The following is a 118,201-nucleotide window of genomic DNA, read 5'->3' as shown; positions in this document are numbered from 1 at the left end:
TCGAACTCCAACTCCGACAGAGACAGTCTTGGTGCTAGAGGCATGTGCTGGTAGAACATTTTTTGTTTTTTGTAATCCGTGCTTTGCACCATTAACAATTTCCCCCTATTACCCCAAAGTGTTGGTTGCGGGATTTGATTGTGTCAATTCTGGATCAAACCAGCACACCAATGAGATCTATTGACAGTCCAATCTGTGAAAGATTGACGGCCTAAGTTTCTCTTTGGTTTTTTTGCTTGCTGCCATTTCATGAAATGCAACCAAAATGAAATGGAAAAGGGCAAACTTCCAAGCAAGGTTTAATGTATTGACACGTATCGGCTCATATTGGCCGACACGTATTGTTCTGGGACCCCTTTGATATGCCCTTACAGTGAGTGTATTGAGGGTCTGACCGGTACAGGGGGTGAAGGAGCCCTAAACCGCCTCCCTAACTGGTTTCGGAAAAAAAAAATATTTAAAAATAAGGTATTGATTCACCTGATATGCCCCTACCACTGTATCGGACATATCGATGGGTTTGGGTGGCGTTTTTTATTTTTATTTTTTTTGTTTTTGTTAGAACTATTTGTTTTTTAACGTGACCTTTCTTACTACTTAGAGCGGCTCATCAAATGGTCACTGGTGAATGACAAAATCATCATGTTTAGTTGTCTACTTGCTGCTTGCTTGCTATTGTAAAGGGGAAGTGAGCGATGTTCTCTTTCATTGGTTCAGATATTCAACTTTGTTCATATATACAGTTAACAGGACAACACAGATAGTCCCAAGTGAAGAGGCACTGTTGTGCAGACTCAACGCAAAATCCCTGCATTCTCATATAATAAAAATTGGAAGAAGGGAATAACATTCTCTGTATTACTAAGCCTAAAATGCATATGAATTTTGACGGGGGAAGGGAACATCCTTTTTCCTAAAAATATTTCCATATTTGCGGAGCCTGATCAGGTTTCTGGAAATTCATAAGAATCCGTCCCGTATTGTGTGGGGATTCATTCCTCCAGCTCTAGCTTCTAGCCCTAGAGACACAAGGTATATCTAATTGAAATGAAGGTTCATTCGACATCCATTCCTTGTTGCAGGATCTTGACCACACCTCCTAAGAAACATGGTATTTCTATTCAGAGACATTGGATGAGTGCATGGTTTTCAACATCGGACCAGACGGTTGGACCGGAAAAACCGGGAACCGGTCACTTGACCGGTTCCATTTTTCCCCAAACCCGCTTTTTTCCCCAAAACCGTTAATTTTGGTCAGTAAACTGCTGAATCGACTGGTTAACTATTTGAACCGTTCGAACGGTTTTGACCATTCTTTAAAATTTTAAAGTTTTTAATTTTTTTTTATTTTCTTTTTTAGAATGGGCCGATCGTTCAGGTCGATTTGTCGGATCGTTCGAACCGGTAACCGAACCCCTGACCGGTTCGGTCACCAGTTCGATTTTAAAAACCATGGATGAATGTGTGAATTGGAAGACAAGGGGTTGGGTTGAGACATTACTAAAAAATTTCGGGGACCCATCCCTAGAGAATCGGGGATGGAGGACAGCTTTTATCCCCAATAGGGATTAGAATTGGGAATGAAAATTTATTTCAAAATCAGAGTCGGGAAGGAGAAATATAATCCCTGCCCTGTTGCCAGGCAAAGAGGGAGAGAAATGTTTTTTTAGAATACATAACTGGTCACATATTGACAAGCGTTCCTTAGATTTTCTAAAATCCCGATTCAAACTATTTCTCTCAGTTTTCTTTTCCTTTTCAACAAATTTCATCGTGACATCACCTTTAAAACAATTGATTTAGTAGGTGTTTGGCATTGGTGCTGGGAACATTACACCGTTTTCCCATAAAAATGGTGTTGGGCATGTTGAGTTGTAAACACTGAACGGTGCTTATTTTTTGTTTGGAACCTGTGCTGCCATATAGGAGGCATTTTCTGAGAAAACAATACTGATTTTGTTTGATACCAGTGCTACAATAACACTTTCAACATTGATTTATATTATCCAATTTCCAGGATGATGTCATATTGATGCCACATCATTGCCTTGCATTGTTTTTCTTAAAAAACATTGAGTTTGGCATTGCTCCCAATCACATTTTCCTAATTTCTAAAACGTGGTATGGAGCAATGCTTTTTTTTTTTAAATGATACTAAATAAGAGGACATTGTTTGAAACACCACTTTGATATGACGAAACCGGCATTGATGCCAAACACCCACTTATAAATGTATTTAACAAATTATTGCTTTAAAATGGTTATTTTCCTCATTTCTTTATAAAGAAGCGTCTAGGCAATTTCATTGCCATATATCTTCCACCATTACACGTAGGGAGAAAATTAGGGGCATAAGAACCACGTTTGTGGTCTAAAAAGGTTACAAAGCAAGTTTATCAATTCAGCGTGTGGCAACACATTAACAAGTCTCCAAGGTGGGTGGTAATAGCGGGATGAAGTGTTTGTGTACAGGAATAGGAGGGTGACTGCCTATAATTTACTCTAAACCCAACCCTAACAAGGGCAGATTTGATATTTCGCTCGTTCCGACAGACAACATTAAGAATAAGAACTAAGGGAAGGTTTTAAGCTTTTAGCATGTATTAAAAATAAAAAATAAAAACCTCACGGGAAGATTTAAGGATTTTTTGTTATTTTTATTACTCTAAAATTAATTAATATAATAAACAAGGGCATTGGGACATTTCCCGCAATCAATCATGCATCATCACCTCACATTCAATCCTTATTTTGACAAAAGGAAAAAGAAAAAAAAAAATCAATCCTCCGAGTCTGACTCTGCTCTACACTCTCTCCCCTCCCTCACCAGACAGGACGGGCAGACAGACACCTCATTCACACAAACTCTACACTCTCAAATCCTCAGAGGAAAAGAATGGCCAAATTCACCATTTCCCAAATTTCCCTTTCCATTCTCTCCTACCTGCTTCTCTCCCCGTCTTCCCTCATTGTCGCTCTCGACATCACAACCCTTCTCTCTGCTTACCCTGATCTCTCAGACTTCAACAACCTCCTCACTACCACTTCCGTCGCCCAAGATCTGACCGACCGGTCATCTCTCACTCTCCTCGCCGTCCCCAACCACTTCCTTAGCTCCTCATCCGATCTGACTCGTAGATCCTCTCCCGCTAACCTTGCCGATGTTATACGGTACCACGTCCTCCTCCAGTACCTCTCCTGGCCGGATTTCCGCCAGATTCCCCCCTCCGGGAAGCTTGTCACGACGCTCTACCAAACCACCGGCCGGGCCACCAACAACTTTGGCGCCGTTAACATCACGCGTAACCCCCTTGACGGCACCGTCTACATCCGCTCTCCTGTCGCTTACTCTCCGTTAAATGCCACCATCCTCTCTCTGATCAAGACCCTTCCTTACAATGTCAGCATCTTTTCCATTAATACCCTCCTTGTCCCTTATGGATTCAATTTAATGGCATCGGAAAATCGGCCACCGCCTGGGCTGAACATCACTAGGGTTTTGATCGACGGGCATAATTTTAATGTCGCGGCGTCGATGCTAACAGCGTCGGGCGTGGCAGAGGAATTCGAGGCGGATGAAGGTGGGGCGGGTATAACGATGTTCATTCCAACTGACGATGCGTTTGCTGATCTTTCGACCACTGAGAGGTTGCAGTCCTTGCCGGCCGAGAGAAAAGCCGTCGTCTTGAAGTTCCACGTTCTGCATTCTTACTATCCGTTGGGTTCTCTTGAGTCGATTGTTAATCCTGTTCAGCCGACTTTGGCGACGGAAGCCATGGGTGCCGGGACATTCACATTGAATATTACGAGGGTTAATGGGTCCGTTGCGATTGACACGGGCATCGTTCAAGCGTCCATAACCCAGACTGTTTTTGATCAGAATCCAGTTTCTATTTTTGCTGTTTCGAGGGTTTTGTTGCCGAGGGAGATTTTTGGGAAGCAAATCCTTGGGTCGACGAGGTATGGCTCTGCTAATGCAAGGGTTGGGGCCCCGCCTCCGGAGATTTCCTTCTCTCCAGAGAATTCACCCGGTCTTGAGAGCCCATCGACGCATCCGGGTTTTAGCCAGGAGTTCCGATCAAGTGTAGCCGTTACCGGCGTACGCAGCACCGTCGTTGTTGTTGCTGTTGCTCTGTCTTGTATATCATTGTACTTGGTGGTATGATTATTTTTTGTTAATTTTTCTCTTAAAATTTCTTTTTTTTTCTTTTTTCTTTTTTCTTTCTGTTCCAATTTCCTTCTGGTTTTTAGTCCTTTCAGTTTATGGTTTTATTTATTTATTCCTATTCGGGAAAATGTACTTAGTTGCAAAGCAACAATTTTTTTTTTTGGGTGAGGGATGGGAGGTATTGATTTGTTTTTACATTTTAGGTAGAGGGGAGATAGTATTTGGGTTCGTTTTGTTGAAATAACAAAAATACCAAAATTTCCCTCTTTGGTTAAGATGGAACGTAGCTGTAAATTGCATTAAATCCGTTGAAAATTTTTCCTTTTACGAACTTCAGTTTATGATTTTATCTCTGGCTTCTTTACGAATGATGATAGATTTGTTGTACTGCAATCCCTAACAAACCAATGAAGAAGTTAGAAGCCTGCCTGCAACTGCAAGTGGAGTTCCTTTTGTTTTTTTGTTTTCCAGTTTTCTTCTTGTTCTTTTTCTAGTTAATAATCTGAATATCCTTTTCTTTGTCGCTATTTTTTGCTCTACAGTAAGGACTGAAGAAAAAGATGACACCTTTGAATTCGAGTCTTTTTTACTTTTTCTTTCACATTTGGGAGGTTCGGTTCGTTTCAACCATGGAACCTACGGGCTACAGCTCAGAGGCGAGAGCAGAATAGACAATGTGTATCGAAATACGATCGGAGGAGAAAAGCAGACGATCGAAAATGTTGGGAAAGGAGAACTTATTGGAGAATATGACGGAATTGCCCCTCAATCAAGGGAAAAGCTCCTGATTCCCTTGTTTCCGCGGAGAAGGAGATGATGAAGAAGAACAAGAGGTGGAGAGTTGTGAGCGGGAGACCACCCACACGCACGCACGGACACCAGGACACACTCAAAGGAATGAAATTCTTTCTAGCTGTATTGTCGCTAACGTGCGTAGTGCAGTGCAGAAGAAATGAAGACCTTTGTTTTAATTATAATTTTGGGTTTTGCGAAAAAGTCCCCCTGTACTTTTTTTTGCGACAAAGACCCTCTGAACTTTAACCTTTAGACAATATTTTGGGTAAAATATTGCGACGGCAGACTTCAATGGAAGGGGCTTTTTGTCTCACGCTCATATTACTGGGAGGTTTTTGTCGCAAAACAAAGTTCGGGGAGGTATTTGTCACAGACCCCATAGTATAGGGGGGTGTTTGTCATTTACTCTAAGAGAAAGCTTGAAAGAGAAAAGTATTACTTTAAATATTTATTGCTTTTTTGTTTGGTTGGACCTTTTATGGGTGTTTCAAGTAACACCCATCGGAACTCCTAGGGGCCGATCTGTGGTTCCGATCGAGTGCCCTAGGGGTGGGGGAAATAAGAACTTGATGATCTCCAAATGAGTATGGTTTTTAGTATTTATTTGATAAACGTTGAAACTTGAAATTAAGCAATGGTTTTATGCACGATAACAGTATTTTTTTCAATAAATACTTACGGAATCAAACATAGTCCAATTACATCGGTGGAGCAAGGAATGGTTCTATGGAAGGGTGTTTAGGACAATCATTGGAAAATAAACAAAAATTGGAGGACGGTTTTATTTAAAAGAAAAACTTATTGAATAAGCTCTTAAAAAAGCCACTCAATTCTAGTTTATTTTAAAAATAAGCATTTGTTTTGCATATTTTTAACAAATATGAATAAGTGTTTATTTTCCAATTATTATATGATCCCACCACTTAAAATAAGTATTTATTTGACTAAATGTGTATTTTGAAGTGTTCCCATACAGAAGCAAAGTGCTTTAAACAAATGTGCCAACTGGCTTGGCTTCTTTGGTAAGCTCTCCTATCTCCATCTGACTGGTTTTGGGGAGACTTGGGATTGGGATCAAATCCGGCCTTCAGTTTTAAGCTTTGGTGACGGACTAACCCTGTTGCCGTTGTCATGAGTAATACGAAATTGCTTTAGACCAATTTTTCCAATGAATAGAGTCGAGGATTAATACATGGAATGGAAGATTAATTTTTTTTTTTCTAGTTTCAAATTTATTTGTCGCGTTTAAGATGAGAAATGGGAAAGCGCACCAAACAATCCGCCCATCAAATGAAGTGTGAGAATGGAAAATATAAAACAGGTCAAATCTGCCTGACTTAGAGCCAAGAATGTGTTCTTCAGAAGTTCGAAATGTAGTTAAAAATTCCACATTTAACTCGTCCACTAAGGGTTTGATCCAGGAAGGAAATAAAACCAGATTTAATTGCTCGCAATTTTTTGATATAAAATTGATTCTAACCCAAATAGAAGTCTAAACCTTAGTATTTTTATTGGAAAAATGAGAAAAAACTTAGTTCATCTTTTCATTAACGATAATGTGAAAGAATGTTGATGAGGGCGGATTTAGTCTTCCAATGATATTATGACACATGGCATCTTAGAATAGTTGAATGATACCTCGATACCATCTAGGCGATGATTTGTCTTAACCAAAGAGGTGGAGTCCGACCCGACGACCTACCACCATTACAGATTTGGTGAAAATCTAGCTAATGACCTCATCCACAACTCTAAGCGGCTTGTAGCACCTCATTCTGGGGTTGATTTGTGGCATTTCATTAGTACAACCGAAGTGACCTTGATGAGGAGCAACCTTACTTGAGGGCTTGCCGACTTGATTGAGGTCCAGGTGGCGACCTGTGAGACGTGCTTACCGACCAATTCGACATGCATATCCTGACACTCCCAGGCTTTTCAGAAGTTGGCCCCCGTATCGAATGTTCTAGAGGAAACCGAACAAGACGCGAAGATTGGTCTACATGTATGGCTACCTCCAAGGACATCGGGTCGATTAGGCATGTCTTCTTGAAGACCTCGGACACGACGAGTGATGCCTACGCCAAACAACACCTATGTAAGGGCATCTACCTCAGTGACACAAGGTACGTGCGATTAAGTGCATTCTAACTCTCAAGATTACTGATTTTCAGCTCACAATCTACTAAGCAAATACTAACTTACAATTCGATTGACCAGTTAAACACTGACGTCCGAACTGTCTTCCAGCTAAAAGCATCCAGATCACACACAATCAGATGTCATTTTCCAAAACCTCAAAAATGAGAGAGAAAACTCTATGGACCATGGAAGAAACGTTAAGTACCAACAACGTTGAAAGGGATATCATTATCTGCCTTGTTAGTTCTTGCACAGAACTCCACCACTCATGGCCGAGTTTTTTTTTTTTTTAACTTAAAATAAAGAAAACGTGTGCTCCAAGTCGAAAATGAGAGTAGTAGTGGGCATGAACGCTTTTATACAATTTCCAAGTCGGCAAGTAAACATGGACAGAGAGAAAAAGACGTAAATAATGTGGGCACGCAGTTCACGGCATTTTGTACTATCTTTTGGGCCCAACTCAACTGCCACAAAGACATATGGGAACTGGGCCAAAGAACAATGATACCAACAAGGACCAAACAAAATAAAAAGTCACGAGCAAACAGCTAGGCCCCTTTCTAGGATTAAGAGGTGGTAGTCCACACTCCACAGTGTGGATGGGATATAATGCCGTGATAGACGACTGCTACTGCTGGTGCTGGGGGTTCAGCTGCTCACGGTGGTAAAATTATGTGCAATTGTTCCCACTCACTGTCTCGATCCACAATATGGCCTTTCCAAAATTAAATAAATAAGAAAGAAATTTATTATAGAGTTGATGGATCATATAACGATGGATTGTGGGTCAACCCATAATTATCATTACATAGTTACATATTAGAAACTTTTTTTTTTTAATTAATATCTCGAGAATAAGGAGCCACCCACTGGCAAAATTAATGGATCTTTTGCTGCAACTTGAGTCGGGCTAACCTGAACTCAGCCCATTGTTCATTAAGATGAAGATTGGGTTAAGGTTAGGGAATATATAGTTGTCTATGTTTTCTTCCTGGTAAAATATTTCTATAATATGATATCTATGTATTGTTTGTATGTAGATATGTTCATGAATATAGTCGTTCGTAGTTGTAGCAGATGTAATGGGCAAGGTCCAAACCCAATCCAATCAGCCTATTTTGTTGTAAATTACTTAAACCTCCTCTCTAGTTTTTTAACTGCCCTGAAGTCTGACCTCTCCAAAAATCTATCTCCACATTTTAGATAAATTATACAAACTGATCCCTTATGCTTAGCTTGAGTTGATGTATAGTGTTAAATTATGTAGTTACCCTTATATCTCATTCAGATATGATGTCGGAAAAATTTACAGCCAATCAGCCAGTATCATAAAAGAGGTGGCTAATCAGATGGTATTATTTGTGGCAATTTATAGGGGTGTTTTGATTGATCAAAACTCTTTCAATATTATGTCTTTTTGATATCATAGATATTTTCTAATAATAATAAATTAAAAAACAAATATAGACAGAGATTTGAATAAAGGGAGGGAAAGGGGAGAAAAAGAGTTTTGTTTGAAGAAATTTTCTCTAATTGTTTTTTTTTTTTTGATCATTGATTTTTTATGCTTTGTTCAGTCTAAGGATATTATTGCAATCCCATGGGTAGATGCAGGAAATACCTTTAAGCTGTGATTGGAAGCAATGCAAATATTTACGCTGGTTCGATTTTGTTGATATTTGAAATAAATGTAAATCAAGATTAACATAAAACTCTACCCTGGCTTAGATTTATAGGCATTTAGATGGAGTGAAATTTAACATTATAAATCGATGTAAAGCCTCATCACATGTAAAACTTTATATTGATTGTCATGTAAATACTACATCAATAAAATCAATGTAAAATTCCACTTTTCAAAGTTAATTGTCACTTTTTTACTGTTCAGTGTAAAACCTTATCAATGTACTTTTACACCGATGAGGTTTTACATCAATTTGAAACGAAGTCTAAGGACTGTCCATGTAGTCTGAAATTCTAAAGTCCAATATTTGGATGATCCATTTATATAATTTGATGATTGGGTTTTGGAACTTTCGTCCATTGAGTGGGCGTGATATGGGTTTTATCCTATCTAATCCTATTAAGATCCGATCCTATTAGTAATTTTGAATCTTATATGAATAATATAAGCACCTTATATAATGAAACAGATCAAGATTAATTTTGGATCTGACTTAAAAATCTCATAAAGCTCAAATCCAATCCAAGACCCCTCGATTCGGTCAAATTTCAGATAAGATTTAGATGTGTTTTACAGCTCAAACGTTATAATAATAAGGTTGTTTATTTGTAAATATACTGTTATTGTCAGTTCGGTGATTCAATGTTAGTGCTAACTGGAGGGTCAGGTTTAGACCAGATTGGTAGTTGGAACTGAACAAAACAAACTCTAACCTGATGAAGTCTGGAGTCAATATTTTTTTTTTCAGGGCTTGAGTTTGAAAGGAATAGAGTGCAAAATCTTGTATTTTATATTATTTTACATGTATTTGTATTCTTTCCGATCGAAGCCTATAAGGGCGAGAGGGAGGTGGTTTGGAATTGGTTGTTCATATATAGTTTAAATATGAAGTCAATGCAATAGGCACCACTAACTAATTATCTTCACAATAGTTGGTGACAATTTTGGATCGGTCTCCATTCAATATTCTTCTGACATGTCAAGGTGACCATGAAGCTTATATAACTAGGGGGTGGAGTCATTAATTAGATACTTTTTGCTGTTATATATACTAATAAAATGGTTAAAAAGACAAATATGTCCTTCCAAAATCTGCTTGCAATAGCTCAAAGTAAATTTTGTGGGGGTGAAAATGAGAATCAAAAGAAAATTTATTGGGTTGGCTGAGACTGAGATAGGGGTGGGCTTCAAGTAAGGGTGTTCATGGGTCGGGTTGGGTTGGTTTCTTGGGATTTTTCCAACCGACCCAACCTGGTCGGGTTAGTTAAGGTGGGAATGAAATCGATCTATTGACAGGCCAAACCAACCTGGTCAGTTTGAGTCGGGTTGGGTCGGTTTGGGTCGGTTTCGGTTTTGCTCCTGTACAAAGTCAAATAAAATCTGAATTAGTTGATAATTTGATATTCAAGAGTCCAAGATAAATCTAAATTTAATTCGGGTAAAGAATAAAATCAATAAATTCTTCATGTAAAAACAAGTGTCAATAATGGGCCTTCTAGAATAAAAAACTAGGTAAATCTAGGTAGGTAAATCAATAAAATAAAAATTTAGAAACCTTCTAAATTCTAATCTAAGTAAAAAACTAAAAAATGACACCTAATTGAATTCTAATTGTAATTGCCTAACGGGCCTTCTAGAATTCTAATTCTAGTAGAAGTCTAAAAGTAGAAGACTATTAAGAATTAGGAAACTACTCAAACTAGGAAGTAGGAACTGCAAAACTAGTAGAATACTAGTTCGGTTTGGGTCGGGTTGGTTTCGGTTTTCACGCAACATAACCAAAACTGACCCAAGATTTCGGTTTATGTATGTGCCCAACCCGAAACCGACCGGTACGGATAAAAACCTAGCCGACTCGGATTGGGTCGGTCCGGGCTGATCGGTTTGATCGGATTGGGCATTCTTATGAATAGCCCTAGCTTCAAGAGCTCAGAAGCTTTTGCTCAAATAGCGAGTCTTTGGGCTAAAAGTTATTTCGAGTGAATATTTGAAAAATAAGAATTTCTGATTGGCCAGCGCTCCCTCAAAACTCCTCTTGGGGTTTCAGAAGACTTGGAGCAGGGAGAGATATACTCAAGATGGGTGATTGTTGGAAGGTGTCAAATAGGGAGAATTTAAACATTAATGTTGGGTGGATCCCTGGATACTGGCCTGGGATTACTTGAATTCAAGCTTTTGAGCCGCAAGTGAATCCTTGCTCTGTTAAGAGAGTAAGTGATGATTTGATTGATCCTCATAACAAATCCTGGGATATTGGTAAGAGATCCATACTTATTTTGACGACTTTACATCCACAAAAATCATGGAGTTAAGGGATCCCAACATTGGGAGGGTCAGACAGGCTGATGTGGGTTCCTGGCCTCAATGGAAAATTTTTAGTCAACTCTGGCAGGTTGGAGTCTAAGCATTGAAAAAATGTTTGGGCCTTAAAAGTCCCTCCAAAAATTAAAGTTTTCATCTAGAAATGTTGCTTGAATAGTATTGCTGTGTTGGATGTTCTCTCTCTCATTGTGGGATGGCTTTGGACAATCAATCATCTGTGTCACAAGGAAGCTGAACCCATTACCCATGCCTTGTTACACTATGATCATGCCAGAGCTACTGGTTTGACTGTAATTTAAATATTTTCTTTAATGATACTCCATCCCTTGCCTTGATTGCTGGGTGGTGGTGGAAAATGGAAATGGTGGTTGGAGAATTGTGGTAATATCATATCCCAATTCCCAAAGCAAGAGAGAGGTAATATCAAAATATTAGAATTTTCTGCTACTATGTCATGGCATATTTGAAAAGCAAGAAATGACTTTTATCTTTAATAATATTAGTCTCAATCCTAATGTCTCTAATCTATCACTCTTGCCAACAGGATGATGATGGAAGTGAAGAAAGCCTCCCAACAAGGCTCAATAGGATTGTCTCCTCAGCTTCCAAAATCAGGTTTTGTTAAGACAGATACAGATGGAAGTTTTGTAAATTTTGGTTTAGGTGGCTTTGGTTTTGTTTATATACTGGATTGTGATTCCGTTGTTTGTGAGTAAAGCTGGGGCTTGAAGAGCTGCCTCCCCAGTTTATGTTGAACTTTTTGCAATTCGTGAATGTTGTTTGCAGTTAAAACTCTTAAAGCAGGTTCTTCGATTACTCGCCTGTTATTGAAGACATTTATAATCTCTGTGGCTCCTCTTTTGAGTTTCAATTTGTTAGAAGGGAAGCGTATGTGTGCCGAGTCATATTTTGGCCTCAGCTAGTTTGAGAGGCCTTGAAGTTGAGGATCTGTGTTTTGCTCTCCTCCGACTCCGAGCTATATTTAGGAGGCCTTAGATGTCCATCTGATGACTGCTTTGTCTTCTTGTTTTGATCCCTCGTAGTGCATGGGTTGTTGTTTCTTTGTGTTAGTTTTCTTTCTCTTTTGTTTTTTTTTTTTTTTTTATTTGTTGTTTGCGTTTTTTCTCCTGTTTTCTGTCTTGTGCTGAGTACACTGCTTACATAGATTCCAAGATGCATAAATATCTTCGCATATAGTACAGATCGCTTTACGTTAAGAGACTGGTTAACTAGCAATCTACAAAATATGATCCGATCAACTCACATTAATAACTTTCATATTATACTATTTTGATTTTGATTTTCACAAAATCTAAACAGAAAACAAGACCTAAATATCTTCTTCATTGGCAATGACAGTGACTCCCAAAGGCAATGGCCCCTCTATTGTTGGCAGGGAGAAGTCTGAAGTCTCTAATTGATATAGAGGATTCTCTCTGCTAAACAATGCCCATATTTGCAGCACTCAATTGGATGCCGGGGAGTCTTCTCTGCTACTGAGTCTGTGAGAGAAAGTATTTAAAGCAACCCTGAAGGGAAATTTTGGATTTTTGAATAGCACTCAAGGCTCAGTTTGAAAGGAGCACAAATACAAATATGTATAGTACAAATGCATATAGAATAATACAAAATACAAGGTTTTGCACTCTACTTATTTGCATTAATTTGTACTCCTGAATGAATCATAAGGCTCAGTTTGAAAGGGGTACAAATTCAAATATATAGAGTGCAAAATCTTGTATTTTATATTGTTTTATAAATAATTTGTACTGTACATATTTGTCTTTGTTACTTTTTCAAACTGAGCCTAAGGTTACATGTAATTGGGTCTTAATGCAATCTTGATGGAGGGGAGGTTTTTGTTTGATGGAATAATCCAATAAAGGATGTATTAGTCTATTTTGAGAAGTAAAGGGAAGTCATAATATTAATATAAACATATCGAGACTAGGGAGGTTTAAACTATAATATATTAACTAGTGCTGCAAACGGATAGGATCAGATTCGGTAAAGGGTCAGATCCTATTCGATAAGAAATCCAGTTGATCCAAATCTAATAAGAATCTATTGGATTTTCAAGATTTTGATTTGAATTCAAATTCAAATACTTTATCAGATATCGGGTTCAATTTAAATTGTACTAAAAAAGCTTGATCATATAATATAAATAATATATTAAAATATATAATATATAATATATAGTTATACAAATAATATATATATATATATACATAATATATATAAATAATATATAATATTTCACAACTAATGGACCGAATCACGGTATATTTGAATTTGATTCTTTAAATACATGAATCGACTTTTCCAATTCAATTTGATTCATTAGACTGTCTCTTACCAATCGAATTCAGATTCTATTTAGATCTTAATGATGCATTTGAAAACGATGCATATGGAGTGTAAATCTTGGTCTAGAGTAAATTTGTACTCTGCTTCACTTTTGCCTGTATTTGGAAACATTACATTTTTGCATTGACAAATGACGGACCGTCGCATATTTGCATTGATAATAAGATATAAAAGTGCATCAATAAAAAGAAGTAAATTTGCATTCAAGTGGGCTTTTAATAAAAAAAAAGTATATGTTTTATTGGAATTCGTGTTTGCATCCATTACAATTAAAAGTCTGTTTGGTAAGAAGGTAATTTTGTTAATGCAAAATTAACAAAACTTTGCAATTTATATGAATTGTTTTATACTCTACATATTTGTATTCACACATTTTTGCATCGTTTCCAAATGTAGCATAAACGGACTTATTTGCAGTCCTAATATTAGCAATCATATATTGGCCCTGTTTGCATTTGGGGAGGTTATTTACTCATATTCTTTTTTTCACAGGTAAATAAGACAATGACTGTTTTAACTATAAAAATCCATTATTAAAATGGACAATTTTGTCCCATCCAAATATTGACAATTTTCCCTCAAAGTGAAAAAGTTATTTATCCACTTAAGAAACGGGTATCACTTCTACAAGTAAGTATATTTTTTATAATACTTTGCATAAATTCAAAAATAACATATGGGTATATGGATTAGTGAGAACTAAAATATTATTGTTGACCAATTTGTCCCTCTTAAAATACAAAACAACAAAAAAATCTACAGTGAAAAGTATGAGTTGGTGCCTGGTGGGAGATATAATAAAAGGGAAGAAAAAAAGGTCGAGCAAATTGATTGTGGAGATGGATGGTGGTTTAGGAAAATTTCTCCCCATTGTTGACATATTTTATTGATTAAATACATAAGGAGTGTATTGTATTGATGAGAACTTTTACATGAATAGTTAATATAATAAGAAGTTATATTTATGAGATATGTAAACGAGGCAAGAGTGAGGCATCATTGTCCCCATCCGATCCATTAGTGTTGGATGCAATTATATATCTATCCTACATTAGTGTCATCTCTGCTCTCCTCTCTGCCTGTTTGATGAGTCATTGAATGAATGGATGGACGAATTCAACTGCCACATGGCTTGCGTTTAATACTTTATATTTCATTATTGCTCCATGTTTCACTTTATTATGACTGATGTGGCTTGTGGGTTGCATACTTGGGATTGGGAGTGGATTTGTACAAGTCAAGTGTGTTAGATCCCACTCATTAATGCAACTATAACTGCAACTGTACATAGTAAATTAATGTGAGCACTGAGCAGGAGGATCATATCCCCCTCTCTGAGGGCTGAGGCCTTTCCACGTTTGCAACCGTTAGTTTAGTTTTCTTTTACAGCATGTCAAGGCACCCATACATATATGTATGGAATATTTACTAGCTTCCTAATACGGAATGGGGAATACCCTTGTTGTCGAGTCAGCCTCATAAATCAATTAAGTAGGGGATGTAGATAGGATTGGATCTTGACCGTCCAAACTTTCAAACGTGGTTATCATCATCTTCTGTCCTGTCTAAACAATATGCGATCAGGTTAAAACATTAAAAAAAGTTGGGGAGCAAAGCGATGGTATTATTTATTAGACAAAAAGAAAAGCGCAGTGGAAGTAGCAACTGTGGTGTAGTTAACAGTAGTCGTTTGGCCTGGCGGTGCGCTGCCGCCTGCCGGTGGGGGGCCCAACTCCTCCATCCCCAAACCAAATTCCCAATTCAATTCATTAGTGGTAAGTGGGATCCCACCCCCACCACGACCACTCATTAGTCTACTACTACTACCCGTAACCCGTCTTACTTTTAATTTCCGTCAACGCGATTAGGTCAATGTTTGGCCCAGGGGCCTGCGGATCCTTGCCTTTCTGAGGGGTCACGTACTCTGAAATGACACTGACACTGAGGGCGGAGGGCTTCTCCTTCTAGTCAACCGATCTAGGGGTATTTCTGTCTTATTACTCCAAAAAGCTCACGCGGTGCGGTGGTCGTTATTAGTATTATTATTAAGTCACAACCAATGACAATGAACCAACCCCCCTAAATAAATAAATAACCATAGAAGCAACCAAAATAATAATCCCTCTAGTGTTCTTCTAGGCAAGAAAAACAAAGGACAAAAAAAAAAGTTTAGTTAAGGACCTAAACGCTTTAGCCTCTCGAATTAATCATCCATGACTAGTTGGCTACGGCGGCCACGTGTCAATTTGATTTCATTGATGATCTGGCTTCCACCTCTAATCCAATCGAATGGCTGGATCCGTTGGCACTCCCTTTAAGGAGGGTTGGATTTTGGTGCTCTGGTTTGAATCCAATTTCCACCGAAATTTATTGCTCCTTCCTTTAGCTTCACTTTACCCCAACTGACAAACCAGATTTTTTTCACTCGCAAGGAAGAAAACATCAATTAGTCAACGCTTCCGCAGAAAGCCAAACGCCAAAACCTTATTAAAATAATAAATAAATATTAACACCTTAACTTTTAAATTAAAAATAAAAAAGAGTTTTCAAGATCCCCACTCAAAAAGTCAACCCCTCTCCCTCTCTCCTCATCCCTCTCCCATCTCTTATTACTTGCTTCTTTTTTCTCTTGGGAAAACACAGAAACAAGGAAGCAACAAGTCGGCCATGATATATCGGTTCTAGGGGTTGTAACGCCTGAAATACCATTTCTTATTGGTTTTCTTTGATGGGTAACGGTTGTGGGAAGCTCGGCGTCTGCTTCTCTGGTGCCGGAGGAGTTCGCCGCCGTCACGACTTAGCTCTCGTTATATCAGAGCCTCTCGATGAAGGCCTTGGCCACTCCTTCTGTTACGTTCGTCCCGATCCTTCTCGTCTCTCCTCGTCCAAGGTTCACTCTGAGGAGGCCACCACGTTCCGCTCCATCTCCGGTGCTTCTGTAAGTGCCAACACGTCTACTCCTCTCTCTACTGCTTTTGTTGATCTCTATTCCTATGATAATATTGATCGAGCTGCCGCTTTTGAGAGTTCTACCTCCTTTGCTTTCATTCCCCTGCAACCCGTTCCCCGGTACTTGATGAATTCCGGCCCATTGTCCGGAAATTTCGGGGGAATTATGGGCTCTGGACCGCTGGAGAGGGGATTCTTATCCGGTCCGATCGAGAGAGGCTTCATGTCAGGGCCCCTTGATCGTGGAATGTTTTCGGGTCCTCTGGAGAAGGGGTTTGATCAATTCCAGAGGAGCTTCTCTCACGGGGGTTATGCGCTTAGACCCAGATCCAAGAGGGAGTCTTTAATTCGCGCTCTCCGCCAGGCGATCACGAAGACGATCGCTCGCGGTGGAAAGAACGCTATGGTTGCTCCGGTGAAGGGGGTCGTCTCTGTTAAGGAATCGGATTGGGTTGTTGGGTCGGACAAGAATGGGGAAAACCTCACGGTGGTCAGTAGCACTAATTTGAGCAGTGACGGGAGCTCGGATGAAGATTACTCTTTTCAAAGCCAGAATCTTCAATGGGCTCAAGGGAAGGCTGGGGAAGATCGAGTCCATGTTGTGATATCCGAGGAACACGGGTGGGTTTTCGTCGGAATTTATGATGGATTTAATGGCCCTGATGCCCCTGATTATCTTCTCTCCAATCTCTATTCTGCTGTCCACAAGGAACTCAAAGGGTTGCTATGGGATGACAAATATGAATCGTCGTCCACCACCACCCCCTCCTCCGCCACAACCAACCTTGTTCCCGTGGACACCGATCTTAATTTGGAAAATGGTTCATGCCAGTCCGGTGACTCTGATAACACAAGGACAACAAATCGTATGGATGAAAATTGTTTTCAGTATGTCGAGACGGAGAATTATTGTTATCCATTTTCCTCTGCTACTGGGGATCTTAATACGAATACGAAGAGGAATCGTGGCAGGAACTTGAAGCAGAGGTTTAAAGGGGCAACCAAGAAGTGGGAGGAGAGTCAGAGGAGATGGAAGTGTAAATGGGACAGAGAGAGATTGGAGCTTGATAGGAGGTTGAAGGAACAGTTAACACGCTCCAGTTCTCAAGGGTCGTCCGCCATTAACCACTCAGATGTCTTGAAAGCACTTTCTCAGGCTTTGAGGAAGACGGAGGAAGCCTTTTTAGAGGTTGCGGATATGATGGTAATGGAAAATCCAGAGTTGGCCTTGATGGGTTCATGTGTATTGGTGATGCTAATGAAGGGAGAAGATGTCTACTTGATGAATGTGGGAGACAGTCGAGCGGTCTTATCTCAGAAAGCAGAGCCTGACCTTTGCCTCGGAAAAGCTCGCCAGGACCTTGAGCGAATCAAGGAGGAAACTTTGTATGATCTTGAAGCATTTGACGGTGATCGTTGCGACACCTTACCCAACTTAGCTGCTATTCAGCTTACCATGGACCATAGTACCTGTGTCGAAGAGGTAAAGTCCTCCACCTTCGGCTTCCTTTTAATTTGAAAACAATGGAAGAAGAAGAAAAAAAATCCAATCGTCTCACTTTAATTAAACAGTAGTCTAGCTAGCAACTCTGTTGACATCAGATCTTATCTCATTTTTTTTTTCCATATTATTAGCTTGTTACCTGTGTAGATTTATTAGTAGCAAAGCATAACTTGTTTCTTGTTGCCATTCAGGAAGTTCAGAGAATAAAGAAGGAACACCCAGATGATGCTTTAGCTGTGACAAGTGACCGCGTGAAAGGCTCATTGAAGGTTACACGAGCATTTGGAGCTGGATTTCTGAAACAGGTATTCGATCGCATTATTTCCCGAACGAATGGGACACGAATAACCAAAGGAATATTTCTTTCTTTCTGCCCATTAAAATTTAAGATTTGAATCAATTTCAATTCTTCCTTCTGGCAGCCCAAATGGAACAATGCACTTCTGGAGATGTTCAGAATAGAGTATATAGGAACATCCCCTTATATCACCTGCACTCCATCTCTCTACCACCATAGACTGGGCAGTAGAGACAGATTTTTGATATTGTCATCCGACGGACTCTACCAATACTTTACCAATGAAGAAGCTGTGTCTCAAGTTGAACGTTTCATTGCTTCGTCGCCTGATGGGGATCCCGCACAACATCTTGTGGAAGAAGCCCTTTTCCGTGCAGCAAAGAAAGCTGGTAATTAATTACTTTACTTCCAACTTCATCTCTTGCTCAGAGTCGATAAAGATGCGGAAAATGAAATAAATATATGTATAGCGAGTGACAAACTAGAATTTTGATATTCATTCATCCATTGGTGAATTGCTGCAGGTATGGACTTCCACGAATTGCTTGAAATACCACAGGGGGATCGCCGTCGGTACCATGACGACATCTCTATCATTGTTATTTCTTTGGAGGGAAGGATATGGCGGTCCTGCGTGTAAATACAGATACATAGATCCACAAAGAGAAATAATAGAGACATTCACAGAAAATCCACGTCATTTTTTTTTTCTTCCATTTTTTGAATTCCCGCTCACCTTTGTAATATACTGGTTAAACTGCGGAGAGAGAGAGAGAGAGAGAGAGAATATTGCCTTGTACGTATCAGGTGGTGGGAACTGTAAAGGAGGTGTACAAGCCATTTAATGTTGATTCTATGCTGGCAAAGAAAATTGTAATTTTGTAATAAAGAATATTTCTATCATGAGATATTATTTCATTGGAGCTTAGTAGGGCTGTTGATAAAGAATGCCCAACCCGACCAAACCGACCAACCCGGACCGACCCAACTCGAGTCGGCCGGGTTTTCATTCGTACTGGTCGGTTTTGGGTTGGGCTTATATTGGATCGGTTTCGGTTTTCTTGTATGAAAATCAAAATCAATCCGACCCGAACTGAATTAGTCTTCTACTAGTTTGGTAGTCCCTACTTTATAGTTTGAGTAGTTTCTTAATTCCTACTAGTCTTCTACTTTTAGATTTTTACTAGAACTAGAACTCTAGAAGGCCCATTAGGCAATTACAATTAGAATTCAATTAAGTGTCCTTTTTTATTTTTTTACCTAGATTAGAATTTAGAAGGTTTCTAATTTTTTATTTTATTGAGAAACTAATTCAGATTTTATTCGACTTTGTACAGGAGCAAAACCGAAACCGATCCAACCCGACTCAAACCAACCAAGTCGATTGGCCTATTAGTGGGTTGGTTTCGGTTCCCACCTTAGGTAACCCGACCAGGTCAGGTCGGTTGGGAAAATCCCACTAAACCGACCCAACCCAACACGTGAACACCCCCTAGAGCTTAGCTTAGTGGAGTGTGGAGTGTGTAAGTGTAACTCATAAATGGTTGTTAATAGTTGACCGATCTGTGCCTGTGAGGTCAGTGTGAGGCACCCAGTGTAAAGAGCAGATCCGGTCTCCATTAATAGTAGTTCAAAATCATAGACACCCATCGATCTACTACAAATAAGGTAGTGACACGTCCTAGTAAATACAACCTAGGTCTAGGCCTCTAGGGGGTGCAGGTGCACAGTTAGGAATGGCAACGGGGCGGGGATTACATTCTCCATCCCCGTCCCCGATTTCTAAATCATCCTCTATTTCCATCTTCGATCCCTATCGAGGAAATAAATGTTCCTTCATCTCCAATCCCGACGAGGATGAGTTTCCCGTCAAAGACCCGAATCTCCCATTGCTTTTGAGTTTCCTAATTACACAAATCAGAAATCAAAAGCACTGAGTCGAGAGAAAGTTTTAGACTTGCAAGTTGCAAAGTTTTATATCTTTAACATCTCACATCTATAATCTGTTTAAGATTTCAAAAATCAGAAATCAAAACCACTGAGTTGAGAGAGAGGGAGAGTACAACCGGGCGACAACAATTGGCAACTACTAATTACTAACGGGCAACGACGTTGCCTCACCTGAGAGAGAGAGTACCGATTGGCGACGGCAATTGGTGACTATTGATTACTAAAGTTTGAAGATGATAGACGAAGAAGGAAGAACGGAAGAAGAAGAATATGGTACTAGGGTTTTGAGTTTTAGCCGCCACCTCTGTTCTTTCTTTTTTGTTTGTCAGGGGTAGTAGAAGAGAGTCAAGAGACTCTCGAGAATTTTAAGTTTTTGTAATTTGTGTAATTGTGTTTAATTAATTGTTAATTGAAATTGTTATATATATATTAATTGGGGACGGGGCAGTGTAGGGATTGCATTTCCCATCCTCATCCCCAAACCGGAACGAGGATTCAGTTTTAGTCCCATTTCCGATCCTGACCCTGCCAAAGCACTCCCCATACCTGACCCCGCTGGGTTTAGGGAGCTCGGGTACTCGTCAGGGACGAGGAAAATTACCATCCTTGTGCACAGTGTACTAAGTCATTTGAAGAATTTAAAACTGTTCAATGAATAAAAGGGAAAATTCTCCATCATTACCTTATTGTTTGGTTGGATTGACAATTTAGTCCCCAAATTTTAACTTTAAAATGCGAGATCTAGTACTCGAAATTTCAAGTGTTAATTTACCGTCACTTAGTGCTAGAAAGATGTAAATACCCATCTCATTTTCAATAACCGATAACGAAAAGCTAAAATCAAGGGGAAAAGCATCACCGGGGAGCATCATATGAAGATTTTCACCATTTCATATTGGGAAAATATCTCTGGAGCAGAGAGCATTTGCTGCCATTAGAAGTGTTTTTAATCCCATCGTCATTGGAGAAAAGAACACTTGTGACGACGAAATAGAAGACAAGACGGAAACGTTCTTCTCTTCTTGGAGCTTCTCTTCTGATTCCTCCGAGTCTCATCACCTGAACAAGAGGAATTCTCGCCGGAGCTCAATGAAAAAAAGCAGTGAGCAGGGATTCTGATATGGGTCTTTGCACGTTTTCCACCTAGGGCAAATTACAAGAAAGTTTTGCAGTGGTGAAGAGTTCTATCGATCCTTACAGTGATTTTAGGGCATCCATGGTGGAGATGATCATAGAAAAGCCGATATTTGCATCAAAGGATCTCGAGCAGCTTTTGCAGTGCTTTCTATCGTTGAAATCCTTTCATTATCATAAAGTGGTAGTGGAGGTGTTTTTAGAGATATGGGAAGCTTTATTCTCTAATTTGTATTGAAGAAATTTGTTGTTTCTTCTCGATCATGTTATAGTTACAGTTAGGCGTAGTCAAGAAAGTAGCAAGCTTTTCCTCCTTATTTTTGTTGTTCACTCTGTGGCAGCAGATCTAACCGTTATTAACTGTGCCAATTAATTAATGGTACTTTTATTTTGGTTTTTTCTCGTAAAACTTAGATGGGTTCTTCTGCTTTTCTCCTTCAATTTCGAATTGATGAAGGGGATATGTTGCAGAAAAGACGAAGCAGAGGAGAAGTTGCCTTGCTTCTAAACTATTATTTTCTTGCAATTTTGAGAGAGATAGTTGAAGGAAAAGAAACGACGAAAGTTGTCTTGGATCTTTCTTTTTGAGATCTGAGAATTGGGATGGAGTTCATCGAGAAAAGCAGTCCAGAAGCAACTAATTGATCCAGATAAAACGTTACTGAGTGTCTCGATTTCTTCTGTGATTGGACTTCTGATTTTTCTCCATACATCTAACAGTTTCTTCCATGTAAAAAGAAAAGAAAGGGTAAAATGGTTTGAATATTATCATAAAGGTTAGTTTTGGCATTATGAAATTATTTAAGCCACACCTGATTTCACGTGATAGTATTTGTGATTTTGGATGTTACTAGCCCGTATTACCCCTCTTTACTCCAGATCTATTACCCACCAATTGTTCCCACTCATAGATCATCATCATCATGTATTCGGAACATCTCCCATGAATGATAAATGAGATATTCCCAATGTATCGTGGATATAAGATGTGGGAACAGCTCGTGTGTAGCAGATCCAAGTCCTACACTTTTTGGTGTTAGCATACTCAGCCAAAATCATAATTTTGGAACTGTTGTTGATCCTAACAGTTGGACCGTTTGCCTAAAAATCATCTCAGTCAATCGGTTCTATTTCTTCCCTTGAACTAAAAAATTGTCAAAAACTATTAATTTGATAGCGATCTGTTAATTCGGGTGATCAAACTGTTGATCCATTCAACTTAGAGTTTCAACAATTTGAATTCAAAACAAAAATTGTGAACCGGAGTGTGAGTTTGGATAATAGAATTCACTCGATTCAGGTCATCAGAGCTGAATTATCAATTGTGTTAAAATGAAAGTGGTTGGTTTGAAAGTTGAAACATGGGGATTTTGAATCCCTCAAGCGGTGACTTTATTACTTAACAAATTTCAATCTCACCATTTCTTTCATTTTTAATTAATAATAAAATTGTATAAAGCAACAAAGTAACTTTAAAAACTCCCAAGTCTCAACTCTAGTTTGTCCTGTGGCCGTAAATAAGAGTTTTCCCAGAGGATGATCTTTTCCTGACCCTCAACTCTCAACCTCAGGCACACAACAAATATAACGTCTTTGCCAGTTTTTTGTTCCCTTATGATAAAATCCAGAAATCGAGGGATTTGTTTCATATGGAATTAGAAATCTGATGAGGGGTGATTTGGTGCGATTTAAGGAATAGAGGATACGTGTATGTGATGTGTCGATTAGACTATGACTCAGTGCTTGATGCCATCTCAGCACCACCTGTCACCTTGGGAGGCCAAGCCACCTCGGGTGTCTCGGGGCACTTTGGCAAGGACCAAGGTCCAAGTAGCTTGGGATTGACTAGCTTACCGAGGTGGCATGTGTCAAATTCTTAGAAGTATGCCACCTGTCTCCGAGCCCTTCGGGATCATGCTGCATGACTGTAGGATTTATCCTCATCCCGCCCGGATTGGATGGATATGATAGGCCTTATCGACTAGAACATTATCCACTTCTCAGGGTGGAACAGACTCCTAACAGCACAGGCCGAGAATCTCGGAGGAGTTTCGTGAGTCACATGGCAGCCTATCTATATAAGGGCATCAGCCCTTGAGACCAAGGTACGTGCGATTATTTGCTTACTAGCTCTCTTACACTCAACCATTCAGCTCGCTTACACAACCAGCTACTGACTTAAGCATCAGAGCGATCATGCCGGGTTAGCCACCCCAGGTTCTCTGAGCTTTCCTCTTCTTGCAGCTCGACTCGTGAACCAAGCAACCGACGTCCAAACTACTATCCAGCTGTGAGCAACCAGATCGTGCACTATCAATTGGCGTCGTCTATAGGATACGTGACAAGAAAGTCAAGTTTCTACTGTAATTACACCATTAGCACCTCACCAATGGCATTATCCACCAACACCGGGATGAGCATTGAAATGACCATTACTGGGGGCAAGAGCAAATCCCGTACAATCCCGAATTCCCCTCGGTATCAGTCGGACAGTTCACTATCCTACTTACTATCTCAGGAGTGCCGACCACACCAAGCCAAGCATTCAACACACAACCCCTCAATGTCCCTTTGCCTCATGTGACCACCACCGCCTCAGTCGTAGAGCCCTCCGTGATTCCTCCCTGGGTAGGTGCACAGTAGTTCATGAACTAGTGTAGAGTGTTAGGGTGATGCAGCTACAGATGCAACAGATTCACTAGTTCCAACAGTACCAGCAGTAGTTTCCACCACCTCAACCGAACCAGAACTAGAACTCGACTTTGAACAGGAATCAAAACCAATAGCATTAGAATGTGCGCCGATCTCCTCCCCGGGCTACGGGGACATCTCGGGTTCCAACCCCTCCTCGGGGCCGAACCCCACCACGTGACTAGGCAACAGGTCAGTGCACATCACCACCCCCAGGGGGAAAACCAAAAGGATCGGCCCTAGAACAATCGACGGTCCAGGACCGATCAACAGCAACACTCATGGCGTGAGAGCCATGAGCATCAAGTCAGCAATCAGCAACTCGGGGCAAGAGGCACGGACTCACATCGAGACCCCTCAGTCCCCCGCAATAGCCAATAGCTAGTTTGCGTTCGTGAGGATGTGTGAAACAGAAACTAGCTCCCACCTCATGACGGCATTCAAGATCGGGAGTGCACAAGAGTCGAGGTGCCGGACAACACAGAAATGAACAGCTCCAACTATGAGGCCGCGAGGAAGCAATGCCATCGTAGAGTGTGCCGAACGTTAGCAAAGAGCAACCCCCCGGTAGCAGCAAACAAGACAAGGGAGGAAGTGAGCTCAGTAGCTGCACAACTGGCTCCAGTTTTGTAGAGTTGGCCCTCCCCCTGGCACCAGAGATTCTCTCGAACCCAAAGCCACAAGGATTCAAAACACCTGCACTGGAGACGTATGACGGGAAGTCTGACCCCAACGACCATGTTGATAGTTTCTAGTCCTTAATGCTACTCGTCAGAGCAAATGAAGCAAGCCTATGTGTGGCATTTTCGACGACATTCAAGGACACGCCTAGGTCATGGTACAGGAACCTACCATCGGCCTCGATCAACAGCTGGTCGCAGGTCATGAACCTGTACACCATCAATTTCATCACAAGTAAGAAGTGCTCAAAATCTGCAGCGAGCCTTCTGAACGTGATCCAGTGGGAGAACGAGTTGATCAGGAGCTGCGTCAGGAGGTTCAATGCAGAGTGTTTGCAAGTACCCAACCTCGATCGAGCTGCGTAGCTCACTGTAGCCCAAAAGGGAGTCCACCACATCGAATTCTCTTGGCAACTCGGGTTGAACCCTTCAAAGACAATGGAGAAGTTCCCCGATGACATTGACAAGTTCATCTAGGTGAAAGAAGCTCTCAGGTCTAAGTTAGAGCTCTAGCAAGGCGAGAAGAGAAAGAGAGAAGATGAAGGCACTAGCAGCAACAAGCATCGGCGACGGAAGAGCAAGTCACCAAAGAGAAGCAAGTCCCTACATAGGCGAAGCAAATCTCCAAAGAAGTCACCACCTCGGGGTTCTAGATCAGGTCAGCGATGTAGGACCTCTCCAATCCAAAGGTCTAGTTACAACCTCCTCAGTGCAAAATGGGGTGAAATTATGATGGCAATCAAGGATACTGGCTACGTCAAGTGGTTGCCTAGGATGCGAGGAGACTTGACAACTAGAAACCCTAATGTGTACTATCACTTCCACTGTGACTTTGGGCACAGTACGGAAGGTTGTCGCAAACCTCAAGGACAAGATTGAAGAGCTGATCCGCTGTGGATGTTTAAAGCAGTTCATTAAACATGAGGACAGGGAGGTAGTGGATCGACAAGTTGACCAACAAAGAGAAGCTCCCGAGCTGAGTAGAAGGAATGACCAGCAACCACCTCGACAACCAACGCCACTAGAGGATAGGCCGATCCATGGAGTGATCAACATGATCACTGGTGGGTCAATCGTTGTGGGGTGCAGCACAAAAGTGGGAAAGACATCAGATTGGGAGCTTGAGCACGAAGATAAGAACCCACCAAAGCGACCTCGAGTGGAGGAGGCAATTTATTTTACCGAGGACGATGCGAGTGGGATTCAGTATTTGCATGATGACACCCTCGTGGTCAAGCTGGTTATTAATGACTTCGAGGTGAAGCAGATACTAGTAGACTCCAGGAGTTCGGCGGGCATCTTGTTCCTGGAGGCATTTGACGAGCTACAGCTGGAGCGGAAGGATCTGAAGCTGGCAGACACACCCCTAGTTGGGTTCAGTGGTGATGTGGTGAGGCCCCTTGGGCAAAATACAGTTCCAATTGCAGCAGGAGCATGGCCCAACTCGGTACGCTTCGAGCACACGTTCTTGGTGGTCGTGACTCCGTCCCCTTACAACGTGATCCTAGGTCGACCCATCTTGCATGCCCTACGTGTAGTGGTGTTGACCTATTACTTGTCCATGAAGTTCTGGGTGAGCTACGGAGTAGGGGTAGTATGAGGCAACCAGCTTGAGTCATGGAAGTGCTATGTAGCAGCACTAAAGGGCAAGGTGAAGTTGGCGAATGATGTCGAACTAGAGCCAGCCCCCGAGCACATAGAGGAGAGAGTTGCCCTAATGGAGGAGACAATCCAGGTCCTGGTCTCTGATGTCGAGCCAACATAGACCCTTCAAATCGACGCTCATCTAAACGAACCGCTTCGGTCATAACTAGTGAGTTTCTTACTTAATAATTTAGATGTTTTTGCTTAACAGAGGGTCGGTTCCGGTTTCAATTTCAGGTAACCCGACCAGGTCAGGTCAGTTGGAAAAGCATCAGTAAACCGACCCAACCCAATCCGTGAACAGCCCTACCAGAATGTGATGGTACCTGAGCCCGATGTGGGTAAGCTCGGACCGAGCTAGGAAGGACTGTAAAGGGAGAGACAGGTTTTTGGCGAAGGCACGTATGAGCTCGAGACATTAGAAGGGAAGAAGGTGCCCTGTGCTTGGAATGTTGACAATTTGAGGAAGTACTACCTATGAGCTTGAGAGTAAGACATCCGCAAAATTTTACTAAGTCTACAAGACCAGCGAGTTGGTCAGGACTCTCAATGGAGAGTGGACTATGAGTCGCTTCCAACGCCCAAGGCCCACGACATCGAGCTAATAAGTGATCTTAGTGTTAAAATTCGACCCAGTCGCTTCTAAGCATGGGCAATGGACAAACATAACCCATGCCTCATCGGTGCGCAGTCAGGTCGGGCACATACTCTATAGTGTCTGCACACCTCGGCTCATATTGACCTCGGGTTGTCCCTAACTGTGCCTAGTTCGACAACTCAACGCCTCGGAATAACCTATACTTAGAAAAATTTTGCAATTTCATTGTACACGAAGTGACAAAAAAGAAAATATTTCATTTCCTTATAATAAAAAGAAGAGTTCTTGCAATAAAAAAAAAGAGAAGAAAGAGAAAATGTTCCACTAGACCGAGCTCGGAGGCTCGGTATACATCATGATGTTGAGGAGGGGTCCAAGAAAAGAGGCAAAACATCAATCTTCATGGGGCTCCTCGCCTCCACCTTCTGCCAAATTCACGGGATCTAGGGTCGGCTCCACCTCCATCACATCAGTAGCTGCAACAGCCTCATCAGTCTCAGCGACCTTGCCGACTGTGGCATCCAAGCTTTTCTCCACTGCTCCCTCGTCGAGTCCATTGTCACTCTCCTCCTCAGAGCTTGGATCTTGGTCAGCTTCTAAGAGCATTTCGTGGGTGACTCCGATGGTGGTGATGGCTCCAAGGTCGAGCTCGGGGAACTCGTGTTTCATCAACCACCTACATAACTTGAAGCCTTTGCGGTAGGTGTCAGAACCAACCTCCTCCCTCCTCCCTCATCTAACGGTACTCCGGCGAACTTTTGTATGTGGCGACTATGGCAGCCCCAACATCCTTGATACCATCAAGAAGAATGACCTTGCGCTCTGTGTGAGCAACCTTTAGTTCCTCGATCTCTCTCTTCAGCTTTGAGGTCTCCTTTCTTGAGTTCTCGGCTTCCTTCGATAGCTGCAGGTTTAGCTCCTTCGCTGCATGCACCTCGCCCTCTAGCTTTTGTGCATGGTTGATAGCCTTCGTCATGCACATTTGGCAATCCTTGACTTCAGCTTCGACGTGACTGATTTTCGCCTTGGCAGCCAATGCCCTCTTTAGATGTTGCTCGGACTGCTAGGCAAGTGAATGGATCATGGAGTTCACCTGCGAAAAAGAAAGACACAATTTTTTCTAAGTAATGAGAAGAGAAACACAACGAGAAGGCTTTGAAAGGAAGACATACCATCATACAGTTACCAATATCCTTCACCGCGAGCCGACTGGTAACCCGACGTACTTGGAGATCTCCTCGGGGAAGATTGCGTCCCTGCTCTTGAGAAGACTAGTCCGAGCATTCATGACACTCGGAACCACCTTGAGGCATTCGTTAGAGGAGCCTGCTCCGAGAGTGGCGACCTGAGGTGCTGGAGCTCGGACTGGCTTCAGTTGGTGACATGGAGTCTCCTTGCCTTGGTCCTCCTCGACCAAGATGATCACTAGGGGGTCCTCGGTGCTTCTGGGAATGGCGGGCTCGACAAATGTTTCAGCAGCAGGCCTATGCGAAGACTTCTTTCTCTTCTTCCCCTTCTTCATCCTAGAGAAAAGGTTGGTAGCAGGAATGTCCAACATAATGCCTGCGAGGAAAAAAAGTACCCAGTACCCAACTTTAACCAGTTTCTCCTTGGTCAGAAAGTCTTCCAACTTCAAACCGAGGTGCACCCAGGAACGAATTTCCTTCCTTGTCTTCCTATCTAGCTTAACACCGGGGTCACTAATGGCTGTCCTCCAGTGCGTCGAGAACGGCCATCCCCAACAATAGTGACAACGAAGTAATGTCTCTTCCAAGCCGGAACCTTGTTAGGGTAATCATACAGGACTTTGTACTCAGGTCGGAGGGAGATATAATAACTAAGTTTTTCTACCGAAGGGAGGCTGGTGGGAGTTTTTCTTGATAGAACAGATCGAGCTGAAGATGTCTAAGGTCAAAGGTCTGCCATAGTTGTGGAAGAGGGAAATGATCCCTAGAATGGTACGAACTAAATTGGGATGGAGTTGGTCTATGGCGATGCTAAAGAACTTGATGACTTTGATAATGAAAGGGTGGAGTGGGGAGCGCAGCCTGACAACTAACTGCTCTTCGAAGACCACGATCTCGTTGTGATCATGGTCCCAAGGATACCCTTCTAAGGGGATAGTCCAACCATGGTCATCGGGGAATTTGTAGTGAGCAACTAGTGCCTGGAGCTTCTCTGCTGTCATGATAGAAGGACCAAAGCGATCTGGCCCCCGAGAGCGGCGAGAGGTTGAGGCTTCCTTCTCGGAGACCTTGCGCTCTTGTGCTGATGTGTCCGCTTCGGACGGGCTGGACCTAGAACTATGTGCCAAAGTGCTTACCTCGGTAGGACTCAACTCTACGTTCTGGGCCGAGGTGCACCACTCGTGTCAAACAAGCTACTAGTACTGACCCTAGACATTCCGAATTGAAGAAAAAGAAGCAGACAAGGAACGAGGGAAGGCGACTTACCTAAGGGGAATGACCTCGAAGACTAGACAAGAACTACCAACTTGGAGAAATGTGCGAGCTCCAATCTGGAAAAACTGAAACATGACAAAGCAAAGGGGATACCAAGGCCCCTATTTATAGCCACCGTAGTCGATCCTAGACGGTCCAGATCAATACGATCCGATGGCTCTCATGAAAACCGGTTGCACGCCTCCCAAGGCCGAAATCGGTTGAATGCGTGTTTTAATGTCCATGGAGTTTTTAACCTGTGTGATGTCCGCACGTCCCCACTACACGATCTAGTTTCGCGATTCAGCCAAACGGGTTATCACGGTTTGACCGCTAGGCTGGACCTCAACCCGGAGAGGTTGATGTATTTGTTTAAATAAAAATAAATAAATTAAATATCCGGCAGAGTCAATATAACGACTCTAGCCCGTCCAGTGAGGTTGATGTAGGGGCTTGCATTTGCTATTTTTGTTTTTTCCTTTTATTTACTTGGGACTTGGGAGGGTGTTGTCCATGCCCCGGCTCAGGAGAAGCTGCTTTCGAATTTCAGGATATAGAATTAGAGAGAGTAGAGAGGTTCATCTCATCAACATTTGGTGAGAACTGAAAACGCGGAAAGTTGTCGAGGCTGGACCATATTGGAACCCAGATACTTGTCCAGTAGGAAGAGGGTAGTGTTTTAATTTGCTCAGCTCCCCTGACCAAATTTGCAGATAAGGGCCATAAGGCTTAAACACAGTGTACGTGTGATTTGTGGAGGACCAAATTTGCAGAAGAGGGTAGTGTTATATTCCTTGTTTAAATCTCTATTTATTTTTTTCCTTCTCCCCAAACAACTCTCTCTCTCCTATGATTTGTGGAGGACCATAGATAGTTAATCTATTCTGACACCGAGGTTTGAAAATTTCAGGTGGATGGTTGGTTGGGTATATCTTTTACTTCTTTTTAATTCAACGCAGAAACTGATCTTTTGACTTTTCAGTGTAAAGTGTAAACACAGTGTACGTGTGAGAAGGGTATATAGCTTATATATATTGGTGATTTATTTTCTTTTTAACCTAAAGAATTGTGTCAAATCTTCTTATTCTATAGCTTATATTAATATTTTTAATTTACTGTGCTAATTGAACTATTATTTGCCTAGAGACCGATTAAAATAATTGAATAGTTAATTCATTAGGATTTAAGGTTCATTTTTCATCAAATTGTTTATTTTAAAAAAATTATTAGCTTGGCCAACAACATGGTAATCTAGTTAATCAAACCATTGAATCATTTGATGTGTTTAGTAGGGTGACGGAATAGATATTAATTTTCTTTTTTTTTATAATTTTTGTATTCCATTTCCATTATTTAACAAATATGATAGTGGTTTCATTGCTAAGGCAGTTTTAAATTTTGTATTCCATTTCTGTTATTCATAAAAAATTTCTTATTTATCATACCTAAAAACCGGTTTTGTTTCCAAGTTGATTTTGAATATATATAAGTTTTTATACTATTAAAATTGTTTTTCGCGAAATTTAATTAGTGAAATTTAATGATGAGAAACAAAAATACATTAAACATACGATTCGATGAGAGAGAATGGAAGTTAACCTTAAATATGAGACTTAATGAGAGAGAATAGAATGAAATAAAAAATAGTATTCAATTTACAATTTATATCTTCATAAGAGAGAGAGAGAGAGAGAGAGAGAGAGAGAGAGAGAGAGAAAGTAAATTGTAATTCATCTACAAATAAACATGTACCTCCAAGTGTCTAGAGTAGTTAAATTTGTCCAGCTATATACTCCATGCAATTTCAATTACAACTCATTAAGTTCTCTGATTTATAGATGTCTATTTAGACACATTGTGAGTTATATAAAAAAACAAACATATTGTGTAGTTATCTAAGAAGCATAAAAGAATTCCATTTTTGTCCTCTTGTACGATCAACAAAATACTTGATTTGCTTTCAAATTCAAATTTGAAAACATTAAAACAAAGGGGAAAAATATTTCTTATAAATTTTTCAGAAACTCCAGGGCTTTTTAGTGATTTTTCCCAAAAATAAGTCATTAAATTGTAAAGCCCTTTCTTGTCCTACAACTAGACTTGTTTATGTGCCAGGTTTAGGTCGGGCTTTGCCTCTTTATAAACAAAAAATTACTAGGCCTAGGCTCGAGCCCGGCTTGACCATTGGGCCTAGATATTGAGCCCAAGGCCGACCCTATATAAAGCCTGACTTTGATAGGTATTTTATAACATATTAATTATATATTATACATTTAATATATGTAATACTTTTTTGCTATTAATTTGATTATTATATAATATATTATGTATTATTAACATATATATGTAATTGAAATTTCATGGAGTGTTTAACTAGATGTATTTCTCTTTTAATTAATACTAAACAAAATCATTGTTATTTGATCATCTTTAAAAGTAGGTTCAATAGTCACTGTTCAATGATTTTAAAATGTGGATTTTGAGTATAGCTCCATAATTTTGATTATGGTTTTTGGGCTAGCTTTTCCATTGGCTTATAAGCAGTTTCTGACCAATCTAAAGATGTTTGAAAGGGTCTCATCCGAAATATCCATTTCAAAAAGTCAAATTTTTTCTAAAAAAAAATTTGCCAGATAGGGTTTAAAAATTGATTTATAAGATTATGAGCATCCCAATATCAAGAAACAAAGAAAAATACTTGGGTGCTCCAATTATTAAAGGCATAATTGATAAGAAGGTTTTGAATAACATTACAACTAAAATTAAGAAAAAATCTAGGGTTGGAAATTAAAAACTCTTTTTAAAGATGAAAGAGTGATCCTTATCAAATAAGTTTTGAATGTAGTTTTTCTATTTACAAGACGCCAAATGACCAATCAGTAAGGTCTCTTGGTGGTTATAGCAAAGAGACTTGGAATCAAATCCCACCTGCACCTAGGTTGGGGGTTATAATTGGGTTTTGGGAATGGGCCACCCCCGTTGTTTAGCCCCATGGAGCAAATAAATAAATAAACAAAAATGTAAATCCTCTATTTCAAATGATGTTCAAATGGAGATACCCTCAAAAATATTGATAAAATTCAAAGTCAATTCTTTTGAAACCCAAGAGAAGGCAAAGGAGCAATTGTAGGTAGACTTGCTCATGGACTGGGCAACCCGGCCTGACCTGTCTAAAATCGGGCTTGGACAAATTTTAAGCCCACAAGTTCAGGCTCGGGCTCTAAAAATCGGGCTTGATTATTTTTCGAGCCAAGCTCAAGCTTTCCCAAATATGCCCGACCCGATAATATTAAATAATAGAAAATTTTTTCCTCAAGTTCAAATCTAAAAGCATTAACACGAAAGTGCAAAATTTTTCCAACTAAAATTCCAAAAATTTAAGGGCTATTCGTACTTTTTAAAGTAGTACTAGTAATTAAACACGTGAGTTGCATGTAAAAAATATTTTCTTTATATTAATTACTTGAATTTTAGATATATCATAGTGTAGATAGAAATTGAAAATAAAAAAAGCAACAATATGATTAAAAATAAACTTAAATATTTGTAGTGAATGTGAACATGCATTTGCACATGGAAATTTTAAATTATAATAACAATTATTATTATTATTATTATTATTATTATTATTATTATTATTATTAGTAGTAGTAGTAGTAGTAGTAGTAGTAGTAGTAGTAGTTTTATTCCATTTCTGTCATAAATAAAAAAATTATTTTAACAATTATTTTATTTAATATGTTGAATATATAACATTAGAAATGTTCCAAAATATTTTCTACAAAATTCTGTACTTTTTTATTTTGCTATTCTATTTTTAAATATTTATTATTTAATTATGACATCATGATTTTCTTTGAAAAGTTGAATCATTGAACCACCATCTAGATAAGAAAATACCTTTGCTTTCAGATCAGTTTTAAATTATATATTTCATCTACATTATATAAGTAGTTTTTACTTATCAAACTTAATTTTTATTTGAAATAATTAATATATAATTTTTTATATGTTCTTTTTATAATTAAAGATTTATTATTTAACTATCATATCATCGATTTAATCCATTGGATTCAAACCACTAACCCACCACTCAAAAAGGAAAAAAGTTTGATTTCTAGGTTAACATTAAATTTTGTATTACATTTCCATCATTGATAAAATTATTTGTTATGTATAATATTTATTTTTGTTAAATATAATGAATGTATAATATTAGAGATGTACCCAATATTTTATTTTTTATAAATATATAACATTTGATATGGGGTCAAATTTTCTGTATTTTTTATTTTTGTGATTCTTTGTATTTTCTATTTTTGAAAATTTTATTATTTTACTATGACATCAAGTTGATTTTAATTTGGAATTCCATTTTCATTATTAATAAAAATAATTCTTACAAGTTATACTTATTTTTTTTAGTATTATGAATGTACAATATTATAGATATATCTAATTATTTTTATTTTTTTTGTGTTATATATTTTAATTTTAATATTTAATTATGACATTATTTATTAACCCATTTGACTCTAAATGGTTGAATTGCTTACCCACCACTAGGAGGGAAGAAAATGGTTTTGTTTTCAAATTACTTTTCAAAATATTTATTTTTGTACTATTAAAATTAATGTTGTAGATTTAATTGTTAGAATTTAGTGATGAGAAAAATATGTCTTGAATGTAGGATTTAATGAGAGAATATACCTTAGATATGAGATTTAATGAGAGATAATAGGAAAATAGATTTATTTCTAATTGTTTTAAATTTTGCATTCTAATTTCATCATTAATAAAAATATTTTTTTATTTATCATATTTATTATTGTTTAATATGTCAAATATATGATGTTAAAAATGTTTCTAATTTTTTAAAATTTTTATATATTTTGTGCATTTATCTGTTTTTGAATTTTATTATTTAATTGTGACAACATGAATTGGATCATTGGACTCAAAATGGTTTAATTTCTTACCACCACCTAGATGAAAACACTATTTTTTCTAGGTAGAATTTAAAAGTATAAACTTTATGTTATTAGAATTATTAATTTATTATGTATGGGTTTAATTAATAGAATTTAGTGATGAGAAGAAACAAAAAAGACTTAAATTTATGATTAAATGAAAGTGAATACAAGTTAATACCTTAAATATTGGATTTAATGGGAGGGAATTGAATGTGTTGAATATCTTAATATTACCCTATTTGTCCTCATTTTATATTAATAAATTTAAATATGGATGAATAAGTTTTATTCTTAGAAAATTCCAAAAATATTCTTGAGGTTATTCATGCTTTTTATTATACTAGTAAAAGTGTACACACGTTGTATGTGGCAATATCAAATGATGATAATAGTCAGCAACCAAATGACCTTATTGGTTGAACCATTAACATATTTAACCAAGAAAATGGACCATGATTAAGACATTAATTCATTTTTTTTCTTTGTATTTTAGTCATTTCTATCTTTACTAATAATAAATCTTATTTTTCAAACATATTTTTGTTTAATATGAATAACATATAATATTAATGCATGTTCATTTTTTTCTATAAAATTTATAAAAAACTATATACTTTTATTTTTTTATTATTTAATTTATGAGATAATAAAAATTACTTATTTACCAAGAGAAAATGCAATTCCAATATATTGTTTGAATATTGGTTTTAATATTGTGGTTAAATCATGTATATGTGTATGTATATATATATATCGTTTATATATAATATATATGTTATTTATATTGCATTTTTGTAAATTTCTGTTATGATGAAAATAGTTGAAAAAATAGTTATATTTTTTATTTTCTTTGTTTCAATTATTATATTTTCTTTTCTTTTAATAACTTATTATTTTTTTTAAGTTAAATCGGGTCTATCAGATTTAGATATCCAACATATTGATTGGATTTAGATTTGAATCAATATTTATGAGATCTGATCAGATCTTCGGATCAAATCGATTGAAATATACCCTAATTCAAATCCTAATCCAATCTATTTGCATCATTACCAAACCACTTGCCTACAATGACCTAGCTAATTAAATCATTGAACCACTTGACATGGTTAGTGGGGTTATGTGTTAGACATTAATGCTCTTTATTTTTTATGCTAATTTTTATCCCAATTCTATTATTAATGAAAATAATTCTCACTAATCACACTTTTTATATGATGAATATATAATATTATAGAATGTATCCAAAATTATCTACAAATTTTTACATTTTTTAGAATTTTATGTATTTTATTATTTAATAATAACATCATATGTTGATCCATTTGACATGGATAGTTGAACCACCAACCCACCACTTGGATGGAAAAACCATTTTTTCTTTTTTGGTTGATTTTAAATCATGTATTACATTTTCATCATCAATAAAAGTAATTCTTATTTCTGCATTTATTTTTGCATGTGGTAATAATCATTAACTAAAGGACCTTATTGGTTGAACTATTAACCTATTTAACCAGGAAAATGGACTATGATTAAGGCATTAATTAATTATTTTTTGTACTTTAGTCATTTTTATCTTTACTAACAATAATTTTCATTTTTCAAACATATGTTTGTTTAATATGAAGAATATATATTATTAATGTATGTAGATTTAAAAAAATTATAAAAATTTCTATATTTTTATTTTTTATTATTTAATTTATGATATAATAAAAATTACTTATTTACCAAGAGAAAAGCAATTCCAATATATTGTTTGAACATTGATTTTTAATATTATGGTCAAACCAATTATTTATATATATAGTATATATCTTATTTGTATATAATATATATGCTATTTGTTATTTATTTATAAATATGTTATTTATATTGAATTTTTGTAAACTTTTTATATGATGGAAATAGTTGAAATAATACTTATATTTTTTGTTTTTTATTTCAAAATTTATATTTTTATTTCTCTTTTAATAATTTAATACTTTAAAAAAAATTAAATCGGATCATATCATATTCGAATATCTAACATCTTGGTTGGATTTGGATTTGGATTCAAATCGATATTTGTGAGATCCAATCAAATCTTTGGATCATATCATATTTGAATATACCCTAATTCAAATCCAATCTAGTCTGTTTGCATCCCTACCAAACCACTTGCCTACAATGACCTAACTAATTAAATTATTAAACCATTTGACATGGTTAATGGGGTCATGTGTTGGATATTAATGCTCTTTATTTTTTATCCTAATTTTTATCTCATTTCTGTCATTAATGAAAATAATTCTCATTAATCACACTTTTTTATATGATGAATATATAATATTTAATAATAACATCCATTTGACATGGATAGTTTAACCACTAACCCATCACTTGGATGGAAAAACCATTTTGCTTTTTCGATTGATTTTAAATCATGTATTCCATTTTTATCATTGATAAAAGGTATTTCTTAGTTTTACATTTATTTTTGTTTAATATGGTGAATATATAACAATAGAATTGTATTAAAATGATTTATACAATGGTTATATTTTTCTTTGAGTTTATATATGTATGCATATTTTTAATATTCGTTAGTTATGACATCATAGATTGATCCATTTTACCCAAAATGTTAGATCATTGACCTACCTACTATCTAGATATGAAAATGATTTCATTTTCAAACTGGTTTTAAATTTTACATTTCATTTATATCATTGATAAAATAATTATTATTTATCATACTTATTTTTGTTTATATTATTAGTATATAATATTATAGATGTGCCCAAAATTGTTTCATATTTTTTGTACTATTCTATTTTAAAAAATTTATTTTTAATTATACATCATGGATTAACATATTTGACCTAAAAAGTTAAATCACTAACCCACACCCTAGATAGGAAGATGGTTTAATTTTCCATGCATTTTAAGATGTATATTTGATGTCCATCATTAATAAAATTATGTTTATTTTATCATAGTTTTTTTAATATGCCAAATATATAATAATAGAAATATGTCCAATTTTTTTTCAAAATTTCTTTTTTTTTCTATATTTTTTGTATTTTTTATATTTCTAAATTTGTATTATTTATTTATAACATCATGAAATTACCCATTTGACCCAAATGGTTGAAGTACTTACCCACGACCTAGATGGAAAATATGATTTTATTTCTAGGTTTACTTTAGAAATATAAAACTGTAAATGTTTATTTTAAAAATATAAAATTTCATTCTATTAATAATTATTGTGTATGAATTTATTAGTGGAATTTAATGATAATAGCCAAAACTATAAATGTTGAATGAGAGAGAATGTGATTTATTTAATGACTTAAATGTGAGACATAATGAGAGGTAATTGAATGTACTTAATGGTATTCTTTTAATTACATTTTCTACCATTTCAACGAAGATGAACTAAATTCAAGAAGATGGATATTTCAGTAAAGAAAAATTTCAGAAGCCAATACCTCCTCATTCACACACACATATGTATATATATATATATATAATAAATTGCAAAGCAGCAGCTATTCTACTAAAGACCTTCATGCAACTCCATATATGAAAATACGAACCACTGAATTATTTCAGTGTCAGCCAAAGCGATCTGCGAAGAATAGATTGCATATATGATATATGGACGTTTTGCTTATGAAACAATAATTTATAGATCAAGTAAGATACTCATTTGGGGGGAACTGCAACTCCACTGTAAGTGTAAGTGCCCAAAGTGAGCAAATACATAGTTGATTGACTTGAAACAATATTATTTTGATCATCGGAAACATAGAGATGGAGGCGCTGGACGGAATCAAACCAAACGCACCCTAATATTATTATATTATATATGGCTGGTGCCCGGTGGGCCTCACGTCACGTGCAAAGTGCAGCCTGTTGCCTGCTCTTTCCCCACCACTGAGCTGATTGTGATTGCCCACTACCACTAAATGCTTCAGTAGCTGAGGTTTGAGGTTTCAACTTTGAAGTAGCTAGGTTTGAGGTTTGAGCATTTCATATATATATTCTATTTTGATCGGTACCCATCCTGGATTCAATTCAAAATCACTTACTTTTAAAGTTCAAATAGATTTGTTTTGTTTCTTTTTTATTTTTTTATTATTATGCGTAAAAGATTTCTTAATTTCAAATTGACCTTCAAGCAATAGCAGGGTAGCAGCATTTGTTGGATCCTTCGTTCCACTCTCAGATATCGACGTGAAAGGTGAAACCTACACCCACCTTGGGTTTGTCACGTTCATTCTCAATAAGTCAATAGATTTAAGACACCCATTCAAATTTTCAATGTAAGAAATCGTATTTTAAACATGTGATAAAGTCTCTCAATCACCAATATTGTTCCATCAATATTGGGTGGGGATTGGGGAGACCCCATGCCTCTTAGAAAGCAAAAACTAAAGCTCTGAGTGTTAAATTTATGGGGATATATTCTTAATGTGTAACTGGATGTTCTTTTTTTTTTTTTTTTTAAACTATTTTTGAAGTTTTTTCCTTTCAAGAGATCTTGTCTCTGGTGGGGTGAGGGGAGTGCCAATAGTAAGACCAACAATAACTTTGGCATCAACATGAAAGTTCCTCGTGGGATCAAAGTAGGAACGAAGGATCCAAACCACCAATCTACCAAGTATTTATTATTTTATTTATAATTTAATTGGGTTAGTAGCCAATTATGCACATTCTATTTACAGCAAATCCAGAGTCTGCCACATCACCCCCAAGATGCATCTCACAAAATCCATCCTCACATCCCTTGCAGCTTGCATTGGAAATATCTCCCCACAAATAAGAACATATTAGTATGGAGTTGTTCCTAATGCTGTGTTTGGTTGCAATGCAATTTTATTTGTACTAGTATAAATATATGGGAGTGCAAATGAAAAAAAAAATGCAAATTTTAGTTTAATATTATTTTTTTATTTTACTTTATTTTGCTTTAGGTCTTATTTTACTTCATTTTTAATGCAATCAAACAAAGTAAGATAAAATTTGAAACAAAAATAAATCAAAACTTACAGCCAAATCATTTGCACTACCATAGTTTTGCATCAGTGCAAATGAATTTGCACTGTAACCACACAGCCTAATGCACAGGCAGCACAGCTGCAAGGGCTGTGAGGATATATTTTGTCAAGATGAAATCTGAAATGATCATCTTCTTGCAACTTCCCAATAATCTCTAGCCATTATTTAAATTCAAAAGACCAAATGATATCGATTTTTTAATCGATGGTAGCAGAGATGGAACTCCATCAACCTAAATGTGCCAGGTAGACATTCTATAGCTGATACTATCCATCTAATAGATAGCCCTTTGAGTCTGCCTTGTACTCACTACAATTAACTTCAGTCCAGTACTCAATGAAACATTAAAACGACGGAGTTTTACTTGATTAGATTCTTTTTTTTTTTTTTTTTCATTTTACAAATTGTGTACAAAGAGGATTTCTATTTATTTGCACTGGTCTATATGCAGGGGAGTGTAAATGAGTTGAGTGCAAATTCTGGCTCATTTCCGTTTGATTTGACTATCTTGTTCGTTTGACTTGTGAGAAGTAAAATAGAAAGTAATCCCATCTAGGGGTGTTCAGGTTTGATTTGGAAAAAATCTCAGGCCAAACCTCAAAATTACAGCCTGAAAAATTTTAAAATCAGACTAAACTATTTTAATATATAGAAACCAACCCAGATCGGACTGTTTTATTACAGTTTAGTCTGATTTCTATTACCATTTGGCCATTATACTAGGCTTAACTCAATTAGAAAGTCCAAATAACATACGTACCTGTATAAAATAATAAATAATAAATATAATTGAAATATTAAATTAAAATGTTAACAAATGCAACCTATTACCAACTGATGGTGGCTCGGCTTGTAGGATCTTTGTACTACCACCAGAGTTGGGGGTTAAGGGGATGGGGGATAAGCTACCCCATTATGTAGCCCATGAAGCCAAAAAAATTACTGTCATATAAATTACATTCAGAAAGCCAAATCAAAACCATAAACCAAAAATTTTAAATTTTCTAAACCACACCAGACTGGCAGTCTGGACCCTGTTACCGTCAAATCAAAACCATATACCACCCATTACCGTCAGATTCAGTCCAGTTTGGCAGTCTGGACCCTGTTATGAGAAATAGAATACAGGTAGAATGAAAGCTATTTATTTGAGAAGAATAAGGTAGGAGACAAAATTATGTGGATAATTGTCCCCACGTTATATGAGAGAGAATCCAGGTAGGAGGCAGTGCCATGGGGATCATAATTACGAACAAATGAATGCCAAACCGAAATAGGTGCAAATTTTCTATCAAGCAAAGCTCGCTAAATGATCCGGCTACTGGAACATTTCTGAAAGATCATCAAATAATAGGTAGCACCACCATATTACTTGATGAAAACACAAAAGCTGATTTACTAAAACAATTAAGAGATTGCAAAATTGAGCGAGTTTCTACTCCGTCTATAGTTCAACTTCAGGCGTTGCCAATTCTCCTAGGGTTTAATGGTTCAGGCTACTCTTAGTGATATTTCCTATTACAGTAACAGCTAAAATCTAGATAGTCACCCAGGATATCACCTCGAGTAATGGATTTGTCTTTTCGTTGCCACCATTTTTATATTTGTTTTTTCGAAAAATTTTATATTGAAGCATAACCAAAATTATTTAATAAATCAACTAGTATATCCAAGCAGAGATGAATGCTATACATGGAATGAAAACCCATTTATACATACATATACATATTATGCATAGATTAGGGACTAAATATAACCGGAGCAGAACAGATCTATACACTAAGTAGATGAACATATGCATGCGTGGGATTTTAAGTCTGGCAAAGCCAGTCTTGAATAGCATGTCGAAGTGCATGGTTAGGTGTAAGATGCAGATGGGTCAACTTTAAATTGGTCATGGGAGATGTTTCCCGCCCGCTTGCCAACCATCCACGCAGTGCCTTGCCTTCATAAGTGAAACCGTCTGCTGCCACCTGAGGGTCATGCATTATCTCCTGTAAGAGTGCAATTTTTATTCAATTGAACATCTACACTAGGCAAGCATGACATTTCATACACAAGTAGTTCGCATGAAGGCTTTGTTGAATTGAAATGATAAGAGGCTGTGATTCTGGTCTTTTCTTGTCATTCAAGGTTATACAAGCCAAAGGATCTTTAATGAAGTTTCTCAAAAGATAATATAATCTATAATCTTGATGATATTGGAGCAGGGCCATTATCCAATGTTGGTCATCACTATCCAGGGACAGTATCCTTGTTGGCATGAAGGCTTTGTTGACTCACCCACATTCCCACACTTCCAGCCTAAGATTATATACCATTGCACCAAACAATGTAAAAACGAAGAAAGCAGAGGTAGAGTGCGTGAGTTTATCACAAATGACGTAGGTTGATCGCAGAGGCAAGGAAGCTTATATCACGTGGAACAAGCCAGCTGTTCTTTATTCTAACACCCTCCCCTCAAGTTGGAGCATGAGAAGACGTAATGCCCAACTTGAGAACGAGGTTTTGAAATGGTGACACCCCGAGAGCTTTGGTTAGGAGATTTACTGGCTGGTTGCTGCTATTGATGTGGAAAGTTTTGATTTCGTTACTCTAAATACGCTCTCGGACAAAATGGCAATCAATATCAATGTGCTTTGTGCATTCATGGAAAACCGGATTGGCAGCAATGTGGAGAGCAGTTTGACAATCGCAATGTAATTCCATGGGTATTGTGATGTGAATTGTTAGATCTGCAAAAACTCGTTTAAGCCAAATGAGTTCTGAGGTTGTGACTGCCATAGTTCGATACTCTGCCTTTGCAGAGGATCACGACATAGTATGCTGTTTCTTGGTCTTCCAAGAGATCGGAGACTGCCCAAGCATTATGATATGGCCTGTTATGGAGCGCCGGGTAAGTGGACAACTAGCCCAGTCGGAATCACAGAAGGCCTGGACCATAAAATCATTAGTGGATGGGATAAATATGCCAAGATGAGAAGTGGGTTTGAGATATCTGACCACCCGTAAAAAATCCTAGAGGTGCTCTTCTCATGTATCTTGCATGAATTGACTGAGCTGATTTACTGTGAAACTAAGATCAGGCCTTATGGCCGTAGGGTATAGAAGGCAGCCCACCAAATGCCTGTATTGAGCTGGATCAAAGAGGACTGGACTGGCATCATTATTGAAGTGCCATTGCTGCTCCATGGGGGTTGAACATGGTTTGCATTCATGCATTGCAGTTTCGTTCAAAATGTCAATGATGTGTTTATGCTGACTTAGGAAGACGCCTAATTCGAACAAGCTGCCACAAAAAAATATGTTAAGGGTCCAAGATCCTTGATGTTGAAACACATTGAGGTAAGATTTAAGGGAGGCAATACGGCTTGGATCATTTCCTGTGATGATGAGGTCATCTACATACACAAGGACCGCAATGAAGGAGTTGTTTTGTTTGCTTGTAAAAAGTGAGTAGTTGCCACTGATTAGGTAAAACCGGCACCCAAGAGTGCGTGAGTGAATTTTTGGAACCACATCCGTGAAGCTTGTTTGAGGCCATATAAGGATTTTTGGAGTTTGCAAACTCGTTGATCGCCATTTTTGGAAAATCCAAGAGGGATGCACATGTAAACATCTTCTTGGAGGTCACCGTGGAGGAATGCATTGTTTACATCAAGTTGATGAAGTTCCCAATACTTTGCAACAGCTACTCGATCAGACAATGAACAATAACAATCTTCACTATAGGCGCAAAGGTGTCATGATAGTCAAGCTCTTCGACTTGATTGTAACCTTCTGCCATCAAATGGACCTTGTATCTCTCAATGCTACCATCAACTCTCAATTTGATCTTGTAGACCCATTTTGAACCTATGGCCTTCTTTCCAGGTGGTAAGTCTACAAGTGTCCATGTGTTGTTGCGCTCAAGTGCGTTGATTTCGGCTACCATTGTCTATCGCCATTTGGGATTATTGACAGCCTCAAAGAGGGAAGATTGTTCTATTTCTGAGGAAATTGTAGCTAGACAAGCACCCGGGCTGGTGACTGCATTAGCAAGAGAATGTGGAAGTTGGTAGTCATATGAGCTCAAGCGAGTGGAGACTTGTAGAGGTCTACACAGTCGTGGGCCAGGCTGGGTGAAAACTTGGTTATTTTCTTCAATGGTTGTTTCTGGGCTGCCAACAAGTGTGCTTGTGATTGGTGATGTTTCTTGTATGTCATGGACCAATGGATCAGGTGATGTGGTCGAATCATGGTCAGATGCAGGCAATGGGATGATAGGAGTGGTTGATGTTAGGTGTGAAGCCTGAAATGGGAATTGATCTTCATGAAATATGACATCCCTGGAGGTAAAAATGTGCCCAATGTCTATATCAAACACACGATACCCTTTTTGACCAAAGGGGTACCCAATAAACACACAGCGTGTTGCCTTGCTAGAAAATTTGTTCTGAGGTTTGGGCTGTATTTTTGCATAATAGAGACAGCCGAACACTCGCATGTGGTTGTAACTTGGGGTTTGTTGCAGTAGTACTTCTGATGGAGATTTTCCTGAAAGAAACGGTGTTGGTAGCCGATTAATGATATATGTGGCCATAGGGAGACATTCACCCTAGAATGTGACAGGTAGTGAAGCTTGGAATCGTAATGCATGGGCGACTTCTAGCAGGTGACGGTGTTTGCGCTCTGCAACACCATTTTGTTGAGGGCTGGCTACGCAAGAATGTTGCTGGGTTATGCCCTGTTCAGCAAAGTAATTGAGAAGAGGAATAGAAAAAAAATTCCTTGCCATTATTCGATCGAATTTGTTGAACGGAGTGGCCATATTGCCTTTTTACCATAGCACGAAAGGATATGAGATGACGAACAACTTTAGATTTAAATTTCAAAAGATAAGTCCAAGTACATCTTATATGATCGTCAACAATGGTAAGAAAATAATGTGTGCCCGTGTGTGATGGAGTCTTATACCCTTCTCATTAATCGCAATGTACCAGGTCAAAGGGTTGAGCAGCCCGAGACTGTTGGCTCTATTGTACCAGGAAATGATAATCTGGATTGTTTGGCCCTATGGCATGCATCGCAGCAGCTGGTTTGAGGAAGGGTCAGAATCTTTGGGATGAGAGAAAGGCACTGTGATGCGGCATGTCCAAGTCGTTTGTGCCAAAGCTCTTGGCCTTTATTCGAGGTTGTAGTGAGTGCAACAAAACTATCTACAAATCCAACATTAGTAAAGTAATATAGTTTGTCCACGAGTTTACCCATCCCAATCACGGTCCAAGAGACAAGGTCCTGGAGAACACAGAATGAAGGAAAGAACATAACAACACATTGCAACTCCTTTGTAAGTTTGCTAACAAAGAGTAAGTTGCAGTGGAATTCTGGGACATGTAAAACATGATTGATGACCAGGTTCGGTCCAAGATTCACATTTCCGTAATGAGATGCAGTTGTAACAGTCCCATTCGGAAGATGAATTGGTTTGGGAGATTGCAGCCGAGTGTGATTAGATAATGATGCAGTGGAAACCATATGGTCAGAAGCACCACTATCTAGAATCCATCCAACGGAAATAGTGGAGTGCTTCCAAAAAGATTTACATGTGCAGCTGATTCATGGGTCTCTCTGCTCAATAGGCCCATCAGTTGGTTATATTGTTGGATGCTCAGCCTAGCAGTAGGTGATTCATCATCGTTGGTGTCTGCATTGGCACATGAACTCGGTTGGGGAACCTTGCCGGACTTTGTGGAACAATTTGGTCTGCCTTTCTCCTATCCGACAAGGTAACCCACAAGCTTGTAACAATGTTCCCTTGTGTGCCCAATTTTCTTGTACTGATTGCAAACATACTTGGAATGATTGCGATTCTCAGAGTCTCGAGGTTTGGGCGGTCCTCGAAGGGAGATAGACATTTGGTGGCATTCTTCTTGGATCACAAGAGAATATGCCTTGTCTAAACTCGACAGTGGATCTGATCCCAAAATGTTCGATTGGATGATGTTGAAAGATTCATTCAAACCCATCAAGAATTCGTGGAGTTTTTCTTTCTCATGGTCTGCAATGAATTGTTTCAAAGCTTCGCAGGTGCACTGAGGCAGATCGGTGAGGCTTCTAAGTTCATCCCACAACCCTTTGAGTCTTGTGAAATACTTGGCTATAGTTAGGTCTCCTTGCTGCTGCATTGTCAAGTCCCATTCCAACTCATGTATCCGTGGGATGTTGCTTTGTGCAAATCTTTTCTCTAACTCTTCCTAGATCTTAGAAACCAAGTCAATGAAGGCTACACTTTCTTGGAGTTCTTTCGCCAAAGAATTGAACAGCTAAGAAACCACCATTGAGTTACCTTTAACCCAAGCATCCTTGTCTAGTGATGTTCTTGCTGGCAGTGGCAAAGATCCGTCCACGAACCGGTATTTGTTCTTTGCTCTCAGTGCATTTCTCATGGCCCGCTACCATGTTGGATAATTATCTCCGGTCAAAGTAAAAGATACAAGAATGCTCCCTGGGTTATCGGATGGGTGTAGGTAGTAAGGAGAAGTTGGATCAGACTCCATGGCCGTCACGGCTGGAAACAATGGCAGGGTTTGATAATGATGGGAGAAAAAGGGATAAAGCAAGAGGGAATTACAGGTTGCTTCAGCTACAAAAGGCAGTAGCAACGGAAGGTATTACAGGCTCTGATACCATGTAAAAACAAAGAAAGAAGAGGTAGGGGGTGTGAGTTTATCGCAAATGACGTAGGTTCATCGTAGAGGCAAGGAAGCTTATCGTAGATATTTCTTGCATTAATTGAGATGGGAATGAGGTAAAAATACATTTTGGGTTGGTGGGTAACTGACTTACAACTAATTGGCTGTTAGACAGTTCTGTATGCCCTTAGCTTCAATCAGAATGATGTACTTTATGAGTTTATTGTAAATGAATAAAAGTGCATATTTGATTCATGTTCCCTTGGTATGTTTCTGTATAATGCCCTTAAACTGGACACTTAATGAGACTTGTGTTAGTTTAGAATGTTCACAGCTAGTGGGTCGGTCTGGGGAGACCTATCCTAACAAGGCTGACACTGTGGTGCCACAAAGTCGGTTGGGGTGGCCTATCTTAGCTGCCAGGGTGAGACCCTAGGCACATACAGTGTAGGATTAATTGAATCTTTGAACTGGACCAGATTTCCAGTATTGCCCTGAACCTTGGAGATTGATGGGCAAAACTGGAAAGTTACACCCGACCCCTAGACTTGATTATGATACTGCACTAGGTGTCAGATCGGGCTATCTTTGATGTACCAATTAGTGAGATCCTTAGCGGGGGTCAAAACCTGGGTATGTTGGGACAATCCGAGAATTCATCTGAGTGGGTGATCATAGTGACAGGATCAGCCCCTTTGTCAGACAAAGGTAATGATCGGGGATGCACTTTCACTATTGGAAACCAAGACTGCCGGCAACCGATTTCAACCGTTGAGATTTGTTTTGCAAAGTATATTTTATATGAGATATAAAAGTATATATATTATGGTTTCTAAAATGTTTGCAAAAGGTTTTAATTCCCGGGATCCATATAAGTGGAGAGTGCAACACTGTTCCTTGCAGTCGAAGGAGAGGTCCTCTCTTGTCGGGCAGTGTATGATCATTAAGGGCTGAAAGGTTAAGTGTAAGACCATTGAGGATGATACCTGATGGGCTAATCTTGCATCTGCCCACAGTCCCTGGGTGTTACAAGGTGGCTTGGCCCAGGGACCACTTAGGGTAAGTGTTGGGCCCATAGAGCCCATTCGATGGGTTTCAGGGGGTGCACTGTCTTTAACAGTGTATTCGACCAGGCCTTGTAACAAAGGCTGGGCCGAACCCATGTGGCTGATGTGTAGATCAATGCTTGGGTCCCACGCCATACAAGGAAGCCCAATTGGGCAGCAGTTAGGAAGGTTAATTGAGCACATAAACTTAATGGGCCTAAAGCCCATTTCGAACTGGGCTATTTATTTAGTTAATTAAAGGGGCGAATTCTGAGATGGATTAACAGATAGGATAGGGTCTTAATCCTATCCACTCAAAGAGTCCAGATCTGAATGTGATTCAGATCTAGAAACCTCCTAATGGGATTAGGAGAAAGCTAATCTAATTTGCAGATAAGATAAGGGTTTATCCTTATCACTAGAAGAGAAGGCTGATCCAAATATGATTTGGATAAGCAGCTCCTAATGGGATTAGGAGCTGATCTTTTAAGTTAACAAAAAGGAAGGAGGGGGCGGCAACCTTTAGGAGATATACATCAGATCCTCTTTAGTGCTGAAATCAAGAAGAGAGAATTCTGCACCCTGCGAATACTCTCTTGCCGCCTCCCTGTTCTTGCCGCCCTGTTTGCTAGTTCGATCTCCAGTTGTGAGAGAAGTCAAGATTGGATCTTGACATTAGTTCTTTGAGAAAGGATTGAAAGAAAGCTGTGCTCACGTACCATTCTACTGATTCTTGCGAAGGACAGAGTTCTTGGGGAAGAACACTACTGATTTTGCTCCATCCTGCACTGCGCCATCTTTAGTGGGAGCAGTCTTTGGATCCTTCCTTGGGCGTGAACACCTTCGTTGGGAGATATAACTTCTCCGTATCAGGTATAATTCTCTCTTATTCCTTTTGGTTCAGATCTGGTTCAGTTTAAGGTTCAAGAATGATCATTGAAAATATGATTTTCTAAATAGGGAATGTAATTCCCAGTTGAAGGGAGAGAAAATTTTTTTGAAATTCGCCCCTTATTCCGCAATCTTTGGACGCCCATGGGATGGATCTCTCATCCCTTCATTGGCACGAATGGTACAAGTGGTAACTGTCTTTGTAACTAAATGCCACGTGGAACAAGCCAACTGTTCTTTATTCTAACAAATAATGACCCTTATATTGGAGTACTTAACAACCTCATAAGTCATCACTAAAACACGAATTCTAGCTGTTTGATTTCCTTGCTTTAATGATGTCATGGCCCATTGAGTAATGATTTAATGGAAATGCTCTCATTGAGTAACTCAAAGGAATCATATTGTCTATATTCATTGGCTGGAAAGTTCAGATAAAGAACTAAAAGAATTTCCCATATTTTCAAGCCAATAAGTTATAAACTGTAGAGAACACTGATGTGGGCCCCACTGTAGTGGTACCCACTATGTTCGTAGGACAGCAGTGTAGTTATTTGTTTCAGTTATAGTAGTGTCAGTTTGAGTCAGTTTGTTAATTCAATTGTTATTTATTTCAGTTTTTATTTACTTTATTTATTATGTAAGTACCAAGGGCAGATGTGTCCTTTCCATTATGTACTAAACATAACCTATAAATATTAAGAGAGTGGCGGCGGCAGATTAGTAAGAATCTGTCCCTCCTTTCAACAACTTGTATTCTCTTGTTTCTCTTCTATTCTCTCTTACTTTTTCTTCTGTTTTGCAAACCTAAAACCTTTTAGGATTCAAGACTGATTACAGTCTTGATCTTCTACTTAAACAAAGGAGATATAACAGATAAGAATATTCTCATCTGATCACCACTCTATTATCACCATATTGTTAGCCTGATTCTAAGAGCCAAGAAGGAATTTCTTACTACGCACCTGAAGGATTGGGCACAAGAAGAAAGATGGCATAGGTCGCTCTTCAGCAGTGTGCAACCACTCAAGCTCCATCACCATAGTTGGTGTCAGCTCTGGTCGATCACAGCTGTTCAACTCACAGCATTGTAAACCCAGGTCTACCAGTCGTCTTGCTACAAATGTAGGCCATTCTCCAGCAGATGTATCCAAAATTGAGGCCAGTTTCTCACATGAAACTGCCTGACGCACCTCCTTCACTATGCCATGTGGGAACCTCCCAGTAAGTAGTTGTAGAACAATGATCCCAAAAGAGTAGACATCAGACTTGAATGTTAGGTCGCTAGTCCTCTCTACTTCTGGGTCCATATATGAAAATGCACCCATACGCTCTATCTTCTGGCGAAAACTAGGACACCGTGCAGTTTCCTCAGGGACAAGCCTGTAAATCCCAAAATCTCCAATCTTGCAGTTGAATTCCGAATCAAGAAGGATGTTTTTGGGTTTGAGGTCACCATGGATGATTTTCTCTGATCTGTAAGTGTGCAAGAAGAGCAGGGCACTTGAAATTTTAGCTGCAATTCGTGTTCGGGCCTTCCAGGTCAAGGGAGGACTGTTCCTCTTGTGGAAGAAGTGATCATGGAAGCTCCCATTTGGCAGGTACTCATAGACGAGAGACCAGCCTTCTGAGAAGGCACCAATTAAAGTCACCAGATGAGGATGTTTTAGTTTGCTGAGAACTATAATCTGCTTGCATGGAAAAAGATGTTTATTCATACAAAAAAAAAGAATTGTATCTCAAGATTTAAATAAGAAATGCTATTTCGCTTGTCCTTGAATTCCCAGTCCTCTATTCCAATCAACATTTGTAATAATAGAAACTAGGATTCAATTTTGACAGAAGAATCTTAAATCCCATCTCTGCAGAATATGATTGGCACATCATAGAAGGTCAAATCCGTCATCTGATACATGTTCCTAGTTAGATCTCTTACACTGAAGTATCTCCAACTGACAATTTTACAAATTTCACCTCTTTCGTGCTTTTTTTCTGTTTTTTTTTTATGGTTAGAAAAGTAATGGTGAATGGCTGAGGAAAAAAAAATAGGATGCATCCAAATGGTTAATCTGTTGGGGAGTGTGTGTGTGTGAGAGAGAGAGAGAGAGAGTTGCTATGTGGATGCAACTTCTTTATGGCAACACACTTATCAAACATCTCTCCCTTGTAAACACAACCATATTCTCCCTTTCATGTTATGTGGATGCAGCTTCTTTATGGCAACACACTTATCAAACATCTCTCCCTTGTAAACACAACCATATTCTCCCTGCCCAATCTTGAAACTCTCTGAAAAGTCACATGTTGCAGTCTGTAGATCCAGTAGAGAAAATTCTGTGAACTTGGGGAAACTATCGACAAGCCCAGTGAACCCACCATATGTCTGCACTCCAGTATGGCTACACCTTCCCCACTGTTTAAGATGACAGAGAGATTCCTCTTTCTGCCTTTGGACTCTCTTCCTCTCATGCCAAAGAGTTGCTATTAAAGCTTATATGAGCCTTAATTCTCGAGCAGCTTCATCCTGCTGACACATGGCTTCTTGGGTCTGAATGTCAAGTACAGCAATGCCTCTCATGGTCTTATTTAGCTCTCTTGTTAGTTCTTCCCTTTGTTCCAAGAGCTGCTTTTGTTCTTTTTGAGCAGTTCTCAATGCATCCTCAATCTCTTTTCTGAGTTCAACTTCATGCAAGCGAGCAGCTTCAAAATCTCTGACCTAGAAGACCAGGGAATGAGATCTTCTATCAAGGGGAAGGATCAAATTTTATCACAACCAGCAATAAATACTCCTAATTTTTAAGTCTTGTTTTCTCATATTCTCTAGAAACAATGTTTTTTTAATCGCTAACAATCAGGAATTTTATTGTTTTTCAAATAAGAATGAGATGCAAAAGGTGAAACTATGCCGACCATTCCTTTTAATGATAGGCTAACAACTACCTAGCCCACTTAATTTCTATGTTACAATCAACTCCCCTTGGAGGTAATTCCCAAGTACAACTGATTTCTAGTTACCCCTTGCCCTTGCCAAGGATCAATTCAATTTAATAAGGAATTCAAATGCTTACTCTTGACACAGATTTTTAACTGTAACAATTTGTCATCATTTATAACTAAGAAAATGAACAAAAAGCTCTGCTTAAAAAGTTTGGAGTGTGGTTTGGGCTCATCCCATTTCTACTAGGTGGGATGTTACAGTCCTAAAGTTAAGCAACTTGTATAAATGCATTCCAATAGTATTAAGGCTATTTTTTACCTTTTTTTGTGCAAGTATTAAGGTTTTTGTTATGATGGTCAAGTATGTAATAATTGGTATCAGACACGCTAAATATTAGTCAAAGGGACCATATTTGAAAACACAAGCAGCCTCATGTATTCACTTTTCAGTATTTGAAAACACAAGCAGCCACACTAAATATTAGTCAAAGGGTCCAAATTTATTTCTGGAATTTTCTTAAGAAATTTGTTCATAAACTGTGATTATGGAACCAACATTGTGATAGTTTCAAAAAAATTATTTATACAGAGGTAAACATCATCAACCCTACCTTGTCGATAGCTTCAATGGCTTCTGATTCCAGTGCTTCGCACTGCAGTAACTCTGCATATGCTTCATTTTTTGATGCCTCAGCTTCTCTTGTTGTTTCTTGAAACTGATTATATAAGCTTTCTTTGTCTAAGTCTATATATAACTCTGATGACCACCTTCTTTCAGCAGATGAAGCAAGCCCAGAAGTTATGCTAGTTAGGTAAAATATATCTGTTGTTTCTGTATTATCTGGTTCTATTTGCATACAGCTACTAACTTCACCACATACTCTCCCAGTAATTGAAGAAGTGGATTGAGGACATCCTGGGTCAAATATGAGCTCACTCTTATGTTTATGTGATAAGATAGAAATTAATTTTTCAGCAAGTGCATTTTCAAATGGACTAGAATTGGTGCCAGAAATTACAAACCTTCAGAAGCTTGCCTTGTCCAAACATCTTTCCCTTTATTTACAAACCATATCTGACAGAATGCAGGGGCATTTTTTGCTAAATAGTTCGCCTTACGAGAGTCCTTGACCTTCATGCAACTGCAATGCACCCATAAGAATTGCAAAAATGTGGGAAGAGCATGTTGGGAAACTTGGCAATTGATTCTTAAAAAAAAAAAAAAAATCCTGTACACAAGGACTTCAAACACGGTGGACTCTTTTAAGCCCTAACCATGTTTCTGTCTCAAAGATTATTTTCTATAATGGAAAATAGATAAATGCCTATGAGATGAACTACCAGTCTCACATGTCCAACATATGGATCAATTAATCAAACTCGGTTACTTGCTAGACCGAAAACAGTCCCATTGTTTTGTTTTCATATTTTCTGGGAATAATTGTTATGAATTTACTATAAGCCTTTAGTAATTTCTAGTTTCTACTTTGATTAGGAAAGGATATTCAGAGTCGAAAGAATTAGTCTGTTGATAGAGCATAATGGCATGGCAGGTTTCATACTCAACCCCAAACAGTTGAGAAAAAGGATGAGAGTAGTTGAGTTGGGCGATGGAATTTAGAAGCATTGTAATCAGCCCATGTAATTATATGTATGAAATGGTAGGGCAGATTTAGTGTGTTGAACACGGTTGAATTAAATGGATTTTTTCGAAGAATTCAATAAGGTAGAGCTACTTTTTCCCTTTTTTCCTAGAGAAATTTGAGGTATCTCCTTGTTTGGTTATTATTTCTAGTTCTTTCTGCCTGGAATTAGTGCAGTTGAAGTTTTTAAATACAGGTGTCATTTCCACCCACCCCTTAGAACCTCTTTTTTTGCCCCTGAGATGTTGACTCTTGGCTGTTAATAGTTCATAAGTACATGCCTTAAATACTAGATCCTTGTTGATAACCTGACCCTTGTTTATACTTTAAGCACAGCTGGATACACACACACACTAAAAATTGAAATATTTGACATTGCATTTTTAAAAAGGTAAAGTATATCATATCAATAACAGAAACTGATTACAAAATCCATGTATGCCAAGGATCTGTCACTGGGAACATACATCCTTAGCCTACCTGATTTACAAAAAGAGTATCTATATCACAATTTACTTTGGAATAACATGTGCACACTAACTCATAATAAAGTTCTACCATTTAAATTAGATTTCAGCCCATCTTCAGTTTACATTCATTTTCAAAAATTCTTAGGTTCGCCTCAGTTCATATTGTTCACATCACAGCATGAATAGCAGTCTTCCAAAAAATGGACCCCTCTTTGCTTAAACCCTTGATTCTGAATCAAATGGAAATCAATCACCTAATAGGATTTCGAGTTGAAGGAGCAGAAATGGTTGCAGTAGCCACAGCTCTTACAAAGTTCTCTGATTTCTTAATTATGAACCAGCTGGGCCGGCTCGGGGAAAGGCCAAAGGAGTGAGTGATGAGTCTGCCGCCGTTAGGGGTGAGCATTATTCGCTTAAAATAGAATAACCGAATCGAAAATTTTGGTTTCGATTTTTTCAGTTTATGGTTAAATCGGTTTGATTATTTTAGTTTTTGGTTATTTTTGTTTTTAACAAGGTTTAAAATATCGAAACGCCCAATACGCCGGTAGGGACATATCAGGCATTTCGATATTTGTTTTTTTTTAATTTTTTTTAATTTCTTTTTAAAACTGGTTCAGGAAAATCGGTCTAGGACCTATCCATCCCTTGAATCGATCAGACCCCTTATACACCCACTACAGGGGCATACGGAAGGGTCCCGAAATGATACTTTGAACCTTGGTTTTCGGTTTTGATTTTTGGAATTAGAATTTTGATTAACCGAATTAATCAACATTTTTATTATTATATATAATATATAATATATAATATATAATATATTTATATATTTATATATTTATATATAATATACTGAAATTCAATTTCATAATATATTTTATAATATATAATATATAATATATATAATAAAGTATATATTATTAAAATTTGATTTTAACCAAAATAATCAAAAAATAAACCGAAAATTTCAATTTCAATTATTTTGGTTTTTCTAAATTTTGGCTTCGGTTCGATTTTATTTTTTTAGTTCGGTTTTTTAAATTTCGATTTATTCTATTTGGTATGATTCCATGAGTCAATGACCCAATGAAGCAGACCCATGGTGATTGCATGGGTCAACAGCCCAAAGGCCTATCCTCCGTCCGTTTCAATTAAGATGGATAACTTCTCGAATACAACACATAAACAAAAAGCGTAAAGTAATCCTAATCCATCTCCTTGTTTAATTACCAGCGTTTTCTCCATCCTTTTTTTTTCTCTTCTCAAATTATATAAATAATAATTACAAATATAATATTTATTTATATAATAAAACAATGTGTTCTGTTCTCCCAATTTAAATAAATAATTTAGTTATATAATATTTATTTGTATAGTAAAACCTTATTATGAGGGCTATTCATGCGCCTCTTTCCTTGGATATGGCGTATGCCACCGGATAATTCTTCTGAATATTCCAATCTTGACTTTATTGTTGTCATTAATTCCTAATTAAATACTTGAACAAAAAAATATATAATACATCCTACCGGAATTTGATATTTATTTTTCTTGCTTATATACTACTATTATTAATAAAAAAGGAAAAGCTACCAAGGACAAGGAGTGATACATGAGGAAATTAGTTGCGTCCTTATCTTTAGAAGTTAATAATGAATTATTCACATTAATCATATGCAAGGTTCAAAATATTGATATTTCTTATACATTGGTAAGAGTATTGTCGGGCAAATTGATACTTTTTTTTTTTTATTTTTCTTTATTTTTTTCGAAACCAGTTCAAGGGGCTAATTTAGAGCTCCTCTGCCCCTTGAACAGGTCAGACCCCCCATACACCCACTATAGGGGCATATCGGAGGGGTTCCGAAACACGTGTTAATACTTTGAACCTTAATCATATCCCACCTATTTGTGCCAATGCCACTTCAGCAAATCCTCCGAATAGTATACATGACAGACCACCAATAAAACTAAACTGAAAATTTTAGTTTTAACCAAATCGATTAATTTAGCATTTAAAAAAAAAACTGAAGTTATAATTCATTCGATTTCGATTAACCAATATGAAAAACTGGCACTTGATTTAACTTACTATATACATATATTTGTAATATTTTATTATAAATTTATTTATAATATATAATAAATATAAAAACTGAAAAATTAAATAATCAAACCGACTAATCAGTTAACTGGTTGATTTTGGTTCACTTTGAAAAACCGAACTATGAACACTCAGACCATTATCTAATAATAGTGGACTCACCGTCATGATAGATGATATATTCACCAATCATTAAAACTCAGTTTGGAAGAATACAACTAGAAATATGTACAATGCAAAAATACAAGGTTTTGCATTATATATATTTGTGTTTGTACTCCTTCCAAACTAAGCCTAAAGGGAAATACTCACTTCTAACTCCTAAGTCCTAACATGGTTCTATTAGCCAATTTCCTGAACCCAGACCACATTACGGGACTATGCAGACCTTTACAACTTGACATAAATATAATTGAATGAATCTGTTGATCAAATAACACATATCAATCCAAGTGCTTTCCTTCTGCTCATCTCACGTCGCCAAAGTAAAGGATAATCAATTCGGGGAACCAGCTAACACAACCACAAAGAATACCACATTTGGAAAAGGGAAAATTATTGATCAGTGTACTGTAATTTGCATATAGTGATACTTTGGAATTCAGATTTGGGCCCCACAACATCTTACATCATATCCCTGTTGTGTATTGGGAACGTCTCCCAATGATAGCACTGGAAATGATGATGTCGTCATCGGGCGATGTTCTCAATACACATCAGAAATGTGTTGTGAGACGTTGTGGGATGTAGATGTGAATTAGATACATTGGTCCCCGAACTTTAAAATCCGATAATTTAATACCCAAACTTTCAAAATGTGTCAATTCAGTGCCTGTCGTTAACCAGTCGTTAAGTGATATTTGAAAAATATACAAATGCTCTTCAAGTGTCATCTAATTTTCTTTATAAACCATCTAAATGTTGACAAAATATTAAAAATGCCAAATCTTTGCCTCTTCTATTCAATAAAGTTGGGGGCATGTATCAGTGGACATTCTAGTAATTTTTAAATAGAAGAGGCAATAATTTGGGACAGTTAATTTTTTGTTAATGTTTGGTTAGTTGCTAAAGAAAATTAGATAACACTCAAGGGCATTTGTATCTTTTTCAAATGCCACTTAACAGTTGATTAACGATAAATACTAAATTAATATGTTTTGAAAGTTTGAATACTGAATTATCACATTTTAAAATTTAGGGATTAAAATATTAGTAGGCACAAAATAGATGGTACTAATCAGAAATTTTTCCTTTGGAAAACAGATTCGTTAGGTTAATTTAAATTGCATGCTTAGGGAATGTTTATCAGCATGCATGGTTTTGTTTTGAGAAACAAAATCAATCGTGTATTTTTTTTTTGAAATTGCACAGAAAACAATTGCACAATTTCTAACAAGAATAATGAAAAAATACATCGGTCGAGTCATCATTCCAAGTGTATGTGAGAGAGATATTCAAAGATTCAAACTCATTTTGTCCATACATATGTATCCTCCAAAAGAAGGCATCTTGTTAATTAATTTGGGAAGTCAAGATGATGAGCCCTCCATTAATCCACATACACACATTACTTGGTTTCAAGTGGAACCACCACCTTGATTTTTGTGTTCTTTTACGCCTAAAGGCAAGTTTGTTCATAAATGCTTAGGCTATAAAGTAGAAAAATTAATAATAATGAAAAATACAACAAAGCATGTTAAGTGTGTTGAGACAAAAATAAGTAACCACAAGCAGTGGGAGAAAAACGATTTGAGAAATCTTTACAACTGACACATATTTAAGAAACGCCAAAAAGGTTGGTTAAAACCCTCCAACAGAGATGAAGCCAGCAAGTGTGTTTTCCTACCAAATGAGTCCGGATCAACTATGCAAAACCCTCAAGGGGTATAGAAAAAACAGGTATCATGGCACCCAATCCATGGCATAATTAAAAACGTGAAAGTGAAAAAGGCCCAAGATTGCCTCCTATTACAAAACTCTCCCTAACGCTCCACCGTCAAAACATTTAAGAAATGGGCCCCATAAAAAGCTAAAAGTGCACAATAGAAAATGTAATTTATAACTGTAGGGATGTAAAATGTGCAAAAAAACCACCCATCCATGTCGTTATAGAAGTCAAAACATTTGGAGCTTGAATATTGTTAGAGAGAACTCAAAAATTTCCGGAAAAAGGGTTGAAGGAATGATAACATTGTTACAACAAATTGATACTCATGGCAGACTACAAAGGCACACCACACACAAATTTGACCAAGGTTCAACAGGAAGAAGAAAAAGAATAAAGGAAAAACGAAGATTAGAATGAATAGAACCAAAGATCTCAAGTCTTCTCTATAGACCTGGATCAAAATTGTTATCTCTTAAATCTGTCCAAAAAACCTCTCCAACAAACACCAATAAAAGTAAATAAAAGCTCACATCCATAAATGTGATAGAGAAACCCTTCCGTTGAGAAAAAGACCCTTCACGTAGAAAGAAACCCTCCCGCCAAGAGAGAGGCACTCATGAAAAAAAACCCTCCTGGCCCTCACGCGGAGAAAAGCCCTTCCGCCGTTCATTGCCTTTGCCGGGGATCGAGCGACGTATCTGTACATGCTTTTTATTTAATTAATAAGCATTTAATAATATAGAGTTGTACGTGGTCTATGGTACATGCCGTACACCTTGCATGGCTAGAAAAAAAAAGTACCCCATGGCCCATGGTCTATGGGGCAGAGCGTGGCACTGGCACTGGTACGTTATCCCCTGCGCCCGTCCACCACTCAACTTTCAACGTAACAAAACTGGTTTCAGTTTTCACACTCTCTACCTCCTGCGAGCTCTGTCTCAAGTAGTCTACGTCAAGATGCGCCAACTCACTGGGGCCACACTCAAAGTCAAGATGCGCCAAGTCGAGATTCCCCTTTAGCCCAGTTGGACAATATGACGTACTAATGGCCCAATTAAGGGGTCGGGAGCTCATTCCAAACCACTATTATTACTTTGCTCTATTTATTTTTCGAGCGTAGGTGTTTGTCATCGTGGATGTTTCTAGTGAGGTGTTTCTTGGAGGAAATGACGGTGCAACACTTTATTGAAATGGCCATAAAACAGTTTTTTTGTTTGTTAACGTTTTCACCTATATTTTGTTTAGGGGTGCCAATAGTATTTGAAAATTAAATTTCGAATTTGATATTCGGTATGATTGAATTGAATTCGAATAATTCAAGTATCTAATTGGTTGAATTTGGATATTCTATTCTTATTGAATAGTTAATCGGATTTGAATTCGGATATGACCTAATTCGATTCGATAAATATTTGAATTCGACCGATTATTTAATTCTTATATATAATATATAAAATATTTTATATAATTTATAATATAGTAATTCATTTATATATTTATATACTTTATGTCAATAAAATATTTATTTTACATATTTATTAATTATCTAAAGTTATTAATTAATCGAATTCAAATCGAATCGAATATTAAAATATTTAATCAAATTCGAATTCAAATATTAATTTTCAATATCTGTCGGATATCAAATCGAATTTGAATATCAGACTTTTTAATCAGATTCGTATTCAAATATTGCCTGATCCGATTCGAATTCGATCCGTTTACACTCCTAATTTTGTTTGATGATACCAGTTTCTTGAAGCTATTTCTTTGATACAATGTATCCCATATATAATATACCAGTGTAGGTTGATGATCAATGTACAAACAACATTTGCCTAGCTTCAACGATTTGGAGATCCAATGGCTAAAATCTATCAAGACATATATCCAATAGCTAAAATTTGTCAAGACTTGCCTAGATTATTTCATTCCATATGAATTAATCGTTAACACACATTATGAAAATAAACTCCTATAAAATCTCTTGACACCTACAAAAAAATTCATAGAAATTATGATGATAATATTTACAAAAATATAATCTTACAAAATAAAAAAAAACATAAATAAATTTTAACCTAAATCCGGCATACTAATGATATTAGCACATGTGATAAGTAAATTTTAACCTAGATGAAAATAAATAAAACACTTAGCAAAATGGACGGAGAAATACATCCATGTGTGTAAATACCACTTAGCAGTAATTCAGTATTTGCAGCCTTGGAAAGAAACTGATCAATATAACATTTGCTAGTTCAATAAGTATATGATTATTGTAACACATGTCACAAATAGTTAATAACAATGTGGATATCAACAACAGTGCTGATCGTGAATGTTCTCTAACTGCCAACTCAGCACACACATCAAAGTCACGTCACTTTGATGTTTCGAGAGGATGTGAGTTTTGTGGATTCTTATGCATTTTACAGAGTGTTTGGTTTTATTTATGTTTATTTAATAAATATTTTCTACTTGTGTAATTGTAAAACTAAGACAAGCATTTAATGAAGGCGTTTATAATACATAAACACCATTAGGTATCATATCATTAAAATGCCAATAAATACCAAGCTCCATTTTGAAGTTTCTTGAAATGGGAGAGGCACACAGAAATTGAAATTTGCTTTTACAGATTTTGATACACAAATGTAATTAATGAGACATTTGCTAACGGGTGTCTATGTGGTACCATGAATAAACATAAACGGAACTAAGCATTAGACTTGTTCATGGGCCGGGTAGCCCGATGGCCCGACTCGGCCCGGCCCGCAGGCCTAACACAGTAAGCCCGACTGTGTTTTGGGTCAGGCTTGGGATTTGGCCCGAGCCCGGCTCGGCTCGACTCAGCATTATATATTTTATAAAATATATAATATGTATTTTATATATTATATAAAATATATAAATAATATATAATTTATTAAAAAATATATATTGATAATTTAATATATACATTTTTTATTATTTTCTTTATAATTTCTCTCTCTCTCTCTCTCTCTTTCTCTATTTAGCCACTTCAGTAATAGTATGGGCTAAATTTCGAATTCGGGCCCAGGCCCGGACTTCGGGCTTTTTATGAGGGCCGGGCTTGGACCCAAGTTGTAGGCTTGATGGTTGGACCGGGCTCGGGCCTTAGAAAAATCTATTAATACAAAGTGAAAGCCTGGCCCGAGCCTGTCCATGAACAGGTCTACTAAATATATACTTTGTTTCATCTCGTTTTTAACTGAAAACGGCCTAACCAAATATGATTTTTGACCATTGGAACGTAAACGCCCATTATGGACTGAAAACAGGCGTGCAACACGTGCAAATGCACGTGTTTTTTTCTTTTTTTTTTTTTGATTTTTGTAGAAAGGCAAATGCATAAGTTGATTAGAACGAGGTGTGTGCGTATTTATTACAATTTGTAGGGATATGCCCGGTGCTGCGTAAATTCTTCAAACTGGACACTCGATTTGCACCTATAATTAAATAATGGGCCTTACAGGGTTATCTTGTTTGGACCTCACCATCTAACTCATTCCTGCTAAAATCAGACCCTAACCAAAATCCAGATTCAAGTAGTCCATTGAAACTAGGAATGTCAGTGATGCCGAGTGGGACACTTGAGATGATGGTACGAGTAGCCTACCTACGAAACCACTTGGAATGAGAGAATTTCTTTGCGGTTTTTCTTTACATTTGGAAGCTCATTTTTTACTTACCATCCATCTAAAACTGGTCCATTACTGGTGAGTGTGATCACAAAAATGGAAAAGACTATCATTTCCAATTTTTCTAATCCATCTAAAATGAGTGATGATGGCATGGGTTGAAGTAAAAATACGTAGCAAGTTGAAATGCCAAATCCAAATGCGTATGCCTTGTCATAATATAATTTAGATTAGGGATGGGCTTCTTAGGCCCGAGCTCAGGGCAACCCATTTCTTTATCTGGCTCAGCCTGACACACCAGCTTTTGCGTCAATGGATGAAGGCCCGGAATTGGCCCATCGCAGCACTGCCCATTCCGTTTTAGTACACCCATTACCCATATCATATACTTGGCTCTGGTAGTTTACTACACTTGTGCGACTAAAGCAGCTAATTAGTTAAATACATTGCATACTTGACATCCAATAAGAATAAGAAATGAAGATAATAGGTGGAAATCTACCAATCAGGGTTGTTGCAAAATGGACACACATATGGAAAGAGTGTATGACATGGGCCCCATTCCCAAAGATAGGGCACTGTTATGAACTTAGACATTATATTTGGTGATGATGATGATGATGATATGACATAATTTAGTATGTTGCATCATAAACGGTAGACGTAACATGACTTGGGCGTGGGTCTGTGGACTGCAGGTTGTGGTGGAGGGGTGGTTGTATGTATCTTTGCATCGACCAAAAAAGAGATGTTCCTAATGTATGGCTGGATGAACGTGGCCAGAAATGTGTTACCCAATTCATTAATTTGTAACAGCAGAATGAAGAGCAATTAAATCTACTGTTGTAAGAGTTCTGTAAAAAGATTGGGAAATAATGGATTAGCCAATTGTATCAATCATGCTGAACCTACCAAATGATTGTGTAGATCCTCCGAAAACATGACACATGGCAAGTTAGTAAGGGCCCTGGACAGCATCATACAGTCCTAAGACGCTCCTTTGTATTATTTATGTACACTTATAACTGTGTCCTGATGACACCAATCTTAGCTTGTTTCCGACTACACCACCACAGAAGAAACAATCCAGCTAGGGCGCTGGCACCACATCAGAGGCAAAGGGATTTATGGCACAATCATACATTACATACCAATCTGCAGGGAATCAGCCTAAGTCTTATAAGCCTCCACCACCCTTACCCTTTCCAATCACTGATGTATTATAAATTCAAAGTTGAAAAGGAGGAGGTTTTCATCAACAATCATTCAACCGCAACCAACCCATGTTTTTATATGTTCGGCCCCTCTCTCTTTCTCTTGCATAAGACTGAACTGAGAAGGACAGTCATTTGTAGGACGCCATCCAAGTCCAACATATATAAATTAAAGCATATATCTATATATATCAGTACGCTGTAGGTGTTATAATATCAACATTTCTTTCTGTAACAACACCTCAACACATTATCTTATTCAATAATTATTCCACCTTGCTCAGTCCCATTACCTTGTTAATTAATAACCTTATAGTAAGTTTTCCATCTGTCTGATTTGTTGTAATCACATATACCAGGCCAACCCACTTGATCTAATATTAAAAATCTTGTTATCTATAGATCTAGATGGTCCAATTATATATTTAAATTATTCTATATTGGCAGAAGCCCAGAATATTGTAAGTTGTATAAATATTTGTGTGAACTTTCTTTTCAACCTTATATCGTCTTACTTTCATTACCATCTCACTGAGAACAAATTCTATACTAGAATAGGTAATGCTATTTTATGATTCATGCTCAATGTCTCATCATGAAACGTCTCAGTTTTTTTTTCCCTTTTTCCTTTTTTCTTTCTTTCTTCTTGTTCCTTCTCATGAAAGAGAGCTATAAAACTTGGCTTCTCCATTATGAAAGCAAGACTTGAAAGGTGGTCACCAAACTTTAATTGCGATATTAGAAGAGAAAATTAAGCAGTAGATTTAACAACTCATCATCAACGTTTGCATTGCAGCCAAAAAGAAAAAAAGAAAAAGAAAAAAGAAGCTCATCATCAATGGACTTATGTGGAAAACAATTCACAACATGTTCAGTACATGTATTTGGAGAAGTGGCTCATTCATCGCATTACTGGATTTGGGCCCATCTTACTAGTATGTCGGGTTGAGTTTGATTTGAATTGACCATACAGTCAACAGATCAGCTCAGGAGATGAAATGAGTTCAAGCAGACGCTGTAAAAACAGTAATAATAATAATAATGACAATAATTGAATACTGAAAATTGAATCTGTGGGCCGAGTCAACCCAATCAAATCGACCCCACTCAGTTCCAAGCTGATCCCACAAGAATTAAAAGATGAAGATTTGGTGGGTAAGTCGGTAAGGTTTTGGAAAGCAACCCTACTTTTTGTGCAACTGTGGGCCAATCCTCCATTTCTCCTGCCAGTCGTCAAAAGGCCATTACCAAATGTTGGTCCCAGTTATAAAACCCAAACTTTCTATTCACTTCTTTTACACATTTTCTACCCGCCATGAATTTCAGTCAGACATCTCTCAATTCATACTAAAGATGTGGCTCCAATTCATGGCGGGTGAAGAGTAGATAGGAAATCCCGTTTGCCAGTTATATGGGGTCTTGGGAGAGATGGGTTGATTGGGTATGGTCCTAAGCGTTGCATTTTTCCTACAAAATAGCCCCCCTAAGACTTCAACTCGCATTCTCATGCTTGCCGCCCTCAGATTCCATTCACTCCTATCAGACAACCCTTCTATTCACTCCTACCAGACACCAGAATCCCCCCCCCCCCCCCTCCCCCCCAAAAAAAAAAAGGAAAACGAACTTGCCCTCCATTCACTCCTTCCATTCTTAGAGCAGAAATGACCTAAATCATCGCAAAAGAAACCCCAAAAACATAACAGACTTCACGGCAAAAATTATGGTTACATGCATTGCAAGTGACTAAGACCGCTATAGGGGAGAACATGTCCTTGAATTCCAAGAAAAGTTATAGAATAAGACGTCCCAACAAGAGAGAAAGTGAATCCAGGTGGAGATCTGGGGTTTGGGAGAGAGAGAGAGAGAAAGGTGAAATTGGGGAAGGGATGATTGTTAGAAATGGGACATGATGGTTGGGCATGGGGGCAAAATCATGATCAATAAGAGCATGAGATGTAATGATGCCCCATGAGAGAGTGTGTGTGTGTTTGTGCAAGACATATTTAAGCGTGTTACCCCACATTAATATACTAATATTATTCAACAACACAATAAATTTTATAAATGATTAAAGTTAATTCTAACCCCCTCCTTCCTTTATGCTGTTTGATGATGAAAAACTAAGCACTCCAATGCGGTCCCCCGCATTGAATTAATCAGCCTTCATTTTCTCCTATATATTTGTCCTCAATCTTATCGTTTCTCATGGGAAGATAAAAACAAGAAAATCAATTACCAAGGTAATTATCATTCCCATTATATTATATAATAATGTAAAATAATTGGATCAATTACCAACATACTGGAAGCTCTAAATTCCCCTTCCATGTTCAAGCTCAACTAGGAATCTCAAGTTATTAACCCCCTTCAATGGTGGTGAGCCTGAGTGATGATCCACTTCATTTATATGGGGCTCATTTCAAATTCTAATGCTATATCATTTTAGGGTCCAACCAAACACTCTCTACGTGGTCCTTCATCCACCATCTCATTCATCAAGATGTGATACTCCTCCTATATATGACCGACATTTCCAAATTTTCTCGGCATGAAAAAAGAGATATTTCAACTTGCTTAAGGTGATTCTTACATTGATAATTAAGAGAATATCAATACTTGAAAATTCTTCAAAATAGTCCATTTTTTATTATTCTTCAACATATATACATTATTCATATGATCTTTGTTCAGCAACAGGTTAACTTTATAAAAAAAAAAAAAACATGAATCAAACTTGTAAGAAACGATTTAAGCACTCACTAATTTAACAATGTATATGACATTAATATGATGACCGACCTTAGCTGGGATAAGGTTTAAGTTGCATTTGGCCTTATAAAGACTTATCTCCTTTTTACTATTAAGAACTCAGTGTTCATAGAAACATTTTAATTGAAAAAAGAAGATAAGTTCTTAAAATAAGAAATGCCAAGTGCAACCTTAGATAATGACGATTCATGTTAATGCATCTAACATAATTTTTTTTTTTTTTATAAGAAACTAGCAAGATGAATTCATTAAAATAAAAGTCACGAGATACAGTGCTGCAGTGGTGCACTGTAGCGGATGTTTATATAAATGAAAGATAGACAATGATGTCAACGATGTAAAGAAAGCCAAGAAGCCGGAGCAACCACTCAAGTAGAATATGTACCTCTATATATTTATCTATATTTTCTTTTTGAACGAAAAATTAAAAAAACAAAAAAGCTAAGACCTAAGAGTTATATATCTTCTTCTTTTTTTTTTTCATTTCTCTTGATAAGAGTAAGAGTAGACTTGTATATCTTTAGTTCCAAAAGAAACCAAGCATCTGAGATGTGGGGTCCGATATCTAGTGAAAAAATGAGGGAATTTTCATCAGATATGGTCCCCTGTAGCAAACCACGTGCATAGGTGCATCAAAATCAGTCATCAGAAAGGAAAGGCGAAATGCGTAGACCTGCTGTTTGAGTGTGAGTGGCTTTAATTTAATTTAATTTAATTACAGTTTACGGCCTAGTCTAGAGTGAAGAAACAGTTTGGGAGAAGTCTTAGGATTAGGGGAGAGAGAGAGAGAGATTAAATGGTTTTAAGTTTTAACCGAGAGAGTCATAGTGAGGCACGGAGATGTGGGTATTTATGTGGAGTGCATCGGATCCTTCGCGGAAGGGGAGTTTGAAATCCTCCACCTTGTCCCTCGTAGTTTCGTGTAAGAAAACCTCGAAAAATAGGTAAGTCCAAAGAAGCCGTGGGACGAGTGGGAGAAATCACCGAACAAATCCTGAGAATACGGGGATTAGTCGCTTCTTTCCTACCCTTCTTTCGAGCTTTGGGCCCAATCTTCTTATTATTGTTGTTTGCTCGTTTCTTCTGTTATATATATATATATATATATATATATATATATATATATATATATATATATATATATATATATTTTTTTTTTCATTCTTTCATGTACTCCGAATTCAAAAATATGTCCCTCTTGGATATGTCGAATTCAGAGCTATTTCTTGTTGAGGAAGATCCGAAGGTGATAAAATTCGACTTTCTTCTAACATCTACATTAGAGTTCTCAGATAGCAGCCTAATTGCCACTTCGGAGGAGAGTGAATTTCATGTACGAGAAGAAAAGGAAGAAGAAGAACAAGAACAGGGACAAGTTGGGCAGCAACAACAACAGAAGCAAGAGAAAGAAGAGGATAGCGAGAGTTTAGTTTCTTCTGAGAAGCAAAAACTGCCTTCTCTGGGAGAGTTCACGGCCACAGGGGACGAAGGCAACGACGGGTTCCGAACCCCAACATCTACAGATCACAGAATCCCAGTAATCCAACAATGCCCACCTGCACCAAGGAAACCCGCATCATCAACGAAACGAAAAGCATCTCCAACTGGGCAAAATTACCTGCTCGATCTGTCCGACGAGATTATATCACTGTTTCCACCTGCCTTACTCGCCGATCTTCGCCGTAAGATCAAGAAAGTCCGCGGCAAAGATGCTAAATGATCATTGAGCCACGTATATACGGGTAAGCCAATTGTGTTAAATTTGTAGGAAATGTCCGAATAGAAATCGGAGAGCACTCACGCATTAATTTCCATGAAGACGATGTTAATGGAGGAATGTTGCTTTTTCTTGCTGGTTGGTCTTCGACTCTTCGCCATTATATATGATCTCCATTTATTTTCTGGTTGAGATTTTTGTTGGGGTTGCCGGGCATTGACCCAAAATCCAGCAGATTCCGGATATAATCTTGTAATGTTAAGTTGCAAAAAGATAAAATTAAACTGAAGTACAGAGACACCATGGGGAATGGCATTCCTACTTCACGTACTGCACCAGGTTCCTATGCTATATATCAAGATGTCATGCTGTTCTACTTAATTAACAAGAGAAAGAGAATTTGGGTTATGTGATGATGATGATCGGAAACATCACCATGCCCTTGTCTTCCTTCAGTGTTTTCTTTGTTTATCAGTAATTCTAACATGCCATGCATGAGTTTCCTTGGATTCTTTCACTTGATACCATAGAGTTAGAAGCAAAGGAACTTACATTAATCACAGTTTTTTTTTTTTTTTTTTTCATATTGCATTACAGTTATGCCTAGAAATTTTCCTATCTCTTGTATGGGGATTATATTAAATGGAAATATATTTTTCCAAGGGAGGCAAATTTATGTCCTCACGGCTTTCACCAGACGGGGATATTCTCAGATGTATACAAATGTACTCATAAATATTAAATTAATCTCTGGTGTAGAAACGTTAATTTCTTGCTCCGGGTTTGGGCATTATAATTAGGGCAAAAACCATCATACTTTTTGGTTTTGTATCTTTTATTAATCCTTTAAAGACGCATCCTCAACGTACTATCACCAACTCAACTGTACAAATGGTGGAACAAGTGGGTGTCTTTAGGGTGAAGTTTTCTATGAAAGCTCATTAATTTATTTGGTCGCCCCAACAGAGTTTAGCTGTAGATCCGAAAATTATAATCATTCTGGGTAGTGGATTGACAATATGGTTGGGGGATGGAAATCTCATGCATATGTTTCAACAATTATTAATCCCAAGCGCAAGCAGGGGGTTAATTAAAAATAAAAACAAAATCAAAAGTTGGAACAGATCATTAATTGTATCCTTCCCATTGTATGCATCCATTCCCATGTAATTTATTTTTAGGTTTCTTGGGGATTGTGTTAACAACAATTCATTCATCCAATATAATTACAACCACTTAACCACTAAACTACAATTTTAATTAAAGTCAACAGGGCTTTGTTGTTGTCTTTTGGGTAGGTCTCAGCTCTCCAACTCCAACTCCAACTCCAACTCCATGCATGTATGCCATTAGGGATTAACAAGCTAGGGATTAAGGAGGGCTGGTGGGGCGGGTGTAGCCGGGAAGAAAACAATCTCCCCCAGAGAATTTCTTTTGCCATCTGTGTACGTACATGGAAACAAGTACAACCACCAGAAGAGATGTTTGCCACCTGGACATACTGCTCTTACATGGCTGATGGTTTCAATCAATTGATTACTTGCCCTCAGCTCAGCTCATCAGCTTAGTTCCAGTTGGGTTGGCTGCTCTTTGATATGATCTACCAAGGTCCATGCGTTATCGTTTTGCATTTTGTCACACTTGATGATGTTCAGGGTCAGTGGAATTACTCATGAATTATGTATCGAATATATATATATATATATATATATATATATATATATATATATATATGGACAAGGAGTGGACATGGCAGTTTTAATTTCCAACCCTGATATGATCTGCTCAGCCTCTCTGAGACCAACCATCTGGTAACGAATTTACGTTGGTGGCATCCCATCGGGACCAACACTGGTTTCATCCCAGACCTGACGGAATCTACTCTTTTTTTTTTTTTCTATTGAGAAGCCCCAATTCAGTTGCTGTATGTTCTAATTAGTGTCGGAGGCTTCTTAGTCTGACCCGCATCTCTCCAAATCTCCGCTGCTACTCCCTGTTTCTTTTCCTTACCAACCCATATTAAAAGTAGATGCCGATTCTGCAGTAGTCTAATACCTACTTGATCTTCACGATTGTGTGGGGATGGTCCTGCCTTCGGACTTGAGTGCCTCACCAACCAGTTTCAGGTCCATGCGGGTCCCTTCTTTTCCCTTTTTAGGTGAACAGTCAAAAATAATTTAAAAGAAAATGACTCCGTTTGGTTTGATTTGATTTGAAGTAGAATCTCATTTTTACCAAGATCAAATCAAAATGAGTAAAATTTATTAGTAGTGGCAGAATTATGATCCATCAGCTTTAATTTTACTCAGTTTTATTTTGTTTTCTTACCGAAAACAGACCAAAAAAATTAAAAAATTGTTTGCCTTCATTCGTTTGCAGCAAGAAAATGTAAATGAAAAAGGGGCCCCGCCGATGTGGGTTCTTCCCACTTGTAGGTCCCACATGTGGACGCATGTAGGGACCCAGATTGGTGGACGCCAACACCATATGCAATGCACAGGCCCCACACATTTTGTTTTTGACTTTTTGTTTAATTCGTGGGCCCCGGTTGTAGGTCCTCATGTTTAGTCCATTTTAAAGAAATAAGTAAACTTCTCTTCACCAACCGAGTAAAATTTTCCCTGGGGTTCTATGAAATAAATAAACCTCTCTTCTCCAAATTGGGTAATTTGCTACTTTTAATAGGTCAGTAATCAGTAAAAAACGAAAAAGAATCAGCCAAACATGTGAAATATCAAGCAGGTAATATATTGCCTGGTTTGGTGATTTTACTTCAAATCATGGAAAGAAACGAATATTTATATTATATAATATGGTAGTAAATACTAAATATCATGTTAATTACCATTACTTAAAATATTTAACTATATATAGCATGTCTTCTTCAGATTTCGTAACTCCACCCTTACCTTTAACTTTTACAATGGATAACCATGATTAAAGGGTGTGAGCTTTCAAAAGGATAAATTTCATTTCTTCCCTTGAATCATGTCTATAATTAATAGTTATCTTCTTATATTTTAACTAAATATATTTTTTTTCCCAAAATTCAAGAGGAATGACTTAGGTAATATCCTATTTCTGATAAAAATTAGGAACATCCCTCGTAAAAAGACAAAAAGAAAACATTATTGTTGAGAATATTTTCGCTTTTTTAATTACACATTTACATTTTGATTAGTGATTAGAGGTTAACGCCTGTTTTAAGAATGGGATTTGCCAAAATCATTCCCCAAAATTCAAAGCTTTTATTCAAATTTCCTTTTTTTTTTTTGAAAATTTAATACTACTTTTGTCCTTTAATATTAATCGGTTACTATAGATTACTATGAGTCATTTTCCAAGACTATACATTACACAAAATTATCAATGCTCCTATGCACTTGGACCATTTACAGATGTACTTAAGAAATTGAATATTTTAATCAAATCTCTCCTCAGAGAATTCAACAAATTCCAAGATAAGAAGTTGAAGCTTTTCTCTAAAGATGATTCAAACTTAAAAAATAAATAAATAAAATGCATGGGATGATCAATAGATTTTTATTCATTAAGCTAAGATATATATCTTATTTTTTGGCAGTTGTTAATATGTAATACACTTTCTCACAGCAAACGAGTATTAAATGAAAATAAGTTTTGAATTGGTTTGACTTTTGTTTGGAGGATTGAGGATTTTGAATGAAAACTTGCGGTGGTAAAATATATATATAAAGTAATATAAAATTAGCTCAATATAATGCCCTCCATATGCACGCTTTAGATCTTCTTTATCTCTATATTAATTATATATCTAATTTCCCATGGTTTAGGAAATTAATTACTTTGAAACTCTTTTGGGATCTTTTATAGATTAAGCCCCAATTACTTTGAACGCACATGTCCACTTGCAAGAAAAAAATTAATGGTCCCGAACTTGTACTCTGATGTTTGAAAAGATAGACATAGCCACCACAGGCACAGGCATAGCTGATTGAATCATTCGACTTACAATATTAATGTTGTTTGGTTTGGTTGATTTAATTAACAACCCTGTAAGCATAGAGAAACATAACAGGCCACCATCAACTTACTATTGTTTATGTGCAGATAATGCACGCTATTTCTTACTAAAATAAACCAAAGGTGCTCTACAATCTTCATCATGATGCTTGCTAATCTGTAACCAATTAGATGATGATGTCCCTTGATAATCATCTTTAAACTGTTTTCAATAGTTAGGACCACTGTTTGAAGTTTCAACGTAACTCTATTTTATTGGAACAAGTTTATTTACTTTCTTTTTTTAATAAAAAGATCATAAAATATTGAATTTTCACCTAATTAATGAGCCCAAGATTATGATGAAATTAATGGTAAGCTAGCCTGAAAGCAGTGAAATAACCTGCTCATTCTGATTCTGTGCAAGAGCACCGGATGAGATAGAAAAGTTTCTAGAAGGAGAAATATCGTCATATAACTTGGGGGAATAACTCGATCAGATTTTGTTGATTTGTGCTCACAACAACTCATTAGCCTGTCATGGTCCATGGTTGAATTTAAATGAGAATAGATCATTTGGCTAGAATTTTAGCATTTCTTGTAGAGAGAGAGAGAGAGAGAGAGAGAGAGCACAAAATATACATCATGCAAGCCCCTCTCTTGGCTTTGAGGATAAAAAAAAAATGGTTGGGGTGCCCTTAAGCCAACCACTCAACCAGCTAGCTGGAGGAAAAGCACAGGGAGCAGGTCCAGTCCAATAAGGCTATGTTCGGTTTGAAGGAAAAGGTAGGGAAAGGAAGGAAAAGGTATCAAAACCTATACAAGGTTTGTAAAGGTTCCCTTGCCTTTCCTTTCATTTCCCTTCCCTACTTTTTCCTTCAAACCAAACATAGTCTAGCCAAGAGTTTATTCTGGCCGGTTCTGGATTAGTTCAATTTGGCTCCTTGGAGCTAGCCTTCACTAGCTCCCTAAAGCATTTTCATCGATCTCAGTATTCTCTCAGCTCAAAATTAAAAGATTAACCAGATTCTGCTCAAGCTAGCTCATGACAGATACATCAATACAGCATATATATGGCTCGTCGTAGCCTAGATCTCAGCCAAAATGATGAGCAGTACTACTCCCACTTGCAAACTAATTAAGCAAATAAACCCATGCATATTTGGAATGAACCAGATCCAATGCCCAATGTTAAATAATATCTGAATGATGTGTTTTGGTGCGTGCTGATGAGTGCTCATGAGCTGAGCGTGTACAGGGTCCAGCATGCATCATGTATGTATATGTACCTGTCCAACTGAAAACCAATTTGCACAGGACACAGGAGGAGCAGGTCTACAAAGAGAAAGAGCTCAGGCCTCAGAGGATGGGATGATCCATGATCGGCCCAAAGATTCTTCAAAACTTTATTTCAGCTCCGGAGCAACTTGATCAGTTTATGTCGGTCACGTCAGTCGGAGTTTTATAGTAAACTTGACCAATAAAAGAGCCTTTTTTTTCCACTTCTTGTGTTGTCTATTAATATGTACAAAGCCAATACACTTTCTGAACGAGTATAGGTTGGAGTAGAACTTTCGCTAGAATCGGGACCTCATTTCTGTTCTGTAGGCTTTCCGCAGTGGACCAGCCATGGTGCTTTATGGAGCTTTATCAATTTCAAATGGAAAAATCTTTATTTTTTTTTAATTCCAATTACACTGTAAGGTAAGCTATACCTACTGTTTCTGATTGTTTTCCTTGAAAAGGTTGGGAGGGACCCCATTATTCCAGTACTAGTTCTTCCACGGTACACCCACTCCACTATAAAGAGCTCTTTAGAGTGCCAAGTTGCCACCTTCCAATCCAATAAGTCCTTTTTTCCCCAGCAACGTCAACTGTAAACTCCATCTTTTTAATATTCCAATCAGTACAGGACAGTAGGACACTACCACTCCTCTAGTCGTAGTGCTGTGCTTTGTTCCACCAAACTTTTGCTACACTTGGAATCCCAATTCCTAATTCCCATTTCCCATTTCAGTAGCTAGGTCTTCCCTCTTCCACGATACACCTTTTATATATGGAGCTTTTGGAGTACCAGTCCAACATAAATCGTTATATATTTTTCAAAATTTCAATGGAAAGTTCTAATATATTTATACATAATTTCATACACCAACACACACTACCAATCCAATCTCTATCTATTCTTTGAAGCTTTCCAATTCGATATATATATATATATATATATATATATATAGGTAGGCAACATAAGAACCTTTACAATATGCAATTCCAATTAATAATTTCATGTGATGTTAGGACATAATTTAGATAAGGTGTAGTAATAAATGGGCAAGGGTTCACAACTAATCATATATTGCAATCTTCGTCCAGACACAGTGGCAGTAAATTAGGGTTTTTAAGAGTACAATTAGGATTGCAAGTTGAAAAGGTTAGGTCGATCGGCTGTAATGTCAATCAAAACCCAAACCTAAGCACCTTGCGCCAGGGCCCCATCCAACCCGAAGTCAAAAGTCCAAGCCCAACCCTAGATAAACCACACACAACATGGGAAGGTTGGTTAGGTTTGAAGATCTTCTTGTTCATTTTTGGCACTTTTACCTTTCATTTGGATTTTATAACCCATCCTAAAAATAGAGAGAAGAATATATATATATATATATATATATATATATATATTAATGTATAAAATTATAGTATACACATGTATGTTTTGTATAAGTATCATGGTTTTAAAAACCGACCCAGAAACGGAACTATTCTAGCCACTGGTTTTTGGGTCAGCAGTTTGATCGTCTAGGTCAAACGGTTCGGATGGTTTAAATATTTTAACAGTGATATGTCATCTTACCCATTAGATTGGAATATTATGGTAAAATGCATATAAATATAAGAGAAAATAAAGATGGAATGAGAGGTACTTGAGAAGTTGGCTAAAAGAGTTTAGAAGAAGAAAAAGAAGAAGGAGAGGAAGAAGAAGAAAAAGAAGAAGGAAGAGGAGGAGGAGGGCTTGAAGGCTGAAGTGGTGATGACGACGGCAACAACGGCGGGGATGGTGAAAAACTGGAGTAGATTTGAGATTTCTTAGTCTCATCTAGTCTAAACTTCTCTTTCAGATCTCTAAATGTGAGACCTCTCTCATTGTCTCACACATCTCTCTCAATAGATCTCAGATCTAAGAGATCTTCTTCCCTTTTCATTTTGTTGTGACAAGTTAATAAACCACAAACCGTTCTTTGGGTCAAACAGTTCAATGGTCAAATCGTCTAGGTCAACAATTCGTTGACTAATTCAACAATTTTTTACCAGAGACCAGGTTTGGGGTAAAAATGGAACCGTCCGTCTGAATGGTTTTTGGTCCAAACGGTTCGACCGTCCAAATCAACGATGGTTTGAAAACATTGATAAGCAGACAATATAGATACATATATGGATTAGATAGGTTTATTGGATTTGTTATAAAATGAAAAATTGACGCAAAAATGACAGTTCATCAACTTTTGCATATAGAGTTGTATAGGAATTTCTTATATTTCATTTATAGAATTTTTTTTATTAGTAATACTTCATAGAATATTATTTTTGATCTGTTGTTAGTTTAATGTTTCCATGGGACCATCTGATCTGATCTCCTTTTTTTATTATAAATCATTCTATCACACGATAATTTTTGGGTTTGTTAACTCAATGGTAGAATTCTCAGCTTTTACCTCGGCTATGATTTCTACCATGAATACAAGACACAGTGACCAAAATATCCTGCGCCTGTATTCATGTTGAACTTGAACAGAATTTTTAGCTGAAATTTTTCTGATTTAATGAAGACAAAATAATAAAAGAAACAATTGTAGAAAGTTTTCATGGTACAAACTACAAACACAAGTTTTATAGTATGGCACCGTGCATTATGAGGTTCTTAATTTTGATAATGAGTCTATAGATGTTACACTCAAAACTAGTTTATACATGGACTATAAATTTTAAAAAATAAAATTTATAGGGGCATTTGATTTTTGGACTTTGAGAGGGGGAAATCTGGTTAATGAGACTTTGGTTTTTATTGACTAAAAATTTCATGTTCTTTTTTTCAGATTAATGTGGGATCAGAAAAAAGTTTATTTTCTTAGATATCTCTCCTAAGTGGGTAAATAAATTTCCTACTTGGGGAAAAATTTCCAACACTTAATGAGATAAAAATGTCACTTTTAATAATGAATTTTTATTGTTAAAATGATTATTTCCTTTTTACTTGAGAAATAAAATAACATAGATAAATGCATTTACTTGAATAAGTATTGATATAAAAAACTTACCTAGATAATTGCATTTACCCAGATAAATAATTTATCCAAAAACAGCCATAGAGTTTGCATCTGAACCCATGGGCTCACGACAAGCCTGCCAATAAAAATGGATACGTAGGCATTTCGAATATGACGAAACGTTAACGGGTGTTCAGCCCTTAGCTAAATAAACCCGGTTGAACCACCCATAAAACGACAAAAATATAAAAAAGGTTTCTGTCAAGGTATTCACACTCCCTCCCATTTCCTCCTCTCCTCCGATCCCTAACCCAGATAATCATCCCACCGGTCACTCACTACACACCGGCATCCGTGAATGAGGAATCCACTGGTGGTGGCTGACAAATATAGTGCCGAGGAAGAATACTTGGAGTTAGTACTTGGTGAATCGCCCGAAGCAAGAACACAAGGAGGAGGAGGATATACTGATGATGGAGATCGCACGGTTGAAGCAGGAGCAGAAGGCCATAGAAGAAGAGCTCTAAGGGATGAACAGACTTTTGCAGGTGACAGAGAGGAGACCGCAGCAGTTTCTGGCTTTCCTTTTCAAAGTGGTGAAGGACCTGGATCTTATTGGTCAAATAAGGCAGGAAAAAGATACAGCCAAACTGGTTGAAGTGAAGAAGAAGCGTCTCATCTCCTCCGCACCATCCTCATCTTTTGCACCGATGAAGACAAAAATGATGAAGATGGCGAAGATGGAGGAAGTAGTCGAAGAAGGCAAAGCTGCTACACCAGTTCCATTACAGGGCGTGGGTTACTGTACTTGGACAATGTCGAACACTTGGCCATGGCTGAGAGGAGGACCAGTTCTAGCTCAGACGCCTCTAATTACACCACCACCCTTCACTCTCACCGACGCCTCCTCACCATCTGCTTCTGGCTCTACAACTGCAACAGCCATGAATTCATACCAAACCGACGACTCTCAGGAATACAGTGACCAGATGGACTTCTTGCCAGAAATGGAAGGCAGCGTACAGAAGCCACCACCTTACCCTTTCTCCCTGTTCGTTCGGTGGTGGCTTTTAAGAAGTTTCAAAAGGTCATAAGATTGGATACTTTATTTTCAACTTTTTATCTGTAAATTAATTAAACGATTAATGATAGATATATTTGAATTATCTATCTATCTATATATATATATATATATATATTTTGTGAAGAAAAACGACAGTCAACAACGCATAATCTTTTCATCCTTTTGTGGGTGGGTGGTTCAACCGGGTTTGTTCAGCTAAAAACTGAACGCCCGTTTAATGTTACCACATATTCAAAAATGCCAACATATCCCATTTTTATTGGCGGGTTCACGCGAATAGATGATTGAAGCATCTAAAACAGCTACAAGTATTAATTCTGAATTTTAGAAAGCAAGCTTTTTCTTATTATTTTTAAGAAAACCATTCGAACCGCATTTGACCAAGGTGATTTTTAAAAAGCAAACGATTATTTCCGAACCATTCCACTATAGTTTTAAAGAATCGCTTGAATCGATATTTGATAACTAATTCCAAAGAAAAAAGGTTATTGCAAGGGTTTGAGACCAAGACTTTCTTTGCAAATCAAGACACAAACCACTAAACCATTAAACTGCACCTTAAGTATATGTCAAATTGTAAGTGGATGGACAGTTTGACTCGCAACCAGTGATCATAATGGTTTTTTACTTGTACCGAATCTGACATCATTGAAATTAAGACCCTTAATCAAAAGTATGCAAAGATCCAACAGATAATTTTGATTGTTCAGTAGGCCAATTCAATATCATATGATTCATATCATCGAATTTTGGGCTGAATTTCTGATCAAATTGAAGAGGAAAATTATAGCAGAGAAGCCAGAGATAAGAAAATGCACAAATATATCTATTTTGACTATATTGGAAAAGGCGCAGTGTCAAAATAATAAAAACCTAAATTTTAATATACAAAAATATAATTTAACATTATACATATTAAGTAAAGCATATATACAATAAGTGAAAAATGCATGAGAATTTTGGAAAAATAACTAAAATATTTTCTATCACAGACAAAACATAGTTAAATTTTACACTATGAGAAACAGAAATAGGATTAATGCAAATACCACCTTGCACAGATGCCACCGTTAACGAATACAAGCTCTTGTACTATAGGCGTGCACCCTTTACATCCACTTCATTGTTGGGAAAGTTTAAAGAGAAAAAATGAAAGGAAGAAAGGGGGAGAAGAAAAAAAAAAAACACCCACCCCACTTACACATGTGGAGGGTGACGTTTGTCTTCAATGATAAAGGTTTGAGAAGGCCAAAAGGGTAGAAAGGAAAAGGCTATAAATGAGAAAATCAGAACAGATGGCGGTGAAACTATTTGGTCTGACGCAACAAAACGATTGATGACAACAAAGAAAAACCTGCATTTTTCTTCTCAACCGGAGTCTATTTGTCCATGCATGACTTCCCACCTGTACGCTTAGGTTAGTGAAGAACGTCCAATGCTCAAAACTCCCATGTGAGGTTCCTGCCTCTTCAGACACCCCAATGAAGATAAATGGCTGCACAAACAAAAACTCTTGTCAAAAGTCTAATCATGAAAGAACCCTCATCATCAGCAAGAGGAGCAAAATGCACCAAGTTTGCCTCTTAAAGCATCAATTCATTTGGAAAGAGTGCAAAAGCAGGTCAATACATATATGCACTCCGGTTCAGTTTTGCAGACATTTGGTAAGAGTACATTTGTATACTGAAAATGGCACCAATCACGAATGCCAAGACATATTTTCATTGGAAACGAGATCAAAGTTTGCTCCAAAATATGAATGCAAATTTTGCACTCAAAGTTGGTCAATGTAAAAAGTGTGGATTTCAGTCTTGGGATTTGTGTTCATACCCATCACAACCAAAACCATTACAGTAAGAATACAAAATTTATCAATGCACAATTAAACCAGCTTTGCATTTTCATGAACCATGCATATTTGTACTTGCAGGGAACATAATTGTATCTGCACTCTTCCCAAATGGAGCCCAACTGTTTCATATGATTCAAATAAATATAGGGACACGTGCTATTTTGCAATGTTGGTCCCCGCTATCCAGGGTCCTGGGATGGTGAATTGGATACAAACCTATGGCATAACAAGAAGGATAAATGGTACTATGTCATAACAAAAAAAAAAATCAAGGACTAGCTCGGATGTAAAAAGAAAAACAAGGATAGCATGCCATCGGATCCTGAAGTTAAACAATGAAGTAACAAAATTCAATATAAATAAAACCTGAAATGATTGACAGAAAAAAATGCATTTGGAAACATGAAGCATGGCTGTACTCCAATATGAATTCCATCTACAAGAAACTAATTTACATACCTGATAGGTATTTCCATGCCTCAATCTAGATTTCACTTAAGTCTCTTTTCCTCCCTCTCAGAGATGCCATTGTGCATCTCTTGTGCATCGACCATGCTTCAATCTAGTATACACTGCAAGGGACTACCAGAAACAACCTATTGTGCATCGACCGTGAAAGCTTTGGAACAACAACAACAACAACAACAAAAGGCAACTCTGAAGAAATGACAAGAGCTGCATAACATTAACTAAAGCCTCAACATTTAGATCCTGAAGCGGCATCCTCGGGAGAAGAATCCCTAGATGCATGGTTGCGATTGTATTCACAACCTCTTGTTGTACTTATCTTCTTTCTAATTACTGAATGAATTAATCCTTGTTGCTGATCAAAAAATAGAATCCCTAGATGCATGCCTCCTCATCCTCTTCATCCTCATCTTCATCTTCATCATAATCATCAATAATGGCAGGCTGGACACTGGGATCCACATCTACACCATTGACCTGGCTCACAAACTGTCCCCGCACACGAGGCCTCCTTTCAGCAAGTCGCTTTCGGTTGGCGTACCTAATCTTCTTATCAAAACACCTGTCTTTCCTCTTCTGCCTAAACTTCATTAATGCTGCCTCCCTTCTTTCAACTCGACTTGTTTTCACTTCACTTGATGATGAACTTCCCATCAACTGCCACATGTGATTTGTGGGTGTTTGACCTTGTTGGAGGCATACACTGAGTGGATAGTAGTAGGGGAAGGATGCCATAACAGGTAAACGAGAAGGACATTGTGGAAGATGACTATACTGGTGCAGCATAGGAGTAGTAGCATGCTTTGGCAAATCTTGAAGATTCTGTTGGTATAATTGCCCAGATGGCACCATGACTTGATTCATCATTCCTGACATATAAAATGGGGCTGGCACACCAGAAACCTCAATTTGAGTTTCATTGCCTGGATGGAAAAATACTTTAGAGCATTGCTCATCCTTTAAATTCCTTTCTTGTGGGAACTCCAGTGCTACAGGAGTACAAGATCTCTGAGCAGAAGTGCAATCAGGGCCATTATCACTGCTTTGACAACCATATCTCCCAGAGCAGCTTTCCCATCCTCCTCTATTTTCATGTCTCAGAGCATCATCACCTACTTGTTTACACCAGAGAGGAAGTTTTTCTCCTCTTGAGTATACCAATTGAGCAGGATTATCATCTACAGCACCAGCCTTGTGGGAGTTGTTTGTGGCCAAGTTTGACTTGACATAGGTAAAGAAGGCTGAAGACTCACCTACCTTCAGTTCACTTTTCTTTGGAAATGATGAAATTTTCCCTGAAACATTACTTCTTATACTTAGTTTTCTTGAGAGAAAGGATGAAAGATGACTGGAAGTATGGAACCAAGGACTTTATTCTTCGGAGTCTTTTTACCACAAAAATTCTTGCAAGATGATAATTTAGCTCAGATTTAACAGCAAAAGTTGCAGGAAATGCAAAGAAAAAGGAAAGAAATGAAAAGCTATATGTTGCGAAGTAAAGATTAAGAATAATCAGTTCATGAAATTACAAGGGCCAACACCTCATGAAATACCAGAAGTTTCATTAAGTAAATCAAAATAAAATAGTTTGCATTGCTATCAACCAAACTTAAAGGTTATCATTTTATCGTTTTCCCAAATGTTGGTCCCGGCTATCTAGGGCCTTAGGAGGGGAGAACTGGATATGCTCTAAGACTTGAAACCACATTCTCACGTTTGTCAGCCCAAGATTTTACCATTGAACCAAGCAATGGTTCCTATCATTACCCCAAATTTCTGAACTTTAAGTATAAAAAACCAGACAGAGAATACAAGCTATTGAAAGTCCTAGAAACAAGAAAGTTTAAAAAACTCAATTGAATAGTATATGGTTCAGAGAGACCAGTAGAAACCTGTTTGCCTGTCAGTTATATCTAGCACATCAGGATGACTACCAGACAAGATATTTGGTGGAGGCTCTGCAGAGGCAGTGACATTGAACTGAAGAAAACACAAAGATGCACAAAAAAGATACAGTTTAAGCATCATCGGTTGGACATGAAATTAAGAAAAACTAAGACTGTCATGGTTCAGCATACATAAAGGTGAAGACCCTGAAAAGTGCAAAACAGCACCAGTAATTGACAAGAAGTATTTGACCAATAAAGATACCATAGCAAGTTCAAACTTCTGAATAGATCCTGCTCTCTGCAAGATTCCATGAACTTCATAACCCAACTGAGTTAAGAAGATAATATATTGAGACAAATCCACATCACATTCATGTTTTGGGTAGAGACCATGAAGGATCTTCTTTTCTAGGGACCATATGCTAGCCCTGGAGTTAGTTCTGTCAATTTGTATGGGTCTGGCCCAGGTCATGGTAGATCTAGTACAAAACCAAATATCAAAATGTGTAGGACCACTTCCAAACCAGACCCTATAGGGTCTGTAATAAGAAACTCAGAATTGACTCAATTATCAATCACAACTATCAGGTCTGGCCCTACAAGACCCAATTATAATCAACAGCTCTATTTTTAACCTGCAATTTGGCAATAAACTTACAAATATGTTAAACTGACACATTTGGTAGAGGGTGCTAGTGGGGGAGAGATTAGTAGCTCTAATTTTAAAAATAACATGTACCTTCATAAAATTAGAAGTAGGTTTGTTATGGGTAAACTATTTAATAAGATAATAAAAGAAAAGAAGATGCCTAATGAATGTAAAAAAAAAAAAAACTATGGTGCCTATATTTAAAAACAAAGGCAATATACAAATCTGTAATAATTATCAAGGATTAAACTCATGAGACACATACTATGAAACTTTGGTAGAGAATAATTGAACAAAGGTTATGACATGAAACAAGTATATCAAAGAACCAATTTGGGTTTATGCCAAGGAGATCAACCATGGAAGCTATATTCTTTTTGAATGATTGATTGAAAAGTTTAGAAGAGAAGAGAGATCAGTAAATGGTGTTCATTAATCTAAAGAAAGCATATGAAACTCCTTAAAGGGATAATATAGTGGGTCTTGGAAAAGAAAGGAATGCCAAATAGGTATGTGGAGTTAATTAAGGATATTTATGAGGGTGCAATAACTAACAATAGAACACTTGCGGAGAGACATCGGATTTTACACTTACAATGGGTCTTCATCAAGGTTCAGCACTTAGTTGTTATTCATTTGCATTGATCATAGAATAATTTGATGAATCTGATCATATAATAATTGACTAAACATAATCAATATGAGGTCCAACAGTGCTTGTTGTTTGTTGATGATGTTGTTTTAATTAATGAAACTAATGAAGGATGAAATGAAAAATTAGGTTTAAGGATGAATACCTTGGAAACAATAGGTTTTAAAATAAGGAGCAAAACAAAATATATGCATTGCAAGTTTAATAATAATAGGAGTGAAAATCAGGGACACTAGAATTGGAGAACAAGAGATAACTCAGCATGACCTTTTCCGGTACCTTAGTTCAATAATTCATAACAAGAGATTGAGGATGTCAACCCATTAGAATTAAAACAAGATGGACAAAATGGAAGGGTGCATCTAGAGCCTTACGTATAGGAAAATACCACTTGGATTAAAGTGGAAATTCTATAAAACAGTTATAAGGCCAAAAATGCTTTATGGAGCAGAGTGTTGGGCAGTCAAGAAGCAAAATGTCCAAAAAATGAGTGTTGAAATGCACATGCTGAGATGGATGAGTGGAAAAACTAGTAAGGATAAAGTCAGAAATGAAGTCATACATAGGAACCTAGGAGTATCTTCAATAGGTGATAAAATGAGAGAAAGTAGACTTAGATGGCCTGGTCACAGGCATAGAAGACTACCTACAGGACCCATAAGGAAAAGCAATTATTTACAAGTTGATGGGGCTAAGGGGGCCAGGGGCAGACTAAAACAGACATGGTTCAAAGTAGTAAGAAATTATTTAAGAGCTCATAGCTTAACAATGGGCATGGCATTAAAAAGAATGGAATGGTTAAAAAGGATTCATTAGCCGAACCCAAATGATCAGTTTGGATCTTAATTGGTACAGAACAACCAAAACTAATCACAGAACCAATTATAATCAGGACAAATAATGCAGACCCAGACCTTTAATAATTAGGTTAGTACAGTTGGGTTCTCTTGGATCTACCTAGCCCATTGGCAGTACTACACAAAGTTGTCATAATATAATGGTCCATGCTTTCCTACATATAGCCTTAGATCCATTATAACGATCAAGGATTTCTGAAACATGGTGAACATGCTTAACAATCATGATTTAATGATTGATGGACTGGAATTCACATGGCACCAAAAAAGGCTTCTAATGAGACTGCTGCATGGGGACATTTTAACAATGAGACATGCCCATAATTTTTTCCCCTTACTCCAAGACAATCTAAAGAAACAGCTGCTATGATCAGGATGCATGGGAAAACTGTAGCTGGAAAAGTCTAACAGAATTGCAATTCAGTGGTAAAATGGAGTTACATAAATTGCTAGCTTGGAATAGTACTTACATCATCTTCCAGCTGATTTGACACACTCATCTCAGGAAGGGGAGTCCTCTTTGACTTGTCATCAGTGTCATCTGAGAATAGAGTTGTGCTATTTGTATTTACATCACTTGGGTCCGATCCTACTAAATCAAAATCATAGTTCAGAATGTTCTTCTCTGCCAGACCAAGCTGCAAACCCAAATGGGTATGGCAATTAATTTCTTGATATTTCTTTGCATAAATATGAAATAACTATCAATTAGACTCTGAGGAAGGTCACTAGTCTACACATGGAACACATTCAGTGAGGTGGCATTTTCAGCTAATAGACCCTGTAATTATTAGTTCACATATTGTTTTCTTTTTCTTGCAGTTCCTCATAATGGATGACTCAAGGAATACAATAAATCATGTCCTTCAATCAATTGACAAAATGGTAAACAGAATGTTACAATCTATTGCAGTACTAATATTTAGCACAGAAGATCTCTTAACAATGAAAGGTGGCCCAGATCTCTGCATGCGCTCAATATATACAAGCATGCTGTTGACAGGAAAGAACATTGAATCCATTTTTAAACAACATATAACTAGCAAATTTAACAATGGCTAAGAACTAAGGTTCAAAATATCGACACACCCGATACGCCGGTAGGGGTGCATCGGGCCATATTGGTACTTTGCTTTATACTTTTTTTTTTTTTTTTTTCAAAACCGGTTCAGGGGGGCCGGTTTAAGGCTCTCCGCCCCCCTGAACTGGTCAGAACTCCAATACACCCCCTGTAGGGGCGTATCAGGGAGCCCCCGAAATGATATGTATCGGCCAATACAGGCCGATACGTGTCAATACTTTGAACCTTGCTAAGAACCAATAATGGCATATATGACTCGGGTACAGTGTTCAAACCATGTGCCTTCTTCTCCACATGTGAGTCCACAAGTTTAGTAGTTCATTAGTACGTAATGGTTTCACAAGATAGTCAGCTGCTCCAAGCCTTAAGCACTTGACAACAATTGAAACCTCATCTTGGGTAGACATCACTGAGCAGGAAAAAAAAAAAAAAAAAAAAAAACAGAAAACACCAAAGATGGTAAAATTGAAGTGGAAAATGTGGGAATTGACACTTGGTGATAAAATATATATATATATATATATATATATATATATGGGAACTGACACAACAAGGCAAGCTTACTGATGATGGGAATACGCTGTAACTTGTTGTCCCGCATAATGTACCTCAACATCTTCAAGCCTTTGGCTATTGGAAAATCAACTTCAGAAAGAATGATATCTATATCAGGCCCCTCTGCATTCAGTGCATCAATGACCTGCCTCGGTGACCTCACTGAAGTTACTGTAAGGTAATGGATAGCCAGTCAGTACACAAATGTTCAATCACCTCCACATGCAGGTTCAAGTATATTAAGCAAGAGATGCTAACAACATTGGGATCTGGCTAGACCTCTTCACAGGCTGGGCTTCAGGCTCGGCCATGAACATTTTACACTACCTTGAGCTCAGGCTCTGGCTTCAGGCCAGGCCCATTCATATTTTGGCAAAAGTCAACCCAAGTTCAGCCTATGAATAGGTCTAGTTCTGGCATACTGTGCAAGTCTAGCTTCCATCCATTATAATTTTCCCTGAGGCTGCACAAGCTTCTCACCAGAGTTTAAGGGTTTACTTGTATAAAGCACCGAATTAGCAATAGGGAATCAGGAAAAGCCAAGAAAAGAAAACTGTTCCTTAAATATAGGGATTCCAGTTGTTTTCTGATTTTTTTTTTCTCAGCACAGTTGTTTACTCCAATCGAAAGAGATAAAACCACTTCAATGAGGTAATCTCTTACAATTTTCGTCCATCCTTTGGGTTGGATATTTTCAAGCTTCAATAATCACTTAATTTAGTAGATAACTCATGACAATAGACATATATTGTGATCAAAACCATCTTTACCAAAATAATATTGCCACCGTATTCTAAACCTATTATATGCAAATTCCTAAAATGGTCATAAAATAGGAAATTCTCCAATACATAGACACAAACTCGTTCCATTCAAACAGAAAGGAAAAGAAATAAAAAGTAAAAGAAAAAAAGGTAATTTTAGTACAAAGTTCAAGCTGATATGAAGAAACTCCAGCGTACAAAGGATGGATATACCTTGGTAGGAACACTTGCATAGAAGTGTGAAAACTTCTTCAGAGCTCGTAGCGTCATTGTCACACAAAAGAATCCTTACTTTGCTGCGGTCGAGAAAGGGGTTCTGATTATTATAATTACCATCACCATCTTTTCTCAGAATATTAACCCCCTCCTTGCACTCCATGGCAACGTAATTCGATGGAGGCTACGGTAACCAAATGCTCTCATTACCAATTTATCACCATCATCATCTAAGGGGCATCCGTATCTCCAAAATTATAGCAGTCCTCCAAATGGCATTACCACCGGTCTCCGCCAATCAGACTAGAGCCAGATGAAGAAGGACCTCATTAAATCATTTCATCCAGAGAACTGTCTCCCTACTCCGTTAATCTGAAGAGGCTAGGGTTTCTTCATCCTCTACTGTGTCAATCGCCGACAAGGTCTCCATTAGCAGCAGGTTGAAGAGGGAGATTTGGCTTTTCAATCAAGTGTGAGTCCCTCAAAATGAAAAGCCTAATTTTTGCAGAATTGACTAAAAAATTTCTACAAAAAAAAAAAAAAGACAAACTTTTTTCCTTTTTTTCTTGTTCTGAATTGACTAAACATTTTAGCTTCTAAAACAATTGTTTAGCGAAAAACGAAAAACGAAAAAAAAAAAAAACACAAAGATAATAAATAGCAATGAAATCAGACTTGAGAAGGTTAAGGGCAGGAGGCCAAACCTCTGGTGAAAATGAAGCATCCAAGGAGTGGAAGGGAGGCTGACGTTAGCTTCTTCATCATCAGCAAGACAGGCAGGCAAGTCATTGTCGGATGGGAAAGTGCAGTCGTCGGCGGTCGAAGCAGAATGTAAGGACGACGGGCAAGAAAGAAAGATTTGAAAATTCTAATATCTAGTCTTAATCTTAACTTTACGTCTGTTTGTTGGAATTATAATATGTTATATTAACATTAGTATTTATTTAATTAAATTAGTAGTATGTTTATTTTATGAAAGCCTGGGCCGACTTCGCCGGTTGCTGGAATTGTGTGTTTGAGCTGCTGGGTGTTAGCAGGAGCGACGGTTTCAGGGGTTGGGAAGCAGGGAGAAGTGGTGGCGACGGTGGTGAAGTGTGCAGACTGCAGAGGCAGAGGCAGAGGCGACCGGGAAAGGAAGAGAAGAGAAAACACAGAAGTTTTGTTCTACTTTGTATAGACGCGAACGTAACAGAATGTTGGTCAGCTTCAGCCGAGTGAGTAGCGATAGAGATGAGGCCACGTCAAACATTTGAAAATCCCAAAATCAGTGCAGTGTCGACTGTCGGGTCGTAGTGAGTGATAGATAGGCATAACACACACGCTGGAAGGAGATCCCAATTTGTGGTAGTGGTGGTGGTGGTGGGGCAAGTGGGAACTAGGAACAGGTAAGCCTGAAAGGAGAGAGAGGGATATTAGAAAAGGCCAAAAGGGATTCATATCATACGTGGCAGAATTAATCGCCTGGAGGTGGACCGAAGGCTAGACCTGGTCTGCTGGTCACGGGCCGGCCCGGGTTTTACCTCTACATTAACGCTCAGGCCCGAGCCCGAGCCTGCCTGGAACTGAGCCCGGTCAGAAATTTAGAAAAATAATTTTTCTTTTTTATTTAATTAAAAATTATTTTATTTATATTAAAAGATCTCAAAACCTAAAAAATAATGAAAAATTTTACTATTATTTGAAAAAAAAATAAAAATATTATATATATATATATATATATTTATTATATAGTGCATTATTAAATCGAGCTTGGTTAGCCTGATATTTTAGTCCCGAGCCCATGCTCATGGGCCTGAAATCCTATCCAGGCTTGAGTTAGACCAGGCAGCCCATCGGGCTACCCGGCCATGAATAAGTCTAGTGGAGGCCTTTGACCCTTTCAAATATGTACATGCTTTTGCTTGTATCAATTTTATAAGAGGATGATGATAACTATAATATGTTTCTAAACTTTTATACAATTTTTTTGTATTTTATTTGTATAAAAATAATTTTTACTTAGACAAATTACACCAGTACTTTGGGAAAAGTAGTATTAAAACTTTAAAACGTGCCATTATAGTACTTTAATTCCTAAAAATGCCAATTTAATATTCATCCTTAGTAGTTGTTCACTTATTTGTATCATGAGATGATATGTGTTATTTAAATTTTTTAAATTGTCAAAATTGCCCATTTTAAGATTTTTTGAGACCATTTCACTTTTGGTTGTCTTCTCCAACAACAGTCTAAACCTCTTTTGTTATGGATTGAATAATTAAAAAAAATTTACAACAATAATGTCTAAATCCATCTTCTCTGCTGATATTTTTCCAGGTAGTTTCTCCAAAGGTTATAGGACATAAAGTGAACATTGGTGCCCAATTGTAGTGAAAAGGGATTTAAGCAAGGATATTTTGGCCATTTCATAATTATGTTTCTCTCGTCTATTTAAAATTTGAAGGGTATTTGTATCCTTCCACATGCCATCTAATGTCGTTTAATGATTTTGGAATAAAGTAGCAGTTCTTGAGAGTTTAGGTACTGTAATGGCACATTTTGAGGTCCCGGCCCTAAAATGAGACTAGCCCCAAAGTACATGTTACTAATATGCAATTTACCCTTTTATTTATCACATTTGTTTTTGTTTAACATGATGGATATACTATATTAGAAATTTGTTCAAATGTTATCTACAAAATTTTTTATTTAATTTAATTTTTATTATTTAATTATGACATCAAGGTTGGCACATATGACCTAAAAGGTTGAATTATTGACTTGCCACCAAATAGGAAAATAATTCTATTTGCGGGTCGGTTTTAAATTTTGTATCTTATTTCTATTGTCAATAAAAGCAAATTTTCTTCATTACACCTCATTTTATTTATTATGATTAATATAAAATATTGGAGATGTGTCCAAATGTTTTTTACTAAATTTATGTTTTTTTATTATTTAATTTTGACATTAAAGATTGACACATTTGACCTCAAAGGTTGAACTATTGACCTACCATCAAGTAGGAAAAAATCCACTTTTGAATTAATTTTAAATTTTGTATTCCATTTCCATCATTAGTAAAAACAATTCTTATTGATCATACTTTGTTTTTTGAATATGATGACTACAAAATTTTTGAAATGTGCTCAAATGTTTTTACAAAAATTTTGTATTTTTTCAGATCTCTTTGTGTTTTTTTTTTTATCTTTTTTTTTTAATTTAACCTAGATGGTTGAGTTGCTTACCATCTCTTAGACAAAAGAATGGTTTAGTTATTGGGCAATTTGAAAAGACATAAGTTTTATAGGATCTAATTTATTGGTGAGGACAAATGCTTAAATATATGATTCAATGAGAGAGAATGAGAATTAATACTTTAAATATAAGTGTTAATGTAGAAAAATTAAATGAAATGAAAGATAGTAGTTTAAATTATTGCCCTCACAATTAGAGAAGGTCTAAAAATCAATAATAAGGATATTTTAGTCAAATAAAAGTTATAATGGTAGTATAGATGTATATAAAATTCCTCACCTCACCTTGTCATTGCATTCAAATTGTTTCAAACCCAAAGAACATATTTGATATTTCAATCTTTCTTTCTATATGCAGTGATATTAATTAGGATGGTGTTTGGTATCGGTGTAGCTTTTTGAAGAAATGATGCCAACTCAGCATTGGAGATGCGTTTAACAGAAAAACTCCTAAAAAGTTATTTGGTTGAGCCATTTATCAGATAAACGGCTCTCTCAAAAATCATGTGAATCGTTTATTAAAAAACACCAATTTTGTCGTTCTTCATTTTCAAGACTGATTTTTTACTGTTTGGCTTATATGGTGCCTAATGGCGTCTAGTGGCACCTAATGGTGCTGAGGTGTAAAACAATCATACAAAATGTTTAAAGCAGATTTTATCTTGTTTTTCAAGACAAAATCATACAAAACATTTATCTTATAAATGTCATCGATACCAAACAACCTCTAGGTAGTTTGGATTATGACTAATAATCAGCATTAGTACCAATCAAACAAGTTGCATATCAAAACATTGTTGGCAATTGGATGAAGTGCCACTGTCTCTCTAAACCTTAGAGATTGAAATGACAATAGTAGGAAACACAACCAATTTTATTAAACAGGGCACAAATTACCCAAATAAATAAGTTAGGCTTAATTTGGTAGGGGGTGTTCTACAGCGTGGTCGGTTTTGTTTTAAAAAACAGGAACAAATGTCACATTAGCAAAATTATATTATTTTTTACTAATGTGGCATTTGTTCCTACTTTATAAAGCCCACCTCACATCTTCTGTGAATAATAATATACAGGTATAGATTGTAGGACGTGCCTGTGAGATCGGTGTGAAAAATTCTGTGTGATAAGCTGACTCGTTCTAGTCATAGACAACCAGAAAAACCTAATTTCGAATTAACTACTGTCAAATCAGTACTCAAAAAATCGACATCTAGATGGAAGTGGGTCGACTTTGGTATGGGTTAAACAGGATGGTTGAGTACTTGAGCTTGCAGCTGTCAGCCTTCACTTATCTATTTATCTTTCTCTAGCTGTCAGTAGTTAATAGTGTAAGGTTGGGGTATGAGCGCTAACCACGTGAATTTTGAAAGGGTGAGCCACTGAACCCACGATCTCTTTGTCTAGTAGCTTTTGTGGGTTTCTTGAATAAATGGAATTCGGTATCCATGTCGTATTGTTGTACATAGATAGCGTTGGGGGTGGGCCTCCTAGCATTTCAAAATATACAAAAAAAAAGGGATTAATATAGAGAAGGGCGACTATTTTTTTTTTCTTTTTGGGATGCAAGTACGGGAAAATCCCATAATCACCCTTGGTGAAATTATTATTACTTTTGTTTGTTAATCTGCATCCGTGATCCGTAGGGTAACTGGCCCATATCCATTTAAATTAGTTTTTGGGCCGTGAAAAAAAATAAAAAGACGAGGGGCTTTGGTGATTTTCTAATTGGGGAGCTGATTTTTTTTGGGATGAGTGGATTGTAAGTCTGCAATTTACCTCAGAAATCTGAAATTGCAGCTCTTCTTAAAACTGTATTCTGACTGTGAATTTGGCATCTATCTACGGGCAGCATTCAGTCTACTCCTAAAAATCTTAGTTCCACTTTAAGGGTGGACTGAACTATAAAACCCCTTCTTTTTTTTTTATAGAAATCAAGGTTCAAAGTATCAATACAGTATGGGTCAATACATATCATGCCGATGGCTTCTCGATACTCCTCTCTAGGGTTTGTATTGGGTCAGATACTGTTCCAAAGGATAGTCGGGCTTTAAATTGATCCCTCTGAATCAGTTTCAAAATATAAATAAATAAATAAAACCAAAAAAAATACCGGTACAGGCTGATATGCCCTGTGTCAATACTTTGAACCTTGATAGAAAGAAAAGATGTTACACAAAATGGGAGTAGCATGTTTGTAGCAAAATCTACCTTTCAATTTCTCCATCTACAAGTAGTTTGGGATTACATTCCTGAGATTCCAAGGAGGAGGGATCAGACCTTTGAGACATTTTATAACGAGATTAGAATCCCCTCAATACTGGTTGAGAACTCGTTGAAGTTCGTAGCTAAATTATGAGCTTCCCATGCTGCCCAAGCCTCGACAACATTAATACTAGAATTATCCAAGTTATATGCTTTATAATCCAAAACCTTGCCCAAATGGAGTTCAGAAGTCTAATTATACATACAAACTCCATCCAATATGCTCAAAAGCTTTGGTGCGGCTGATACTGTTATTTTTGTTTAGGTTAGGACATTTTTTCTGGCTATGGGCCTAATGCATTTTATCACTGGTATAGGACATAATTATTAGTTGTACAGTTTGGTAGGTAACCATTATATTCAGCTGATCTAAGTATATGTTTGGCATCCATTCTGCAGATGCAGCATTGATGCATGGGTTGGAAGCATGTATCTTTTTCTGAGAAAACGATGCCTTGTTTTTGTTTGAAAACATTGCTGTTAGGTAAGATATTTCCTAGAGCAACAACAACGGAAACATTTTCAGCACTGGTACCCATTATCCAGTGCCACACCACTACCACATCACATCTATATTGGTAGCAATGAGCTGCAGCTCTAGGAAATACCAAATTCGATGTTGCTCCAAGCCATACCTTCCCGATTTTCAAGACGACTTAAAATACCGTTTTTATGGAAAAATGATTCCAAACAAATATCCATTTTTTAGAACACCATTTTTTCTGACATGATGCTGATGTGGCACCATTTTCTGGAGCAACGGCAACAATGCCAAACAGATCCTATGTTTACTTGAAACCTCCTAAATCAGATTGAATTTTGGATGGATGGTTGATCAATTGTTTACTTGACCCTCTTGGCTCCCCTTTGGTGACTCTCCTCAGTTGATTGACTCTGCCCTTGCACTGAACCCGTCTGTTCTAAGAATTGCTAATTTCATTGATCCAGACTCACATGAATGGATGGTTCAACGACTAAAAGATTTTCTTGGACATTTTATGATGACGATGATATGTACCATCCCACTTCCAGTTTTGTCAATTATGAGTCGAGTCGAAGGACATTCTTGTGTGGCAACATTCAAATTCGGCTGTTCTCTCAACGGCTATGGCATATAAATTCCTTTCCCAACAATTCCTCTTCATCCTATTATGCTTTTGGTAATACCCCTTAGAAGCATTTGGGATTTCGTACTCACTTTTCCTACCCACTCTTTATCCAGGATGAATTGGAATCATACATCTCTATTTTAAATTGAAAAATCTGGGCTCCCTTGAAAAGTGTTTTGAAAAATCAAATTCAAATGTTCCTTTGGAGATGTATTGTTGGTGCTCTTCCTTCGGCAAAGAATTTCTCTTATCATTTCCATCGAGTTAGTCCCTTTTCAGTGTGATGTCATTAGAAGAGTTTGGATTGCCTCCTCTTTGTCGATTCGTGTGGATTGGTTGTATCATAGGTTTCAGCTTGATAATCCTACATCCTCCTCCCTCTCCTTGGAGGATTAGACACCTTATTGAAGATTGCAAGCTCATGCTCAATTCGCTCATAACTCGGTGAATTGGATCCCTAGGGATGCTAATACAATGGCTCATAAGTTGGTTAAGCATGTTTTAGGTATCAGAACAGTTTTACTTGGGGTCTGTTTGGCACATTTTTCCGTGTGGTCTTTCAGCTGTTTATAAGTTGGGAAGATTGAAAATCGGTTTATTGCCATTTGGCATGCGGAAGATCTAGCCATCAAAAAATGGGTTATTGAAAAGACACGAAAAGCCCAATTTTGGTTGATTTCGGGAAACTCCAAATGAATCTTCTCATGTCTTTCGCATTTAATCTCGCACGGAAAGACCCGAAACGATGCATGGAAAGACACGCATCTATCAAACGGTCTTCTAGCTGTTCAAATCTTATGTCAAAAGCTCAATACGTCTTTTAACTGTCAGAACTACAAAAAGATCTTCTCAAAAAGAATTGTCAAACGGACACTTGATCTTTTGCGCCATCTTAATGATTTTCGTCTGTCCAACTTTACAGGCGTTTTGCCTAAAAAAAATATTGAATTTTGGATCATATTTCATTCTTTAGATTTTTTGAAAATGGAATGGATTTGGATGGCTGGACCCAACACAATCATAGGTCTACATGTCAAGTATGAGATCATAAAATGAATTGCGGATTGTATTGCAACAAAATCCTTACCCATTGTTTTTGGTCCTACCCATCTGGGGTCTCTTGCGAGGATTGGATTGGAATTGGATACGGTTTTAACCTCTCTCTGCGTTTATTTTTCTTTTTCTTTCTTTTTTTTTTTTTTTTTTTTTTTGGCACTAAGTGGCCACTTTCAAATTTGGTCCTTTATTCTTCTTACTCTTAACAGGTCAAGATTGTATCATTACGTCAAGTAATAGTCGCCACTCAATATACCACTGTTTTCAAAATCGGACTGGATTGAACGGTCGGACTGGAAAAATCGGACCAGTTCTGTTTTTTTTTTTAAAACTGTTTTTTCCCCCAAAATCGTTGATTTTGGTCAACAAACCACTGAACTAGTTGGTTAACTGTTTGAATGGCTTTGACCGTTTTTCAATTTTTTTTTTTTAATTTTAAAATTTTTTTGTTAGAACGGGCTGGCCGTTCGAGTTGAATGATTGGACCGTTTGAACCGGTAACCAGACTCCTGACGGGTTCGTTTTTAAAAACAATGCAATATACATCATGCGGCCACAAAAATAGACATTTATTTTAGAAGAGGTATTCACCAATGTATATAATTTTCCTTTTTTAAGTAAAAATAATTGCCACTTCAGAAAAAAATGCATGAAATTTGCTGACGTGGCAAGTTTTTTATATAGAAAACAAAATCATTCACATTTTGGCAAATATCTCCTCAAGATTTGCCTTTGGAAAAATTTTGATCCAACATTGAAAATAGAACACCAATTATGCATTGTTACATAGTGAGATCCTAATAAGCTTTTGATCGAGGAGGCCCATCCAACGAAATCCAAATCATTCTTTCACATGTCGTAGCTCTAATGGTCCAACTGATTTTATTTTTATTTTTATTTTTCTTTTATTTTGTTATGTTTATCTAAGATCTTTCCTTCAGCTTTCTGTTTCTATTTAATTTTCTATCAAAACATCAAAACTAGCCTCAGCATAGCTGAATTCTCCAATTCATAAAATTTCAGTTATATTTCCTGTGTTCTGCCAAAACTTTTGTTTCCACCTCTAGAAGATATCAGTTAGACTTACTTAAATTGATGCTGTATTTGTTTTGATGGAAAATAAGAAAAAAATAGAAAGTAGTATGAAAGTTCTTAAGGCTCAGTTTGGGAAGGGTGCAAATACAAATATGTACAAGTTCAATTGTGCAAATATAGGTTTTGAAATATAAAATACAAAGCTAGTTTTTCACTGTACATATTTATATTTACATACACTCTTCAGGCTCAGTTTGTTTGTAGTGAATTTTCATTTGCATTGGCGTAAATGCATGGGAAGAAATAGACTGTGTAAATTCTGGTTTATTTTAGCATCAAATTCAGCTTTGTCTTATTTGTTTGTAAGAAGTAAAGTGACGTGGTCCTTACCTTTTGTGAAAGAGCATGGAGATGGGAATTAGGAGGGTTATTTGTTTGGGAGTGAGATAGGATAAAAGAAGATGTGGTCCTCATCACTTTATATGAGACAGTATTAATAAGGTATAAGGATGGTGGTACAAATTTTGCATTGGCATTTTGAATCGAATAGAAGTGCAAATCATAATTAAAACAAAATGGATGCAGAATTGAACCGAGTGCAAAATATGCATCTACTTCATATTTGCACTACAAACAAATAGATCCTATGTGGAATATTAGTAAAATTGTTAAGAAATCGATCCTTGCACTACAAACAAATAGATCCTTGTTTTCTATCCAACCAAACATATAGGCTAAATCAGGCTGCAGAAATCGATCCCAACCCCATCAAGTGGCGATGGGCTACAAACGAAGTTGTTTAAATATGGAACACTTGTGTGTTCACTCTTGATAGCTCCCATATTGACATGATACTGCTCGGGCCAATAGATCATCCCCTCACTGGCTAATAAAGGATTTGGTGCAAATTAGTAGGGGGGCGCAATTTGGGTTGGCTCGAATTAAAATTTGAGACAGTTATGAGTTCGAGTTTTGAATTGGGCTCATTGAAATTTTGACAAATCCCAACCCTAATCCATCCAAGTTGCATCCCAGCAAATTAGTAAATTTTGTTAATATAGTAGGTATTTTCATTTTAAAAATAAAACCGTTCACATTCACATTGAAGAATAGATCTGATTTTCCAATACCTTGAAATGGTTGATCCCTTTATTAATTCGATCAAGTTGATGTTAGACTAACAATTAGTGCTTTGATTTTCAAAGATAATCACTCTTATTTTTCTTATATATTCATTGAGTGACAGGTGCAGGTGCATATATAAAACTGAAATGGACTGAAGCTTTGGGTTTGGGTGGTAATCTGGATGCGAAGAGTGAGCGAGTGAATAACAAAACTCGTAACTCCTTTTTCCTCATTGTTTGTAATTTGGTGTTGACCACGTCTTATCACACTATGAGTGAAGCAGCAAAGTGTTGGACCAGTGTCAGGTAAAGACCCGGCATATGAGGGTCCCATTCTCCGCCATTCAAGGGACGTTTATGATGCTCTACTGAGGTCGCTCCGGTCAAAGTGAGTTCTTGCTTCACTCCGGCCCCTTTGTTCCTGCTGTGTGCTGATTGCCTTCTTACCCCCCTTTTTCTTTTTTTCCTTCTTGCAACATTATTCTGTTTCCTCTTCCTTTCCCAAACAACCTGCTGCAAACTAACTTATAAAGGTAACTAGGTTTCTCCCAGATTCCTCATTCTAGCTAGGTCTTCCTCAACTCTCTTTCCTTCTGGTTCAGGAGGTAGGAGCATGGGATGTTGAAGTACTTCTTTGCTCAGTTTTATTCCGCATCTTAGCTTCCTTCTGAACAACTACTTGACTGTTCTGTGCAGTGTTTGTCTTAAATGTGGAAAGCGCCGAGTAATGACTAATGATTGTTCTTCATCCCAAGCGACCCGACTGCTTGACCTCTCCTAGTAAATCATCAACCAGTACATAAGAAGCTACCATGGCTGAACAGGTGTTAGTTTTTTGTCTTCACTTCTCTTTTGGAGTTTTCCTTCTTTTCATCTCTTCTTCTTCTTCTTCTTCTTCTTCCTCCTTAACATTATATCAATTGATGTCTCAGGACGATGGATGGCCTTTGGGGTTGCAGCCACCAAATGTGAGAACCGGGCTGATCAGAAACCGTGATTTGTCTGGATCATTTTCATTAAACACTTTGCTCACTGATTCTCCAAGCTCCTCCACGGATTCTTCATCAGGCTTGGACACTGAGGTAATTAGGTAAAACATAACTTAATTACAGTAAGATATATATATGCTCATTGTACTGCAGGTGATTAGGTAAAGCTCTAAAATTTAGATGATGAACATGGCAGAATATATTATGCTCAATTGCTCAGTGAAGAAAAAACTGTGACTACGAATTATCTATTATCACTTTAACAACTTTATCAGACGAATGCATCTTCTTCTATCTGCTTTTTCTCTTTTTCTTTGATTTCCCTTCCATTAAAAATTTTTAGGTCAAGGATCCCTTAATTAGTCTCCCCCACCTCTCTCTCTCTCTCTCTCTCTCTCTCTCTCTCTCTCTCTCTCTGTTTGTTTGTTTTTTAATGGAAGGAATAGAACATTGAGATCTCTTCACTCTTAAATCGTCATGCCAGGAAATTATGATATTACAGTGTACAAATTAAAACAAACAGTTATGATTATCAAGTAACTGGTTGGGGTAATTCATGAACCTAGGAGGCTAGAACCATCTGCCCTGCAACCATAACCAATGCAACCAATGTGGGAGTGGGAACTAAAACCGACCTAACAATTTAAGTAAGTAGTTATTAATTAAAGTTTCTGCTTGTTTCAGTCGACTGGATCCTTCTTCCATGAAACAAGAATCACACTCGGGAGCCTTATTGGCATCTCAAACATTCTAGAGCTCTCGAGAAGATCGGTTAGGGGAAGAAGAGCAGAGGTCTTGAGAGGCAAGAAGAATTACAGGTCCAAGATGATCTGGTTATTTTCTCTGTGCACAAAAGATAACGCGGATGATGTAGATAATATGAACAATGGACCATCGCTCGGACATTTTCTCGAAGTGGAGAGGAGAGCTTCTAGCGGTTACAGGAGGAATCACGGCAGCCCTGGCTTTTATGAGCCTGAAGAGTTTGGCCAGCAGTCAATGAATGCTTCTGATGATTCTTCAAATCCGTTATTCATTAACGGCAGAGTAGCCCCCCCTCGGTCAAGTCCATGGTTTGGTTCAGACGTTGGAAGGAGATCAGGTGGAGGCTCGAATCATGGGAATGGTGGTTGTGGAGTTTCACTGTTGTTATTATGCATGTGTGGACAACCCACCAACTGAGGCGCCATTTTTCACCTTCAGAAAACTTCATTTTACGCCCTTTTGTTTTTCTCTGGATCGAAGAATAAAAATTTATGTTGGAATGAAGTTTATCTGATTCACCTATATTAGGACTTAACCAAGAAATTCTTAATGCATGGCAGATGATGGTGTTCTTCGTTGAACAGTCTGAAGTGAGTCCGCTCTTTCCGATTGAAGAAGCAGAAATAAAGTGTATATCGGAAGGAAGTAAAACAGTCCCACGTAAAAAGTATTGGGTAATATTGCCAAAAAGATTCACCTCTCCTGTCTGTCCTTTTCTTCGTCAAAAATTAAGTTGGTTGAATTAGGTACTCGTGTAAAGTTTTTTGGGGATTTGAGTAATTAAACTTTTTGGTAAACTGATTTGAATATTTAATTGATTGAATTTAATTCCCCGGTTCCCCTCCCAATTCCAAAATATATGATAATAGAATCACGATTCAGCACACATAATAAGAATTCTGCCTGGCCAGTCTCTACTCTCTACTCATCCAAGAGAAGACGTAATGAGCTTTTTGCATTAACATCTTGATAAATTGAAAAAAAAAAAAGAAAAACCCAAAAAGATTTATTTGGAACTTCTGAAAATTTTTTCCCAAAAAATAAAAATACAAACCACTGGATTTCTAAAAATCTGACAATTATTTATTTATTTTTGGTATTGGGCAACTTAAATTATACCATTGCAAGACTGCAAGGTAAAAAATATACACCTGAGTCTCAACATTGATGCTCTCCGAAAATGACAGTATTTCAAAATAAGCGTTCAAGTCTTCGTTCTCTTTAATGAATATCAAGCTTTGAAAGTCTTCCTTCTATTTTGTGTATCGTTCCCATGAAAACCGGCCGAAACGTATTAATTTGTACAATATAATACGATACACGTTGATATTGTGAACGTTGTTCAGTTTTATGGAGATTTTAAAACTTTTTGATATTGAGGATTCCCACCACTTCCTTTTTTTTTTATTACACCACTTTCGTTTGACTATAATATTTTTTTTTGGATAAGTGGATACGATAATAAATTTTTAAAAATTAAAATAATAAATATATAAGATATTGTAAAGTTGTCATTTAAAATACTAATAAAATAAAATAATTAAAACTTATAGAAAATATCAAAAGGAATTCTAAAATTTAAAAGAGAAATTTCATCACCGATACGGGGTCTGATATTTCCAACGCTTAAAACATTGATCACAAAGTCAGCCTAAAGCAGCTAGTAGCTGAATCAGCCCTTCATTAATTCTTCGTCATCACTTGATTAATTCCCACCAATTTTCAAAACCAAACTAGCTAGAATCCCTTTCTTGTTCAAAAAACAGGTTCAGAAGAAAATTGGCATAGCCCCACTGATTATTGAAACTACCAGTAGGGTTATTCATAATAAGGCCCAATCCGATCAAACCGATTAATCCGGGTTGACCCAATCCGAATTGGTCAGGTTTTCATCAGCACCGGTCGGTTTCGGGTAGTATATGGTTCGGGTCGGTTTCAATTTTCTTGTGTGAAAACTAAAATCGATCCGACCCGAACCGACACCGAAACCAACCCGATCCGACTTAATTCCTACTTAACTAAAAACTGAAATATCTGAAAATATATATTCCAATATCTATATCTAAAAAATATATATTATGAAATATGTCAGATATATATTTCCAAAAAATATATATTGCAATATATTTGTATGTATATTTTTGTTTATATATATTTCTAAAATATATATTTCAGTTTTAAATATATTTCCAGAAAACAAGATGGCCATGGGGGGCATGGATGAACTTAGAGCCGAAATCAACCCAAACCGACCCAACTCGACTCAAACCGACCAGGTCAGTTTTGCTTAACACTGGGTCGGTTTCGGTTTCCATCTCAGGTAACCCGACCAGGTCGGGTCGGTTGGAAAAACATCAATAAACCGACCCAACCCGACCCGTGAACAACCCTAACCGCTAGGGTTGAACTCTCATATGCCTCACATGCCTTAGAAGAATATAGAGTACTATAGAGAAATGAATTTCCTCAGAAATCTATATCCATCTACGAGTTTCGATGACTTATGGAAATCTAGATTGACACAATGAGATCGATCCTTGTCATTTTATCTTAAACTATGACTTGTTTTAATAAAAGTCCAAGTTCCTGTTTTGTTTGTGGGAATAAGGGTCTGGAATCAGAATTGGAATGAGCTATTCTAATTTCAATATGTGTGGTTGGATGAAATCAGAATCACTTTTCCATTTCTGATGGAATGACATTCCCCCATTTGAGGGAATGGCCATTCTCTCTCTCTCTCTCTTCAGAATGAAGTATAAACCAAACAGACATGGGAATAGACCATTCGGATTCCCAATGGATCCCAAGTATTCAAAACTTGCAAAACAAGAAAACTAGTTTGGATCAAGGATTTGAGACCATTGTCTTATGTTGATACCAAATACATGCAAGACTCAATTGGATTTGGAGTGGGTTAAATAGCTCTCTAATCTATTCTATCACTATATATTAAAACAAAACTGGCCACGCACACTTTAATTCTTCCCCTCTTCCAACCAAGCATTTCTAGCCTCTCCTCCTTATACCATTTCTAGCTCTCTTAAATTGCCACTTCAGCAAGCCCCTCTCCCTTTTATTAGAAAACTCCCATTCCGGGCCCCCACTAATTTAAGTTTTTTTATCAGTAATTTAGGTGAGGATTAATCAAGGTTTTTAAAATGGGAGCGGATAGAAAACCGTTCTGGGGTTCGGTTCTCTGGTTGAACGGTCTGGCAGTCCAATTCGAATAAACGATCCATTCTGACAAAAAAATTAAAAAAAAAAAAAACAGAAAACAACCAAAAACCATTCTCGGGTCGAATGGTTTGATAGTTTGACCACTTGGGTCAATGGTTTACTGACCAAATCAATAGTTTTTGGCCAAATAACAATTTTAGGGTAAAACAAAACCAATCAAGTGACAGATTCCTGGTTTTTCCAGTCCAATCCCATTTTGAAAACATTGATAGAAATTGGATAACCAAGACTCTTCCATTATTTTGGGGAGATCCCAGTTCAATACTCAAATAATACTCAAATAGGTTATGTAATTGATAACGAAAACCCTAAGGTTATGTAACCAAGACTCTTCCATTATTTTGGGGAGATCCCGGTTCACTACTCAGCTAACACTCAAATAGCTGAGACCCCAGTTCGGTATTTAGCTAACACTCAAATAGGCTATGTGTTGAGAAATGGGGTCACTAAGACTTGGAGCAGAAGCTCTGAGGCATGTCTGAAGGCACTACTTTTAGAACGTTATTTGCCCCCACTCAGTTGCACTGAGTTTGCTATCGTTCCTATGATACAATAGAACCTTGGGTGAGAATCTGCAATCGGAAAAATTGAAGAGTCTCCGAATAAACCTTCTATTAGACAGTAGCAAATTGGATTGAGAGGGAGACAAAGTAATTTTTCAAAATAATTGTGTATGCAAATGCTTGATTCAACTCCTTAAATAGTTTCTGAAGAATTATGGAGCAGAGGAAGGTGCTGGTTTAAAAAAGTTACTTAATAGTTAATGACTGTTAACTTTGAATTGTGCCTCTTAATCACATCCGATCGAATTATGTCCATTGATCACATCAACGATCAACCTCTAAAGTGCCTCATCTGTGCACACGCATGCATGCGCATTGCACAATAGTAAGCCTCCATACTCTCTTCATTTATATCTAAGGAGTGTGAATCAACTCCTACTAGAAAACCCAAAACAATTTTTGTAATTTTCCAATGTGGGACAAGTTAAAATTGGTTTTAGTAAGAGAAAATCTATTTTTCAAAACATGTGTGTAGGGGGTGTGTGTGTCTGTGTTATTTTTTTTAATATAATTGACCAATCAAACCCCATTGGGTTTAATCTCTAATGAGATTAAAATCCAACATTATCTAATAATCAACTTACTATAGCACTAATCTTGCTATAGTAAGTTGATTATTAGATAATGAAAACATAAGGTTATGTTTGGTTGCAATGCAAATAAATTTGCACTGATGCAAAACCATGGCAATACAAATGATTTGAGTGTAAATTCTGGCCTATTTTTGTTTCAAAATTTAGCTTATTTTGTTTGATTACAGTACAAATGAGGTAAATTAAGACATAAAACAGAATAAAATAAAATCTAAAACAAAATTAAACAAGAATTTACATTTTTTACATTTGCACTCCCATGCATTTATACTAGTGCAAAATTTACACTGCAACCAAACACAACCTAAGTGTTTTTATTAGAAGTAATGAATACCTTATTGTCTTATTCTGTTGTTTATTTGAGTGGAAGATATTGCTTTAGTCCATGCAATTTTCTTCAATTTACGTCATTATTTGACATCACACTTTTCTCTTTATTTTTTTTTTGATAAAAATCTCTTCATCTTTCCTTTTTCTCAGAATTATTTGATTCTATTTGATACAAAGACAGGTTTGTTTGTTTTTTTTTCAAACTTTAGCGGAACTTGAGTCGTGTTTATCATGAAAGTTCTTCAGACTTTGCAAAATGGGAACTTCTTACTTGATCAAACATACTTCTGAGTTATCAGTCGGCATTAGCATCACTCTTTAGGTTCACGTATGGGATGTTACTATTTGTCTCTTCCAAAAGTTTGTCTCCACCGAGAAACATCACTGTAAGTCTCTAATGAGTCAAACATTTAGTATCAACGATTTCCGAGTATGCCGCGCCCAAGCATTGTAATGACTTTCATTTTTTTTTTTTTTAAGTTTTATGCCTGTTTCACTCTGTTTTTTCCATTTTAATCATTTTCTGGTGAGTTTCCGACATCCACAAGACATTATAATGTTCCTTCTATCAAAGGATTAGGAGACAGTAGTGATAGTGAGCCCATTAACCCAGATAAACCTTATCCATTGTAACTAATCCAGATAAGCCAAACCTTTAATAAATCTGATCTTTATCATTGTATTCGTGTATATCGTTGTACAGATAAACCCTATCATTATACAATTATAAATACAATGGATGATCAATCCCAAAGGGTGTTATCTTCTTATTCAAATCAACATTGTTGTTCACTTCTTTATGGTATCAGAGCCATAGCAAAACTGCTTCAACATGTCGGCCTCAACTTCAACATCTCAGATCGATGCCAGTTCGTCCCCAGCACCGTCTTCTTTGGTGATATCAAATATCTCCAATCTCGTACCCATAAAGCTAGACAACACAAACTATCCACTATAGAAATCTCTGTTCAAGCCCATACTCAGAAGGCATCATCTCATGTCCTTCATTGATGGATCTAAACCAGCTCTAAGCATTAACGATCCTATGTTAGAGACTTGGTATGAACACGATCAGATGCTACTATCCTGGATTCAAGCTACCCTATCCACATCAGCTCTCCCATACATGGTTGGTGTGAAGTCATCTAAGGAAACATGGGATATTCTGGAATGTTGCTATGCCCCGTCCACCTCCATGCACATTACTTCCCTTTGCAAACAGCTTCATCTTCTGAAAAAGGGCTCTCTGGCCATGCACGACTAAATCCAACAAGTCAAAGCCATCAGCAATCAACTCGCAATCACGGGATGTGGTGCACCCGTGACTGATGATGAATTGCAGATTTATATGCTAGACGGGTTGCCACCATCTTATTGTCCATTTTCTTCCACTATTCATTGTCGTGCACAAATTGCAGCAGTCACTCTTGAAGAGCTTCATGACCTACTTATCTATGAAGAAATGTCACTAGTAAAAGATATCCCTACAGAGAACTCCCATGCCCTTGCAGCAGCCAAGACATGACAGCAGTATTCTCGCCAACTAAACTCATCAAATCGTCAATACAATCAACAGAATGAGTACAAACTCCAATAACAACAAAATGCACCCGCTCGCCTCACAACCTTCACAGTCCAATCAAGGGCATAACCAGTATGCTCCATCTCCACGTCCAACCAACAATGGCTCCAGACCTACTTGCCAAATCTGCAATAAAGTTGGATACATAGTTATTGACTGCTTCTAGAGGCTGAATCTCACCTATAAAGACATATGCCCACCGAAAAAATTAGTCGCGATGACAGCCGCATCCCGTGATCCTCTTGATGATGTCATATGGTATTTTGATACCGGTGCTTTTCACCACATCACTCCAGATCTTGGTAAAGTATCTAACCCACTCCCCTATGATGGTTCCAACTCAGTCAGGGTGGGTAATGGACACGGCTTGGGCATTAAACATATTGGCACCTCACTTTATCCTATCCAACCCCCACTTTTTTCTTAAATCATGTTCTTCATTGTCCTGATGCCTCTTCTAATTTACTTTCAGTTTACTAATTTTCAAAAGATAATAACTATCAATTTACATTTGATGCATCTGGCTTCGTTTGCAAGACTAGGTAACTGAGAGGATCTTGCACCAAGGACCGACCAAAGGACGCTACCCCTTTCATCCCATCTTAGAATTCAGCAACCCCACAGCTCTCACTACCCACAGCCCCACCGAAGCCATCTGGAACCATCACTTAGGCCATCCATCCTATGATATCCAAGCAACAATTTTTTCAGAGTTATCCCTCAAAAATAAAAACAGTCCTAATGTGTATTCATCATGTCAACTTGGCAAAAGTTGTCGTCTCCCTTTTTCTACTATGCTGCATCATTCCAGTAAACCACTAGAACCTTTGCATTGTGAGTTATGGGGACCTGCCGCGGTATTATCTATTTCCAAATTTAAATATTATGTCCTATTTGTTGATGATTACACTCGTTACACCTGGCTATTTCCATTGCGCTTAAAATCAGATTTCTATGATATTTTTGCATCCTTTGAAGCCAAAGTTGAAAACTTCTGTAACTGTAAAATAAAGGTGCTACGTGTGGATGAGAGGGGGGGGGGAGGGATTTTTAGGCACACCATTCTCCTCCTTTCTTAACGTTCATGGCATTACACACCATTTTTCTTGCCCTCATACACCCGAACAAAACGGTGTGGTTGAGCGCAAACATCGCCGCATCGTTGAAACGGGTCTCACCCTCCTTGTTCATGCATCATTACCACCATGTTTTTGGGGTCGAAGCCTTCACCACTGCTCTCTATCTCATCAACCGAATGCTTGTTTTAGCATCTCTCTCCCAATCCCCGTTTGAATGGTTGTTCCACTCCTGTCCGGACTACACCCATCTCAAGTCCTTTGGATACCTTTTCTTCCCTTGGTTACGTCCATATTCCCCACACAAACTTCACTATCACTCTACACGTTGCATCTTTCTGGGATATAGCCTGTGCCACAAGGGCTATAGGTGTATGGACATCCAAACCGGGTGAGTCTACATCTCTCGCCATGTTGTCTTTGACGAACACACATACCCTTCTCTCCCCTTAATCCCTAACGACCCACAATCATAATCTCATCTGCCCACCATCTCCGCTTGGCTCCCAAACATCCGTGGGCCCATTGATGTCATTTGGCCCACACTGGAAACCCCTTCCCTTCCCCATATGTCCTCCGACTCCTCCCCGGTACAGCTTCCTCCTGGTTCACCGTCTCTTACAGAAGCACTTAGCCCCATCACATGCGAATCCCCAAGTCCTAACATTACAGCCCACTCACCTTCGCTCCCCATGGGCTCACCCACTGCCCCACTTGAGCCCACAACTACAGCCTAACCTGAACCGCCACCAAATCCTACACCACCTGGCCCACCACCCTCTTCTCATCCCACAACACCTCAACGCACTCATCCCATAGTCACACGATCCCAATCTAGGAACTTTAAACCCAAAGACTACAACACCAAATACCCTCTCCCATTGTCTCTCACTGCCTCACACCTCACTGAACCGACCACTTACACCCAAGCGTTCAAACACTGAATGGTGTACTGTCATGGACCAAGAATTTAACTCACTTCGAGAGCAAAAGACATGGTCGTTGGTCCCTTACCAGCCTGGTATGAATGTAGTAGGTTGCAAATGGGTGTACCACATAGTGAAACCCAGATGGATTTGTACAACCCTTCAAAGCCTGCCTAGTTGCTAAAGGTTTCCATCAGCAACCGGGCATAGATTTTATTGAAACCTTCAGCCCCGTAGTGAAGCACACCACTATTCGAGTTGTACTTTCATTGGCGGTTACCCTAGGTTGGCCACTCTGCCAACTAGATGTTGAATGTGCATTCTTGCATGGTGACCTTCACGAGGAGGTGTATATGGGCCCAGCCTCCTATTTATGTGGACCCCACTCATCCAGCTCATGTTTATCGTATGCACAAATCAATTTATGGGCTCTGCCAAGCCTCCCGGGCCTGGTATGACAAATTCAAATCCATTGTTGTTGAACTAGGATTTCACACCTCTTCATCTGACCCATCTTTGTTCATTTATCATCAAGATGACACATGTTTTACTCCTACTATATGTTGATGACATGATCATAACGGGCAACAATCCTTCCTTCATTTCTTCTCTCATCAACAAGCTCAGTTCATTTATCAAAATGAAGGACCTCGGCCCGTTGTCATATTTTCTTGGCCTTCAGGTTGACCGCACCAGCGACGAATTATCACTTCATCAGTCCAAATACATTTTAGAGTTGCTCAATCGTGCAGACATGGTTGGCTATAAACTTGCTCGTACACCGATATCATCTTCCAAAATTGATGCTTCCTCAAGCCCACCATTAAAGGATCCAACCACTTACCAAAGTTTAGTTGGTGTGCTCGAATATGTAATTCTCACCAGGTCTGACATCGCCTTCTTAGTTAATCAAGCCTACCAACATCTCCAACCCCCCACTGAAGCACACCTAACCGTTGTAAAACGGATTCTACGATATTTAAAAGGCACCATCTCCTCTATGCTCTTCTTCAAACCAGGCTCAATTCAGCTAAGCACCCACTGTGATGCGTGTTAGACGGTTTTGTATGCCCTTAGCTTCAATCAAAATGATGTACTTTATGAGTTTATTGTAAATGAATAAAAGTGCATATTTGATTCATGTTCCCTTGGTATGTTTCTGTGTAATACCCTTATACTGGACACTTAATGAGACTCATGTTAGTTTAGAATGTTCACAGCCAGTGGGCCGGTCTGGGGAGACCTGTCCTAACAAGGTTGACACTGTGGTGCCACCAAGTCGATGGGGTGGCTTGTCTCAGCTGCCAGGGTGAGACACTAGGCACTTACAGTGTAGGATTAATTGAATGTTTGAATTGGACCAGATTTCCAGTATTACCCTGGACCTTGGAGATTGATAGGCAAAACTGGAAAGTTACACCCGACCCCTAGACTCGATTATGATACTGCACTAGGTGTCAGATTGGACTGTCTTTGATATACCAATCAGTGAGATCCTTAGCGAGGGTCAAAACCTGGGTATGTGGAGACAGTCTGAGAATTCATCTGAGTGGGTGATCATAGTGACAGGATCAGCCCCTTTGTCGGACAAAGGTAATGATCGGGGATGCACTCTCACTAATGGAAACCAAGACTGCCGGCAATCGATTTCAATCGTTGAGATTTTTTTTTGCAAAATATATTTTATATGAGATATAAAATTATATATATTATGGTTTCTAAAAGGTTTGCAAAAGGTTTTAATTCCCGGGATCCATATTAGTAGAGAGAGTGCAACACTGTTCCTTGCAGCCAAGGGAGAGGTCATTTCTTGTCGGGTAGTGTATGATCATTATGGGCTGAGAGGTTAAGTGTAAGACCATTGAGGATGATACCTGATGGGCTAATCTTGCATCTACCCACAGTCCCTAGGTGTTACAAGGTGGCTTGGCCCAGGGACCACTTAGGGTAAGTGTTGGGCCCATAGAGCCCACCTGATGGGTTTCAAGGGGTGCACTATCCATAACAGTGTATTCGGCCAAGCCTTGTAACAAAGGATGGATTAAACCCATATGGCTGATGTGTAGATCAATGTTTGGGTTCAACGCCATACAAGGAAACCCAATTGGGCAGTAGTTTAGAAGGCTAAATGAATACATAACTTAAATTGGGCCTTAAGCCCATTTCGAACTGGGCTAATTTGATTAGTCACTTAAGGGGCGAATTCTGAGATGGATCAGCTGATAGGATTAGGCCCAAACCCTATCCACTTAGAGAGTCCAAGATCTAAATAAGATTTAGATCTGGAAACCTCCTAATTAGATTAGGAGATGGTTGATCTAATTTGCAGATAAGATAAGGGTTATCCCTTATCACTTAAAGGGACTTCTAATCCAAATATGATTTGGGTTAGCAACTCCTAATGGGATTAGGAGCTGATCCCTTTGAGATTATAAAAAGAGGAGGGGGCGGTAGCCTTTAGACATGCAAGCAATACACTCCTATCTTTAGAGCTGAAATCACAAGAAGAGAGAATTCTGCACCCTGCAAATACTCTCTTGCTGCCTTCTTCCTACAGTCGCCGCCTCCAGCAGTTCGATCTCCAGTTCTTGGGAGAAATCAAGATTCAATCTTGATACCAATCTTTTGGAGAAAAGATTGGTTGGAGTTGTATTCACAAGCCACCTAGTTGATTCTTGCAAAGGGTCAAGTTCTTTTGGAAGAACACTGTTGATTCTGCTCCACCCTACACTGCGCCATCTTTAGTGGGAGCAGATTTTGGATCATTCCTTGGGCATGAACACCTCCATTGAGAGATACTGCTTCTCTGTATCAGGTATAATCCCTCCCTACTACTTTTGGTTCAGATCTGGTTCAGTTTATGGTTCAAGAATGATCCTTGAAAATATGATTTTTTTAAATAGGGAATTCGATTCCCAGTTGAAGGGAGAGAAAATTTTTGAAATTTGCCTCCTTATTCTGCAATCTTTGGGCGCCCATGTGATGGATATCCTATCCCTTCAGACTGGGCTGGCTATCCACTAGATCATAGGTCCACTAATGGTTTTTGTGTTTTTCTTGGATCCAATCATATCTCCTAGTCTGCCAAGAAGCAACACGTTTGCGGAAATCTCGTAGCTATGCTCCTTGTTGAAAGAACTTCACATTCCCATTCTCTCCATTTTGGTTATTTGGTGTGACAACACGTTTGCTATTGCACTTGCCTCAAATCTAATTTTTCATGCTCGCTCAAAACACATTGAAGTGGACTATCATTTCGTCCGAGAGCAAATCGCTCACAATTTTTTGGATGTTTGTCACATATCCTCTGATGCTCAACTCACAAACCTCTTCACTAAAGGCCTGCCAGTTGCTCGTCTCTTCCATCTTCTTCGCAAGCTGCATGTCAGTGAACCCCCGTCCATCTTGAGGGGGGATGATAGTGAGCCCACTCATCAGGTCCATGCATTGGCCCATATGCTAGCTAACCCAGATAAACCTCATTCATTGTAACTAACCCAGATAAACCAAACCTCTAACAAATCTGATCTCTATCATTGTATTCGTGTACATATTGTATAGATAAACCTTATCATTATACAACTATAAATACAATGGATGATCAACCCCAAAGGGTGTGATCTTCTTGTTCAAATCAACACTGTTGTTCACTTCTTTAAGTAGAGCAGTCAATTTTGATTATTTTTTACTAGGGGCAACGATGAGAAAATTAAGGAGAGTGTTTGTTGTGGGACAAACTGGAGCTTCTACCCTTCAAGGTGGTAGGACTCTTACATGAACATAGCCAGTTGGGGTTTCTTCAGCCACTTTCTTCTCATGTCTTTTTTGATGCACTGCATTTCCTTTTGTCTCTTAGGCTGCGTTTGTAAATGATGCAAATAAGTGTGAATGCAAATATGTAAAGTGTAAAATGATTCATATAAATTGCAAAGTTGGTTTAGTTTTGCAACGAAAAATTTACCTTCTTACCAAATAGATTTTTAGTTGTAATGGATGCAAACATGAATTGCAATAAAGTATATGCCTTTTTTTTTATCAAAAGCCCACTTGAATGCAAATTTACTTTGTTTTTATTAATGTACTTTTACATCTTATTATCAATGTAAATATGCATTGGAAAATGTGTTTTCTATCATTTGTTAATGCATAAATGTAATGTTTCCAAATATAGGCAAAAGTGAACCAGAGTGCAAATTTACCCTGAACTGGGATTTACACTCTACTTGCATCATTTCCAAACACAGCCTTATGTTTACTTTTTTTCTACATCCTACACAAACAATCTATCAAATTAATCACTATCGAATTCAACCAAAACAGGAGGATTTTGGTTGAATTATGGCCTGCAAGAGAGAAGAGGCCACTTTTTCCAATTCAGTGGAGGCATTGCAGCTAATTCTAAAGAGAAAGAAAAAGGGAGAGATACTGAATAGCCTAAATACTAAGGTTGCGTTTGGAATCAGTGTAAAACTTCATCGGTGTAAAAGTACACCGGCGGCGTTTTACACTGAACCGTCATTAAGTGACCATTGTATTTTTTAAAAACGTGATGCAATTGGTGTAAAGTTTTACATACATATGAAAAGGTTTTACATTGATTCACGATGTAGAGCTCCACTCCATTCAAACACATGCAAAACTGAATCAAAGTAGAGTTTTACATCGATCAATCATTATTACACACTCTTTCCAAATGCGGACAAAACCATACCAATGTAAATGTTTACATCGTTTTTTATTTACACCAATTCCAAACGTAGCCTAAATAAGTGGTATTAGTAGTAGTACTTCCTTTTATTAGAGAATGAAACATTTGGTTGAAGATTTTTTTTCTTACAAATGGCACCATGGATATTGTAGACCCAATGTAGATATTCTAAACAAAAGACAAAACGGATTTATTTGATTCCTATAACCAACAAATGAATGATTTATTTCTCCAAACAATTTAATTATTGTTCTTTCACAGTTAAAAAAATGATTCAATCTTGTTGTGATTGGTTTTGTTTCTTGATTGTTCAGTAATAATTGAAGCTTGTCGTTAGTTAGTTCACCCAATTAGATTGATTTCCGGTGTAAAAATTTTCAATGTATAAATTACAAACTGAACACGTTGGATCATTAAAAATGTTCATAGCCTTTGAGCTATTAATGAAGCTTGAATCTCCTACACTTCACACTTTGTATTAAGGGTACACTATTTGATGAAAATTCATCAAAATTCACAAGGGTAATTTTGATTGGCTAAAGTCTCAAATGTGATAGCAAGTAGACATGATGCTAGATGATCTAATATGTGGGAGCTTGTCGTTTTGATCAATCAAAACCACCCTTGTGAATTTTGATGAATTTTCATTGATTAATTTAGACCTTAAAACAAGGCATTATGTATAGGAGATTGGCGTAGTACGAAAACAAACCACATTGAGAAAAACTTCAAAGAAAAGAGCAAAAGTCGAATTATCAGGAAGAAGAATTCTTCATTGAATAATTAAGAAAAAATTCAATATAAAAAACTATCATTTAGCATTTCCTTAGCTATTCTTTATATAGATTTACACCCTTATGGCTCCTACAAAAAAGTTTCCTAATCTATGAAATCACTCCATAATAGAATCTTACTAAAATTCCTCAAAAAAAAAAAGTTCTAATTGAACAATCCTAATCTAAAAAAACATTCAATAATATAATCCTACTAAATCTCTTCAAAAAAAAGTCCTAATTAAATATAAATTTGAAAATATCGTTATAGCACTAACTTGGTAATTACAAAATAAGATAGAAATTAGCACTAATTTGGTAAACATGAACTAAAATAGAAATACTATAATGATACTCTCCCGGTAAATATTTACTAAGTTGGGTCAATGGCATAATTTCTAATTCGTACATGTCTTGTAGTGGTCCTAACTTGCATGGAACTTCTTAGCTTCCTTCTATGTTGCATCCTCCTCCTATATGTACTAAGATGGGTCTTCGAAAACTAACTTCGTAAATGTTTACTCAGTTGGTCTGAATCTCGTACTGCATCATCCTCCCGGGTTGGAGAGAATTCATCATTGAATTCATACTACCATGTGAGTGTCCTCCAACATTTCGTATTGTGCTTCTATTGTGCTTCTCTGTTTCCAACTTTCTGATATATAACTAATAGTGTAACTCTTCAATACGATTTGGAATGCTTTCATTACATCTCTTAACTGTCGAAACACATTTTTTAATCTTCAAATAATTTAATTCTCCCTTCATTGACCATTTTGAATTTTTGAAAAATGCTTGACAATATGGATCCTTGTAGACTTGTATGGAGGCAATACTATCAAAGCCTCTAGTATGCTAAATATTGTCTCCATCATCTTGAAAATCATGATGAAGGATAACATATTCTTCTTGAACAATGGGTTCTTCATCATAGATTGGAGGTTTGTTCCAATTAGCAAGTTTTTTTTTTCAATAGATATTGTTGAGGAGAATGGTCACACAAGATTTTCGTTAAAATCATCAACAATATTAAAACAATCAACAAAGTCATAAGATTTGATTTTACCTTCAGACTATAAAATTGCTAACTCCTCCATGGAACTCTAGTCCATGAATTCATTTGAGTCTATACTTCCATTAAACTCTAGGCATTCAAACTTGAGATTTGTTTCCCATCACCTTTGTTCACCACTTGCAATTATACCTAGTTTGGTTGCTTGCTAAGTAGAGAAACTTCCATGAAACTTTGGGATTTCAATATTGAAACCCATTTCCCACTGTATCTGGTCACCACCCACAACTACAGCCGACTTGGATACTTGCCTTGATGATGAAAAAGAACGAGCAAAAGCACTTGCATTGGAGTCATTGTCCTCTCTCAACGATTTCAACTCCTGAGAAAGTGCCTTGACTTGTTAGGTTCCTACTCCATGATGTGAGCTACTTGTTTCTTCTTAGGAGTCATAATCCGAAAAAATGATCAAACATGAGCACCGATACCAATTGGCACAGTACGAAAACAAACCACTTTGAGAAAAGCTTCAAAGAAAAGAGCAGAAGTCGAATTATTATAAGAAGAATTCTTCACTAAATAATTAAGGCCCTGCTCGTTTGCAAGTAAATATGCATGGGAAAGTTAATCAATGGGTAACTTTTTCCCATTGACCAACTTTCCTATATTCTTTTTGCATTAAGCAATGGGTTCCATATTAAAATTACCCTTACTTTCCTGGGTAAAACTTATCCATCTCCCAGGTGGGTAAGTAACTTTCCCAACTAGGAGAAATTTTTACAAACATGATGAGACCATTTTATCCATTTTAATAGTTATCTTTTGTGGGTAGAAATGTCATTTTATTATTTATCTAGGAATCCTAAAAATCAGAAGAACATGGATAAGTGTACTTACCCAGGTAAGCTGCACTATTACAAACGAATGGGGCCTAAGAGAAAATTCAATATCAAAAGACTATCGTTTAACCTTCCCTTAGATACTCTTTATGTAGATTTATACCCTTATGGCTCCTAAAAAAATTCCCTAATCTATAATAACACTCTATAATAGAGTCCTACTAAAACTCCTTAAAAAAGAGGTTTCAATTGAGCAATCCTAATCTAAAAAAACACTTCATAATATAATCTACTAAATCTCTTAAAAAAAGTCCTAATTAAATATAAATTTGAAAATCTCGTTATAGCGCTAATTTGGTAATTATGAACTAAGATAGAAATTGGTATTAATTTGATAAACACGAACTAAGATACAAATACTGTGACTATGCTATCTTCGTAAATATTTATTAAGTTGGGTTGGTGGTGTCATCTCTGCTTCATACATGTCTTGTAGTAGTCCTAACTTGCATGAAACTTATTAGCTTCCTTCATGATGCATCCCCCTCCTCCTATATGTACTAAGATGGGTCTTAGAAAACTAACTTTATAAATATTTATTCAGCTAGTCCGAATCCCATACTACATCAAAGATGTAAAGTACTATTATTGATGGTATCAATCCAAATTAAAGAGGTCGAAGCTCAAACAATTGACAAAAACCAAAAGGATTCTGAAGGACCTAACAATAGTAGAGGCTACCCTTATAGATCAAGGCTTTATAAATTGTGCGAGGAAAAAGAAGGGTCATAAATTTAAAGAAAAACATGAACGAACTAACCCTCTTGAACCAACCAGTGCATGGATATGATCCTCAAGGCCAAGAAAAAACACGTTTTCATTTTTCCGAGAGAGAGAGAGTATTTCTGTCCCGTCAAAACTAAAATTAGATGAAAAGAAATGATGTCAAGTAGGGGAAGATGATTTTTATCATTTAGAAAATTATTTTGAGTTGATTATAAATAATTTCTAATGTACTGCATTTAAAAATCAATTCTTAATTTTTTTTTCCAATATCCATGGAAAATTTCCAAGTTACAAGAGGAAAAAGACAAAGACTATAATGGATTAAAAAAAATGCGATATATCAAAAGAGAAACTATCAGGAACGAATGCATCAGGGAACAAATAAAACGTATAATGTGGGGTCCACAACAAATGAGGTCAGATTGTAACCCATTATTAGTGTTACTAACACACAATTACAACGTCCAAAATCAGATTGTAAAAAGTGATCATCATCTGCTTAAACTAATTGATGGTAGAGCCCACGATCATTGGAGTTTGGAGTTGGGACCCCATTTAATGGACGGTGCTGATTCTCGAAAAGCGTGAGATATGGCAAATTATTGAGTTAGCCCGAAGGCCTAAACCCTGCCCACATCCATCAGTGTCCCCAAACGCAAGAATGGATATGCCTCAACTCAAGTTGTGTGTTTGGTTTGATCATTGATGGGATCAAACTCTAAGTTGTTTTTGAGAGTATTATTAACAAAGAATTTAAGACAATGGTTGTTGGTTGTTGCAACAGAGAAACTGAGTAGTGTTTGATCTTTGATGGAGAAGGAAAGGAATCAGAATACCTTATACAACACCCAGAAGGCCAGAAGGCCAGAAGGCGACACCCTCGTAAGTCGCAAGTCGTAACCTTCAAGAGTAATGAGTAATGGGGGGAATGCATCAAAGAAAGTGAAACGTTGGAAATGGGAATGAATTCCTGTGTCCCAGTAAGTATTGAATGAATGGATGATTAAGCAATGGAAATGGAAAGCGGAGATGCAGACAAATTTGATGAAATAAAACAAAGGCGATTCCCTTGTAGCTTTCGTAAACGATAACTTGGCGAGAACACAATTGTCAATTATTGATGGTCCATCTATAAGACTTTTTTAAACAAATAATAATCAGGCATCAGCAGCATTCAGCAGTTTGTCGCTCTCACTCTCTCACTAGTAGTCAGCAATTGGCTGGCGGGTCTCACTTAACAGCTTTTACGTAAACGCATTAGAGAAGGAACTGCAAGGGTCTAAAATCTACAATTCAAATGAAACAACAACCCATCTATCATCTATTAAATCATTGGCATCCTGCTTATGCTTAGCTTATACTTATGCCCACTGCCACTGGCCACCGTTAATTAACAATATTAATTATTGATCAGAGTTTCTCTTTCTCATTTCTGCATGTGCATATCAGTAATTTCATCATTGGATATTTGGGTTGGGGTGATCTTCCATGAATCAGCTTAATACACAGTGATTTGAACATATTTAATAGATTAGTCAAGCAGACAGTGAGTGATCCATCATCACTTTTCGTGACTATTTTCCCCCTTGATGGGTTCATATTGGTTCTTCTTATTCACTGTTTTACTTTGCCAGAAAAAAAAAAAAAAAGGGAAACACTCAAAACGACTCTTCACTCCTGAGTCCTGTGACAAACTGTCAGCCACAGCTCTACCCAAGTCACCATCTCGTCTCAACGTTGCTGTCCCAATGGAAAGATCCAAAGCTGGATTACCCACCCTCGTTGTCTTTCAAATTCCAAATAGTAATCGGGAATCCTGATTGTTCGTACATTCTCGCGTCGTTGGTCCACGTTGTGTGTTGCTATCGTAAAATGGCCATGTGGGAGGAGGGAGTAGGATCCGACTACCCGAGTAGCCCCTTTATTTTATTATTATTATTTTTTAAAAACGTTAGTAACGGTTAGTTTTGGGGTCACACCGGAGGAAAAAACTTTAGCTGTTGGCTTGGAATGCCACGATATCCTGAGAATGGGTCAATTAATAATTACATCTTAATTTATTTTTATTAAAAACCAAACCATGAGCGTGAATAGATGAACTGCCCACAGCGTGCCCAGTCCAGAAGCTGTCTCAACAGCCTCTCCTGTTGGGCCCCAGCAGTCAAAGTTAACCCTGCCAGGGAGGGGAGGAAAAGGATGCAGAGAAGGGCTGCATACCGTCGATAATGACCCTTGTGGCCTTGTCCGTCCAATGATACCATACTAAAACTCAGCAAGCCCAACCAAAACAAGGCCCACCCCCACTTAGAGACCCTTAAGCTTAAATATATAATTTTCGCTAATGACACAGAGACCACCACACAGACAAGGCCCACAAGGGCCAGGGCAGGGTATCAATTTATAAGTTATTACAAATCAGGTACCCACAGGCCACAGCCCCATTTGTGCATCTCACGTGCACCTATTTTTATATGCCAAAACTTGATCAGATCCAATGCGTTGGGCCGGGCCATACTCTCTGACTTAAATGTTAAAGGGCCCCATCTTTCATTTTGTTTTTATTTTCTATATAAAATATCTCTTTTTGGGTGGCCTGAAGGTGGGGTTTTAAGGCCTGAAAGAATCATCAGGATTATCTGAATTCTGAAAAAAAAGAGATAAACCAACAAATTTTAAAGACATGATCACATGACAAACAACAGCCATACAGACGTTACTCTGCGACTTATTATAACAATATTACATCCAATTCCCCCCATTCTTTTCTATTTTCAAACTAAAGAAAAATTGAAGGTAAGATAGGCAAGAAGGACCCCCAGAATTCAAAGGAGTTGATTATGGTCTAACATCCACTGCAGATGGTGATAAATTTCCCTAAAAGAAAACAAAAGGAAAATCTTTTCTTCTTCTTCTTCTTCTTCTTCTATTCAGGGTATAGGCTTCAGAAGGACTACCGCTTCTTCAATCCAAAGAAGGAAGCAACAGGGATTACAATTTACAACATTTAGATCCACGTAAACAAAGCTACCAAACCATGCCTGAAAGACCTTTTTACTTATTTTGGATCCCCCTTTGCCTTTGGAATGCCCAATGGAGTGTATAATTTTATATGTACCAAAATACCTGTGCCACCACCCATCAAGGTTTATCGACCCAACCAGTGCTTTCGGTGGCAACCCTCCCTGAACTGCGGCCACCCACCTTCCCAAATGAACCCACAGCTGACAAGCCCTTGAAGCTGCTACTGCCTTCACTCAAGTTTCTGGACCTCCTCAACCTCCTTAGCTTTGAAGGACTCATCTCCTTGTCTGTGTCACTCTCCACCTTGACCCTGGCAACCACCAATTGGGAAATGCTGCTGCGGCAAAATGGGCAGACTGGGGCGGACAAGGATGCAGTGGTGGGATTGGGCTTGTTGTGGCAGCAAAGAGCTAAGGTGCAATGTGCACACATCTGGTGGCCACAGTCTCTGACCTCAATTGTGCACATTTGGTCAAAGCAGATACAGCACAGTTCCGTGTCACTATCCTGCATCAAATGATTTTTTATTTTTGAGTTAATTACAAGGCAAAGTGCAGTTGATTGTTAGGTTTCTTTAGTTGGAAAGACATGATCATGGAAAATATTCGCCCAACCTTCCTAACAATTACAGCACCAAAGCAACACTAGACTAAAAAGCTAAACCTGAATTTGGGCTACCCAGAGACTAGCTGAGGCCAAAGACCATTCCAATCAGCCAAATTATTATGTGGGTATGGGCCTTTCCATATGTATTGAGGGGAAGAAAGACAAATGGAAACCCCTTTCAGGAGAGAACCTTTCACGTCATCCAAAAATAAATAAAGGAAGAAACTATGAACTTTTTCTCTAAGGCCATTCAGTGAAATAAATTAGCAAAGTTTCCTAAACTATGTAATCAAGACATGGGAGTCACCAAATAAAAACTAAAAAACGTTTGCAACTTACAGAGAGAAGGCATAAAAATTTACCTCAGACATATTGTCATCGACACTGACATCAGAATATGAAGGCGATGGAAGTGAGCACGTCATCCCTTTCAAAATGCTTTTTTCCCTTTCCCTGTTTGCTTCTATAAGTGCCCTCTCCAAGAGGACCTTTGCCTCTGGATTAAGTTCGCTGATGAACTTCAAAGGCGATGGCCACACAAGAGGCTCTGCTGACGATGGGTTCAGCAGGGCAGAACATGCCCCGTGCTTATACTTAAGAGCAACCATATAAGGTATTCTCCTGCAGAAATATATGGTATACACAATCGATATGAGCTTCACAAACTCAAATCTATAAATTGGTTCATCAGATAAAGCAGGGCTCTACAATAAGATCAAGAACACAAACATGGGAAAATCTGAAAATTCCTAATATATATATATATATATGTGTGTGTGTGTGTGTACACTTTTTTATGTCTAAATCCACGTTGCAATTGTCATTTAATATGCCTATAAAGGCATTTCTTGGACCAAACATATCTAGGTATAGATCACAGAAAGGTGATGAAGGAATGAATCCAGAATTATTTCACCAATCATCAATTTTGAGTTAGACTTAACTACGAGAGGAACTGAGCAATATTTCTAACCAGGAGATCAAACATCATCGTTCATCACTTATGAATGCCTACCCAGATGAATCTCTTTGAAGCCGATCTGCTCCCCACGCAAGCAATTCACGGACGCAATCCAAAGAACCCCCCCGAGCTGCCAAATGAAGCGGACTGCTCCCTAGGAAGCTGCAGTTAGGACTTGATCAATATATGACAGAGCCGATTATTGTTAAACCATGATGAAATGGAGAAGTTAAAGGGTTTATTACCCATATCCGCCCGTTGAAGCACAGACAAGAGCTCCTCTGTCTAACAAGATATGAACACAATCAGACCGTCTCTGCCGAGCTGCTAGGTGCAATGGGGTTGCTCCCTTACCATCTCTAACATTTACAAATCGCGCAAATCCCCTGCCGTTAAACCCAGCCACAAAACTAATCAAACATATGGAATCCTACAAACTTGCAATCATGATCCACCAAGCCTTGGTAACAATTTTCTCTGGAAGATTAGAAATGAAAAACGAGATGACACTACTCACCAAGAATCGGCAACAGGGGTCATCTGGGCAGCAGCAAGAATAGCTTGCAGGCAGTCGGAATGCCCGTAGTACGCGGCATAGTGCAAGCAGGTTCTTCCGTTAAGAGAATCAAACATTAAAATCTATAAAATTTAAAGAAAACCAGATCAAATTTTCTCCACTATACTTCAGATTTTAATAGGAAAATTGAAAGAAAAACAAATGAAAATGGAGAGAAGAAATTAACAAGATTGAATTTTTATACATACATTGGCCCCTGATTGAAGCAGCTTTTCCACGCAGGAGATCTTCCCATGCATTGCGGCCAACATAAGTGGAGTCTAGAGACCAATCACCAAAAGAGAAACTTAAGAACACAAAAGCAAATACAAACAA

The 118,201-nt window shown here is 37.5% G+C and overlaps 6 protein-coding genes and 2 pseudogenes across 10 annotated transcripts in view; 5 read left to right on the top strand and 3 right to left on the bottom strand.

Annotated features, from left to right (window-relative positions):
- Positions 1-2,651: 2,651 nt before the first annotated feature.
- On the top strand, positions 2,652-5,408 carry LOC148853123 (fasciclin-like arabinogalactan protein 4). Of its 2 annotated transcripts, XM_088946753.1 has the most exons (2): positions 2,652-4,159; positions 4,711-5,408. In XM_088946753.1, exons 1-2 carry the CDS (start codon positions 2,897-2,899, stop codon positions 4,711-4,713), a joined length of 1,266 nt encoding a protein of 421 aa, XP_088802879.1. In that variant the 5' UTR covers positions 2,652-2,896; the 3' UTR covers positions 4,714-5,408. The 2 variants fall into 2 exon arrangements, with proteins under 2 accessions (XP_088802879.1, XP_088802878.1); XM_088946752.1 differs by lacking the exon at positions 4,711-5,408 and having other exon boundaries at positions 2,652-4,504.
- Positions 5,409-15,933: 10,525 nt separating this feature from the next.
- Positions 15,934-19,132, top strand: LOC148853122 (putative protein phosphatase 2C 23). Its single transcript, XM_088942850.1, has 4 exons — positions 15,934-17,910; positions 18,123-18,236; positions 18,354-18,618; positions 18,754-19,132. The coding sequence occupies exons 1-4, from the start codon at positions 16,207-16,209 to the stop codon at positions 18,867-18,869; spliced, it is 2,199 nt and encodes a 732-aa protein (XP_088798976.1). The 5' UTR covers positions 15,934-16,206; the 3' UTR covers positions 18,870-19,132.
- Positions 19,133-25,489: 6,357 nt separating this feature from the next.
- LOC148853121 (uncharacterized) lies at positions 25,490-26,284 on the top strand. The gene has a single exon (XM_088945886.1). The coding sequence runs from the start codon at positions 25,490-25,492 to the stop codon at positions 26,282-26,284; it is 795 nt and encodes a 264-aa protein (XP_088802012.1).
- Positions 26,285-41,203: 14,919 nt separating this feature from the next.
- Positions 41,204-60,823, bottom strand: LOC148853120 (U-box domain-containing protein 33-like; annotated as a pseudogene).
- A 5,889-nt stretch (positions 60,824-66,712) lies between these two features.
- On the top strand, positions 66,713-75,821 carry LOC148853119 (uncharacterized; annotated as a pseudogene). Its single transcript, XR_016099447.1, has 2 exons — positions 66,713-66,749; positions 75,017-75,821. The product of XR_016099447.1 is annotated as an uncharacterized LOC148853119 (transcript).
- Positions 75,822-76,745: 924 nt separating this feature from the next.
- On the bottom strand, positions 76,746-85,997 carry LOC148853118 (two-component response regulator-like APRR1). 2 transcript variants are annotated; one of them, XM_088942355.1, is made up of 8 exons: positions 85,425-85,997; positions 84,718-85,119; positions 83,750-83,911; positions 83,461-83,594; positions 82,575-82,742; positions 79,950-80,037; positions 78,049-79,352; positions 76,746-77,232 (listed from the first exon to the last, which is right to left on the bottom strand). In XM_088942355.1, exons 2-7 carry the CDS (start codon positions 84,881-84,883, stop codon positions 78,433-78,435), a joined length of 1,638 nt encoding a protein of 545 aa, XP_088798481.1. In that variant the 5' UTR covers positions 84,884-85,119; positions 85,425-85,997; the 3' UTR covers positions 76,746-77,232; positions 78,049-78,432. The 2 variants fall into 2 exon arrangements, with proteins under 2 accessions (XP_088798481.1, XP_088798480.1); XM_088942354.1 differs by having other exon boundaries at positions 84,718-85,122; positions 85,425-85,865.
- An 8,921-nt stretch (positions 85,998-94,918) lies between these two features.
- On the top strand, positions 94,919-96,818 carry LOC148853117 (uncharacterized). Of its 2 annotated transcripts, none has more exons than XM_088946217.1 (4): positions 94,919-95,075; positions 95,239-95,366; positions 95,475-95,624; positions 96,216-96,818. In XM_088946217.1, exons 2-4 carry the CDS (start codon positions 95,355-95,357, stop codon positions 96,711-96,713), a joined length of 660 nt encoding a protein of 219 aa, XP_088802343.1. In that variant the 5' UTR covers positions 94,919-95,075; positions 95,239-95,354; the 3' UTR covers positions 96,714-96,818. The 2 variants fall into 2 exon arrangements, with proteins under 2 accessions (XP_088802343.1, XP_088802342.1); XM_088946216.1 differs by having other exon boundaries at positions 94,919-95,147.
- An 18,592-nt stretch (positions 96,819-115,410) lies between these two features.
- LOC148853116 (putative E3 ubiquitin-protein ligase XBAT31) overlaps positions 115,411-118,201 on the bottom strand; it is a 3,542-nt gene continuing 751 nt past the window's right edge. Inside the window, exons 3-8 of the mRNA XM_088946103.1 lie at positions 118,075-118,146; positions 117,827-117,948; positions 117,555-117,695; positions 117,364-117,471; positions 116,711-116,969; positions 115,411-116,249 (exon numbers count right to left, since the gene is read on the bottom strand). Of these exons, the coding sequence (XP_088802229.1) occupies positions 115,860-116,249; positions 116,711-116,969; positions 117,364-117,471; positions 117,555-117,695; positions 117,827-117,948; positions 118,075-118,146 (1,092 nt within the window). The 3' untranslated portion in view covers positions 115,411-115,859. The remainder of the gene's footprint in view (positions 116,250-116,710; positions 116,970-117,363; positions 117,472-117,554; positions 117,696-117,826; positions 117,949-118,074; positions 118,147-118,201) is intronic.

The sequence above is a fragment of the Nelumbo lutea genome, chromosome 5, assembly GCF_056320005.1.
Source record: "Nelumbo lutea isolate HS-2025 chromosome 5, American lotus-T2T, whole genome shotgun sequence".
NCBI classification, from domain to species: Eukaryota; Viridiplantae; Streptophyta; class Magnoliopsida; order Proteales; family Nelumbonaceae; genus Nelumbo; species Nelumbo lutea.
The sequence above is the reverse complement of the archived record's forward strand: the minus strand, read 5'-3'. Positions and strand labels throughout refer to the sequence as shown.

What these genes read in the sequence shown, in the direction of transcription:
- LOC148853123 (XM_088946752.1), top strand. Translation starts at nt 2,897, where the DNA reads ATGGCCAAATTCACCATTTCCCAAATTTCCCTTTCCATTCTCTCCTAC.
- LOC148853122 (XM_088942850.1), top strand. Translation starts at nt 16,207, where the DNA reads ATGGGTAACGGTTGTGGGAAGCTCGGCGTCTGCTTCTCTGGTGCCGGA. An exon ending in ATAGTACCTGTGTCGAAGAG is followed by an intron (nt 17,911 to 18,122) that starts GTAAAGTCCTCC and finishes GTTGCCATTCAG; the next exon opens with GAAGTTCAGAGAATAAAGAA. An exon ending in GAGCTGGATTTCTGAAACAG is followed by an intron (nt 18,237 to 18,353) that starts GTATTCGATCGC and finishes TCCTTCTGGCAG; the next exon opens with CCCAAATGGAACAATGCACT.
- LOC148853121 (XM_088945886.1), top strand. Translation starts at nt 25,490, where the DNA reads ATGTGTACTATCACTTCCACTGTGACTTTGGGCACAGTACGGAAGGTT.
- LOC148853118 (XM_088942355.1), bottom strand. Translation starts at nt 84,883, where the DNA reads ATGGAGTGCAAGGAGGGGGTTAATATTCTGAGAAAAGATGGTGATGGT. An exon ending in CAAATCAGCTGGAAGATGAT is followed by an intron (nt 80,038 to 82,574) that starts GTAAGTACTATT and finishes TGTTTTCTTCAG; the next exon opens with TTCAATGTCACTGCCTCTGC. An exon ending in TATAACTGACAGGCAAACAG is followed by an intron (nt 79,353 to 79,949) that starts GTTTCTACTGGT and finishes GTAATGTTTCAG; the next exon opens with GGAAAATTTCATCATTTCCA.
- LOC148853117 (XM_088946217.1), top strand. An exon ending in CATCAGGCTTGGACACTGAG is followed by an intron (nt 95,625 to 96,215) that starts GTAATTAGGTAA and finishes TGCTTGTTTCAG; the next exon opens with TCGACTGGATCCTTCTTCCA.